Source organism: Haemaphysalis longicornis, unplaced genomic scaffold, assembly GCF_048455015.1.
Source record: "Haemaphysalis longicornis isolate Haplotype H1 unplaced genomic scaffold, Haemaphysalis longicornis Haplotype H1 scaffold_2, whole genome shotgun sequence".
NCBI classification, from domain to species: Eukaryota; Metazoa; Arthropoda; class Arachnida; order Ixodida; family Ixodidae; genus Haemaphysalis; species Haemaphysalis longicornis.
The window spans coordinates 188,434,502-188,545,536 of record NW_027526295.1 but is presented as its reverse complement, the minus strand read 5'-3'; the positions used below and the strand labels follow the sequence as shown (position 1 = coordinate 188,545,536).

Sequence of the window (111,035 nt, the reverse complement as noted above, 5' to 3'; positions counted from 1 at the left end):
TGAAACGGAAAATCAAGGTTGTGTTTTAAATGCGGAGCATTTCTTAGCCTCGCCCCTTCCTGCGTCGGACGGCGTCCACAGCTCCGCGTCCGCAGCAGGTGCGCCTCTCCCCCTTCCCTCCTCCATCTCAACAGCATCTGGCGCGCGCATGCGTCGTAGTCAGCCCGTTCGCTCCGTCGCGGTCTCGGCATAACAGGTGCGTGATAGCAGCGTGGTGGGGCGTGGAAGGGCGCGCGCTGCTTGCGCATGCGCCCTCTCCGCCCCGTACTGCTCTCCCTCTACTGCGCGCGCTGCAAATATAAAGCGGCTAGCGGTCGCTCGTGCTTCAGTCACTGCGTTGCTTCTTCCTTCCTTGGTTGACGCTCGCTCCACCCTAACGCGACTTTACTCTCTTCTCTCTACCCCAAACCAACACCAACGCAACTACGACCCAACTACCCACCCTAACGCGACTTTACGCGGCGTTAACGACCCCCAATGCTCTGCATTTACTCGTGTTCCCCTCGCGGGAAGGCACGGGAATTTTTTGTCAATACGTTCGTTTAAAGCTGGACACTGTTTAGGATCACGAGACAGGAGTCCGGGAACGCTCTATAAAAGTTTCTACCCCTTGCAGGGAATAATCAGCAAGTAATGCAACCTTGAACAACGGGACAAAGCTGGGTATGCTTACCGCATAACTGCAATAACCCAATTACTGTGAAGCTCTAATGTTGCCGGCAAGTGTTTAACATTTACACGGGATTGGTTCGCTCAGCTACAGTCGCCTGATTTATTTGGTATGCACTCGACGTGACTGAGTCTACGCAATAGCAGCCTGCTCGTTTCATGTTTAGAAAATATTGCCGCCACTTCATAACAACGCCAATTCAACTCGATCATTCCCTTGTCCCTTTGGTCCTACGCCCTAATCTCGCTCTTTTGACATTGATTTACAACTATGTTTTTGTTGCGACACAATCGCTATTTCACTTCCAATACAATAATAAGTGTGTACAGTCGCGCGCGATTTGAAGGTAATCGCGCGAGCGTCGACCGACCACGACGATAACGCCCCCACGCGGCTTGTTTTAGACTGCCTGGTTCCTGGTTTACGCATTCTTCTCTCCCTCGGTCACTGTTTATTTCAGCAGCCATCACTCCTGCAGCAAAATCAATAACCCCTTCCTCTTGTTTTATCGCGCACGCAGCGACGACGTCGCACTCGTGGTATTTTACAGCAGTTCTCGAAAAGGTGCGCAGAAACGCATTCTCTGGAAATACTGGACATTTATAACAATGGGTGCTATCGTTGCTCACGATAACCAAGAAAAAAAGGCACACGTGATTGTAACCACACAAGATCACCACAGAGCGGAAAGGGTGATTTACTAGCAGCGGGAGTGATCACTGCTTGATGGAACAGCGATCCAGAGAGAGGAGAATGCATAAACTAGGTCGCAGTCGCTCCGAAAAAGGCCGCGCGGGGGCGTTATCGCCTTTATCGGTCGAAGCTCGCGCGATTACCTTCAAATCACACGCGACTGTACGTCGCTCCATACATGTACGTGCGCTACGCTGAATTATTCTGTTCTTCCCCTTGACCATTCACTCAAGAGACAATCGTCCCAGTAATATTAATTTCGAGTGAAATCAACATAATGCCTTATTTTTTACACGTGTATTTTTTCACAAGGGAACTTATAAGTTGCTCCGTTATCTTGTTTTCTACAGAGCATGGGGATGCGACCTACTTCCATGTTTTTCCGCACATGCGTTGTCGTCAGCTCCTTTAATCTGGTCACCAATATGAAGAACGTTTGGATGTACGGTTATTTTGAAGCAGCGCGTTAAAACAGGACCACGAAGAAAGGAACAGACAAGACGAGCGCTGAATATCAACTGAGAATGATTCAAAACGAAGAAACATTTATACATAACAGAAACATCCCCCTCACGAGGGGCACGATCAAATGCAGAGCATTTCCGGGGGCGCACGACGTTAAGTAGTTTGCGTTACGGTAATGTTGTTGCACTTGTTGCTGTTGGTTGTTGTTTTGCAATTAAATGAGGAGGCGTAATTACGTGGTCACGTGACATCATTTATTAGCAGGTGGGTATGATTATTGTGGCGCAGTGGGAAGAGCACCATGTACCTCGCGTTCCGCCCACAGGTAGTGAATGCGTTGTATCAGCAGCATCTTGACGTAGTTTGAATGAGTCAAGGATATAAGGCGCGTTCGTAGCCCTCCATTCTGTGTCAGCTTTGTGGCGCAGTGGGAAGAGCACCATGTACCTTGCGTTCCGCCCGCAGGGTCGTGGGATCGACACCAGGCGCCGGTAAGTATTATTTTTTTTATATAGTGTAGGGGGAGGTGTGCGGACGACGATGGACAACTAGAACGGGTGACATCGTGAGTTAAAGAAATGTGCTGCATTTAAAATTCGAATCTGCGCATGCGCTAAGGTGAGAATCACACCCAAACACTGAAAGGAATAACATGAACAATTTATCCTTGCTCCGGCGTTTCACAACAATCAAGAAAAGCCACTTCTTTCTCGTATAGATATACAGAGATACGGAGGCCTGACTAACGGACTTATCACCTAGCCTAATTATGTTAAAAGCCTCTATAATCTCTTGCTTAAGCTGAATGGGATGACGGAACAGTACAACGGTTTTATCTAAATGGGGCTGACAGATGTACACTCGTTTGCCTTGTGTTTTAAACATTTATAAATTAGTGGGGATGTGTGAGTGTGCATTGTCCCGGAAACCTTGCACTAGACACCGGAAGTTCGCAATACAGACCATATAAACTGCTCTGACTGTTTGCCCCGGCAAACCTTGCCATGACGCATTTATGGACTTTTAAGAAACATTGAAAGACCACATTTTTCTTTCAAGTTGAACCCGTTGAAGCTGCCCGCGTAGCCTACTCCAGAGTCAGGCCTCCTCCCTGCACAGTGCAGATTTCGTTCTTACACTGCATGAAAGTTTGTGTCTTTTGTTTCATGACTAGAGAGCTCGAGGAATGAGTCAGCCGTATTTTAATGCTAGGAACAAAATATAAAGTAGTGGGGGCACTTAAGTCTAGTGAAGTGGTTTGAATGCGAAAGCATTTTGGCAATGATTTTGGCAACTTTGTTTGGCACAAGATTAAGAAAGGGAGTGCAGGGAGTGGGAGATCCGAGAAACGCCTCCCTCATCAGACGGCGGCGGCCCGTAGCCCTCGGGCACAGGCGGTGCCTGAGGCTTTTTTCTGTCACCATCGGAGCTGCGGCGGCACGTCTCCCACTGCGCTTGTGTGGTGATCTGCACAGCTGATCGTATCGAGGAAGGCTTAGAAGAACATTCCAATATAATGTGGCTAAAAGATGCACTGATCTTGCCCCATTTTCGCGCGTATTCATAGGTCTCAGCGTATATTTGTTACTCAGGCTATGGGATTTGGGAAAAGTACCGACCTGCAGTTATCTCCAGGCATCAGATTGTCCTTTAGTGAGGGTGGGATGGACAGGCAGGAAACGCCGGCTACACTAGGCGGTAGTGATGCGGGATTTTTTTATATGAAAGGAACACGTTGCTTGCCGTCCTGTGTGAATCACTGTGAGCTTACAGCGTTTATCTTCACGTGACAGACCCCAGGAGTATGTATGGAGGAATTAATGTGGACGCCGCATATAAATAAGAATAAGTGAGCAAGCCTTCAGATTCTGACTGCATCCGTCATCGTCGTAGATCAATCACCTTGAGCGGGCAGGTCACCAATCCGAAGACCTTTCCGTACTGAGATGCTGCGAATCCGTAATATAGTAGCTTCATGAAACCTGCATGAAAAACAAATAACTGTATGGTCTATCCAGCGAAAACCGTATTACTTACCCATTCGAAGCATGTGGCTAGACGCAACTGTACCTCGAAATCCATGTTCTGTGTGGGCTTGCGTCATTTTCCTGTCACCGCGGATCCCTGGGTTTGATTCTGTTCCTGCTGCTGCAGTCACCGCCCCGGCCATCAGCCAATCTTCCTGTGTAGGTACGTGACCAGCCCGAAGACCATTACAATTCGTGTACTTACGAGGTAGAACGCGTATTATGGGAGCTTCATGAAACCATAGGGATACACACAATGTAGCAGAAAAGTGTCCCCAAGTAAGCTTTGATAATAAGATCGTGTAAGCCGACTTAAATGCAGTTCGAAAGCCGTGTTCCGTATGGTGTAGGTGCACAGTAGTGGTTATTACACTTGCCTCTCACTGCGCATCTCTAAATTCGATTTACGTTCCTACCGTGGTTTCTTGTTTAGTTGAAGGCGCTTCTAATTTTGGAGCCATCCACCGCTCACGACGTTGTTTTTTTTTTAACAAGGCTCTGGTGCGATTTAGTTGGTTCATGATCTAGAAACTTCAACAGCGCGAACTGACAGGACGAAAGACGAGAGACACAAATGACGTAGACGGGCGCTGTTTTTTTTTTCGCCTCATGGGGCTTGTAGTGCTTTCTCATTAAAGCACAAAACTCCCAGGAAATAAAACTAACTCCCACTTACAGGCCAGAAATTTCCCAGTTTGGCTGTTTTTTATCATAGTTACGAATCAGGCGAGATTTTATAAGCAAGTGTCTATCGACAGTTTTCATATCTGCACAAAAGGGGCGGGGCCTATCTACAAGGCGCAGTTTTTGATCTGTTTAAAACCCCACAGGAGAGCTGAACTTGTGTTAGAGCAGTATAGCGCACATACCTGGGGAATTGTTGCCGCAACTCATGCTTCTATTTATTTATTTATTTATTTATTTATTTATTTATTTATTTATTTATTTATTTATTTGTTTGTTTGTTTGTTTGTTTGTTTGTTTGTTTGTTTGTTTGTTTGTTTGTTTGTTTGTTTGTTTGTTTGTTTGTTTGTTTGTTTGTTTGTTTATTGATTGATTGATTGATTGATTGATTGATTGATTGATTGATTGATTGATTGATTGATTGATTGATTGATTGATCAACTTGCAAGTTAATGCCAGCGTAACGTCCGGGCGGAGATTTACCTGTTGGCCTAAGCACCAATGTGGGCCGTCTTCAATTAACCTTCGTTCTCCCCAGATCACCTCAACATTTCTGTATTTGTGACGGCAATCAGCCGAGGTTTAGCTTGACATAAACACAAATAAAAAAAATTTAAGTCGTTCTTGGCTTGCCTCAGGGGGACTATCTGTCGCGAGTTTTGGAGCTTTACATTCTTGGTAAGCTGAAACCAGGCGGCATAAACCTGAACCCACATTTTGGCTTGATTACCTACTTTTTTCAGCTAGCCCCACACACAAGACTACGAATTTAATTTCGAGGCTTTCACGTAATTGTGTATAGTAATTAAAATAACTAAGCGTTGTCGCCGCACGTGGAAGTTACCATCGAGTTACGCCATTATTTTGCGTCCATGACGGGAAATCGTTACGTTCAAGTTCTAGTCCTCGTCTCAGCTGGCAGTCCATGAGCCTAGAAAGGCGCCCTGATAAAACCGCAACTGCCAAAGCCGCTACGTGAGTGTCTAACCAAACGGCTGTGCCTTCTCCGCCTTGTTAACACTTATCTTCTGGTTCAGGCATAGCAAGTTCGGCGTAATCTGGCTCCGCTAATTCTCGACGTGGCTGAAGAGGCGACGGTGCTGATAAGCTACCTCCCCCAGCAACAAAGCGCCGTCTCCGGAGCTGCATGGCAGGCTCGACAGAACAATGCGTTAGCAGCGCAGACATGCACGAATAGACCGTTCTTATCATCAGCGTGTTCCTACACAGCGCAATCTGTTTGCATTCATGCGGCTTGAGAAAACAAATTCTCAGCTCGTATCAGTTTGTGGCCTATGATATTTTTGTTCTTTTTTTATTGGCTTAATAACCCAGGGGACCACTGCATGCTTGGCGACTGCGCATTGCCTCTCGTGCGCTTCCAGGAATCTTGATGAGGGGCGGAGCCTGTGTCCAATCCCACCAGCTGTGGGAAAGAGTTGAGACCGCCGTTGACGGGTGCGAAGAGGCTGGAGACGCACGGCTGGCATCTTTGGCAGCATTTAAGGCAGGGAAACCCACAATCCTGCATATCAGCCATTGGGAGATCACACGCTTAGTTGTAGATCAGGTATTTAACAGCACTTCACAGTACAGGATAGTTCTTACCAGCATTCCGCCAATAGCGTTTTCGTGACAGTGGGTAAGGGCCTCGCATGCCATCCGTGCAGAGATTAGTTGCCAACATACGGTTCCTAAAAATGTCCCGATTCACCTCAAAACTACCCCTGCTGTTTTGGCACAGGTGGTAGTGGCAAAAACTAGTTTCACGACAAGGGCAATTGTCTCCCTCGCCAGGGTAAATTCATCGCACACAACGTCAACAGAGCTTTAGTAGCGCGCATTTCACCGTTTGAGCAGGTGGTGTATTCACAATTATTATCACGTAGGGGCGCGCACCTGCCCGAGGGCAGAGCTCCACAGAGTACTGCAGCATCCCGCAGAGTGCTCAAGTGCTCCTTCTCTGCATTAACATAAAAGATCTTAACAGGGTTACCAACGCACGCAGACGGGGACGCAGATGGTGGAAACTACAGGACAAGGCGCCGATTCTCCTGTCGTTTTTTCCATCTGTGTCCTGTCTGCGTGCGCTGGTAACCCTGTTAATATGCATCACCAACTAGTCAACCAAGCCATCCTCGTGAAATAGAAGACCTGCTATTCCCGGAGGGCCTTGCCGCCAGCAAACGCGAAGTGTTCGGTCAGCTGCCCCATTTCCTAGAGACGGCTGATCTCCCGCAGCGGTTGTAGGCCAAAGTAGACATAGGCGTTCCGGACGTGAGCGTATTGCTGGGCGTTAAGTGGAGCGTACGCTCGTCGTGACACGCTCATTGAGAGTTTTAGTACAGCGTTTTTTGCAGCGTGCGATGATGCTTGTGGCGCCACCTGATGAAGCCGATGCAGAGTACCTAAATTTGACCTTTTTTTACGTGGCTAACCAATGCCAGCTGTAGCAGGACAGCGTTTTTTTAGTAAGTTTGCGCGGGTTGCTATTGTAAAAGTCTTGCAAATGTGTTTAATAAGATCCTCTTACCTTCATTCAGTGTTAGGGGAAAATACGACACACCTGTCGAGATTGTTTTGCTCAACCGGGCAACGCCAAAGTTTTAAAGCAGCAAGCAGTGCTCGGCATAATCATTTTATTCAGCTCTGAAATATGGCAGGCACTGAAACTACTGAAACTACTCAGCATCGTGTTCGACGTTGATGGGACGCGCACAATCAAACAGCGGGTAGGCTGACGCGGCAGTTTAGTGGTACACATCACCCGGGTGTAGCACCTCAACAAAATATATGAAGCCTTCGTATTGCTCACTTCCTCGTATTTGTGGAGTTCAACAACTACAAACCCCTCATGTTTCACACGTGCAGGGCTACATTCTCGGCTCGCAACTTCTGCTTCCGGCCTTCCTGCTTCCTGAGTTTGAGAGGGTGGCTGGTGCGGTGCGAAGTACGTCGGGGGGATGACGTATGGTGGATGGTTGAGGGGCCAATGAAACAGCTTGTGAAACAGGAAAAGAGTGGCTATGAGGCGTTGAAGGGGAAGTGGCTGTAATGCAGATTGGGCTTTTAAGGATGAAACACTAATGTCATAAGAATATAACGAATGTATGTATCGGGCTGATCGATTTTGAATTGATACAAGGTCATTGATTAGGTAATTGTGAGGCGGACTCCATATACCTGAGGCGTATTCCAGTTCTCGCCTGACGAGGGACGTGTATGCGAGCAGTTTTACGAGTTGAAGTGCGCAACGCAGATGACGCGTCACGCATCCCAATATTTTGTTTGCAGATGAGATAATGTTTGTGAAAAGCGCATTCCAAGTTAGATCTCCGGACAGGGTGGCACCTAGATATTTAAAACACTGTACTATTTCTAGAGGGGCGCAGGTGATTTGGTATGAGAATAGGAAAGGATTTTTTGCGGCGAGTGAATGAGACAACTTTACACTTGTTGGGGTTAAGATTGAGAAGCCAGTTGTCACACAATTCTTGAATGTTATTCAGATCGTGTTGTAGGGTTAGTTGATCGGAAGCATTAGTTATCGTATGGTAAATCACGCAATCATCGGCGAACATGCGGATTTTGCAAGACACAGTTAGGGGTAGGTCATTTATGTAGATGAGAAATAGCAGGGGGCCAACGGCGCACCCTTGCGGTACTCCTGAAGTTACTTCGAGAGGTTCAGAGGATCCGTTATTTACGTGCAGGAATTAAGAATCATTAGCTAAAAAAGATTTAATCCATCATAACACGTTAGGGTCGAGATTTAGCCTGGATAATTTCTGTATTTGTTGTATGGAACTGTATCAAATGCTTTTGCGTAGTCAAGAAAAATGGCATCAGTCCGAAGGTTTGTGTCAAGATTTGTATGTATGTCGTGAAGAAAGAGTGCTAATTGCGTTTCGCAGGAAAAGCCCTTGCGGACGACATGTTCACAGGGGTGAAAGAAACTATTGGAATCGAGGAAGTTGATACCATGAGAATATATGTCGTGTTCCATGATTTTGCATGGGATGCTTCTTAATAAAATGGGACGATAATTAAATGGGGAGTTACTCTCACCTGCTTTGTAGATTGGAACGACCATGCCAATTTTCCAGTCATCCGGAAGGTCGCCGGTGGTGAGTGACTGTGAGAATATGAGGTGCAAGTATGGTACAATTGTATTGGTGATGTTCTTTTAGTTTTGAATTAATTTCGTCAATGCCACATGACGAGGAAAGTTTAATGAGTGAGTGAAAAACTTTATTAGACGAGAGGCCATGGGGCCCTGGTGGGAGCAAGGATGAGGTTAATGTTTTTTATTAGAGAAGAAATGCCGTCTGTGGAAAATGCTAGCGCAGGCATGCTGGAAGATACCAGAGTGGTTGTGGGAATGGGAGGCATACTAGGCTCTCTGGTGAACACCGACGAAAATGCAATGTTAAAAATGTTAGTACACTCGGCATTTGCGGTCACTTCACCTGATTCATTAGTGAGGCGCATAGTGCGAGATTGTTTTGGATTGACGATCTGCCAATTTTTTTTACGTTATCACTCAGCATGTTGGGTAGGTCCGTGTTAAAAAATGCGTGCTTGGCGTTGCGAATTGCAGTAAGACAGTCATTTTCGGCGGAGTAGTATTTATCCCATCCCATGCGCATGGTGTTCCTTTAGATTTTTCCTGGTGGAAAAGGCGTTTTTTCTTATTGCTTAGTCGGTTTAATATTTCAGTATACCTGGGCTCTTGCTGCGTGGCACGAAGAGTGGTCTTTGGAATAAACCTATTTTTCAGTTCATTAAGCTTCTGTTTAAAGACTACCAAATTTTCATTAACGGATCGGTTACGAAAGCGGTCTTCAAAATCTGGGAAGAAGCTACTGAGTTGGTTGTTAATTTCTTAATAGTTACCTTCATCATATAAACAAATTGTTTTGTTTAACATTTTACGTCGTTTTGGGGAAAATAAGAAATCTGCATGGATAACTTTATGGTCGCTAATTTCTTCGAGATAGGTAATCGACGATAAGCTAGAAGGATGGGTGGTTAGGATGAGATCAAGGATGTTCGCAGAATTGTCGGCAACACGTGATGACTCTGATACAAGTTGTGATAAGTTAAAGTTGAAACAAGCATCTATAAATTCTCTCGAGCCATTGTGGTTTTCTTGTGTGGTTGTTCCGGTTTGCCAGTTAATATTGGGAAGATTAAAGTCACCAAACAGCAAAATATGGGCATTCGGGGGGGCTGGCTGTGGTGAGCGCATTTAGCATGTCATTAAGTTTGTTTGCGAAGTCTGGATTTGCATTCGGTAGTCTGTAGCAGACCCGAAGCAGTATCGTTTGGGGTGAAGCCCGACAATGATAGGATTTCTCTATCAGATGCTTGATGGCCGTACATGATAATTCTGGGCCGAAGGCGATTAGGGCGCCTCTTCCGCGAGTGCATTCGCGATATTTTCGGTATAAGTGGGAGTAATCGTAACTCGTAACTCTTTCGCGTCTACATCGCTTGGTCGGTCGATTGGTCGGTCGGTTGCCTCAGAACATAGCCCATGTACTCTTGGGGGATTGGCTAAAAGGCTGTCCATCAAACTAAGCTGTGACCTATATTATTTTAGATACCAAAATAACAAATGAAAATAGAGAATATACAACACAATTTTAGAATGTAAAAATAGGGTAAGGGCAACAACAACTAACCTTTAAAAAACAGCGCTCCTTGTTCCTTTCATATTTCCATGCCCTTTCAAAGTCCTTAGATTGTTGGTTCGCAGAGAAAAACAATGCGCCTTTGTTTTTGTGTGTCCTACAAAGCATCGCGCCCCATGCAGAGCTTGCGTGTTTTGTCCGATAAGTGGGCGCTGGAGAGGGAGCCGGCACATAGCGAAGCGCGTCACATCTGCAGTGGCCACACAGGCTCCAAAGCAGCATAAAGAGGCAGATGGAAATGACCAACGGCGCACACCACCTCGACGAAAAAGGCCACCAGGCTATGCAAGAACCAGAAAAGCAATGGGGAAAGATTTGTTATTTCGGTTGACGTGGATACAAAAATATAATTGCTATGACTCAGTGCCACAGCAAAAACAAAATGATATCGACGTCAAAGCCGGAAATTGACTCTAGACTTGTACAGCCGGTGGTGTACAATGAACCGTCTGCTTACTTGGGCTCTTATCGGTGAGCCCGCAACTAAGTGGGATAACAGGACTCGTCGATAGCGGCTGCTGCACGGAGGAGACGCCCAGGACAATGGGCATCAAGCAGCGTCCTCCCTTTAGGCGTATCCCACATTCTCGCGGCAGTCAAACCCAAGCCGGCGGACAGCGCCCGGCTCCCACGACCGGCACGGCACCCAGTGGACCCGGGGACGAATCGTTGCTCCGTCACATCGCGCAGCGCTCGAAGTGCCCGGCGCACCCTTTTTCTTCCAAATCTGGATACCCCAATTTCCCCTGAGCATGTCCTGACGACGGCCTCCCGTGGTCGGCTTCCGACCCTGGGTGACGGCTGGCGAAGGCAGCGTCCACTGGCCAAGTTCGTCCTCTTGCTTCTCCTCTACGGGGGAATGCCAGTGGCCGTGTGCGGTGAGTTACTGCTCTTAGTAAGTCAAAGGAAGTGAGTGACCCCTCGTGTCAACAAATTGTGGCATCTGTGACTAAAATAATGCAGTGCTTCAGTTCTGTCAACTGCTGACATAGCTTTGTGCCCGCCAGCTCCCCCACTTCCACGGGAACTGCCCATTGAAAGCTCAGTACATTCTTTTCCGCAGTGGGCGTAGATAGGCTAATGATTATCATTATGATGATAATTACGATGATGATGATGATTCTCTTCCGCTATGTTCAGTGTGAACTTAGCGAGTAGAACTCGGTACCACTAAGCAGCGCGTTGCATAAAATCCATTAGATTGGTCTTATGCATTCCCTGTAAAAAAGACCATTAGCCTTGTACGTGATTACTTATGGGTATAAAGCTAATTTTGGTGTTGGCGGAATCATTTAAAGACATTCCCACGTATTAAATGTCATTTAGTTGCAAAATAATGATAGGTGAATGGGTGGTCTGCTAATCATCAATGGAACATTCCGACCTTGCCGGTACAATCAGCATAACGCCAAATAGTCACTTATTCCTGCAGCCGTGAATCGTCTAACTCTCCCGTATACAATATAATTAATAATAGGCCAGATTGTCCCGGGAACATAAATGATATAAAATAAACAAATTCAATACATAATCTACCTGCACAAGAAATGTTGTGTGTTCGGCAACGCATTTTGTCAGCAGAATTCGCAGCCGTTGTGCGTATACAGTGGCTCAGCCCGTGTACTTTATGGTCAAACGTTTTTTCATACACGAAAAAACGTATAAAACCCCAACCCCAACGTCACTTGTTTCAGTAATTGGTGAAGCTCGGCGCATGTACCGTGAGATATGCTACCCCTGGTCTGAATGCTAGACGAAACAGTCAAGCATACTCACTAAGCTGTGCAGACCAATTAAACAAAAATTTACAAACACGTCAAAACCTGTCTCTGGAGTGAAACCTAAGATGGGCCTTGTGTCTTTAAGTGATTTTATAATACTCGCCATTAGTTTATATTCCACTGATTGGTCAATTTCCCTCGGAATATAAACATCGGAGCGTATTGTCGATGGTGAAGCCTTACGGAGTTCCGCCTCAAATTCAACACAACGTTGACTGTTATGTCAACTATCTACAATTTCTCGTCTGATACCGCCGTGCAGTTATGCTCAGTGCTCCCCACCGATCAAAGTAACTGTGGCCATAAAATGGCGTCCCTTTGATTCTTTGCTGAGGCTCTGCGTCGAGGGTGAATGATTGCTCAGTTTTTCGCAGAAATCGACGTCGCGAAACGGGAGGTGTCTTGAAGTGATGGCTGACAGCTGCAGCAGAAAAGAGGGCAAAATATTGTAGATTTAGAAGTTTTTGCTTTAGCCAGGAATACTCCTGTCTGCTTTCCTAGAAGAGGGCAGTCGGGAAAAATATTCTGGGCAAGCAGAGAGGCCTACTTCGGCAGAAACGAGAGAGCTGGGACTGATAGGAAGAGCTGATACCGATGCCGAGTGCCTATTGATTTTCTCTTCCTGATACCACTACTCTGATTAAAGATATTTAAAGTGGGCGTCAAAATAGAAAAAAATCGACAAAAGCTTCTGTTCAATATTCCAAGTACGCTGCCACAAGAGAAGCTTTAATGCTCTCCTCTTCCGTTGGGTTAATGAATGCTTTAGTATCGAACTAAATAAACCAGATTAAACTATTGGATGTACGAGAGAGGGAAAATACACCACGGGAGCACCAAAACGTAGTTGAACTTGCGGAAAAATTATGTTTACCCGGTCAAGTGGAACAAGCATACGAGGGTGCTGTCCAGGGGACTGGTGTATTGGTGACTGGCGTGACAACAAAGTTGAACGGAAATTTCAACAGCCGGCCAACATAATGCCGAGCTAGCCTTTCTTCGCACTCTTGGAAAATTTTAAGCTCCCTCCATACCTTTCTTCCAAGTGAAATTACAATAATAGGTGATCGCTACGGTGAGGGTATCCATCCAAACCGCCCATTGTTGCTGCGTGATTTCAACACAAAAATAATTATAGTCGGTCATTATTTGATGAAAGGTAGCGTGAGGGGCTTCGTGCGATTCCTTCTCCAACCACCCGTGCTGTTATATTGGTCCCGATGGAATGGGATGTGGCCCCCTCTTCGTTTCCCCTCCCCACCTTACTGCATACTCGAGTGCCGTAGAGGAAAACCGTGCATGGTTTGGTTCGTTCTATTTTGGGCGAAAGAAAGTGCGTTTATTGCAAGGGCCTGCAGCCCTACAGAATTTGAAGCGACGTAGCAATACGTATTAGTAAGTACGCTATATTAAGTGCGAATGCACTTCTTAAGCGACCCTGAACCTGCGTCCACCGGCGATGTCCGCGCACGTGGAGATGGGCGCGCGCAGCCTGGCCGCTGACATGGCACATACCCACGTGGGGGATTGGCCAGGAATCTCCTCGTCTTCCTTGGCAACGGGGGGAGATGGGCGCGCGCTGCCTGGCCGCTGACATGGCACATACCCACGTGGGGGATTGGCCAAGAATCGGGCGTGAGAAGGGCTAATGCACCTGCTTAAAGGAGTACTGACACGAAATTTCAAAGCTGAGATCCGCTCTAGCAATCAAGTACAACGACAACACAAATAGGTGTCTGTGAATAAATGCATCTTTCTTTCTTTGTAGTTGTGTGTGTGTGTGTGATCTCTCTTTCGCGAACATTACCGAACCGCGCAAATTCAACTCGTGCATTCGCACTTTCACATTCTTCCCCTCGGGGAAATGCGGGGAATTTTTGGATCGAAAACAAAAGACTGATATTAACAAGCAGACGTGAACATTTTCTTTTGTACGCGTTGCCGTATATTTGCTGCTGTATTTGGTACCAGTCCCGTGGCAAAGAGGATGGAAAGAACTCTGCTTCTTCCTGTTTGTTTGATGTTTTGGTATAGAATTGGTGCGTATAATGCCCTCTGAATAAAGACGGAGTAGCCCTTCAGTCGATTTTAGACCTAACGTCCTTTCCAACACCACAGTTTTAATCAGACGGCGCACTGACCTTTTTTGCTGTGCTTCTTTTTGGATATTTGTGATCCAGTTGTGAGCTGAGTAGGTATCCCGTGGCGATAAAAAATTGCAGTAACTTCCAAGCAGGAACTGCATTTTAAACGCTTACGCAATTCACCCTTTAGTGTCGGCTCCACCACAATAAAAAAAAATGGTTTTGCTGGGAAGGCCTTTTTTAGCGGTCAATTTAAGGGGTCTGTCATTAAAAAATGAAGACCCTTGAGCTTTTGTTAAACAGCTCAACAAAGCCGCATGGATCCCCACGAAGCGCTGAGCATTGTGCGGCTTCGTTGCCGGCTTCGCTACTTTGCACAAGCGCATTGCTATAAAGCTTTTTTATGGGCAATTCGAACACCATGATAAGAAACCATAAAGGTTGTAAGGCCTTGATTCGTCACCTTTCCTCGTGCGGCGAAAGTGCTGCACATTAATCGCTACAGAGCTACAGACGGGTTTGCTCGTTGAGTCCACATAGGTAAGCTTATTCATTTAAAAGCGCGTACTCCTGTGACGTGTGGTGTGTAGCCGAGATGACGGCAGGCAACGAGGCACCACCGGCGCCAGGCTGCCTCCCTGCTGCTGGTGGTGGCGAGGCAGCAGCGGCCGGCTTGGGAGGTCGGTCCGAGTTCCCGGCCGACCTGTTCAGCCAGGCGCAGCGACAGCGCGGCTGGGTGACTCTGCACTTCTTAGGAGCCGCCTACGCACTGGCGCTGTTGGCCATCGTCTGCCAGAAGTACTTCGTCCCGTCCCTGGAAGTCATGGCCGACTGTGAGTGGCTGCGACATTCTTTTCCCCACGGGTTCATTTGGTGGTGGGTTCAAGTTGTCCCGTGTGAACTCGGAGGTGCGCATCGTTTCCATAAGAGTGCGCCGCCGCTGGTTCATCAAGGATGACACCAGGATTCCACGATACGTGGTCAGGGACTTCTGTGAGTCAGCTCGCATTGGATCCTGCGTGTGTGCATATTTAGAGCATTGAAGCTGAAAGAAAAGACACTTATATATTGAAGCAGTGTAATTAAGGACCACGCCACACAATTTGCGCAACGGAAACGCTACCGCTGCCCCAAGTTTAGGTGGAGATATGGCGGTAAGAGTAGTCACGGGCTCGTAGCAAAGCCGTAAGTTTGAGGATTTTGCGGGGGCATTTTATGTCACAGGACTCGTAAGGTGACGAAGACGCCGCAGAGCGTGCAGCGCAGTCATTTGTGGTTAAATTCCTATCTAGCAGCCTGCGCTGTGCGCTCCGCTTAATCTGTTCACGTGCTAAAGGTGGGATGAGGGTCCCTAGCGCTATTTAGAAACCGGTCGGACCTTTCGCAAGAGAGAAACATCCTGAGATACTTTGTTTATTCGTTGTATTATTCAGACCCAGCTAATCACAATATGGCACGCCTACAAGTAACCCTTGGTAGTAGCGTAAAGCGCAAGTTTTCATTAACGGGCTTCTTCCTTGGTACAGTCGTCCACACGCTTAGCTGGAACATCAGATTCAGCTTTAGCGTAGAATATCTCAAGCTTTCCTCTGAAAAGCTGTTAAAGTAAATGTGGAGGACCTACCCGCCGCGGTGGCTCAGTGGCTAAGGCGTTGCGCTGCTGAGCACGAGGTCGCGGGTTCGATTCCCGGCCGCGGCGGCCGCTTTTCTGATGGAGGCGAAAAGCAAAAACGCCCGTGTGTACGAGATTTCGGCGCACGTTAAAGATCCCCAGGTGGTCAAAATTAATCCGGAGCCCTCCACTACGGCGCGCCTCATCGCCTGCGTTGCGTCGGCGCGTTAAAGGGACACTGAAGTGATATGTAAACATTGCGGGATTACTTGCGCAAATTGTAGTCCGGAGTCCCCAGGGCATGTTTCGACCACCCTGGGCGCGTTTACGCGATTTTATGTAGTAGAAAAATTAATTCGAAAATGCTGTCCTCCTCTCTTTACGCTCACCCTTTTTCTGCGGCGTTTTCGTGTGACGTCAGGAGGGGATAAGCTGGCAAACGGCTGCGCTACTGCACGGCTCCCCGGCCTTCAGACAGAGTCAGTCGGCCCAGCGTTTCGTCCGCCGGCCGCCAACGGGTCGTCACAATTCGTTCGCTCAGTTGAAACGAAGCCAGGACACGTTTGTGAATGGTAGAATTTGCCTTTCTTTACTTGGTTAGTTTGTACACTGTATCTAGCTCCAAGTCAAGGTCGCTTCACACAAGCGCACATGCGACGCTTCGCTGACTGGCATGCCAGTAGGAAAATATAAGGCCTCTTGAAGGCGGGAGAAGAGTCAGCGAAGTCAATATAGGTACTAAGGAAATAAACTCAACTGATATTTTTATCGTACAGCGTAAAAATAGGGCACGGGAAGCACTTTTTTGCGCTGGGCGAACAAGCACAGCGGTCAGCAGCACGACTACGCATCTGCGAACGCTTTTCCGTCTACGAAATGCAATTGCTAGACGTGAGCTACTGTGGAAACTCGGGCGAGGCTTACTGCACGAGCGCAGTACAACAAATAGTCACCTAAGCTGCTTGAAATGCCAAAACTAAATAAAAGTGTAAACCGGTTGTACAATATATACCCTATATTAGCAAGGTCTTCGCATCCCGCTTCGTGGTTCAGTGGTCTGGGGCGCTAGGCATGTCATCGCAAGTGTTTTGCAAGTCACGAGTTCGAATCCCCGCAGGTACGTGCTTTTTTTTTTGTAAGTTAACTTTTTCGTTTTCCGCCGATGTTTTCTCTATTGAGTTCACCTTTTTTTGGGCCGCAACGTTCATGGCTCCACGAACTAGTTCACAAAACGCTCCCAGGCTGGCACTGGCGCGCTAGCGAGTTCTCGTTGGCGTGCTGTTGCCATAAGCACCGACTGCTTGCAGGCAGTGGGCACAGGCCAGAATGAACAGACCCTTGGCCTGGTGCGAACGCGCTTTTTACGACACAGGCATGAGGGAGGCAAGCTCCAAATATAGGGGAAAAGCGCATGACATTTGGGCGTCTGCGGGTACGCGGAGGGCGTTCATGCACTGCGTAGATTTCGGCTAGTGAATGCTACGATTCCAATCCGTCCTAGGAGGCTTATCTTTATGCATTTTTACAGCTGACAACGTGGCAAAAGCGCGGTACGATGATTACTGAGTTATTGAGAATGCCCATCCAACAACGCCAACGGTTGTGTTTTACGGAACCGAAACCGAAACCGAAACTTGTTTGGTTGCAAACCTTGGGCATCGTCCAATCACGGTGCCCGCTCCTCCTAACGTCACAGCTTTAGTTGGTGCGGCCGCCGCAAACGGCGCATGGTAGTTTTTCTTCTTTCGCGCTTTTTAAAATAATTACCGATTTGTCAACCGAATAAACGATGAAAAGTGTGCTAATTTGAGCCAGTCTACGCAGTGCAAGCAAAAACGGGAGCTTGACAAATTCACTTCAGTGTCCCTTTAAACCCTACAATAAATCAAATTTAAACCCTACAATAAATAAATCAATAAATGTACGCCCTTATACCTCTGAGAAATGCCGCAGTAGTAAACAGATTACCTTACGCCATGACAGGAGAAAATGATAAGTGGGTAAAGCGTTGCTCCTGATAGGACAGTGGACGACTGTACCACCACAGAAATTTTAGAAGCATAGCTACAAGCAAAAAAGAAAGAAATGCACGAATGCCGCGTAAAGAGAATAAAATAGAAAAAGGAGAAGAGAAAAGGTTCACAATATCCAAAATTTAAAGAAGAAATATCAAGTTCAACATAGGGGGTGGAATTGTGAAAACGTCGGAAAGAGACAACAGGACACGAAGGACACAGAAACATAATAAAAATGAAAAGCAAAATACATGAGCATAATGAAGCAAAGGCAATAAACACTCAAGTCTGAAGCAAAAACGGTGCATACTATAATATCTCGCTAAAACGTCAGTGTTTGAGTTTACAGAAGCACCTTGTGCTTAGACAGCGGCTGGATCGATTTCGTTGTTCCCCAGAAAACTGTCCGCTCAGGCAAATAATGTCTATAAATTAAACCGACTTTGTTACAGTTGACAAAGTCCCGAAAAACATCTGGAGCCTTTTAATTTGAAAGCGTGTAGAGTTGCATGGGAGATGAAAAACAAAAACTCTCGTATACAATTCAACAGGAATTTTACTGGGTTCTACGAAGACGTACAAGCCACACGATCCAAGTGCCGAATTGAGACCGTTGGTATTAAGGTTTGCACGGATGCTAAATGCACACTTTCAAACTAGAAAAATATTTTTCGCAAGATACGGTACTGAATGTTAAAGAATATTAAACCTAAATTTCGACTATTTCTCGGCCTTCTTTCTCACACTGCAAGTGGGCAATTATTCAACTTAGTTCAATTGATTTATCTTCATGCAATATTACTTCGTACACATTTCTGTCAAAAACTTCTAGTCCCTTAGCAGTGGTGCCACTAGTGGGCCCATGAAAAAAAAATCTGTGCCCTACCAGTCTGTGAAGAAGGATGACCCGCAGAACTGAGATCAGACAAAGAAGTGCAAAAAAGAAACACGTAGTAGAAAGTCGGTGTCGTAATAGAGTCGTCCTAGCGATCAATTTCAGTATTTTTTCAAGATAGAAACACTAGATAGAGGGCGATGTACAGTGCAGTTACGAGAAAGCTAGCTTTGCCGCAAGATTCAGTTTTGTAAGCGCGACTCAATTTTGACGATGGCTTCGGCTTCCCGCTCTCGAAACTCGAAATGTGCCCATCGTCGGTGCTGCGTTCTACTCCCCCGGCGCGGGATTTGATTGGTCCGCCGCCATTCCTGTGAGAGTGGGGCGCCCTTTGGTTGTGGGTTCAGTAACCTGCCCCTGCGTGACACCACCGGAAAGGGGACAAGGCTCCACTCAGGTTTTAGAGCGTGAAGAAGATGTACTTTCAGTAGTAGCAAAAGACTAAATGCCACGCTAGCACCAGCCAACAGGCATTGCAACGCCACCATACGAACGCGCGCCTGCTCCCAAAGCACGGTCTGTGTGCCCTGTTTTAAATGCATGGATTTCCGTTTCCTCGCAAAGGGCAATACGACGTTAAAAGGCACGAAAAGTGAACAGTGTCACTTTGGCTGCTCATGCGTCGCACCTTGTTGAAACGTTCTAGGTGAACGATGCTATGTGCGCTAGTCAATGATTAGCTGGACGGGTATGTTTCTTGTGGTTACTTTTTATCACAAAGTCTTCAATTCCACAGGGTTCATTCAAACCAGCTTCAAGCATGTAATCGCTTACGCTTGAGTCGAGGACTGCGACTATTTCTTAAGGTCAAAAATGAAAAGGAGGGCAAAAAATTGACCCCGTATCTGCTTGCGTCGCTGCAAAAGTCATCGAGAAGCGACAATTTTCTGCCCCCCCCCCCCCTTGCCTCGTAACAGTCTCCCCTCTCCCATCCCACCCCTTCCGCTGTAACTATCTCTCTCTCTGCTCTCTCTCTCTCTCTCTCTCTCTCTCTCTCTCTACATAGTAGATGCCGTTGAAGTCTGCTCAATTCGATTAAGTTTTCCTGTGTTCGCAGTGCTCTCGCGTCATCTGTTGATACTTTTGGTTCCATCTTTCCTGGAAACGCTTGAGGGGACTGTATTTATTCTTATCTTGCCTGACATCGACATCGTTTGTTATCGCGTTTGTGTGAAAATGAATCCGTAGCCAATTTCAATGAAATGACGCTGCTGCTATCAGTTATGCACAAATTTTCACAGTAAAATATTGGTAATATTTTCTTTTTGCTGAGCCAGGATGACATGCATGATGCATGCCACCAGTTTTGGTAATTTGCTGCAGGTTTTGACATGTTAACTTCTTGAATCATTCTTTCAACTTTTGGCCCGACGGCTGAATCGATTAACAGACAGACAGACAGACAGACAGACAGACAGACAGACAGACAGACAGACAGACTTGGTCAACATTTTCTCGCTCAGGCAGATGTAAGAAAACCTCTTTAAAGCACGCTCACGCTTTATTGCCGCTCACACATTTAGCCCTCTGTGCTGCAGTGACCGCAGATCCTGTCGCTCACGAGGTAGATTTTAATTAAAAAGGGTCGGCGCACGCCACCCAACGACAACATTCGCCCTCTCAGTTTTTTCAAGAACGTATTGGTTCGTGCGACCTGAAAAAGATGCGGGCAGATAATGTAGGCGGCACGTCCAGTGTCCCAAAACCACCCGCGCTTTCACAAGGTGGTGCTACAGTACTTCGCGGCCGCTGCTTTTCGTGGAATCCAAACATGTGCTCCTCCCAATACATGATTAATGTAAAAATATGCGCGTATTATAAAAGTGCGAATGCAATTCGGCTCACACAAAATCTACATGATTAATGGCTATCACCACGAAGACATACAGAAAAATAATTGGAAATATCTAGAGGTTATTAATCACAGGCTATACAATAGAGGTTAATAATCTCCGGCAAGATTGTTTAACGCGCGAAAGAAATTAGGGCTATTCTTAATATTGATGGCCAGCTTATTCCGTATTTTTGCTCGGCGTAGTTTATTGGGTCAAGTTTATGTTCGTTTGGTGCCTGTTGTGTTAAACCGGAGCCATAAATTGGTCATTTGGGAGAGGGTGGTTGTTTGCCATCCCTTCGTAGGCAATACAGGCTGTTTTACAGTCCAACTAAGAATGGCGTAATACATACCGAGGGATCCACATTTGGGCGAGTTGGTATTGGTTCAACATGTTCGAGCAACAGCGTAAGAACACAGACACTAACAGAAAAAAATGACAGGGCGGCGTCGTCCTGTCATTTTCTTCCCCTAGTATCTGTGTTTTTTGCGTACATACATTTTTGCATACATACATTTTTTTCGTTTGGAGCCGTATTCTCCATTATAGTTTCAGAAAGGCATAATTCGGACAGCTGGACAGTCGGCATGACAGTTCGGACGGTTGAGTGGGTGTTTTGGAATTAGGAAGAGCGATGACTTTATTTGATGACCGAGATGGGTTCTGAGGGGTAGACGACTTGGACGGTCTCCCTCCCTCATCCGTCAGCCAGGATTCCTTGGATACTCGTGGCGGCTTCGGCCATCCGGACTGCTGTCAGTTGTGCCTCCGGTGTGGAGCTGAGCAGAACAGTCTCCCATTGTTCTGCAGTCTTAATTTTGTAGCTTCTAAGTGTATCTATATCGGATTTGCTATTATAGCCATTCGTATTTTTTTGGATCTTATGGCAGGACCATGTCATGTGGTGTAGGTCGGATCTGCTGTTGCATAAAGTGCAGAGGTTTGAGTAAAGGTCTGGGTAGCAGCGGTTGAGAGAAACAGGGCTCGGAAAAGTGTTCGTCTGCAACCGTCGCCACGTGACTGCCTCTTTCCTGGAAAGAGTGTGGTGGGCCGGTGGATATTTGCACCTGGATAACCTGTAGTGATTTATTATAACCTTGTCTTTGTGAGATTTAATAACGTGTGCTTGTTCTTGGCTTTCCTGCGACGTCTTGTGTGGGGATGATGGTGGTTGTGGTGGTGTCGTAGGCAACACAGCTCGGTTGACATGAGCTCGAGCGGTTGCGTGGGCGAGTTCATTCCCCTGTAGGCCGCAGTGGGCCGGAGTCCACATCAAAAGAATTTTTCTTTGGTTAGGGGACTTCTCTAACAACGAGGCTGCTGCAGGGGAGATCCTGCCTTTCGAGAAGTTAAGAATGGCCGACTTCGAGTCGCTTATGATTGTGGTTGCGCGGGTAGAATTTATAGCAAGGGATATGACCATTCCCTCTCCCTGAGTGGGATGTTTGGCCGGTGTGGATGATGACGTCACCGTGACGCCGACATTGCTGACGACTGCAATTGCCATGACGTTGAGACAAGAGCCGCCGTTGTAGTAGTCGGCTGCGTCAACGTAGACAATCTCCCGTGGCTCACAATGGGTTCGGAAACGTTTGTCAAGGGCTCGTACTCTACCTTGTCTTCTTTCCACATTTAGCTCTGGATCCATATTCCTTGGTAGTGGGGGGATGCGAATGTATTTTCGCCATTCGTGTGGGAGGTCAACTTCATTTGGGAGTGAACTTCCACTTCGGATTCCTAGTGACTGCAGAATGTGTCTTCCCGTTTTGCTTTTAAATAGCCGTTCTAATTGGGCTGTTTAGAAGTTTTTTTTTTTTGCTTTTCTTAGGTGGCTTATTATGCATTCGGACGGCAATTAAGAGACCGGCGAAAGATCTATGTCCAGACGTCGACGTCAGAGGGAAGAAAAGGAGAAGGGAAGGAAATAAAACTAAGAGATGTGAAACAATGATTTCATCCCTTCTCCATTGCCCCTACGAAGTAAACCTGGTTTTTCTTGTATTTTACTCCCATATTTAGCCTTTTATCACTCAACTAAATACCTTTGTACAATCGCCTCTACGCACTGTGGGTACAACACACTTCATTAAGGTGAAGAAGAGGAAGAAATGGCAAGTCTTCTTGTGAAGAATTTGGAAATTCATGACAAGATAACGGAGAGCTTGCTTAATCAGTGAGTGCTTCAGGCGTGCACAAGAAAATGATCCATCGGAAGAATTCGAAGAGAGCTGCTAATGCCGCCAAGAAGACTCACGTGCACCTCACGCATAGTTGTAGTGTTCTTGAAGCCCCGTCGCATATGGTCAATGTATTTTCCGCCAACACTTCGGCGTACCATTCTTCACAGTAAATAAATGAAGTTTTCGTAGGAATGCCACATCAAATTGAGTGTTTCAATTCAATAGGAGCCAAATACAACGTTGTCACCCTAATATTAGTCGGACCTGCCAGATAATTTTTAAGTACTTGTGGCCGTAAACTGCCCCCACATGACATGTATAATCTGTTATAAAATAGCTTTAACAGCGTTGCATTTAGGTCCGGTAACAAACAACCGCTTTTGTGAAAATTAGTTCGTCTTGACGTCAATACGCATGACCAGTGTAAACAAGACAATGACGAATAAACATGTTCACAGCGCTCCAGCGTCTGTGTTCGTGAATCTGTGTGCGAGACGTAAAACACAAATGAGTGTCTTTGGTGCAGCCTTGTCTTGTTGTCGCTGGTCAAGTGTGTTTACTACACGAATGGGAGAGGCTGCTGCGTATGAGGGGGAAGCCTGTACCCTTGTTTAATATAAAGTGAGCCATTCACTCAAGAGCGAAGAAAATGTTGATAACCTTACAAAAGGCAAAGAAAATGTGCACAGCATTGAAAGACGAAAAGAAGGCTTATGCTAAATCAGCTGCGGAGGGTATTGCATCGTGCGAAATTATATCATTAGCATTGCTTTCACCACTAAGTGTACCGCATAGAAAGAAATGGGGAAAATTTGATTCAAACCAAGAGGCAAACAAATGTTATTACATGGCAACAGCCACGATAGTACCTAGGCATCTTGCGAAACGCCTGCGTGTACGAGATATCGGGGCACGTTAAAATTCCCCAGGTGGTCAAAAGTATTCCAGAGTCCTCCACTACGGAGCGCCTTATCGCCTGCGTTGCGTGGGCGCGTTAAACCCTAGAATCAATCAAATCAAATAGGCATCCTGCGATTCCAACCACTTTGTAAAGAAGCTCCCTTATCGGTTAACAGCATTTTGGAGTGTAGCGGTATCGCAGGGTGCGTCAGCTCGGTATTTTAGGAACTATCTCAACATGTTGTTGTTGTTGTATCCATTTATTTTAGACAATTCAAAACTGCATTGGATGGCATGGCAAAAGGCAAACAAAACTGCCTGACGGGCCCTGCCACCCGTAACAATCAGAGGAGAAGCGGGATCAGAAGGAACAACAATGAACAACAATTAGAGGAAGAAGATAACAAAAATAAACAAACAAAGCAAAAAATAACAAAAAGCGAGTTACATCCGTTCGCCAAAATAAAATAAAAGGTGCACACTGGCGTAATCATACCAGACCAAAAATATGAACACACAACTGATATCGAAACCAACAAAACAATGATTGATTTTGGGGTTTAACGCGCCGACGCAACGCAGGCGATGAGGCGCGCCGTAGTGGAGGGCTCCGGATTAATTTCGACCACCTGGGGATCTTTAACGTGCGCCGAAATCGCGTACACACGGGCGTTTTTGCCTTTCGCCTCCATCAGAAAAGCGGCCGCCGCGGCCGGCAATCGAACCCGGGACCTCGAGCTCAGCAGCGCAACGCCTTAGCCACTGAGCCACCGCGGCGGGTGAAACCAACAAAACAAGAAACAAAGCAATCACAATGCACACATCCTTCAGGCACTGGAAAGTGACAAAGTTAGAGCGCTAACAACTGCTGTCACCGGTAATTTTTATTTGCCTCAACAATGTTTCTTTCATAACTTTAGATACTTTGTTTGGGCTACGATATCGAATGATGTCAAGAATATCAGGTTACTAGTTGAGGAGGTGAGGAATCTGCCATTTTAAACTTTGATCCCCATAGCCTGTCCGGGAACGGCATTGTTCTATCAAGCACGTTCTCAGTTCATACGGACTTCTATGTACATGATAGTTCAACTCAAACAATATTTAGTTAGTATTATACTGGCGGAGTACTTCTAGGGATAATTTTTGGGTGTAAAGTTGCCGTACTGGTAGTATTTCATGTTTGTTAAAGTATGCTGCGCAGCTTGTAGAATAGTCTAGGTTTGCAATTGCTGGTATGGCTCGTTTTTGAAGTATTGTAAGGTTATTTAGGTTTGTTTGCGTTGTGGTGGACCACAATAAAGAGCAATATTTAATCGCGAATGAAAAAGCGCGTAATAAACTTGACGTTTTACACTCGTAGGCAAGTAGTATCTCAGCCGGTTTAATGCACCCACAGCTCGACAAAGGTTTTTTCTAAGGGAAGTTATGCGTGGTGTCCACGAAAGGTTTTCATGAAATGTTACACCAAGGAAACAAATTGTCTCAGACTGTAAGATGCTACTGTTATTATAGTTTAACATCAGGTTTGTAGGAATTTGTGTCCCATTTGGTCTGAATACGAGGTATTTTGTTTTATCTACATTTAATTCTAACCCATTTGATCTGAGCCAAACACCTAAATTTACCAACCAATGATTCGCTTTTTTATAGAGGTCTTGAATATGCATACCAGAGAAGAACACGTTTCTGTCGTCTGCATACAATAAACGTTTTTCTGTGCCCTGAAGATTTGAAATGTCGTTAATATACAAGAGAACGACGCCTGGAAGCTTCGCCCGTAAGCAGTTTTTTTGAACTTTGCTGACTCTCCACCCAGTGTTTTCGTAGACAGAATTTTTATCAGTGATATCTGTAACTGTAGCGTAGAGATCCCACTAATCTTTTCAACATGAACCCTTGGATTGGGGTCGCATTATCCAGATATTTTGAATTCCAACCTGAAGCCAAATGAACGAGTTAAGGGTAATCGTGCACCATGGAAACGTAGTAAACTTAGATACCTATTCATACCACTGTTTTTTAATAACCATCATTGATTCAAATTTTCGGTGTTAAATGGGCTGAAGCTGCACTTAGGCTATGATGCACCCTGTAGTGGAGGAGTACGTATTTATTTAGGGATATGAGGCAGCCTGCAGTAGAGGGGTACGTATTTATTTAGATAGTGTGGTCATCTATACGTGTGCCGAAATCATGACACGTGGGCGTTTTCGTGTTACGCCTATATCATAAAAATGGACGCCGGGGCCAGGATTGAACCTGCGCACTACACTTCAGGTGCCCAACGCCTTATCCAATCAGCTGTCGCGGCGCGCGATTAACCCGATCCGAGCACGATGTTGAAGAGGACAAAATATTCAGCGCTGTGAAATACGTGTTTGAGGTATAAAAACGACTAGGCGTTACTTTCCTGACCATGGTCAGTTCACACCCTTTATCAGGAGCCGCAGAAATATTCGTGAATCAGAACTGCACTTTTATCAACTTAGACCAACAGTTTTTATGATCATAGACCAACATGTATCAAGGTAGGTCATGCTGGACACACTTTACACGCAGCTAATTCTTATTCCCACGGGCATTTTCGTTGTTTACATTTACCAGAACAATTAAACACCTGTCGCCTCTGGGAGTCGATACCATGACCTCGATTTCTTTGTTTTCTCTCACCTACAAAAGAACCGCGCAAACTCTCAGAGGCAGCGTAGAGAGGCCTTGGGGGGTAAAGATGTGAGCGGTTGAAGAAAAAAGCATTAGGAAAAAAAGAAAATTTTCTTTTTGTTTTTGGTTTTTACTCAGGATAATATTGAAAAAGGCAAGCATGGCTTTTCCGGGGAAATTTGTTGTGATATGACCAATTTGCAGCGAGGGCAACGCTTTCTGAAACGAATGCCTTGACGTGAAATCGTGCGCAGATTTTGGGAGTGGAAGCTCTGCTTGTACGTTTGTGATGCAGCGTGTAAAAAGTTTACTCGTTTCAGTGTTAACGGAAAAATTTATCGGGCACTTCATTTTTTTAAGGGATTTGAAAGTGAAAGCCGGCGATTAATAAATTCTTCTTCACTGTTGCATCGTCTTTGCGGTACCGTGACGTTCACCTTTCATGCGGCACGCATCCGGTTCTATCCTGGCACGGCACACGGCTGTAGTTATTACACTTTGCTGTGGCTTTTAAAGACCCGGGTTCGCACCCCATTCAAACTCAAATAAGTTTCTATGTATATTTCTTGCTTATTTTTTTAAGCGGCCGTAGTTTGGTTTCATTCATGTAGTCGCCAGCAACTACGGTCACTTTTCGCGTTTAATGAGACATCTAAGGATTTCGCCCTCAGAAGTATGTAGATGTGAAGTGAAATGAAGTGAAGTTTATTTTCTTTTCATAGAAAAGAGCGGACCGAGGCAAAAGGCGGTTAAGCCTGACGAGGCCTCCGTACCCTAAGCCTCTAAGCAGTACAGATACAAACGCAAAAACACTTAATACATAGAAGGGGCAGCAATCAAAATACAAAACTAATATATAAGCAGTAACACTTACTAGAATACAAAACATGTGTACAATCATGGGCAAACACAAACTGATACATGTAAAAGTACAACTTCGTACATACGAATGAAATAAAGTAAATCATTCGACTCAAGTACTTGTGTGAAAAACAGAAACATAGATATATACACTTACATCCACGTACACACATACATACACATACGCATATATATCGAAGACGGTAAATTGCATTTTTACATTAGAATTTCACCTTCAATCATATGTTGTTTGGTCTGTTTTTTTTACATGTTTCCAGATAGAAAAAACTCAGCAGCAAAGGAGAATTTGTTTAGGGCGTTGGGTACTTGACAACTCAGTTTTTGTTCACCATAATTTTTTCGCGTTCGCGGAACTCTTAGTTTTACCACGCGAAGATTGTAACCTATGTTGCTATCAGGAACAGAGTACAAGCGATCCTGGTGAATGTATTGAAGAAGCCACAGATAATACACTTGGTCGGCTTTTAATATGGAGTGTTTAAAAAACAATGGTTGCGTACGTAAGTTTCGTGGTGCACCATAATATCCCTCAATATCCCACAAGGCTCTTTTTTGCAGGACAAGTAATTTTTGGTAATTGGAAGACGTGGTCGTACCCCAAACAAGATTACAATAAGGAAGTCTTGAAAAAAAAACAGGGCATTATACATAGACATTTTTAACCAAACAGGCCGTAGGTTAGAAATCCTATAAAATAGGCCAACAATTTTACTTAGTTCAGAAGGACGTTTGGGAATATGAACAGACCACGAAAGATTTTCATTAAACTACACACCGACAAATTTCTGGCAAGAAACCTGATTGATTGTTATACTGTCATAATGAATATGTATACAATTTGTTTCCACGGTGTTGATAGGCCTGAAAATAACATTTCGTTTCACTTGTATTTAAACTAAGCTTATTCTTGTGTAACCAATCACTAAGGTTGATAAAATAAGCATTGACTATATTTTGAAGCGCCGTTAATGAACAGAAATGAGCAGAAAAGATTAGTGTTATCAGCGTACATTACCAGACCGGGAGAGTTATGTATGCCGGCTAGGTCACTGATATATGTAATGAATTATAGCGGCCATAGTACTGATCACTGTGGGACACCATGCTTAACCACCTGTATATCAGAGGATATGTTATTTGTTCGAACATATTGGGACCTATTACTCAGATAACTCCGCAATAGGTTCAAAGCAATACCTCGAACCCCATAGTTACAAAGTTTCTTAAGAAGGGTCTCATGGTGTACGCAATCAAATGCCATGCGAAATTTTTTGTTTTCAATAGTATCTATTATTTTGTCTTTAACAACTAACAGTGCTTGCTCTGTGGTCTTATATGTGCGGAATCGTGTTTTGTTCGATTTGCCATATTTTTCGAAGAATACATGAAATACATATTTTTTTCACGCCCCTAAACAATTGGGGGGGGGGGGGGTGTATAATGCCACGTAGATAAAAGACGTGGAAGCCAGGCGTGAGGGACCATTGGCACAGTGCGATGCGGAAAATGTTTACAGCGCAGACACACGAACGACCAAGAACGTTACACCAGAAGCGCTTGTGGTGTAACGTTCTTCTTCGTCTTTCGTGGGTCTGCTCTGTAAACATTTGACATGAACCAACAAGCCCGACTGGTTCTGAGCGATGCGGCAAATATCGCGCGCGGACCCTGTATAAAAAAAACGGCTGCAACTCAGGTCTGCTATCGCCCGAAAAATGTCAGGGAGGGCGATACCATTGGTCGGCACTGCGAAGTACGAACAGTGAACCCTTCCTCGGAAGATGCCGTTCGCGTAGCTAGGGATCGCTGAACAACAAGTTTTTTAAGGAGGCATATTCAGTTCGTCTTAAGCAAGTTGTCAGGTGTGATTAATTACGGCGGGATTTGGGAGATTCCTCAGGCGCGTTCATGTAATGACCAGTGCGTCCTCCCTGTCGCCATACAAGATAGCTTACTGCAACCAATGAGCCTTTCAGTTGGCAAGTTACGGAGCCGAAACTTGCTGCCTTACTAAGCAGTTTGAAAGAACTGTTTAAATAAGGGTGAGGAAGCGGTATTGTTTCTGGTTCGGTTCAGGTTCGGATTCAAGCCTTTCGGGTTCGGTTCCGGGATCGGTTCCAGAGCACCATTCCGTTCCGATTCGAACCGCTTCGAACCGGTTCGAACGAGTTCAAATGTTTTCCGAAAAAAAAAAGTATGAGTGGTTTTCCCGCTACTTTTGTGCTTGGTTTTTATTTCTCTGTCACGTCGGTACAAAAACAAAGTCATATTGTAGGTTTCTTTATGGAAATGTTTCGTCTTGGCCAACTTAAAGGGACCGCACAACACTTATTTCAACTTTTTTGTAAATCCTGAATGCTTCGAGAACGTAGTCAACCAACACAACGACTACTTATATTAGGGGTCGCCAAGTACCTCAGCCGAAAATTAGTTCTATGCCCATAAGATAACTTAGAAAATTGCCCAAAATAGTTTTCTTTTCTTCCGTGGAAGATATAAATTTATTGTTGATGGCGTCCCTGAAGGCCTCACAAGGCGGCAGGGATGCATTCAAATTAACAACACATTGAAAAGTTCAAACATTGTTAAATACCGTGCAGATAGAAACCATGAAGAATAATCCGTGATATGCAGCCTCGGAATATACGGTCCAACTTAACTTATTCTAAATGCAAAAGTAAATTGTTGCAGATGGGCAGTATCTCACGCAAAGTGATAGTATATACGACAACTTTACATTAAATTTAGGGTAGTAATAAGAAGAGAACCTGGTGGGTTATTGTGTCATTACAGAGTGTGCAACATATTTCATGGTGCTGTCGGGCGAGTGGTAAACATATGCTCAGACGCAAGTTACGGCACCTTAATCGAAAACTATAAATTACAGTTTTGAAGCCCTGGAACCGGTTCGGAACGGTTCCTTCGATTTGTTCCGGTTCAAGTTCAGTTCCAAAATGACGAAAAAAAAAATGCGTTTCCGGTACAGTTCCGGCTCCGGGCGAAAATAGGTGTATGATTTCCGTTCCGGCTCGACACTGGTTTAAATTTTCCTGGAAAGAAGGATGATGGCAACAAAAATTTGGAGGTATGAAAACGGGGGCGGGTGTGTAGGGTGGAGCATTCGGTGCAGAGCACAGATTAAAAAAATTGGCCGCTTATCTGCTCCTTTCGTTGCAAATGCCGTAAAAAGACGACAGACTTTATCGGCTTTTGCGAAGTAAATGCCTCCCTTCGCTTTCCCGCTCACCTCTCTAGTTGTTCCTCTTGCGTCGCGCTCCTCCCAAGGTAAAGACGCCAAAGGTTTGCATAAATCATTTTAAATTTCCCGGGTTCCACTGCTCTAAACCGGATGTGTCGATGCGAACGCTGCCGTACGGCGAAGACGCGCGTTAATCGAGGCGCCCTACTTCAACGTTTATAGAGCCGCGTTTCCCTACTCCACGTGCGTTGCAAACAGAACGTGGAACCTATCTAGTGGAACCTTGCGTAACTGTTGCTGGTTGATTTCTTAAAATGGCGCCAGAAGCATAGATTTGTTGTCTCATATTCGCGTAATGGCTTCTTTTTCTTCAACAATGTTGACAAGTATGAACATTACACCGGACATAGACGGGTAGATTTAGCTGTGACTATATAAGACTATTGTGCAGGCATTGTTTTTGCTTTGGCCGGGTGGCTGAATCGAGTCACAGACAGACAGACGGACAGACAGACAGACATACAGACATACAGACAGACCAAAATTTCTTGGTTTAAGTAGCCCAAGAAAGACTATCGTCTTTAATAACGCAGGATAGGGCAGGCTGTAATTATATGAGATGGGCCTTCGAGATGCAATGTATGACTCATGATGCTGCTGGTGGGGGTAATGATTATGCCGAATATTATTATGATGGTTTAGGCCATCTGAGTATGAGGGGGGTGGGGGGGAGGAGAAGGACGAGGATGAATGTTAACATCACAGGTTTCTCATTGCCCAAGCCCATATTTTCACTAGGGGGTTTAACACCTGTTCCAGCGACGGTATGAGACATGGCTTGTGGCATGTATCCATGTAAACCAGCTCAAGCCATGTTATGTGTGCGCTGTCTTGTGGACGATTGAACGTTGTGGTTGCCAGAATATTGATGGGAACAGCGGACAATTGAAACGACCATTCAATTGAGCCACAGTGGGTTAAACGTGCGTACAATGCATGACCTGTTGGTGCCACATGTGCGAGATAGAACTAACTAGGAAGGTAACATGAATTCGATGTTCTAGAATTTTTCGCTGTTTGTAGTGCAGTGACTTAAGGCTCCGTAACAAGTCGTTCCGAAGTGGATCTCTTTTTACTGTTCGCCGAAACGTGCTCTAACTGGTGTGTTACATACTCATCTGAAACAAAAGCCAGCTGATGCGCCAAGCTATAAAAGTATACTGCTGTTAAGAAAACGGACCTGCAAGTAGAAACCTCCGACACTGCCCACATTAAATAGCCAGGAAGCGGGACTTCAGTTGTAAAAGTGCCACTCCCAGTTTTACGGTCCTGCAGATAACCATAACATTTGAGGGGATTCGTGTAGCGGATAACTTTCTGGTTTGCTGGCAGGGGTTTGTTAAAGTGTACAAAAGCAGTTGAATAAACGAACAGTATCTAACATCTCGCGAAATTTCTTCGACATTTTGCTCCTCTTTCTCCGCGCACATAAAGCTGTAAGAGCCTAGAACCCATACATTGAGCATAAACGCTCAAGCCTTCCCGAATCCGCGGAGGGGATTCAAGTCCTACTGCGAACGCGTGTAAAGTTTAGAGCCCCAGAAAAAAAAAAAACTAATGGTGGCGCAAGCTTCTCGCGCTTGCATAATTAATGAATCCCGTGAGGCGAAACTGCGTTGGTAACGGAGTTCTAAGCAGCTACCACTTGTAGAGCGGGAAAACGCCAGAGATAATAATTGAGGCTGTCGAGGACGTGTTACCATTCTCGCCAGGGCTTCGTGATGGTTAAATCGAACGATTTGGAAATGCCTTCCAGGAGTTGCAAGTTAGTTCAACCAGGGAATTATCAAAGTACAGCTGGTTGGTAACGACATTCTCCGGTAAGTCCGGGATTATGGTAGCGCACTGGGGATTAGAGATTCAAAGCGCTCATTAAATGCGCCAGATTGCAGTGACAACCAGCTTCCGCACCATGTGCTTTAACAAACTCTCACACGTGCGCTTGCCTCATTAGGACACGTACCTGTAGTCGCAATCATTGTCAGGGAACCTTCGTAACTGTACCTCATGGTTTTAACTCCGCTTCACGCTGTTTAGAGCCTGACCCTGACGAAAATTGCGCCGGAGGGAGCAGCTCGGAAAAACGAACAAACGAGGACAGGACAGAGTGCGGACTAACAATGCCGTGTTCATAGTTAGAGGCTAGGAAAGGAGAGAAGGAGAAAACAGAGGAGAGGGTATAGAATGCAAGTTTGCAACACGCATGGCTGGCTTGACGGTAAGCGGTCGGCCATTAAGAACTTCGGGTTTCGAGTAACAATTCGTTCTTATTTTTTTCCGCTGTTCACCCCTGAGCACGAGCATGGACTGAATCCGATTATGACCACGTATAAAAAAGACCGCACAAATAATCCAACCGTTTAGACTGATTAAAAAAATGTTGAATCGTATCACGAATTCCCACCCCGTCGTTATTGTAATGTTTGGAGTCCCCAAGACTACACGCTAAAGCTGAAACTCCCAGAACTAGGGTAAACCTTTTTAACAAAATCGCTTTATTTATAATCGCACTTTATACGAAGTTCTTCACAGGCTCTCTGCAGTGCATAAAGAGCTGGTTGCCCTGCTTCTAACGAAGTGTCGCTTGTAAGGAAGCCAGTCATTTGTCCCGCGGACTGTGTTATAACGAGGTTTCACCTTACGTAGCACTGCCACTACGAGTCCGCAATGCTTTCTGGGAATACAGTCCCACCCACCGTCACAAATTCAGCACGATCGAAGCTGCACATCTGCCAAAAAGGCTTTAAGTATCCATCTCCAATATCGCTCACAAGCATATCGGTTTTTGCTAAGGCAGTTTAAACATTCCGGCTCGTGCCTGAGGTTCGTTCCAAGCGATGAAATCTCAAGCCACATTCGCAGCGTGCTTTCATAACGTATAGTGTAATTAATGCTTAACGTGGACATCCATGCAGCCATAGAAAAAAAAGCAGGATGCATTTAAGGCACGCAGGACTAAAGTGAACTCATTATATTAGACCAACCGGTGCGAAGACGTGCTGAGCAAGATTTCTACATTGATAGATAAGCAAATGACTGTTTTCTGGAAACTGGGTTACTGATCTACCGCGTAGTGTTTATAGCAAACCACCAATTTGTAACAGCAGAGCTGTTTAGGCTTTTAGTTCCACCGTATAGCGTTACCATAAAAAAATTGCGAACATTCAGAACATTTTCTAGTAATGCGTAGCCGTCCTATGCCGCTTGCCTAGAGTAGGAGTTCTTTACAGCCACATTTTTGGGTTTTTGTACATTCTACCCGAAAAATAATCTCCATTTACGCTATTATAACGATTAAAGGTGGAACTTTCGCGAAATGTGCATTTCCGGGGAAATGCCGGGCGTTACACGGTTCGCCTTTTTCAGTTCCATCCAATCATTCTGGTTTTCTTTTTTTCGTTTGTTTTAAATTTGTTAGACCAATTATCTCTATCTACACTATATTGCGATTAAAGGTTTAACTTCCGCGATATCTGAATTTTCCTGGAAAGGCCGGGCGTTACACGGTTCGCCACATTTCCTATTTTTTCTCCGTGTTCTTATTTCTGTTTATCAAAATTCTGTTACGCAAGTTATCTATATTTACGCTATTGTAGCGATTCAAGGTGGAGGTTTCGCGAAATGCAGGGCGTTACATGGTCCTGGCTGTGGGGGTGCCCGGCAAAGAATGCTACTCATTAATACCAAAAAACAAGGCCGAGCACACATGAGCGTGCACATCGGAATGAGCGCCCGGCGTCGGCGAGGTTTGCGCGTGATCTTGCGCCAGGTGAGGAGCTTGCAAAAAATACCGAGTGCGCGTGACCGTGCGCCTCGTGAAGAGCGCCCGGAGTCGACCAGCCCAACCATCGATAACACTCTGCCGAGCGTGCATGGTGTGATCTATCGCGTACTATTCTACTCTCCAGTTCACGTACGTTCGCGCCTGGAGTGGGGAGCACAGACGCGGAGATTGGGCTACGGACGCCTAGTTCGCGAAGCCGGTTGCCGAAGGGTTATAGCGCGTGCTAACGCGGTCTACTTTGGGCGAGATCTGAAAGCCTGCTTACAAAATGATCTGGGCCTTCCAGTCATGGAGAAATTTCTGCGGCAAGTTTGGAAATCCATGTGAGGTACAACAGCCGAATCTCTGACGAAGGGAGAGGGGCCACCAGCTTTGCTGTTTCTCTAGCCTTGCACCGCTAGTGGAAGCTGTGCCAATGTTTTTTTTTCTGTTCTGAAAACAACTCGTTATTCACAATGGTCTCCAAGGCTCGCCGTTTATGAACTCCAGTCAAAATACGGAGAAAAAGTCCCCCGTGAATCTCTACCGCGACTACACTCATGTGAGCCGTAACAAGTATTTAAAAACGATCATGACTACAGTGCAGATAAATGAACTCCAGAACAAAGAAAAATTAGCAGTGGCTTAGCTCGGCTATTCATGATATACGTAGCGTGAGCTAAGGTTCAGCAGGTAATTTTTAGGTTTCCTGGTTGTCTAGGATTTGCTGATTGTCATGCTTACTGCTGCTAAAACGATTTCCAACCCAATCAAATCCAATCCAATCCAATTCAATCCAATTCAATTCAATCCAATGCAGTCCAATCCAGTCCAGTCCAGTCCAGTCCAGTCCAGTTCAATTCAATCGAATCCAATCCAGTCCAGTCCAGTCCAGTCGCGGCGGAGGCGGCGGATCAGGCGCGCCAGCTGCGCGCCGTGAGACGTTACTGATCCTCGCGCATGCGCATCACGGCTCTCCAGGAGCAACGCGAAACTGCTCAACCTCGGCCAGTGTAGCTCACGCTACAAATGGGGACATAGGAAACGCTGCGTATGTTTCCTCTCTTGTTCTTGTGCCCGTTTTTCCGCGATATAGTCGGGTTCATGTTGAACCAACTAGCCGAAATTTTAATCTTAGCAAGATTCATAGGTGCCCGCAATTTTCATCGGTCATCCCAGTGGCGTTGTCACAACCATCGCCCAATCGCGATCAAAAATGAGCATTGCTCCTTACGGTGCTGAAAGAAAGCAACAAGACCCGATGAGGCATTTGCTCGTGCTGGACGCCACGTGGCGACCATTCAATTGGAGCTATCAAGTCTATAAAGCCGATGAACGAACGGTCAGGAATCAGAACTTTTGCGCTAATGTGAAGGGGATTGCGTTGGTTTTTGGGACCGGGGCTGGCTGCTTCAGGACAAGGACCTATGTGACCAAACACTCGCCACAGGATGACACCTGTGTAAGCTGTGGAGAAGATACCGAAGCAATTCAGCACGTATTATTGCAATTTCAAACTGTCATCTAGTACAAATTTGGGGGGGGGGGGGGGATATCAATCTTCCTGAGGCACTGGGTTTACCCGTTTAGGGAATCATTAGCTGGTCTACAGTAGGTACTAGCAAAGAGCGATTAGTGTATTGAGGGCGAAAAAGCAGGGGACCAACCGATCAATGAACGTCGCCTCCATAACGCGAAGACACAAGCTGAAACGAAATATGTCGGCGTTGAAAGAAAGATAAGCAATAGTGAATAAGTCCCTTATAACGCCGAAATTTTATATGCCGTCCCCCTGATTCCAAGTGGATGCTTTCAGTAAAAGACGAGGACGTCCTCCTCCCCATCGTCATAGACGTAGTAGTCGTCTTTGTCGTCATCGTCGTCATCGTCGTCCTCTCTAAAGAATTGCCGCTGTTTTACTGCATGTTTTCAACCCACACTTCGCAGAAGGTGCTGTGGCGTTGGATTAGCACCCCTTTGTTATCTCTTGCAGACTTTAAAGTCCCCAGTGACGTTGCCGGAGCAACCTTCATGGCCATGGGGACATCAGCGCCAGAACTGTTCTCATCGGTGTTCGGTAAGTGCATAAACTAGGGAAGAAAAACATGCAGCCAACTTTCGTTGACCACTTCTGTCTGAGCTCTTCCATCACTGCTGCCAGCTTACTGAGTTTGTTCGCTTGAAATTCGTGCAAACCCGGACATGAATTTAAATATATATTCGGCTATACTTCGCACGACGAAGTTGTAAACAAACCGAAACTTTACTAGGACCTAGAAGGTATACGTCGAATACTAGGATATATGTCGCACGAATTATGGAGACCAACCGTCTAATGTCGTTCTAAAACAGGAGGTCAGTCTGAACACTCCGTCATATAAAAGGTGGCTATCTGTACGCAACTCTTTGCAGCAACTTGTCGCAAAAATTTTAGATACCTAAAAGTAAATACCGTTTCTCAAAATGGAAGGGATGTATTTATTTACTTATTTACACAGTACCCACAGCGCCTGAGGCATTACAGTGGGGGGGGGGGGGGGGGGGTAGTACAACTTAGATCAGAAAATTATAGGTAAGGCAACATCAAAGTCAAGAAGAAGACCACGCAAATCGCGCTCACGTAGATGCACATTCAGTCTACTAAAATTCTTTCCTAACGCATCCTTAAAATGGTTAAGGCGTTATCTTCAGTTGTGCCCGAGGTCGGGGTTAGGTGCACAGAGGTGAATACTGAATGGCGAAGTTTAAAGTTGGCTAAAAACTGAGGGAAAGCTAGTTAGCAGTGTTTTTTTTTTTTAGTTTTACAGAAATGTAGCAGTGAGCTCTTCTCTCTATAGAACCATTTACTTGCTTTTCAAGCCTTTCGCATTGGAAACGTGCAAAATGTAGAACTCTGATAAGGTAAAAATATAAGGTAGCAAATATAATCCTTCAGCAGTACTTTGATACAAAAATCAGTAGCATTCCCGCCATTCATACCAGCACGCTAAGGCTACAGAAGCTTCTACGCAAGAAAAAATAACGCGTTTTGTGTATTATTACTTTCTTTTTCTGTTTTTCTCCGGCAAAAAGGTTCATTTGTGAGTGAAGGCGACATCGGAGTGAGCACAGTACTTGGCTCGGCGGTCTTCAACATAGTTGGAGTCACCGGTGTAATTGGACTCATCGTCTGGAGAAAGGTACAGCCGAGAAGGTCTCCGACGCTTTTACACAGAATTTGTGGAGGCTGTAGCGCGCAGTAATTATTTGTATTGAAATATAAATCCCTTTTTATTTTAACAAATATAATTCTTACTGTAATATCATGGCGATGTTCCGAATCAAAACTACAATAAAAAGGGCAAACCTATTCCCTAGCACCTGTCCCTAGGCAAATCTATATATATGGATGTGGTAATAAATCTAAGATGACACACGCCACATCACTTTGCCTGAAAACACCCTCTTATTCAATGCTGGTTAATCGGTTCACTACACTACGTTTACAACGGAAACACTCTATCAACAAAGAAAAAAAAGAGCCCATATCTGAGAAGAACACATTGTTGCTACTGGATCCTACAACTTTGTTCGTCTAAAAAGCTGTGTGTACCCGGAAAAAGTATCGCACGGACTTAATTGTACTTATGTCGGCTAGGGAGCAAAAGACATTGCGGCAGTTTCGCACTATAGTGGTGCGAAGATGGGCAAACAGCGAAGCTAGTAGACCCACCGATCTTATTAATGGTTCGGCTAAATTTAAACGTGGTTATGCTGGGAGACTCAGCCAAGTTTTCTGCGTGGTTATGCTTTGAGACTTGTTCAAGTTTTCTGCGTGATGTCGTCCTTGACCACTTAAAGAGCAATGAACGCAATCATTAATGTACGCGTGCTCATCGCCTTTGCAGTAAGTCTCCGAGAGTAGCGGTGGGCGCAGCGGTACGAGCGTTTGCTCAAAATATTTGAACTCGTCGGGCGGCCTCTTTTCGGCTTGTATGGCGCGGCATGTTGGACGCTAATAAATAAGTTGATTAACATTATCACTTCTCGGCCTTTTGACGCGTTTCATGTTGGCATTATTCTTCTCTTTGCACTGTCAAAACCGCACCCATCGTCGCAGCAAGCGGCAGAGCGAGCCACTTTGCGACGCATTTACAAAGCCGGGCTTGCACCTGTTGTATCGCGCCCCGTCGTGGCGCATGTTCACCGCCGCGCTTGTACCAGTTGTATTGCGCCTCCGATAGGTGGCGACACGAGTCCCACCGGAGCACGGCGGGCAAAGCCACGGTTAAGCGGTGCCGGCGTGTGTGATGACGTCATCGCTCGGCGAGGTTTTCCTGCGCACGTTCGCTAGCCCAACACCAGCTTAAACAGCATCACTGTTAAGGATAGCAGTCTTTTACCTGGCGGTATCATTAAAGACTGGCCGTTATCATGGGTTCTATCCGTTTGCGTTTAGGAGGCTTCACTAACTGCGCATGCGTGCTTCAACAGCACGCCGCGCTTGAGATTTTAGGTGAAAAGACAGCCGGAAGACATTCTTTTAAACTTAGTTGGCATTCTTTCCTCAGACGGTGCACATCAGTTGGCACCCGGTGACCAGAGACTGCCTCATGTTCGCCGTCACTGTCCTGGCCCTGGTGGTTTTCGTCTGGGACAACAGCGTCGCTTGGTAAGTGACCGCCCACCATGAAAAAAAAAACACTCAAAGAATAGTGTGCTTTTTGCGTGATTGACTCAACATCCTGTAACAAGCGGAGCAAACAACCTAGCGGTGAGCATAAATTTGATTGTGACATGAATGTCGTATGTCTTCTGCCAATCAGTGTTTCAGGTACCCATAAATCAGCGTGTTCGTTGGCGTCACTGAAAGGAACTCTTAAAACTAGAGAGGTCAGCCCGGTAGCAAGCTTAGGTCATCTGGTGGCGCGCAGAATTGGAAGGTCTAATAGACCCCGACGGGCAGATAGCGTTTAACGCAACTTTTTCATTCGAAGTCAATCAAGTGCGAGCGGCCTTAAATGCCCAAACATGCTCTCAAAATTTGTTTTGTCCAATGGAAAACCTTAACGTAAGGATTGCAACAACTCGTTAGTGGAACTTTAAAGGATCCATTAGGACGTAGATACATGCAAGTACACCGGTTACGCTGCGTATTCAGTGGCAAGTTAATGTTTACTGGGTTGTTGAAACCAGAGAGTGGCATGCCTAAACTTCTTGCCCACGTAGCTGTGGAGGTGTTTCGCTTGTAAGAAGAAAGCTTTAGTGACTAGACACATTTACGGGGTTAGTTGGCGTAATATTGGTACTAAAACAATTTGCTCCAACCACGCTATGAAGGTGGTTGGAAAGCAAAGCTTCAAATGACTCCCACAATAACTGCCCACGCGACATCACTTGAATTCACACACGTGTCTCTACAAAGAGTGAAACCAGAGATTGTGCCAGCCTTTACCTCGAATTCGCTCCTTGGGAGGTCCCCTTATCGCGGAGTTCTACGTTTCCGATGTAACTCCTCCAATCTGCAAGATGGCCGTACTACGGGGTTAGGAATCTCCTTATGTAATTGTATGCGCGATGACCAGGGTTTACTGAACGAAGTCATCTAATAATGGCTGAGTGGCATGCGTTGTCGAATGCTTGCTTTCAGATGGAGTGCTAGGAAGGCTGCTGTGTTGAGGTTGCTTCTTGGGGTTATGATTTCTTTCGAAATTTGGCGAAGAATGTCCTGCGTGGATAGCCCTGCCTTGAATCCACTGATAGTATGCGCAATAGAGTTCGTCGTTTGTAAGTGAATGACCAGTCTTGCGTGTATAACGTGTTGAAGAAAGGCCGAGTAATAAAAGAGGTTATCACGTGTCACGAGTAAGCGATAAATGCGCCAGCGTTTCTTAGCATATTTTCTTCGGCGTGTCCAACCTGCGCAGTGGAGCAGGCGGCTACTTTAATTTATGGTAACAAGATTGAGAGAGAATATTCACGTGCATTACACTCCCTCACAGGAAGGGTGTGTGTCGATGGATGCGTCTTGTTGGCGGGGTAATGCTTAAAATATATTTTTCGGTTCATTTAATTACTCCTACTAAATGTTTCCTGCCATTGCAAAAAACTGTCAACGCTTTTTAATTTGCTTGCGGGGATGTCCCAAATTCAAAAAAAGTTGAAGTGTCGGAATATTACATCCAGTACTAAATCCACGCGCGAATAAAGGGCGTGAACAGTAAGCAGGACGTAGTGCACTCTTTTTATCTCTGCATTGTCAGGTCTACATTCATGATATTTCGTTATATGTTATCTCCAAAACCAAAGTAGGCTGCGAGAGACTGCATAATAAATTGCTATGCCTGCATGGGGAGGTGGTTTCAATGTCGACAAGTCAGCTACCATGCCTATATTGTACTACTTAAGGGACGGGAAAAATAACTTTGTCCAAGCGTACGTCCAAGCGGACTGCAACAAACTACGAGACTTATCGCAATGAGTTCAAAGATCTAATTTGACTTCAAGGTGGTGCCGAATCTCTCGATGTCTTTTGCCCAATCCTACTTGCAATAGTTTCTATAAGCTGATACTGCTGTCGCTGGCATAAGAAATCTCCTGCAAGTTTCAACAGCGCCTTCTATTTACGTCAAGCATATAGTTTATAACAAAAACTTTCGTTTTTTTTTTCAGGTGGGAAGCGTTAATCATGTTGCTGATGTTCATCATGTACATAGTCTACATGTCATTTGATTCCCGCATTTCGAAGTGGTCTCAGCGTAAGGTGAGCTCAGCTCGCATACTACAAAGGTACTGAATGAAATACTATAGAAACCATAAGGTCCCCAAATCTTCATCGGAATATCGCCTAAAGCGAATGCAACTAAAAAGCCGCGCCTGTTTATCTCGTAGGAGCTGTGTGTAACGGTAAGGCTCATGTTCTCTCAGGTCGACAAGTTGATAGTGTCTCGACGCCTCATCACAATCAGCTCGACAACGCTTAAGCCGCCCGACGAGAGAACGCCACTTATCACGGACCAGAAGATCGTCTACATGGAAAAGGCCCAGGATACCGGAGACAGTCCGGGGAGCGAGTCGCCACTGGATGGCTCCTCGGTGTCTGAAAATGAGAATATTATCCTCAGTGGCCACGGTATGGCTGGCCTTCGATAGTTTTGGCTGGATAGTTTGATAAGATTGGGCTGATGTCATCCTAAACCTTCAGTTTCGAAGACAGGCCCTTGGAGCGCAATGTGTCAATTTGGATGTTTTAATCGGAGCGTCCGCAGGTACTTTTGAACTGGCAATGCTAAAATATTGTGCATGTTTCTTTCTACCTTATTTGCTCTTCAGTTATTATGCTGCTGAAACAGACAAATTTGCAGTGTGGTACTTGTTTCATGCAATTGCGCTTCTGGAGCAACCATGGCGCAGAATGGTAAAATATTTGGCAGTTCCGGTTACGGCAGAACTGCACACTACGAAATAAAAGTCATGAAATGAGTTAAGATATACCAACAGAATTTGAAGAGGGCGAACGCGACTGCTTCCCATGCTATAGCTTTGTGTTAGCACTCCGGAGCAGGTACGACATTAGAGAAATAATTGAGGTGATACACTTTTTTTGCGTGCGTAATAGATAACGTGAAGAATGACTCTGATACTGGATGCTCGAATAGTGTGAAGAATACCTTAAATCAGTGGTTGGTTGAAAATAACTACTTCATTACCTGCCAATTTACTTCCAATAAATTTGATTTTACTTCTGAACAAACTGCCAAATACTAGCTGAATAAGCCGAGTTGCAAAAGCCGCGTTGCACGTTAGAAGTGAACCCCGAACTTGTACGTCCATCAATGTCTACCTTACGTTAGAAATCTTCAGTGGCGTAAAGTATTCTACGTGAAGTAACTGTTGAGCTCAGCCCACTACTGTTTTACATTGCCGTGTTCAAAACCAGTTGTCAGCTGGAGATAAATATCAAGGAAAGAGATCACAGAAATACGTCACAAAAGCCTTCACTGTAGAGAACGATAGATGTACACCGGGGCAGCAGAGAAGGCTAAATCGTTGAAGATTTAATTTCCCAAGCATTGGTGTTTCTGTACAAAAATAGCGCCAGAGTGTCCCTACGAGAATGTTGCTTCCTATGGCGCTGGACGATTATGGCTGCCAGCCGAGAACTCAGGATATTTGCTCTGCAGATGAAATCGAAATGGCTCAACTGTAAATGTCGATCATTGCTAGTGGTCGGGGAGGTAGATTTCGCAAGAACTCAATTGCGCTTGTAGTTAAGTTCCTGTTGAACTATAGGTGAGGCTCAAACTCCACTTATAGGCTGTATTCATTGGCGAGGCGCGCATGCAGGCAACCATGTGAGTGCACCGTCACTTGTTACGTCTGGCTCTATAGTTAAAGAATTCTTTCCCATTAGAGAACTCTGAATCAGCCATCATTGACGAAACCGAAAGGTTGTTTCTAAATAATTTCTGAATAGAGGACAACAACCGACCTTATCTTCTGGTGCTACTTTCAGCAATAAAACTCAAAGAAAAAAAACATTTAGGGCGCGCATGGGCCGGTAGTTAAAAACACTTTACCTTGTATGCTCCTTACTTCAGCATGCCGCTATCACTGGTGTGCATACATCGGGAGCAAAATAACGCTTCGCAAGTGAACATTAAAAAACCTAAGTCAAAATTAAGTCACGGGCATCCGGGTGGAGCAGCAATGATTTCCGTTTTCCGAAAAAATCGGCATATGTTGTGTCTCTTTTGACACACATATTTTGTCAATGTGTCTTTCTTTTTCCAATTCTAGAAATAAATTTACCGTATATTTTTATAAATATTGAATGTAAAATGTTCTTTTATTGCGACGTGACGGTACTAGCAATGTAAACTGCGTTCTCGTACGATGAACGAGCACTGGTTTTATAACATTTTCTTGAGTGATTCTGTATTGCACGATCGAAAGCGAAACGTCGCATTTAAAACATAAATTCTTCCCTCGCTGCAGTGGTATCGTATCGTTTTGATTGTACTTCTTGCTGTCGTACCTGTACTCGCCGTAATTTCAAACTTTGTTTCCAACCATGTGACTTCGTGCAGTCCGCAAGATGGAGGGTGGTGAAATGTTCGACGTGTGGTCGGCGCCCGGAGGAGGTGGTGGGCCCTGCCTGCTCTGCTGGCTGCTTGTCTGGCCCTGCCTGTTCCTAATGAGCCTAACCATTCCCGACTGTCGAAGGTCACCTCTGCGCAGGTGGTTCGCCGTTACCTTCGTTGCCGCCATCGCCTGGGTTGGACTCCTCTCCTACTTCAGCGTTTGGATGGTCACCGTCATCGGTGTGTGAAACGCAAAACCACCACTTGCATTTACCATAACTTGCGGCCATGCTTCCACTTCTAATAAACTTGCATTACTATAGCGGGGATCATAGCAGAAGTGCGCGTCGTCATAAGCTGTTAGTCGTCTACGGTAGCATGAGTTTCTCCGGGAATACTACCGCCTGCCCTTATGTTGCGCCAGTAGATCCGTTGTTAGTCATCAAATTTTCCACTTCCCAAGTGCCCTTTCCCGACCTTTCCTCCTCGTGCGACTCCGGCTGCACTTTTTCCCAACAATTCCCCCTCATCTATTCCCACTTTCCTTCCTTTGCTACACTCCCCTTCCCCTCACCAATCACTTGCCAATCAGTTTTGGTTGGGTCAGTAAACCACTAGTGGGCAGGCTCACCAACAACCGTTCTGGCGGCTGGTTGGACAGACAGACAGACAGACAGACAGACAGACAGACAGACAGACAGACAGACAGACAGACAGACAGACAGACAGACAGACAGACAGACAGACAGACAGACAGACATGTTTGCTTTTAGGTAGCCAAAGAACTGTCGTCTTTATTACTGATTCCTGGGCAACCACGCTTGGCACACTGGCGCCTCATTTCTGTGCCTTGATTTGGCTGCAGTTAATTGCAGCAATCATTTCCCTTTCCTTTCTACCTCCCTGGCACCATCGAGTCTGCAACCACCAATTCTCTGGTCGTGCGTAAAAGTTGTACTTTGCAGTAACCAAGATTATGTGTCGTTAGCTATTGTAACCTTGCACATTCTCCACTGTAACCAAAATTCTGCCGTCACCTTTTCTACTTGGACAATGCCAGCCCGAAGTTTAAATTCAAAGTCGTCCTTACGCTCAACTATTACCGGTTGACGTAGCCATTGTCTCAAGTCCTTCTGACGCACGCATTGCAAAAGCATGGTGGTGATACAGTCAAACCCGGCTATAACGAACCCGGATAAAGCTAATTATGCTATATATCGAACAAAAATATTTCAGTTACGGAAATACATGGGAAACATATTCCTTATAGCGAAGTTCACATCCGATATATCGAACTCTGCGCGCCTAGAATGGCCACCTAAATGCATGGTCTCGAAGCGGCGATTCAGATGTGGATTGGCCGCGACCACGGAGCAAGAGCCGCGAGTGGGAAATTGCGCCGACACTTTCCGTAACTATTTCCGACGTGTGGGACTTACGACGGAACCCGCCCAGTCAGCGAGTCCGGACCTATACAGCAGCATCGGTGAACTGTGGCAAGAGCTCGCCAACGTTGCCGATGATGTCGCGAGTGAAAGCCGTCCGATGCTTATAGTGAAGCGCTTTCGGCAGTCGATTTGCTCCGCCAATGCTTCTTAGATTTTGGAGAACGCCGACTCGAACTGCTGCAAACAATGTTTCATGTAGAGAATGCTATGCTAGTTGTAGCCGCGAAAACGAAATTAAAAAAAAAATCACCGCTTATTTTTTACAAGGTAGAAAGTTAAGGCGAAAAGTAGCTGTATTAATTGCAATAAATTGATTATTTTGGGTTTGGTTGGCTATTTTACTGTGTTCGTTTCTGCATGAGGGGATGGTGGAGTTAGGGAGGGGGGGGGGGCTCCCTCGCCATGCGAACTTGTAACATTAAGCTCATTATAGGCTGGTTCGGCTATATCGAACTATTGGATATATCGAACTAATCACGGTGCATATTGAAGTTCGCTATAAACGGGTTTGACTGTATTTCTCTATTCACTATTGAGGCCACCACACATGACAGTTCTTCAGATAAAAAGTGATACAAGGCTTCAGTGATAAATGCTTTGACGCCAAGGGCCCGTATGATTGTCGCCTTGTCAATTAGTTGATTTTAACTGGTACAAAATGCTGACAATGATGTAGAAAAAACAATGGCTACACTGTAGGGCAATACCACAGCAACCTTAGATGCGACAGAGGTACAGGGCTCCACGAAACGTGCATTTCTGACTGCTTTTTAGCTGAAGGCGAAAGGCGAAAACGACCTTGTGTCGAGATATCGGCGCACGTTAAAGATCCCTTCGTAGTCAAAATTATTCCTGAGGCCTCCACAACAGTGCGCCTCGTCGTCCAGGTGTTCCTTCGGCCCGTTAAACCCGATAATTGTAATGTGAATTGCAGACGGCATTTCTCGCATCATGGGCTGGGGTGACTTCACGCAGAGGGATGAATGTACGACATAAAGCGAGGACTCCTAGTCGAGCATTCGACGTTGCATGACTTTGCAGATAGACGGGCACCATGGTTACGCTAAAGATTGGGGGTCGCCACCCTGTTAATAGGAATACAACTGTCCGTGTAAAGATAAAAATGATAGTAAAAGTCTGGATGGGGATTTGGTTATACCCTCCGAAACGGAATTTGCTTCGGCTAGCCGGCCTGTGACGGCGCTTTGCTGCCACGGTAGCCTTCCTGTTTTGATTTTCTCTTCCTCTAAGGTAGCAAGGTGGTTCAATTAGCACAGTTAAGATGCCCTGCGCGAGCGCGAATTTTCATAGCGTCCATTTGATATGCTTTGTAGCGCTCAGCAATGCAGTTTGTGTACGCATTTCCTAGATCTGAGCTTCACCACGACGCCGAGCAGTGCCTTAGTTGTATTCAGCGGGACGACTGCATGTTTGGCATATATTAAGAGGCACGTCTCAGCCGCTTGCAGTGAAGCATTTGCAATTTCAGTGACTTCCCAATCTGTTTTCGCGCATGTTTTGTTTTTTAGATGTGACACATCTCTTGCTCTGAGGCATGTCCCTCCTGCGTCGGCGTCGGCGTCGGCGGCGTCCGCACGCCACCTGCGCATGCGCGCCTCTCCTCCGCTCTTCTCTCCGACAGCTGTGCGCAACACTCTCACTCCGTCCCATTATCATAAACAACAGCTGCGTGCACGCGCTTTGCTCGCTTTGCGCGCATGCGCAACTCTCCTCCGCTGTCTCCTCTCCTTCAGGCGCTGTGAAAATTACCCCCATCGTACCGCGTATGAGAACACCCGCATGCGATGGAAAGGCATCCTAGGCGTTCACAACACGTTTCACCCGATTTAGAGAATCAACCCAATGGAAACGCCAATTGAACCCCCAGATGCGTCGCATCACACCAGGGTTCCCTCGCGGGGAGATGGGGGTAATTTTTTTTGTGGGATAGGGTGGGGCCATTTTGAGGAAAAAACAGCCCTACCTCGTGCTCCTAGTTGCAACGTCTCATCCGCTGAACGTAGTGTCCAATGAGTTTGAATGTCAGGTCCAGATAACCTTTCGTACTGTAAAGGACACTGGCTCTGTGTTACATAAGCATTTAAAATGACGTGTAAAGCTGAAAACCCTGCGTGAGTCCTTTGACGCACATTTGGAGGTGAAATCAACTATATTAGTTAGTTCAGACGTTTGATGTGCATAGGCGTGCAGTCGCCTTCTTGTCCACAGTATTGTGTGCCCGGAGGTTTCCTTGAGAAATGATGAACCACGTATTTCCCACATTTGACCCATAAGGCATACGAGATATGTACCCACAAACGTAACCAGATCCTGCTAGTGTTTCGTATCCTGTCAATCTATACCAGCTAACGACAATTCCATTGACATTTTTCTTCAGTGAATTCAGGCTTGGATTTTTCTCCTCTCTGCTCAGGTGACACGTTCCAGATACCGGAAACCATCTCTGGAATTACGCTTTTGGCTGTGGGCACGAGTATGCCGGAGGCTATAACGAGCGTCATTGTCGCTAAAAACGGTGAGTAATCCACCGGCTAGTATTCTTCTCCGTCTTCGATTGGGGAGGATATCAAAACCTTCACAGAACACACTTGCATTGAGCGGGATGTATTATTGGTCCCTCTATATATTGAATCTAAACGTCGTGTCAGAGCAGACATGGGTGTCACAGTTGCTGACCTTGTCTTGAGGTTCGTCCATATTAATTGTGCTGAAGGCGGCAGAGCTTTTCAAAATAAACGCTGCAATTTTTATTCCTTACTCCCAGCCCGGAAGAAGGGTTTTATTAGCTAACCCCGCTTACGTGGTCGTGTTTTTGCAAAACGGCAAAAGAAAATCTCATTACCTACCGTATTAATTTTTTGAGTGCGCTGCAAGCAAGAAATTTACGGCGTAAATTATATTTTCTTCTCAACCCTTGTGGTGATGGCGCGAACTTTGATAATTGTTTCGCCTTCACTCTCAAATGTGCATCAGACAGGTGAAACTACAGGGCACTGGTAAATATTTGTTGAAGTTGTCTCTGTGTGGCACACAGTATGTAATACACTCGCTATGATATGATCCACGTGAGCTCCCCAGAATAAGTTGCCCCCGGAGGGCTTGTGCAGGAATTCGTCCGTTGTATAAGACGTTTGCAGAGGGGTTACTCCACAGCCTGTTCCGCTTTATTTTGTGTTACTAATAGTTTTGGGCAGATTTCAGGTCATAAATAATTCTGATAAAGTTGAATTCTATCCCAATAAAAATAAGGAATCAGGTGCTATCAAAATTAGCATCAAAACGGAGTGCAATCGAAGATGCTGAAGTGCTGGTCGAGCATGGGAGTTCAACGTTCTAATCTTGCTTGTGCAGGGCTCGGGAACATGGCGCTGTGCAATCTACTGGGCAGCAACGTGTTTGATATTCTGTTCTGCCTGGGCGGCCCTTGGTTCGTCAAGGCGGCGTTCCTGTCGCCCACACACGCTATTGTGTTCAGCAGCGCGGGCGTGAGCTTCAGCGCCGCAGTGCTCCTGACACTTGTACTCCTGCTCTACCTCTGCCTAGTGGGGTTCCGATGGAAGCTGGACGTGCGAGTCGGTGTCGGTTGTTTGGTCCTGTACGCAGCCTACATTGTTCTCGCCTGTCTCTACGAAATGAATGTCTTCGGTGTAGTCAACAACGTCGCCTGCATCTGAGCTACACAAGTACCTGTCTACATGTATGTTATTATATATGCGTTCTGATCAAGTATAGAAGAGTCTTTGTTAGAGCTTAGTGTATGACGCAACTGTACAAATACACAACGGAAGCACCCAGTTTACGATAGAATAAAGTAGAATAAAGAATATTGTAAAATGTGCCTTCTTCCGTCCTCCTTGTCTTCATTGCATGGATGTATTGATGGTGCTGTGCATGTGTATTTGCTCAGGAGTGTGAGGCGAGGGCACAGCCGAGGCAAATCCATCCATCCCTCCATCCCTCCATCCCTCCATCCATCCATCCATCCATCCATCCATCCATCCATCCATCCATCCATCCATCCATCCATCCATCCATCCATCCATCCATCCATCCATCCATCCATCCATCCCTCCATCCATCCATCCATCCATCCATCCATCCATCCATCCATCCATCCATCCATCCATCCATCCATCCATGCATGCATCCTTCCATGCGCCCGTCAGTCCACCCCTCCGTCCGTCCGAACATCAGTCCACCGATCCATCTATTCACCCATCGATTTGTCGCTCCGCCTGTCTCTATCTAATATCAGGGTGCCGAAGCGGAACCGAACCGAACCTAAACTTGGAACCTAACCGGTATTTTTTTCCGGAACTGAACCCGAACCCGCAACTTTTTTTTTCAGCGCGCTGACCACGAACCAGCACTGAACGGAAAAATTAAATAACAGTTACCGGTTTACGAAGAAAAGGCTGGGTTATTCGCACCTGATAATGTGTGGTCAATGCCATTCGGGGCTTCTGTCCTTCACGCACCATCAGCAGCGCAACTTCTCAGGCATTTTCCGTAAAGATGGGTCACAAAATAATCAAAGCTTTCTTCGCCTCCTCGAAAGAGTTCTATATCGGGCTTTACGATTCTCTTTCCCTACTCCCCCTTCACCGACATGGGTTGTATGGTGGAGAGTTCCTTGCTGGCCCCAGTGCACTTCTTTCCTTTTCCTCTCACCAACCTATACAACAACTACTGTCTAACCCTCCTTCAGTTTGTAATCGCATAATCTGTTATAAGATTCCGCATCTGAATGGACGTAACGGGGGCAGTGGGCAGGCGTAACGTCATTATGGCACCCACATCTATCTCCGAAACGCATCCCAGCTCACCTTTCACCAAATTTCGGCTCACACCCTCCAGTAGGTGACTGCGAACAAATTATCCTAGGTGGCCAGAAAATATAGGTAATTCATCGGTAGCATTTACATGGCTGCTGTTGCAATACTTTCTTTACGCTACAACTGATGAAAGAAATGAAGGCAGCTCACACTAAGCCGCAAGACTTAAGCGAGCGAAGCTGTACGCAACAGTAGCATTTTTCCTCTTTTTTGCTTGACGGCGTTGTTTAAGCCTCGCCGTTGTACGAGGGACCACAGCTGGATGTTTGTCTTTCTATATCGCACATGGTTCTGCGCCGCACATGGCCCGCGGCCTTTCTTCGTGGCACGCACTTATCGTTGCGGCGGTGGCCTCCTTCCCCTCGTCTGCGACGTCCCGCGCCCGGGTCCCGCGTACGTCTCATTTCCCTCCTTGTCTCTCTCTCCACTGCCGCCTATCTCTCCCCGTTATGGGGTCGCTGCTCCATGTCGGGCGCTTGTAGAAGGGGGTGTGGTTTGACCTCTAGCGCTCCAGGGCAAAACTGGTCACCCCGCTAGCATACTGAAGCTTGTGCTACAAAAGTACATTGCTAGGATTTAAACACATCCCCTTCTGATGTATGGAGGAGACTCTACGGCACCCAGGCGCAGCTATAGGGGCTTAACGATCGGGGTGATGGGTGATTCTGGAGAGGAGATTGCGATTTCAACGATAAAATAAAAAGAAACTTTGAGAAAGTGTATCCTGCAGACCTTTAAGACCTTTATAGGTTGTAATTACTCCCTAAGACAACATAACGGCTGGGCGGGAAAGTAGCTGGCAAACAGTGAGAGTAGTATATGTGTTATTTTTAAATATATAATGTAATTGCTCACTGTTGCTGTAAAAAATGCGCAACTTTTATTGGGAAAAACAGTATTTCGAATGCACCAGAATAGTATTCAGATTTCATGGCCGCACTAAACTGCAAAACATTTTTTCTCCCTTCGGTTATTTATTTCAGCGAAACGATTCGCAAATCGGTTTAATCTTGCGGACTGCTTCGCTAATCGGTTCGGGTTGCGATTTACTCGAACTGGAACTGAACTGGAACGAAATGGATTCATCCGAAGCGGTATTTTGTTCGGTTCGACAAACTGCCCGTCCGTCCGTCCGTCCGTCTGTCTGTCTGTCTGTCTGTCTGTCTGTCTGTCTGTCTGTCTGTCTGTCTGTCTGTCTGGTCAATGTACTCTAATCTACTCTAATCAAGTGTAACCTAATTTGAACTAATCTATTCCATGAACGTACAGAATAGCCTTGAGGGAAATAGGACTACGAGGCCTCTGTATTATTTTCTGCACTACAAAAATATATACTGGATGATGTAGTTAAAGTGCAACTAATTCAGGAAAGAATTCGGAAATGATTTTGGTGCACGTCAGAAAATAAGAACATAGCAATGGCTGACTTAATTGCAAGTAGTTTACATTCGCAATAAAATACGAACTTTCTTTTGTGCGAGAGAAGATATTTCGATATTTGCAGACGTGGTTGGTCCCAAAACAACAGTCTGTGCAGCAGACAATGATCAATGAATATTAGATTCCTCTCCGAAACGGTTACAACCTCGTGACAGGGTAGCTCCCGCGGACGACAGTGAAGCAGCTAAACCTGTCTATGCCTCCTCTGTGTTATATGAATGCGTCATGTCAGAGGAAAAAATTGCCCCCACCTCCCCGAAGGGAATCGTGAGGAAGTGCGAATGCATTTCTTGCGCCAAGAGTACACGGCGTAGTAATTCTGCCATCGCCTTGAGAGGCGCAGTACCGGCGAGGGGGAGCTGTCAGGCGAGGGGAGAGGCGCGCGCCGAGGGTGAGTGCAAACCTAACGGGGGGAGAGGCGCGCCAGCTGCAGAGCATGTGACGTCACGGCGCGAGGAGAGGGGGAGCAGACGCAAAGGCGCCAGCGCGCAATCACGTGGGAGTGTGACGTCACGGCGCGAGGAGCGGTGCGGGAGCCGGCGCGGGCGCGCGCAGCCACGGCGCGGGAGGCGGGGCGCGCGCGGGTCACGTGGGGTGTGACGTCGCTGCGCCGTTGCTACAGACGCTCCTCTCCGCTCCTCGCGCCGTTGCTAGGGGAGAGGAGGAGGAGCAATGCGGACGGCGGATTCAGGGTCGCTTATAAAGTGCATCGCACTTAAAAACGTATACTAATTATTCTGCGTTTGTTCGCTGTCTCTACGGGCACACTCCCCAATGCGGTTATTTGCTGCGTACTCGTGTCTTCATGTTGTTGCTCCAAATAGACAGGCTTCTGTTTTATTGGCGTTGGTTATTAGCACATATAGGTACGCCTTATCCCGATTATTTAAGAGCGCCTTTGAAGCAACAGCCAAAATTTCGTGTGTATCTTGGCCTGCAACCAACGAACTGGTCCTGTGTGCAAGAAGGAAAAAAAATTCACAGCATATCCACGGGGTGAATGATGATGAGTGGGCGAAGCTCCTGAGGGGAAATCATCGGTAAAACCGTGACTCTTCAGTGAAAGTTCGCCCACTACATCTGGGTCCGAACGTAACGTCTAGAAAGTCTCGCTTAAACCGCGCGTCGGCACCTTGGGGCTGAGCTCGCCTGATGCGTTTTGCAGACGCCTCACGAGCTCTCACTGCATCGGGGTCTGCCTGCCGATACGCGCGCTTTCTCGCCGCTTCCCGTTCTCTGACGTTTTGGAGATCCTCTTCGCGCCTCAGCCGTGCCGCTTCGCGTACGGCAGGGTCCTCGCGCCGTTGCCGTGACGCTTGGGCCTCTCGTTCTCGAACGCTGGGATCTTGGCGGCGTCGTCGCGCAGCCAGGCGACACGCTTCAGCCTCCCGCTCTCGTACGGCAGGATCTTGGCGGCGGCGTCGCGCAGCTTCACGGAGCGCTTCTGCCTCGCGGGCTCGCACATCTGCAGCCTTATCCATCGGGCGACTCCGAACGCGCGCCAACAGCGAACGGATTTTATTACAACGCTCCCCGCCATCTAGTAAACAACCCAAGAACTAAACTAGAGGTAGCCACGCCACCTAGTAAACAATCCAAGCGCATCTTTTCATCATATACAAGTACCGCCATCTAGTAAACAATCCAAGAACTAAACTAGAGGTAGCCATGCCATCTAGTAAACAATCCAAGAACTAAACTAGAGGTGGCTACATACATACGTCGAGGATGGACAGACCCACGCCCTAAGGAGCTTCGCCCCTAAAAACACGGATGCACTACTCTTAAGATATTGTTAACGTCGCAAACGCACCCGCCACCTTACCAAAAATGAAATCGAGTAGACGGGGTTGGAATAGTATTTACACTATTTACGAAGAAGTTGCAGACCTGCAGCGTAGCAGAGCAGCTCAGAGGAGCTGAGCTTGGCAGTTCATGCCGAGCGAGACACTGATTCTCGTCTTCGTTGTCATCCCGACTCGGTCACTTCCCCCACACGGAGCTGCTGCCTCTCAACGGCTGCTTCGCCAAGGAGGCTGCTTCGTAACAATATTCAAGAGCAGTTGTCTTGCTACACTCCTTTAAGGAATGCTATGATGTATTGTTCTGTCCGAAGAAACAAAGCCTCCCACTCCACCACAAAGCATGCTTGCTGGAGAAGTTATGACTGAAGAAGAGAATGGGCTTCGTCGCGGGCGCACACCTTTCCCGTTAGTCAGCAGTTGGTGAGCAGTATTTTATGATTCTGTAAGCCGAAAGCTTCCTATAGTACATGAGCATAACAAGCGTAAGTTTCTTATCGTCAGGGCTTATAACAAGCTCCATCTGTGTCATCATGTGCGTTTTCTGAATATTTGCCTTGTGGAAAGCGGTGTTGGCAATTCTAAATAATAGTTCTGTCACGATCGCTCAGAAAAAACGATTTTTCAGGTCCTGTAGAGTATTGAGGGAGTATCAAAGCTCACCTGCAGCTGTAACGTAATTATTTTTCTATTTCTTCAAAACAACTGCAATTAGGGTAAGTGATCCTACTTCAAGACACGGCTGTATATGCATGCAACCCAGGACGCTAAATGTCTATTAAATGCAAATCTTGCTTTATTTCCAGGTCATGCAGAACGTTAGCGTTTCTTTTCTTTACATTCTTGAAATTTCTATAAATTTATTTTCATCTCTTAGCAGCCCAATTTCAATTTCCCCGTAGTATGGCCTTCCATTCGGAGAGTACGTTTAGGTATGTGTTGGCTGTACAACCTTTACAATGCGCTCAACAAGATGTTCAGCAAAAGCTAACCCCGAATCTTCTTATATATTGTACTTTGTAATATTTCCTATATGTTATTTCCTGCTCATTTAGGTTTTAACTTTAGAGTAACATTTATTTTAGGGCTTTCCCAAAAGCGGTAGTCCAATTGGAACCATAATGCCTTTTTTATTTCAGCAATAAGTTTACGTTTACATTTATTAAATTTCACCAGTTCGCAAGGATCCCTCGCTCCCAGAAGTGCATTGAGGAGGTGATTATTTCTAAACTATGATTTTCAATTGTTCAGGGCCAATTCAATGCTTTGTCATCCTCCTACTTTAAAACTGATATACGAAATTGAGGCGTTGTGATGGTGTCAAAATTATGTAAAAGTGAAGTAACCCTAGTTAACGCCAACCTTAGGTTATAAAGCTCACCACTCTTGCATATACGAGCTCGCAAGAACGGAAGAAATTCCTTGTACAAACCAACAGGTGCCGATGTCTTATTAAATGTGCAATCTCTTCGGGGGTGATGTTCGGGGAGACAATGAGAGTAATAAGTAGGGGAACTGTCACAAATGTCATAACTGATTTTTTCCAGGTGTGGGTATTTTATTGCCCTTGGGACATAGTCTGGCCAGAGAGATCTTGATATTTTTATTGTTAACATGGACACTATAATACCCATAGCCACAACAATCTTTACTTTAGCAATGAAAGAAATAAAGTTTATTCCGGCTGTGGGTATTTCATTGTCTATGTTTATGATAAAAACCTCAAGACCTATGTATTCAGGCTATGCTGCACGTGTTGATATCGCAAAAATATTGCTAAATTCACAGGGCGAAATATTTGTATGGGGCTCCGAAGAATACGCATTGCTATGCACATTAACGCTAATGTCGCCCCAAAGTAACATGTTGAATGGAAGAACTGAAGAGCAGTCGAGTAGTTCATCCAAAAATTCTGAAGAAGAAATCACGTTACTACCCGCCGGGGTGGCTCAGTGGCTAAGGCATTGCGCTACTGAGCACGAGAACGCGAGTTCGATTCCCGGCCGCGGCGGCCGCTTTTCTGATGGAGGCGAAAAGCAAAAACGCCCGTGTGTACGAGATTTCAGGGCACATTAAAGATCCCCAGGTGGTCAAAATTAATCTGGAGCCCTCCACTACGGCGCACCTCATCGTCTGCGTTGCGTCGGCGCGTTAAAACTTACAATCAATCAATTCACGTTACTATAAGGATGTCTACAGACTACAGCGCTCAAGTTATGTCTGTTTTTACGCACAGAAATTTAAATTATGCAGTGATACGCGTACGCAACTGCAGCACTTCACGGGAGATGCCTTGCATGCACCACAACTCGGTCGTTTCCTTTCGCACTTCGCCTGATAAATAGTAATTCCATCCATCGCTATCAAACATGACGTTTTCATTGCTCTACTGCGCTTCACAGAACATGGCAACATAAAAGAATCTTCTTTTCTTCTAAAAAGCAGAAAAGCATGCCTGCTTATGGGCGACGGGCCGAGCGTTCATCTGAATTGCTCAGAACGTGTTCTTTGAATGTACTGCTACGGGGCTATCTGCCGCCAGGCGTTACGGTTGATAACACCAGCAAATACTTTGGAAAACAGAAGCAAAAGGAAAACGGTTTGACTGCGTCAAGACCAAGACTTTAGTTCCAGGTGCACTACAGCACCGTGGGTACGGGCTATTTTGTTGGAAGGTAAGACTGCTAAACTTCACATTACACACACGGGATTCAGAGTAAGTGCAGAGACTTCTCGTGCTTGACCCTGGTACTTCTTTCGCATAACGTAATTGATTTGATTGATTGATTGATTGATTGATTGATTGATTGATTGATGAGTACGAATGACAAATAAATAAATACATTAGTGTTTTTATGAGGCGTTGTTCAATCCGACCACTGCGGGTAGGCCCACTGCCGAAGAGCTTGATTCATGTTGCAGAGGGCGATATTCCGTTCCGTCATAGCTCCAAGCAAAGCACTTCTGGTGGGATGATGCAGCAAGTTAGTTAAACGCGCTGATATGTCCCTCCCCGCCCGTAAACCGATCTTAAAGATGTCAAAATACCCGTATTCACCAAAAGAAAGCGTGGAATTGAACAATAAAAAGGCATTTTACAGTAAAATAAATTACGGGTCTTGCAAAAAAATTGAGCACCGCTGGAGCTTGAACCTTGTACGTTCGCGTCAAAACCAACGACTGGACCCATGAGATATTGATGTCGAACAGCGGGTTCTCTTTAGAATTTGCTCGAAACACTAAAAGTAGTGCTCGAAGAAAACCAGCAAATGGCCCTGAATGGAACAGCAAGTTGCCGGTTTGTACCAACAGGAAATCTCGCCTGCAGGAGAAATCTACGCTTGTGTGACTTAAGATGTGGTTGTGAAAGCGTCACCGTCCCTCTTCTTCCTTGGTGTTGTTTTCTTCGTTTCACTTTTGCTATGACTAAGAACCTAGCCCAATCGAACTTGTTTGACGTAATCTAAAGTGTATGTTTGGTCGCCATGACGCTAAGCTTAAAGGCAAACTTTTATGTAAAAGCAAATTTGCCTATTCCGATAGATAACAGTATGGCGAACATGTATATAAAGGTCACAGCAGCTGCTTATTAATGCATAAAATGTTAAACGCGTGAAAACACGCCCGCAGATCATTCAGTTTCCCGCACAACGAATTGTGCCATCCCGAATTCCGAATGAGGTAGCGTGGTATCTGTGGAGCTTGCCTGAGTGTTTTCTCTTTTTTTCGGTACATACACTATTGCAGGGACATTGAAATGTACCGTAAAGATCCGAAGTAAAGTCCAACCCAATTACAATGATCTAGAGTGAAAAATACGGGGTGGGCCAACTTTCGGGTCAGGTGTGAAAAACTACAAAAAAGAGGCCTCAGCGCCAACCAAAACTGCGGAGATATTAAGAAAAAATTTGAGATGGGGAAACTTTCGAGCCATGCGCGGAAAGGACAAATAAGTGACCACATCAACACCTGAATAGATGATTCGCGCTTATTTTGGTCATTGATCGGCGCTAAAGCCATCGATTTTAGAGGGGGGTGTGATGTTTCGGGGAAGAGCGTTCTCTTGGAACTTTGCAGTAAATAAATGTGCGAGAACTTTCGCATTCGTGTGTCTTTGAACTGGCACTCTCAGCTAGCAGAGTTGTATGGGTGCTAAACATTCCTCCCCCCAGAGGTAGGCTTTTGTTTCAGTTTCAATTTCGTTGAAATGTTTCTGGTTGCTCACAAGGGTGGTCTGAGGATGCATGCCTGCGATGAATGTGAGAACCTGCCGTGCCTAGGTACCACTAGCGCATATAACTGCTGCATCCATTGGCGAAATTATATATAATTTGCGCAATCGGCTTGAAAGGAGACGGCCAACAACATGGGCTCAGAACATGGCCTCCGCGATAGGCCGCCGGCGGCGCGAGCAACGGGTCGTGGAGGCCATGCTCAGAATTGCGTATTTTCTATACCTGGCACCACGCGACAGCACCGCGTTGGAAAACTTTGCCGGGGTAACGAAGCTCCGCCCATAGAGGGCTTGATGACCGACTTTGGTAGGGCGCCGTGATACCCCGATGGCGTCAAAAAGCCCTTTCCGATTGCCTTCCAATCGCACAGTGCAAGTTAAGCTTGCCGGTGAAAAGAGGCCCTCAGGAATGGGACAGCCATCGAATACAATTGAAATTGGGGTCCCGAATTGCTCTGGGCTCTCTGTGACAAAACACAATTTGTTCCAGGATAAGATATACAACATTATTAGCACATCTCAGCATGGATAGGCTGCTATGAGAGATTAACCGACACTAACCCCTCTTAGGTAAGTTAACGAGAATTTAGTTATCTAAGAGAAATATTGTGGTAACATAGGCGGCTTGACATGAATGTAAATTTCTATATTTATTGGGAAAGGGCTCCAAACCTTTATAGCTAACCTGGATTTCGAAAGGCGTTACGCCGCATAATGGTCCTGCTTTATCCATGCGAATAACGACACCCCTGCCCGCATACAGAACACCTTCAGCAGCGAGCAGAACTAGCTGAACAAAGCGGCACAGCGCGGTACAAGAAAGGTTTCTGTTAGCAAGAAAAAAGGCGCGCATTTTTCTTGCTCCTTCCGCATTCGCTCTCTCAGGAGTCAAGACCCTGTATGCATTACCTAGGGTTGTCTACCAGTGGAGGGGCGCGCTCCTCTTTCTTGCTGGACCGGTCATTGTTTCGTTCCGGTTGGATTTTACCACATCACGGGCCCGCTAAGACTCTGGCGCTAAAAAAAAGAATTTCCGTAAAACAAGAAGAAAAAAAATCACGCCATATCCACGGAATGAATGATGATAAGTGGGGCGAAGCTCGAGAGGGGGAGATCATCGGTAACCGTAACTCTCCCGTGAAAGTTCGCCCATTACATCATTAAGAAAGACGTAAGACTGTGTGCGTACATTGTACAAATCAACTTTTATTTTCGGAGTCAATGCTCCCAGGCCCAGACCTGGTGAAAGACCCCGCGCCATCGAGGACTACCCCACACCTCCACCACAATTTGTCACATAGGATAGGACACAACGGTAAAGAAAGAACTTTTATTTAGGGCGAACTTGTGCCCGAACAAGACGAGAGGAAACGAGCAAAGGTCCTTGCGTCTCGTTCGATCTCCGAGAACGACTACCTGCGTTTGTGGCGTGATCTCTTGCGTGATCTCCCCCTCGCAGTGCACGTGCGCTCGCGCTTCCGTTGGCGAACACAGACAAGCTCACGCTCCCGCTGCCGAGTTTGCGCAGCCGGTTGCAGCCGGTTCTTGCGCGTGCAACGCGGCCCACTTTGCGACATCTCCGAAAGCATGCGGCGTTCACGTACCACGACACACAAGGGATGGACAGACCCATGGCTTTAGGAGCTTCGCCCCTAAAACTACGGTACGATAACCGAGTTTAATTAAACAGTGCATCTTCTATATCCATCGTTGAGTACCCGACACATTGGCCGAGGTTCAGTTATGCAAACGTTTTGAAATGCCGCCAAACAGACTACAGCGGGGACGCTTCAGCGCCACGTTTTGTCAGCTAAAACTATATACTCACGTCAAAGTGGTTGCCGGCGTAGGACTCCCTGACTGGAGACATACTTCTCAGAATTCCTGCGCATTAAGATGGTTCTGCTAGCTGTTGCCAGACTACCATGTCCGGTTCACTGCTTGGTGATCCATTGGTACGAGTGTAGAAACTCTGAAGAACAGCCTTCAGGGCCGGCTTAAGCTCTACGTGGTAGGAGGTGGAAGGATATACCCTGAAGTGGTTCCACGTGTACTCTTTTTAATTGGCGGCAAAGATCTCAGAATTTCTGTGGAATAATGACCGAGTGCACTAGACGACACGTCTGCTAGCTGTCGAAACCGGGGTGATTGCCGCAGATGAATACACTGAAAAACTATGGGCACCTGAATTAATTTTATAAAATCTCAATATATTAATCCATGTGCCTAGCTCCCTTCCCAGAAAACACCAAGCATAGCGTGTGACAGGAGATGTGAGTTTCAAACTTATCCACCAAATTCATTACAGCTTCAGCTGCCATCACGCAAGTGGAGTACAAACTCTTCACATTGCTACTGGGCGCCCCATGGCATAGCGGGTGAAAGCCATGCCGGTCGAGCAGCAATTATTACCACCACTGAAATATCTGTATGCTTTATCTTCATAAGCTTTTGTATTTACTTAATCACATGTTCGTCACCAGCCAATTACAGGCAATGTTTTGTCATGTTTACGAGTATACCATATTTTTTCAATGCTTGGTAGTAGTAATAACTTTATAAAAGGAAAGGGGGCACAAGAGCCCTGGGGAGGGAATGGATGGCACAGGGGAAGAAAGAACACCTCGAAATGTCATGAGTACACATAAAGTAAAGTTCACTCAGCAATGGCATGTCCACATGCGCTCTTGTGGAGGAGCTCGGGTTCACTGATCATTCACTGACAAACTCACGTTACTTAAAAAGTAGCCGTCATGTTTAAAGCAGCAGTCATGAGGGGAGCCGGTTGAGACCGTTACACGAGCTTGTATAAGCCGTTCGCGAAGGCGCATTTGAGGATCGCTTCACGAAAGGCAATGATCTCTTCGAGAAACCAAGAAGGCAGCTAGGAAGGCGAGGACCGCAAAGTCGCTGCAGAGGGTCTGCTTCTGTGGCGGGTGGAGCGACATTTGTTGGCAGCCGCGCTCGACCAAGTTCGGGGTACAATGGGTGTTGCTTAGAATAGCTTGCAAGTGTTGAAGAGCTACTTATAGACACAGAACACAACACAAGCGAAAATGGGTTAGTGTGGCCAAGCAAAGAAGTCGTTGCAAACAAAGTGCGTACAACCTTATTGTATTTCTATTTCGCCACACGGCACCTAAATATTATGGTTGCAAACTGCGGCAACAAGCGTAAGCAAATAAAGAGCTCACAAACAAGAGTCCCTTCTTAGCGGCTCCCGCAAATAACCGTGGTGCTATCCCACGTTTACTCCTCATGCACAAAGCATCGTTCAAGCGTGAACAACCAGTCACGCAGAAAGATACCTATGTGGTGGCAGTACGTATGCACGCGTACAGTAGAAAAAATGCGTGCAACCGGGTGTGCGTACTACACGTAAGTCTCTTTACGCACCAGCTACGATATGAAGCTAGTTCCATTGTAGCTTGTGCATTCTGTCCAGTGTATTGTCGGTATTCCTTATTATCTTGTCCCCATTAATAATATACAATTACTTCGATAAAACCCTTATTCGGCCAAAAGAACGCAACCTACAGCGTCTTTTTCGCTCTTGCCATTCCGAATAGTGCAGAGCAGACAGCATCCACCCTGTAGCGACGAAGTGCTGCTGTGTTTTTGTTGTTATCAAGACGGTGTTAAAACCAAGGGCACACTGCAACCCAGGGCCTATCTCTCTGCTCGCTTCCTCAGTACGCAGGCGACGCAAACATCGCCTCTGTGCGTCTTGGCGCCGCGGACGGCTCCTTATCCGTCACGTGACATAGTTTTGACCCAGATATGGCTTTCCTGCGCTCACTTTCTCCCCCTCTCATCGGCCGGCGCCACGCATCGTCCTTCAAAAAATCACAACGCATGGCAGCCGGGCGGGAGGCGCGGCTCGCAGTGAATCACCTAAGTCCTGTTTTGTCCTGAAGGTAAGCTGGTGCTGTGTGCATTTTTCAAACACTTATCATGACGCAAGCTCCGAGCAAGGTTGCGTAAGCGGAGCCGGGAAGGTGAGACAAGTTCGTCGCGAGCGTCAAGAGGGATAGCCCGATAGCAGGGGGCGGGGTAAACATCAGTAAAACTACGCGAACTATGGCCCTTGTGTGTGGCGTATTGAGTCTTTGCCGCTTTGCAAAAGTGACCGTGGTGACAGGTAATTAAAACGGGACAGTGGAGATTGTGATTATGGCTTATAGCGGTCAAACGTCAATCTATCGTTCGAAGCGATGGCTACCTTCGTTGAGGTTTTGCTTGGGAGAAGTCTTAAAATGTCAACATCTGCGCAAGTCTGGGAGTCAAGGGGTGTGCCAGCCGCATTACTTTCGTTATAGCTGCGTGTTTGTGGAACGCGAATGACTCCCTTAAATGGCTGAATGGCAGTTTTTTTCTTGTTATTCTTTATTTATTTCTCCAACAGTGTACATGTCTAATACGAGACCAGGGCTAAAGGCGAAAACCACCTGACGGGATCCCGGCCGGCGCCCTTCCCACGATATTACATCAATTCAGCTAATACTTTCAACAGTTCTATCACAGTAACTCGCAGCATACTGCAGAAAGTAAAACATTGAAACTGTGCAGTTATCAGTTTCAGCTGGGTAACACTGAATATTTCTGCAAATGAAGATAATAACATGAACATGAGCATTTGTCAGTTTACACGTTACGAGCCTTATCCTCATGCAGAAATGTTCGTTATCTTACAAGCGCAAACACATACGGAAGTACAAAAACGTAAACCATATTAAACACACACAACCCAAAAATTATAATTTGTACTGAGGTTCATTCTAGGCGATGCATTTCGGCAGATATCAAGGTATTTCAAAGTTATTTTGATAGCCTCTTTCAAGTCCATAAAACACCCTACGTACATTGTAAAGAGACACAGGCTACCGAGTTATCACAAAGAGGACGAAGTCTATGAGTTATATTTTATACACGCTAAGAGGGTGGGTAATTTCTCACGTGGAGCTGTGTAGCATCCACCTACATTTACTGCGCAAATTATTTCACTAAATGTTTGTGTACGTGTGGGTTCTGATTGCATCTGTTCGAAAACTAATTCCACTTTTTGACACCAAATGAAGCACGCAAATAATAATGTGGCCTTTATTTAGGTTGTGGTATTCGTCGTTGATATCGCGTTCGGTAAACTTCACAACATCCAGCGGAAGGCTCAAAATTCGTATTTCCTATTCGAACAGAGCTGCCTGAATTATTTATTCACTTACAAAACATCAGATTATCCCAGAGCGCATAAACAGAAACATGAATGTAAACATACAAGCTCTTATTTTTAATGGGCACCGAAAAACTCTTGAAGGAAATGTAAGATATGTCCCGGCCACCCCTCCGATCAAAATCACCCGGTGGTTTGAGAGCTGCATGGACCATCCCAATGCCCATGACAGTTGTCACTGGCACCTCCAAATTCAGTTCACGTTATTTATTTTTAGGTTTATACCTTCGCAGCCTCGTGTTCTCAATCGCTCAGGACATGATTCACAAGTTTAAATTTGACACGTAACCCGCATTTATATTCGAGATTTGGCTAGTTGGTGTGTTGCTGTATTGTGTAGTACAGGTAATATCCTGGGAAAGTTCAAACAGTAAGAAGCTCAATGGGAACCTCTTGCATGACGTATGCGTCAAAGTAGCATAAATAGTTGCAGTCAATCAACAGATGGGAGTGAGTTGAAGGTATACGATTAATCGATTAAAATTCCAATCAAAACATTATGGTTTAATCGCGACAAAGTAGCATAAATAGTTATAATCAATCAACAGATGGGAGTTAGTTGAAAGTGTACCATTAATCGATTAATATTCGAATTGAAACATTATGCTTTGATCGCGAGTTTGGAAGTTAAATTAACGAGGGCCACGCAAGCCACGTTTGCCGTCTCCAATGATGCATGTTACTCGGCGGTTTTTTCTCTTCATTTTTCATGTTTTCCCCACGCCCCAACTTGCGCCATTTCGTTAGCGGCCACTAACCTCAACGTTAACGTTGCTTTTGTCCATATTGCTGTTCTCACACTCGACGATTTATTGTATTCGTGCTCGCATCCGTTAGAGGGACCCTTCATTGAACACTGCGCGCTGCTTTGAGCAGGAAATGAATTTCAGGGATTCGACGAACATAAAAACATGGCCCGACGTAGCGGAAACACCACCCAACGAAAGAAATCGGCGGCGGCAGTATGAAGAATTCACACTGAAGTTCAGTCTGACGTGGAGCCTCATTGAACTCTGGCCGAAATGTCCTTCGCCCCAAAAGGTGTTTTCCAAGGGAGACCGTCCTCGAAGTTTTCCCCCAAGATCAGCGAAAGATGTTCGGCGATGACGCAGATGTGTCGAGGCGTCACTAAACTCTTTGTATTGAATTCTGTCAGCTGTTTCCCGTAACGTCATGCCACGCCTCATTTTGCGAATTTTCTATTCCACCAGTGAACGGCTTTCTTCCGAGCTCCAGTTCGTACCTGTGCTGGTTGGAAACTGGTTCATATGTTGGGGTATACCAGCTACAAAAGCAAATATGGGGAGAAATTCGAATTTTAGCTGAAACTTTGGTGTTGGTAACGCAAAGCACGTCAATTGCATCACGTGAAAAAATATATTTGCTTATTCTGGAAACGCACCAGGGCACTTCAAAATGGCAGTTGGGCGAATCACGCAGGTCTGCCGCTCCAGCAAGACTTCGTTGAGAAAATGCGTCCAATTATCAGCGTCTACACTACCAAGTGCCCTTTAATGGTGAAAGACGAGAGCATCGCACAATCAAATACTACCTGAATTGTGTCTGCCATCCACGCTTTGAACATTGTCGAAGACAGTGCATCAACGTGTATTTTTGAGAAGGCCTTGGGTTCACCATGTTGCAAGCCTCGGTCCGGACGTGCAGTGGGTGTTAGTGTGGGCGCCATGTTCAACAGGAAGAAATGCGATGTTCAAGTGGAACTTTTTAATTTAACTTCGCTATCTTAACATGTGACTTCCGAGCGTGTATTGTCAACGATGCCGATCTCCCTGGAACGGCTCATTGGATAAACCACATCTGGGTGCTACGAACGGCAATACTCCAGGTTAAACAAGCCAAGTGCTAAAGCGGCGCACAGCCGATTAATGTCTCAGTGAAATTTCAGGGAGTGCCATGGAATAGGAAATTGATAGGAAATTACTGTGCACAGTTTAGGCCCGAGAATTCCAGCTGGGTGCCAAAAAGGTCAACATTCAGAGCCTGAAGATCACATCCCACCCGCTGCAGTGGTGTGTACAGGTGGAGTTCGCCATCACTGGCGTAAAACGGCTGGGTGCCGTTCTTCGAGGCGTGATACATTATTTTAGGCACTACTGTATGCAGCTCAAGAAGCCTTTACGCCGCTCCATGCAGGACCAAAATCGCGGCTAGATGCCTCCACCCGCGCGTCAAAGGTGTCGAGTGTGACGTATTGGAGCTGCTTCGGGATGCGTTAACACGCTTGCGAGATTGCCACTGATCACTAGGAGGAGATAAGTGCGGAACCGGGTACATACCCGCCTCTGTACTGAAGATACCCGAAAATGAGAAGACTAGGAATGATAGTGGTTCCGCTTTTATATGGCATTTGAAGGCCATGCTGATTGATTCAGGAGAAGAAGGGCTTCTTGCATAGCCGAATTAGTGTTACGAGATGGCTGTACATCCCTTAATTGGCCATTCACGAACCTTGCCTTCATTCGCACTGATCGCCGAGGCTATATGTAAGAAAGGCATTCCCAAGTAGTAAGCCATCAGCCACACCTAATGAAAATACCTCTACTGGAAAAGAAAAAATACCCGTATACGGCTTAAATTTAAGAGGAAACCACACGCTGCCTCGTGTTGTTATACCGCCCTATGCCAGTAGTACCGTACATGATCTGCATGCCTTGGAGAAGTGGCTGGGTCCCGGCTTCCTACCTGTAGAACTAACTTTCGCTATGTATAAATGCTCTTGTGCGCCCCAAGTGAATTCAACATCAGGCGAGTTTGTGTTCAGCGCAGCCAGAATGACTGTCAACAAGCAACAAAAGTTTCGGCTGCCGAAAAAAATGTCAACAAATTTTTCCGCCCCTCAACTAGATGAATGACCTTTGATTGTCCAAAACGACATCTATTCCACATACTACACAGTAAAAACAACCGTCAAAAATTAGACACTTTTTGCCTTCATTCAAGACGTAGTCCTTACTATGAAAACCTCTGGTTAATTTGTAACAATTGTATTTATGGCAGGCGATTCATCAGATTGAGGCATTGAATGCACGCTAAGACGCCGTCGAAAGTTGAATTTGCGAGCAGAGTGCCCAGTATATTTTGGCGCAACGTTTATCTGGCGAGGCCTTCAAGAGGTTTAGAAACTGGTCCAGCCCCTCTGCTTATTTTAACAGTGATGAGCTAAAAAGAGTTTCCACTTGAGTTCCTTTTATCTCGAAGCTTGCGATTACAGTAATAAAAGATTGATGCCGAAAACAAGCCGGGGTTGGTTGTCATGTACCCACGAAGGCCAACAACTCTCCCGTACATGTGAACTATCTATTTCGGAACTCTCCAAGAAAACAAAACAGGAATCTACGTCGCGTCTTGCTTTGCGTCGTCTCCCATGTTGTTAGCCAAGTAAACAGTGATACTTGAGGGCTTGCTTCCAAGGTACAACTGATTGTGGACGCTTTATGCGGTTGTTTTCTTCCACAAGAAACAGAGCAAGAGTAAAGTGGTAAAGTGTTCTCTTCTCTGCTTTTTCATGAAAAACTTGTAGTGAATAGTGTGCATCTGTCCCCATCATACTATATTGCCCAACTGGCGATATAGTTTATATATATATATATATATAGAAATAAGGGTTGGCAGTCGAGAAAACCTCGGAGAGCAAAGGGGAGGATGTGGTAGATCATTGAAACAGATTAAGAATTTGGAAAGAAAGAAAGAAAGTGAAGAAAAAATGCCCGCCAGTTTCTTTCTTCACTTCACTTTCTTTCTTTCTTTCCAAATTCTTAATCTGTTTCAATGATCTACCACATCCTCCCCTTTGCTTTCCGAGGTTTTCTCGACTGCCAACCCTTATTTCTGTGTTATTTTCAACGAGCCCCTCATTTCCTATTCTGATTCGCTATATATATATACACATATATATATATAGGCCCAGGCGCACATCTTAAAGCACGAGGACCTAGTGGTAGACCATTTGGTTAAGTTTTAGGTTGTGCGCACCTAATGTCAGGCCTGCAATTTTGTATGTCACACCGGCACGTTCATTTGCTTGCTGATGGCCGCAGCTTGGTGGATGCTGTACGGGTACATGCAAAGCTTCTGTATTTGGGTGCATTCCCGTGGAGATACCCACAGAAACGCAGGAGGGGCGGTTTACAAGATCGCCGAGGCGTGGGAAAAATCGCACATTCACTAGCTGCACCGTTACCTGTTGCTCTCCTACATACTTGTACCATTACTACCACGCGGCTAGCCCAGACTCCCATTATTGAACCACGAAAAGCTTCAGGTTTCCTTGTACCCTTAAGGAAGGTAGTATGGGAATATGATACCTGGATATATTTACAATGCGTCCAGTTGCAGGGATCTATCGCAGGGGAGAGCAAAAGGGGCCCTAGCATGGGTTGTAACCTCACGGATAACGTAAGATTGCGAAGTCATGATCAAGGGCCTCAACGCACCCTTAACTACGCTGGCTGCAACATAAAATAGCTTTTACGGTTGCCTTTACCTGCTAACAAAAAAAGCTCGCAAAACAATACAGACAAGATAGGAAACCTTATATTACAGTTTAAAAACTATGCGTGTCCAGCTTGAATTCAAGAACAGAAGAAAAAGACGAAATGATACGTCAATGTCATGACCCCGCCTAGGTTTTACTCTTTGGTTCTCTTATTCCCATTTATTTATTTGTTTATTTATTTATTTATTTATTTATTTATTTTTCTTTAAGAGAAACGCCTGCATTTAATTAAACTATACACAACACGGGCATTACGCGACGATGCTTTTGTTATAGAATAATGTCAAAGGAGCAACGCCACGGACGAGACGTAATTGTACATTCATCTATCATCCGCCAGGTTTGCCTCAGATCGGGGGTTGGCCCCATCATGACGGCTCGCATCGTGGATGGCGTGCTGGAATCGCCGTTTGACTGCGTATTCTACGACGTTTCGGCGCCGGACCTTATTCGCAGTCGCCTAGAGGAGCATGCCGACAAGGTGGTCGCCGTGAGTACCGCAAATAATTTCCGTCATGCAACCTGTATGCTCTGTGCACTTCTGACGCACCGCGTTACGGGCACCATGTCGCAGAAAAGCCGGCGTCGTCGGCGGCGTGAACTCTGATTGATTGATTGATTGATTGATTGATTGATTGATTGATTGATTGATTGATTGATTGATTGATTGATTGATTGATTGGCTGTATCCCTTTGTATCGGGTTTATGACGTGTGTCACCGAGCCAAATACGCTACTATATTGTATTACTCTGTAAATTTTTTTGCGGCGTTATTACGGCAGGTTCAAATTAAATTTTGCCCCGCAGATGCATGGTGTAGCGGGCTTACGGTATATTTTCTCCCTTGTCTGCCTTTTCTCTGCCAGCACTGCAATCTTCTTTAGTTACTTCTACAGCCTTGCTGCCTGCTTTCTCTGCATTACATTGAATACTTAGAGCGCCGGCAGGCCAATATTTCCCACAGGTGACATGTGCGTGGTCAGGTTATATACTTATAAATCCGGTTGTGATTTGTAGTTTATGCTATTAAGTTGTTCCGGTGAAATAATTTCTGGTTATACACGTGCGCTTCCAACTTGGTGAGAGCGAACTACGCAAGCGACACATAGGGGTGACGCAACCTCGTGATTTAAAAAAAAAATCGTGGAATCTTGCACATACGCGCAAGACCTGAATGGCGAAGCTGTTGTCGGGGAGCATTGCCAAACAAATAGTTAACTTTCGGTATCATTGTTTATGTGCATAGTTGCGGTGGTAGTAATCGTCGTCAGATGCATCAAAGAGGTCGTTGACTTCTTCGCGGCGAGTGATAGATGCAAAGTCATCCTCAGCGCTGTAGAGTTGCACCTGCTCAACTGGCTAAGCCTGCACTAAGTCGCGCAAGGCTTGACCTATAGACGGTATTCGTTGAAAAGTTTAGTGGTCAATTTCTTCGCTTGGCAACACTGGAAACGGCCACAGGCATGGCCGATGCGCCACAGACACGGCGCAGCCTGGGCCACTGCGGCCACTGCGGCCGCACGCCGAAGAAAAAAAAAGACACCGGCGTGCGTCATCTGCTCCGTTCCAATCCGATTCGAAACTGTGGCGCCAAGAGAGATGTTATTAATCGGACTCGCAGTGAACTCGACGCAGTACTTTGTGTTCGGCGAAGAGTTCATAACGTGAAACACAGTCATGTGTTTCACAGTCGTGCTTAGCACGGACAAGTGCTGCCATCCCGCGGAGCCCGACGTAACGAGTGACGGCGCACCACGGCCGGACTGGAGCAGCGGCGAGCGCGAAAGTGCGCGCCCGCCGCTCCTCCAGCCCGGCCGTGGGCGCACTCACACGGTTGGATGGAGGAGAAGAAGGGTGCCTGATCTGCAGGCCGTGCGCACAACGTCGCCTAGCAACAGACGCTTGGCCACACATATGGCGGCGCAAACTTGGTTGCCGGCATGCATTCCACGCCATTGAATACCGAGGATAAGGGAAGCTGCAGCATTTCTTTATGTGCGAGCACTGGAGAACAGATCACCACGCGTTTGTGCAAGCTCGAAATTGTTTATTTACATCTAACGCTGTTGCTTTGCACCGTTGTAGTACTAGTCATCGTCATATGCATCGATCTGGAAGTGTTCCTCTTTCCAAGCATTACATGCTCGGTATCGCTTCATGACAGCGCTGGAAGTTGTTTTGTTGTTTATTTTTGTCACTGCGCGAGCCGGGGAGTCGGCCATCGCGAGCGCTCACTATTTGCTTGCTCTTCGTTGGTTTTGCCAGTTTTTTGGTTTTTGTTTTTGTTAAAGCCAATCCGCGTGTCGGGAACGCTCGGCGTTCGCCACGATGCAGGCGCTTTCTAGCGCTCCGCATTTTCCTGGTATTTTTTCCAGCAACTCCGACCTTCGGACTTGTACAACGTTCCCGCTGTTAAACCAAGATTTAATGCTATGAATTTATCCAGCAAAATTGAAAGAAGGTCTACTCAAAGCAGGACACTTTGCCCCGATCCTGTGAGCGGTTCTCGTGGCATTCTATATTTGCCGAGAAAGTTGTTTATCGATTACGGTGGCAGTATACTTCAAATCAAGCACCGGGCGGTGACGAGCCCGATGTGAGCTACACCACCATAATGTATTTGAGCTAGAATAATAATGGACATCGGCGCGCATACTTGAAACGACAAGGCGTGATCAGGATATTTACGAAGTCATCTAGCCTTCGTTAATATCAATACCGAGAGATGTAGCTGCGAATGATCTACATAACAGTAGTGTCGTAAGTGAATTAACATAAAACTTTCAGTAATATTCTCATCACAACAGGGCGATCGATTGTTTGAAGTGCATGTACAAGCACCAGAACCTAAAGCTTTCGACGTGAACAATACTCATGCCCATTCTATTACATTCCTTCTCTTCGCAGGTTGATGTGGACGCGCACTTCACGGGTTCCGAGCTTCTACGCCGCATCCAGCTCTGCGCCGCCGGATTCCGCCGTGAGGGAATCCAGAAGGGAACGCGCGTCTGCTGCCAAACCGGAAATGCCCTCGAGAATATGGTTGCGGCCATGGGTATTGTTTTCGCCGGCGGTACCCTAGTCATGGCCAAGACGGCCTTCGTGGAAAGTAAGCCATCAATCTTGTTTGCGCAGATTCTTGTTTGCATCATGGTAATTTAACATGCAAGACGTCACTTGGCTTTATAACTTCGGGTAACAAGACCCATGTTATTGCTCTTTTAACAGCCGAGCTGTTTCGGCCAACACAAATCCGTCTGCGGAGACAAAACCCCGAGCGCGCGTGAGCGCCTGGCTCGCGGCGACCTCCCGGACAGCAAAAAAAAAAAAAAGAAAATTCTGCACAAATTCACAGAATTATCTACAATGCGTAGAATTCTTATACCGCTTATCATGAGTGTGAGTTTTTGCGGTGAATTTTTTTTTGTTTTTCTAAATCCTGGAGGACCAAGTGTCTCCATTTATGCTATTAAAACGATTACATTTAGGAACTTTCCCCGACATCTGCATTATTGTGGAAATGCAGGGCGTTTCACGGTTCGCCAGTTTCCGTAATTATATTATACTTTTCTTATTTTTTTTATTTTTCAATACTTCATGGGATCAATTATCTTAATTGACGCTATCATTACAGGTGAAACTTTTGGGCAATCTGCATTATTGTGGAAATGCCATGCGTTATACATTTTGCCATTTTTCGTAGCTTTTTATATTTATTATTTTTAGTTTTTCAACATTTCTACCGACAAATTATCTCCATTTACGTCGTTATAACGATTACATTTGAAACTTTCGCAAATTTTGCGTTATTGGGAAAATGCAGGGCGTTACACGATTCGGCATTTTCCGTCAATATTTTATATTTTTTCTCATTTCTCGTTTTTTAAAATTTTGTTCAGCCAATTAGCTCCATTTACACTATTATAATGATTACAGGCCGAACGTTTGTGAAATCTGCATTGTTGTGGAAATGCGATCGCTATACGTTTTGCCACGTACCAAGAGTTTTTTTTATATTTTTCTTAATTTTTTAGTTTTTCAAAGTTTAGTGCGACCAGTTATGCCTATTTACGCCATAATAGCGATTACAGGTGGAACTTCCTCGATATATGCATATTTGTGGAAATGTAGGGCGTTACACGCTTCTGGCTGTGGGGGTACTCGGGAAAGAATGATGCGAATTAAAAAAAGAAAAAAAAAACAACGAGCGTGTGCCTTGAGGCGACCTTCCGGCATCGCCTTGTCTTGCGTGTGAGCTTACGCCAAATGAGGAGATTCTGCATTCGACGTCGTCATCGCGAAGCGACGGGGGCGCCCCGGGTCTGCCGCGCCGAAGGCGATGCCGACAAATCTGTCAAGCCATCCCTCCACAATCCACACGAGGAGGCGGCCACCGGACCAGCTGACGAAGAAGTGGTCTACCGAGGCGAGGACGCGCCACAAGAGGATTTGCCCTAAGCGGCGGTGCCGTCGGAAGACGACGACGAAAGGGATGACAACGATTGCTACGTACTGAATAAAACACTGTACATACTTAACGGGGCTTTCTTTACAGTGCCGTTCAAAACGGCTTTGCACTGCTGGGGTCCGGCTGCAGCCTCTCTCCTGGGATCCGCTGCCAATGCGGGGAGGAGTTAGGTCGACCCCGAGCTCCGATATTTTTCCAGCCTTGCACCACTAGTGCAAGCTGCGCCAATTCTTTAAAGCGAAGCTGTAGTGTTCCCACCGATGCCGTTGTATGCCAATACACCCTGCATTTTGGGGGAGGCATATAGCCAAGCCGAGTCACGCCAACCGAGCCCTGCGGGTTGGCGTGAGCTTGAGCCGCTTAAATTGGGAGATGCGATGAGTTTCGTCCAGTTCCTCCCATGTATTACGAACGCCGAGCTATAGAAGTTTTCTACGGCACCCGTTAAAGATCCCCAGGCTTTCAGAATTAGTGCGAAGCCCTCCTCTACGGCGCGCCTCATTGCCCATGTAGCGTCGGCGCGCTATCCCCCAATCAGTCCATCAATGTACAAGTTTTCTTGTTGCAGGTTTTGGATGTATAGTTCAAGGGCGAACGAATGGCGACGTTTAGTTTTTCCTTCTCCGCGGGCTTCAGGGGAAAGTACGATGCCTCGTACGTAACCGGCTAATAATGATGGCGTGAATAATACGTAGGGTGTCTTTTTCTTGTAGCGAAAATTGCTGATCACCCTGTCGATGAGGTGCATGAGTTCGTTGAGAGTCCGTTGCAACTTGCAAGGGAAGGATAGTCTGGGCACCCGATCCATCTGTTGGTATGCTGAGACCTAGGATTCGTAGGTTTGGGACCTTGGGGACGGAGTGGTCAATAATGGTAAGTTCTTGATCTGCTATGGCGTACGTGTGGACGTTTTTTATATGTTCTGTGCACCGGGTTAAAATGGCAGATTTTTCGGAGGCACACCGGGGTCCTCAGGGCTTGCAGGTATTGTTGGGTCACCTGAATGGCTGCTTGAAGTGCGTCTTGGTTGCCGGCCGGACATTCAGTGGAGGCACAGAACGTTAGGTCGTCCGCGTATGTATTGTGGCGCAGGTTCGGGATGGCGTTTACTAGAAGTGGTAAGTCTTTCGTGCTGACGTTGAAGAGTAGTGGGGATACTACCGACCCCTAAGGAGTGCCATGTGGTTGGTATGGAATGCGTCGGGTCTAAGGTGTACGATGCTCTCTGTTGCTGTGCGCTGGGTGAGAATTTAGACGAAGTATTAAAATTTGCGCTTGCCACAGTTTGTACATGCGAGGCCTTGAAGGATGGCTTGTTGTGAAACGTTTTCTAAGGCTCCGTTAATGTCGGGGGCTAAGATAGACAACTTACGGCGGTTATTAAGGTTGTCCAGTACTTACGCTTACCAGAACTTACCCAGGACATACTTACCAGGACATGTCCAGTACTTACCCAGGACATACTTACGCTGCGGTAGTATGTCCTGGGTCCTATTTAAGTCTACCGTCCTGGGTCGATAGGTGTGGGTGGAAGCCTTACGTCGTGTGAGGTAAATAGCCGTTGTCTTCCATGTGGGGCGAGAGCCGGTTGTGAACAATGTGTGCAAACAGTTTGCCAACGCATGAAGTCAGAGAAATAGGCCTTAGATTCTTGTAGTTTAAGGGTTTGCCTGCTTTGGAGATCTGTGTTTCCACCGCGGGGGCAAGGAACCTGCCAGCCCGCCCTAATTGATGTAGGCTAGGAGATTTTTCAAGAGAGCACGATCAAGGTTTCGCAGTAGTTTATTGGGGATTTTATCTCAACCAGCAGTGGTGTTGCGGGTGAGGTTGTACGCTGCCGCCTCGATTTCAGCAAAGATGAGAGAAAGAGAAAATACATTTTAATGAGCTCCAATGTGAGAGTGAAACCCTAGTCCGGGAATTCATGAGTTGCCCTAGCCATCTTGGCCCGCGTCACCAGGAGAGTCTGGTCCTCCGTTGAATTCGAATTGTTATTTTGTACCGCGATTCAAACGATAAGATATAAATTTCCCCTCCAATTTAACTGGCTGCGTTTTAAGGCTTTCGTGACTGAGATCCGTGTTTCAAGGCGGCGTTGGCAGACCTCCGTGTATTCTTGGAATGACCGTACAATCTGAATTAAAAAATTATTTAACAGTAGCTGTTACCACCGCAACTGAAACCTGGCCCGTTTTATTTCAAGGACGTATTTTTCTCTGGTTAAACGGACCCGCGTGTTTCGACATCGTATCAGGTTGTGAAGCTGGCATTGCTACACACAGCAGCATTACAGCCCTACTTTTCTGTGCTTAGTGCATACTATGGGCTCCTATTATTCTTTTTTGCTGTGCTTTCAGGGGAACTGAGGTACCAAATAGAGGACAGCCAATGCCAGTGGATTCTCACGGACGAGATTAATTCATCTAAGGCATTGGAAGTGATGGAGAAGGTTCCTTTAAAGGTAGGAAAACTTTAGCCTCAAACATCTGTCTTGTCATTACAGTGCCATAAATTTAGGGCACACACTACAAAGCAAACGCCGCGCGTGCGTGTGTGCACGCGACGGTGCGACAACAATGGGCAGGCAGCAGTTTTGCTCACACACCCATAGCGAGCCTGTTTCTACGACAGAAAAAAACATTGGCTCTAATCTACGCTGTGAAGGTGGTTGGATTTTGAAGCCGTAAACGACACCGACAACGATTACCCATGCGACGTCACTTGAATTTACGCACGTGGCTCTACAAAGAACAAAATCAGAGGCTCTGCCAGCCTTTACCTGGGATTCGTGGGGTGGTGTCCCGAACGCAGAAGCGTCGCAGAAATAAAACGGAAACTAGCGTCTTTCGACTTGTGAAGAGGAGGGCGGCACGCGCGTCTATGGCGTCGTCTCTCTCACTGCCTCCCCCTCTCTCTGGCTTCATGTGTCGCCTCCAAAAGGCGCCTTCCCCCTCCTCAGACGCTGAATCGAAACCACCGTCTGTCTCCCCGTCTCCATGTGTGGGCGTAGCTTAGTCGTCAAGACGAAGGTCTCTCGCTTCGCTTCTTTTTGGGCCCAACTTCGATCCCTGGCCCCTGGCCGTGTCAGTAGTTTGTGCAGCCTCGGGGTAGCCAGTAGCCAACAGTAGCCTGGAAGTTTTCTTCTGACGTGGACACAAAAATTTCCTTGTCTGGTTAGAGGTATACTGCTTCACAGTAAAATTGCCGCAGCTTGCACTAGTGGTGCAAGGCTGGAGAACTAGCAGATCTGCTAGCCCCTCTTCTTTCGTCGGAGACCCGGCTGTTGCACCTTACATTGACTTTCGAACTTGCCGCTGAAAGTTCTCCATTTTTGGCAGGCCTGAATCGTTTTGTGCGTAGGCTTTCACCCGTCTCGCAAAGTGGAACGAGTTATCACGCGCTAGAACCCGCAGAAACCGGCTTCGCTAACTCAACGTCTGGTGCGAAAACATGTGAACTGGCGATAACAGGACGCGATAGTTCACGGCACGAACGGTGCTCAGAATGTTCTGAAAGTCGAGCTGGCCGACGCCGCACGCTCGTCACGAGGCGCACGCTTATGTGGGCTCGGTATTTTTAGGGCGCGTCCCTTTAACGCCCCGTAACTGGGTTTCGCGAAGGCGGCGTAGGCGTCCGTTGCCGTCCGCGTAACTGAGTGAGCGAACGAAGCAGTGAAGGCAGAAGGGAAACGGAAAGGAGCGTCTGGCGAAAGTGTGAAAAGAAGGGCGGCAAGCGTGGCTATGGCGTCATGTCTCTCACTACATACCCATCGCCCTTTCCCCAGACGCTGCTCCATTCACCACACATCTGAACCAGGTGATAGTTGGGCGGGAGGTTCAAACAACGATTTGCGACAGGCTCGCGGCTTCTACGTGCGTAGCTCATCCTAACCACGTGACATTTGCGCGGTAGGTTCAAACACGATTTGCAACAACATGCTTGGCTCGCGGCTACTAGGCGCGTGGTTCATCCGAACCATGTGACATTTGCGCAGGAGGTTCAAACATAATTTTCAACAACCTGCAGCCGGCGGCGGTGACCAGGACCCGCTTTTTAGATAGCTACCTGCCCGTCTAGGCTGGCAACAGTTGGAGCCAGCGTGCCGAAAAATTGCGGTGTAGGGACGACACCCTCCGTCACATGGGGCTAAGTTTAATCCCTAAACTCATTAGCTTCGTTTCGCTCGTAGTGAGGCTGAGACTTCTCGCATAAAAAGTAGCGGTCGTACCAATAAATGCCGATTGTACCGATCACCACCTATAATACCGGCAAGCAACGAGAATCCAAAGTTAAGTCTCGAACCGTTTCTTACTTAGGCAAACATCGACGTACGCAAGTAAACCACACTGCTACCATACCCGCCTGCTCGGACGGCATTCTTGATTTTGGAGAATTTCGTTCATTTAAACATGCGTAAAATTTGTCGACTTTTGGTTTACATCGAGAAGCTTCTTTTGACGTGAAGCTCGTATATGCACGTGCAAATGTTCACAGGGAAGGCTCGAATTTGTATAAACACACCAAAAAGGACACTGTGTGCGTGAAAGCGCTGTCATTCTTTCGGGAAAACGGAAGAATTTTCTAGCAAAGGCAGGACTAATTGACGGCAGTCATTTCAGCGACTGCAACGTTTCCACATTAGTGAGGCGCCACGTTTGTAGGAGCTCCGTCGGGGAGGCCCAAGAAATGGGCAACTTATTGGGTATGACAGCCGTCCCCGGTAAATACTTGTTATGAGAAGGAAAGGTATCTTCAGGATATCTTTTTGAAGCGATCAGAAGCGTACCGAAGCGATCAGAACCTGGTGAAAACAAACAGCCTTTATCGCCTGCCGGGCTTTCTGAGCTGTACGGGTCAAATACCGCCGCGTACGATATGCTCACTGAAAGTACGATGCAGAAACCTTGCAAGATCTTTCAGATGATTCTTTCGCGAAAGCGTTTCTTTTGGCTAGGTCTGTCTCCGAGCCCTTTGTTTAGCTCGACTATAACCTACAACCTCGGCACCTTACTCACTGCAGCTACTTTTTTCAAGAATCATTTTTTATGCTTCCGCTACACTGCCTCCACCGAAGCTGAAGGCGAATTAAGACTGCGTGGGAAATCTCTGACGCACCCTCTTTTCTTCTGTTATACTCAAGCTATGCGTCGGAAGGAAACGAGAATTAACCACGCACAATGTGTTCCTTCCTGTTTTCCCGTTTTTTTAATATGCTGCGTAAAACAGCGTGCACAAAGGGTTTTTGATGTTCATTTTTACTGTTGAATTCTTTGTTTACGCCGTGAATATTTTGGGGGATTTTATTCTTTCGGATGCTTATTCGGTTTTATTCTTTCGGAGCAAAGGGTTGGTAGCTGTCGACAGTTTTTTGCGGACGGTATCGTGGTTTGTGCACGTTCGGTGGACGCCGGCCAGGTGGGGGCTTTCGCCGGTCGAGCCAAATAAGAATTAAGCATTAAAAACTCCTATTTAAGTCTACCGTCAAGCCCATGGAAGGTGGGAAGTCCTCCAAAGTGAATCGAAAAAAAAAAAAAAGACCCTCTTCCAGTAGCGATCTGCGCATGCGGCGGCTGTCGGTTCGCCATTCTTAGAAGGTTTTCTAAGAAAAGTAATATTAGATTGTAGGGTTTAACGCGCCGACGCAACGCAGGCGATGAGGCGCGCCGTAGTGGAGGGCTACGGATTAATTTTGACCACCTGGGGATCTTTACGTGCGCCGGAAACCCGTACACACGGGCGCTTTTGCTTTCGCCTGCATCAGAAAAGCGGCCGCCGCGGCCGGGAATCGAACCCACGACCTCGTGCTCAGGAGCATAACGCCTTAGCCACTGAGCCACTGCGGCGGGTCTTTCTAAGGAAAGGGGCAAAGATGTTTGAGGCTGACGACGCTGCCAGCACATGGCTGCAAGTGAGGGGGTAACGAAAATGAAAACGAAAACTAAGAAAAGGGGCGCTTCGAACACTGCAGATTAGTCACGAGAACGTGCGCCTGCTACCATGATATTTATGTGAAAGGTACGGGTGGCGGGTCAGTGCTAGAGGGACTGCAGTACCAGAGTATTTCGTGGGTGGGTTTCCCGAAAGCCAAACATTTTTGGGGGCGTGCCTTACTGCCATTTTTTGTTCACCGTGGTGTCCGCTAGAGGGACCGGTACTGGAAAAAGGTCCATTAGCACAACGGATCGCGGGGAAAGACAAAATACCAGCGATTTCAGGCCGGGCAAACCCGTAAACAGCGGAGAAATTTGGAATAAATCTAGCGTGAACCGGTGCAGTGGCGCCGAAAATAACTAAAAACAAACATACAAGCTTTAACAAATTAGGCACGCGTAATCGGTGCGTGTGGGGACGTCGCTATCTACAAAGGGTCGAACACATGAGCGGAAAAGCACGCGTCTCCGCCCCAAATCCGGTTTGGCTGCCCGAGGACCCGCCGCGTTCATCGCTACCGCGCGCATCCAATGCGCCGCGTCGGAAACCCGATTACTCGCACGGACATGTGTCTCCCGCTTAAAGTGACACTGAAGAAAATTTGTCAAGCTCCTGCTTTTACTTGCACTGCGTACACCGACTCAAATAAGCACACTTTTGATCATTTATCCGGGCGATAAGGCGTTATTTATTTTATGAAGCCTGAAAGAAGAAATACTATTGCGACTTTCCGTTGTTGACATTGGCCGCTACTGCGTTCCTCCGATTTGCGGAAGAGCCGACGTGCGTTTTACCCCGGGGCAGACGTCCCTATGCTGCCCGGCGCCTGGTGGAGGCGTCGCCTATGCTCGCGGAGCGCATAACGACCGGCCAGCCGCGAGTTCCCGACCAGCACCCAGGCCTTCCCTCCACGCACCAGCGGATGTGATAAGAGGGCCCGCACGACCCTCGATGCCTCTCTTTGCACTCGCCGTCGTGGGGTTCAACTGCCCGGAAGCCCCCTCAGTCTTTATTCAGGGGCGAAAGATGCTTTAGTTGCCGAGAAATCGCCAATTAAAAAACGCATTTCTTTCCTCGCGTCATTTGATGACGCTTCGCGTGTCGTAAACGGAGGCCGCAAGCGAGAAAGACAGCTTTCTTGTCTAGCAGGAAAACTGAAAGGGACCCTGCAACACTTTCGATAAGCGCTTTCACGATTTCCTTCGCGTCTGGAACCACTGCGAAAGCTACAGTTGTCGCCAGCACGAAGCGGCACTGCGTGATTGCTCGTTGCACCAGACACGTCTTCCATTTCTCCTTTGTTTTTGTGGCTTGTTTTTAAGTTTCTATCTAAAAGCGTTTTTTGCTGCAACAGAAGAAAAACGGGCCAACAGCCGCTACACGGCCTTAGTGACGTGATTCGGGCCGTCGAAGAACGTCAAGACCGGGAAAGAGAGAAAAAATTGGCCACGTATCTGCTCCTTTCGTTGCAAATATCGTCAAAAGACGATAGTCTTTGTAGACATTTGCCAAGGAAATGCCTCCCTTCGATTTCCCGCTCACCTCTCATGCTGTTCCTGTTCCGTCGCGCTCATCCCTAGGTAAATACACTAAAGGTTTGCTCAAGGCGATTTGAATTTACCGCGTTCCACTGCTACAGGCGGGGTTCCTCGATGCCAGCGCTGCAGTACGGCGGAGACGCGCGTGAATCGAGGCGGCCGACTTCAAGGTTTATAGAACCGCGTTGCCGTGCTGCACGTGCGTTCCAAGCAGAATGTGAAACATAGCTAGTGGAACCTTTCTTTGCTGTTGCCGCGTGATTTCTCATATGCCGCCAGGAGGTGGTGCGGGCAACAGCAGGTGGTACGCATTGGTTCTGCAGTAGATGTAGAATATCATTCGCTATCGAAAATCCAAGCATCCAGGAATTTTTTCATAAAGGAACATTGTAAATATCCTTTGGGCATGTCTTGTCCTTGTTCAACAAAGTTGACAAATATGAACATATAGAGCGGGCTTAGACGTTTACATTTGGCTGGGAGTATATAAGACTATTGCGCAGTAAGCATTTTACTTTGGCCGGGTGGCTGCATCGAGTTACAGACAGATAGACAGACAGACAGACAGACATACAGTCAGTCCAAAATTTCTGGGTTTAAGTAGCCCAAGAAAGACTGTCGTCTTTAAAACCTTTTGAGCGAGTTATCTGATGGGCATGCAGCAAGTTATCTGATGGGCATAGAGCAGTTGTCAGTTACAAGTTATCTGATGGGCATAGAGCAGTAATTTTTGGCTGAGGTGCTTTGCGACCCCCTAATCTAAGTACTGTATATTGTGTGACTACGTTCTGCAAGCTTTTAAAATTAAAAAAAAAAGTTCAAAAAAGTGTTGCAGGGTCCCTTGAAACCTACCGAGAGAACTATCGCAGCCGAAGGAGCTACTGGTCGCGCACTCGGCGCGTATGACAAGACAACTTGTCCGTCCTACACTTCCGTTACCTGCCACTCTCTGTGCGTCCATCTTGGTGCCGCACGGGACGTGAGGTGTTGGTTAAACAATGTGAATGTGCCGCGCGGCCTTTTACTTTACCTACAAAGCATCTAGCGGACAGTGCAACCGCCGCGAGAACGACGACAGGGGGCTCTTTTTATTTGCATTATCTTTGTGGAGAGCCGGGTTTTAGTCGCTTCGATGCACTTGGCTTAACAACTTACGGCCACCCGTTAGTTTAAATTGTAAGAGCGTGCGAGCCTACGTTTTTTCGCCCCGCTACTTCGGCACCACGACCTGAGCTTCGTCAGTTTTCCGTCGAGTTAAAGCAACGCTTATAGAGCCATCTGTTGAAAGTGTTCCGAAGCGAGTTGCCTATTAGCCCCTCTGCCATAAGTGTAGCTAGAACTTTCACGAGCGCCCAAACCACTACTTCCAAACCCGCTGCGGCCGGTATGTAATGAAAAACGTGCAGAACATGATAGAAATAACCGTAGTTGAAGCATAGCAGCACATAACGTCCTGAATCAAAAGACCTGGTTTGATGCCCACATTTTATTCAACTTCAAGACCATCGAGAAATGGTTTCGAGCTGAGAAATTGTCACGGCATGAGCTTTGACCTAATTCCTACTATGGGGCTTGTTACTTCATGACCCATGGGATTAAAAACCACCGCGCACGAACACGGAAAGTTCTACAAATGCATACAAACGTTCACCACTGCCTACTTTGCTTATTTTAGAGATATGTGACTTCTGTACTGATATAAATACAGAAAAGTCTCACTTGCTAGACAGCTATCGCCATCTAGTGAAAACTAGATAAACCAAAATGTGCTTCTTGTTTCTTTTTTTTTTTTTCAACATATACTCCTTAAAGAACCAAACTCGGCCATTAGGAACATGTCTAGATACTGGTAAACATTTTCGTATTGGTACACGATGCTTTTTAAACGCGTGGGTCATGAAGTGGTAAGTGCCTCATATTAGGCGAACGCTCGCCTCTTATTGGCCGTGAGGGTGGCACTCGCTTCGTGCGATTTACGGGGGCGAACAAGTCACTTCACTACAGTGCAAGCCGAGATTGTTTTATTGATTATTTATCATTATTTATTTATGACTTACTACAGACCCCACAAGGTTTCCGAGCAGGAGAGGCTGAATCCCTGCAGTGTAACACAGTGCCAACATAGGGTGAAATACAGCAACACAGAAAAAAGAAAAAAAAACACACAGACACATCGTTTCAACTTTTCAAATAATCAATTGCATCTATGCAGCTGATAACAGATATGGGCAGATCATTCCACTCAGATATGGCGAGCGGAAAGGAAAAAAAATTAACACGCCAGCAGGACGTTGATCGCCAAGCACACCCAGAAGACAGCCACCGACCCGCAAATCATGCTCAGCTGCAGATTTCGCTGCACATTTTACTTTCGTGTTTTACCGATTCCTATGGCAGAGGAATCAGCCACAATTTTTTTCCTTGTGCGGGTCCCAGACTGAGCATGCGGATTCAAGTTTTGGTCTTACCATGGAGGTGTATGCGAGTAGTTTAACACTTGGATGAGGAGCCAATTTAAGTTTGCCTGAAAAGGCAAATCTTACGGAATGAAGAACCACAGATGTTAGAAACATGTTCGTTCCAGCTTAATTTTTTTTTGTAATCGCCACACCAAGGTACTTGTGAGCACTATTCTAAGGTTTCTATTGAAGATAAATGAGTGAATTCTTCCAGAAACACTATTTATTAGGCTGTGAACACAACTACAACAGAGAAAACCCCTGCAGTTGCAAGGAACAAGAAATGCAGCTATGGGAATATTCTTCCCTTTGGGCATTCAAGGGTGTCCTACTTTATAGGAAACTTCGCGAAGCCAGAGCCGCGCAGAGACGAACCTTGTAACTTCTGCAAGTTACCTTGGACCGATTGTGGCTTTTTGCCCTTGAACGATATCTGAACCGCACGTAGGGCGCTGCCGCCTCTGAGAAAAGGGGCATGGCTTATGAAAACACATCTTGATCAACCAAAGAATAAAGGCCCGTATATTCTTACCTCCTATGGATATCCTGCCAGCCCATTATCTTTCCTTGCTTCACAAAAGGTTTACTTGCTCTACAAGAATTTTCACTCTATCACAAAACAGTGCGTCAATAAGTCAAAAATCAAGGGTGTATGTGTAATACGGGGTAAGCTTCAATGAAGCTCGTGGCTGTAAACCAAACTTCGGGCTGCTTTTTTGTGCTGAAGGGAGTGTATGTCCTAGCGGTCATAATTACATTCGTGTTCTTCAAAACATGTCCCTGCTAGCATTTGCGTTTGGCAAGCTGGCCATCTTTGCAATGCTATCAATTTCTGCATCTTTTGAATGGGTAAACACAGCTGAAGCCTCATCAACATAATCTTCCACTATCTGTGTACTGGTCTACATTTTCAGGAAGGTAATAAAAAGGTTGTAAACCTCTTCTGCTGTCAGATGCCTAGCCAGGCAAAACAAAAAAGGAAATAGGGCAAAAATATTGGAATGCGCTGAAAGCCCGTAGGGAAATATGTTCCCATGTGGTAGATTTGATCCAAGCCTTACTCATAGTACATAAAAGTAAAAAGGGGTCTCAAAAACACGCTAGTACGCTAGCTAAGACATCAGCTTATCATATCAATAGTATTTACTTACTTTCCCCGTAGTGGATTACTTAGTAATCCATATCTCGTAGCCCTTATGGTGCTCAATGTGCGCAAGTCAAGACTGACAGAAAATTGCGGCATATGATCACAAGACCTGCATCGGCAGCTAGTGTAATGAAGATAAAAGAACGATTTTTTCCTGTCGTAGTAGGCAGGCATCGCACTAGATGGCGCCACAATACTGTGAGGGAATATGCAACCCAGCGGGCTATGGAGGAATTTGAATGAAGTGGGAATTAGCTTTCCTCCGGGCGTTTAAGGGTTAAGGGAGCTCGTAGGAAAACGACAAACTTAGTAATTTTCATAAAGACGGATTTTTCGGAATTTAGCAGCATATTCAATTTTTGTACAGCATATTCAATTTCAAATGACTGTGCCTAATATAACTGGTTAAAAGATACACTAAATTCACAGAAAAACGTGCCCTTGCTTCAATATTTTGCTGGTTGTATTTACTCCTTCATTCCATGCTATATTATAACGCTGCCGTATTGTCCTTCCCAGGCCTTCGCCGTTGGAGAAGTTCCCGGTTTCATAAATGTCCGGCACTTCCAAAGCATCTCTGCTCTGTACGCTGAAGGAGAAGAAGCGCCTGTTGACACAGCGGAAGACGTCATTGTGATTTTGTACACGTCTGGTTCAACGGGTCTACCCAAGGGTGTGGAAATAACGCACAGATGTTACGTGTCCACCTTTCTGTCCTTCAGGTAGGGGCAGCAATCCTTTTGTTTAGAAAAAAAAAGAGAAATTGAATAAACGGAAGTTTATAAGTAAAAAATGCTTCTTGAAAACTTCTAAATGAGGTGGGTTTGAAGGTTGTCCGGATGACATTACCTTTGAACGTCCCTCACTTTCTATCGTAAGGGCGATAGTGTTATTGCAGTTGTGATGTTGCTGAAATTTGTCGGGCTCGATTATGAAATCCAGTTGCAGTTGTATTTGTAGTGCTCCTGTAGTACTGCTTGCGAATCTGTAGCACTTTTTAGCGATATTCCGTCAAGTATGCTGCAATTGAAAACGCGTTGCGTATGAGACATTGTTAGCAGGATTTAGTGACGGGCCACAAAACAGGCCATGCGCCATTGTGAAGATTCAGCAGTAAGTCATTAGTACAACATAACATAATGCAGTAAATAAGGGGAGCGAGGGGACAACCCAAAACTTCGATGCACTCGAAAGATTTCCCTGACGGAACAGGCATCGCGACAATTTTAACACGGACGAATGCAAACAATGTACTAAATGAGGAAATCAGAATAATGGCGGCAGCTCGAGTTATGTCGTTTTGAGTTTAATTTTCCCGATTGGTCAATGGCCGCAAAACCAACCGAAAATTCTACTAGTTTTTGAACCCGCTGCTCAAAGTAACTGTGTCTAAAATTAGAAATCAAATTGTTCTGCATTGACAAGGTGATGGCCGTACACCTGGAGTAAAGAAACATTAAGGAAGCCAACGTGGGTTGGGGGCACATCACTAGCTCTTTATCCTTGCCCGAGGGCTACTCATCCTCCATTCAACTAGAGGGTCACTCCAATAGTATCTTTGCATCATAAAAACATATAGACAGTGTGGAGACAAACGGAACTATTAAAATCAAAAGTTCTGCATTGATTTTAAAATTATGAAGCAGAAGTCTGTGCGGTTGCCGGTGAGGAAAAGCTCTGTAAAGCGGTGTCAAAACATTTTAATAAATTTAGCTGCCATGGCCAGCAGAACGAAGCATCTTACCCCGTTAATTCACCTGATGCTGTTACATTCAGTAGCAAATCACATACTGTTTGTATCAGCATCAGAACCGAAACAGCTTATGAGTAAGTAATTGTTCTTCTACCAAACTAGACCTAAGGGCCGTAAAACGCCCTTCACGAACTTTTCTTTCGGGACAAGCCGTTTGGATTGAAACCCGAAGGGCTGCATTATAGGTTGATGTACAATTATTGTTGCGTGAACGGCATCACTTATTAGATGTTGCAGCCAGCTTAATGCAGGTGCAATGTTTTCTTAAACCTCCCATAGATCTACTTATTTTCTAGAAATAGATATTTTCTAGAAATAGAAATAGATTTTCTAGAAATAGATACTGTCGTTCCGAAAATTCATATTTGACGCTAGGTCTCAATCTTTCACGCAGCGTCCAGTCTTGAGACGTACTATCGGCGTCAAATGAAACGCTAACACGAAAATATGAACCTGAACACACAAATAGCGCGATTTCTTTCCATGCAAGCCAAAATGACGTGTGGCGTGGTTACAAAAACACAGTTATGAAAAGTGTATTTCTAAACATGCCAATAGCACGCCATTATATGAACTCTAGGAACAGTGTTTTTTTCAATTTTGCACGTTCTGGTTCATATTTTCGTGTTCACGTTTCATTTGACTCCGATAGTACCTTCTCCCTCTGTTTATCAAGCATAGGAGTGCTAAGGAGCATTTTTTTACGTCGTTTGATATAAACACGTTTCCCCATAATGTTCCCGATCAACATTTATTTTGCAGCAAACTCGGATTTATCACGGAGGAGGACGTATTTCTTGCTTGGAACCCACTTACACACGTATCTGGCTTCACCCTGAATATGTTTGGCCCGCTTATTGGAGCCACAACCATTGTGCGAGAACCTACTTTGCCCCTCGACAGATTCATAGACGTCGTAAAGACGCACGAGGTAAGTCTTGCGGAAAAAAAACAATAAAAAGCGGAAATATGACCACAGGCTACTTTTAAAAACTGTGTACGCTGGGGGGCTAAACATGCTGACACTCGTTCCTACCATGGGCGTCGGCAGGAGGGTGCAAAAGGGCGTTTTCCCTCCGCCCAGCCTCCCCAGCACAATTTCCCCGCCTCCTCAGCCTCTCCCTCTTCCCCCTCAATACAATGGGTTGGCGCCCCTCCAGAAAAATCTAGTCGACGCCTATGACTTGTCCTGATTCCCATGGCATGGTTTCAAAGAGTGGAGTAAATATTGCTGCAAACAGTCGAAATGCGTGGAATTGCTTCAAACGTAAGGTGTTCATCCAGATGCTACCCACGACTAGTCGACTGCAAGGTTTTGTAATCTTGTTGCACTCGGTGGGCCGAGGTTTTGAGTACGAGCTGAAGCGACGTCCGCTGAACTGAAGACGAAATAGACAGGGTGCCGTTGCGACGTCTATCTAGAGGTTTTGTAATAAAAGGCTGCATTAGTTTGGATCTAGCGATTAAACGGAATTCAGAACAGGCCGCCAGCGGTGACCCCGCGGAGGAAACGCTCACATCGTGCCAGAACGCAAGCATAGGTCCGCCACGATTACCACATTTTCTTTGTTTCCAATTACCCTCCTGGTCTGAGTCATTAAAGAGGAGAACAGACACTTAAATTGCAAAAAAAAATACAAAAATTGATTAGATAATTAAAGGCTTTTTGGACTCCTGAGTAAACCGTATTAGGTAGTGGTTGGTCGGTTGGTGATACATTTTTATTGAGCCTTCTGATGCTTCAAAATTGACCTCTCGAAATTCAACTTATGATCTTCTGAGGCCAAAGGGGTACACCGGGCGTCGGCAGAATCTGGTTTCGGAGGTGCTGAACCCTCGCCCTCCCAAACACAAAAAGGGTGGGGGTTAACATGAAAAAATGAAAAGAAGTGAAATACAAAGGCAAAATACAAACAGAAACAACGAAGAATCATAGATGTATACAAAACTTTAATATTTCGTATTGCGTGCTTTACTTAAAAATCTTATTGTGGTATATACTCCATTTACTCAGGGGCATTGCAAAAAGGCTAATCTTTGGGTTGAGAGCAGACTTACAGTCGGGGTGTGCTTAATGGGTGCATCGCTTGCTTTAAGAAAATAATTATTAGCAGTCGTGATTGACTTAAAAGCAGAGTATGTGCTCTCGTCCGACCCGCCTTTTCGATCGCAAAAAATGCGTGGGACATGGCTCCATCGGCTGCGCCTACGCCACTGCTTCAAGGCAAACACACCTAGATGTGTGCGTGTGCAGATAAATCTTTAGGAAAAACGCTTACGCACAATCTGGCAATTCCCACTCAGGCGTTTGTGCACATTGTTTTCTCATATATTTCACAGGTTTCTGTGGTGATTTGCGTGCCCGTGAAGCTACAAATGATGATCAACGAGGCGAAAAGCACGCGGAGAAAACTGCCGCACATCGCAAAGATCGTGTGTGGCGGCAGCACCCTGTCAGGAAGCTTGGTCAGGGACATTTGCGACTTACTGGCCCCTATCACGCTGGCTAATTTGTACGGGCTGAGCGAGACTTTCGGGCTAGTGAGCGCCACAAGGGTTGGCGAGGTCACCACGGACAACATGGGACTGCCTGCCCCTGGCTTTGAAGTCAAGGTAACTAGACCTCCTTGGGTCGCTCCAGCAAGCTAGCCCTTTCACGACGAAAAAAAAAAACAAGCCCGGTTGCTCAAAAAGTTTGCACTACTAAAAGGTTGTACTCTTACCGGTTTTTTATCTTCACAGTTTTAATTATGGTGTCATTTCAAAGGCGTTTTCAAAGCAACTTTAACGTACAATTGACATTTTAAAGGCGTTTAGCTGCGCTTTGTACGAAAAAAATAAGAAACGGCATTTGGTAAAATTAGAGCCCCGAAATTTTACCAAATGTTGTTACCTATTTCATTTCCTACGCACGTGGTTGGGGCCACGAGGCACCAACCCCGCGCATGGAGTCAACAGCACGGTATTTTACCGCGTTTCAAAGACGGTAGTCTTTCTTAAGCTACTTTGACGCCAAAATTTTGGTCCGTCCGTCCGTCCATTCGTCTGTCTGTCTGTCTGTCTGTCTGTCTGTCTGTCTGTCTGTCTGTCTGTCTGTCTGTCTGTCTGTCTGTCTGTCTGTCTGTCTGTCTGTCTGTCTGTCTGTCGATTTGGACGCCCGGCCAAAGTTAACTGAGTAGTTGAACGAAACGTTGAAATTTACACGAACCTTTTCTGTATTCCAACGTAGTTGTTGCCCTGTAAACCGCAGCTTTTCTAAGCATTATAATTTTTAAAAACGTTTTTTATATCGTGAAGCGTTCGTTTCCCAGCCCGGCTACGGTGCATGCAAATGCAGGGGATAACAAAATAATAGACGTGGCGCCATCTGGCTTCCTGTGAGCTTAGCTTATACTGTTTTGAGCGTTGCCTCCGCACATCGATTGGCAAAGAACGGCACGGAAATAGGCGTTACCACGCGCGTACTTACGTGCGTTGTACAGCAGGAAAACCAGCCTAAATGTTGAGCGGTAGCCTCAATGGAAACCTTGTCTAGGGCTCCCCGCATACTTGCCCGGGAAACAGCAATCTCCCAATGGTCTACGGAATAATTCACGTGTGCACGCATTAGTGCCTTTGACCCGCAGCTGCAACGTCCTCTTCCAATAAGCCTCGCGTGGTCTGACGCAACTCTTCTTAGCGTCTCTGGCTGGGGGCGGCTTTCACACATGTTTATTCATCCACAATAGGAATGGCAGCAAGTGAGGAGTGCGAAACGTGTGGCACGCCGGAGACGATACGCCACGTTTTATGCAAGTGCCCACACTAATCACCTGAAAGAAAGAAGTTGTCGTCAGCACTCAGGAACCTGGACTCTCTGCGACCATTTTTGAAGGAAAAGATTCTGTGCCACTGGCCCTCTTTGTCATCTTCTCAGAAGGCGACTAAGGAACTCTTACGCTCTCTACGGGCGACGAACTTAAACACCAGACTATAGACTGAACACCTCCAGTGTCAATCAGTGCCAGTGCTTCAGCGCTGGACATACGCGTCTGCTCCAACTTTCCTTCATTCTTTCTTTTCTCTTTTTTGCCTATTCTGCCTTTCCCACGTGCAGGATAGAAACTAGGCTCTAGCCAGGTTAACTCTGCTACCTTCCTTCTACACCCTTCCTTCCTTCACCCGAAGTTTACTTTACGAGATGGGCTGGCAAAGCGAGGCGCGAGGTGACATGGGCAAGTGAAGACAGCGGACGCAGAGCGGGCTGGTGACCCTGCCAAGAATCCTCATGTGCGGGCTGAAGGTCTCGGAATTCGGAAGTGTTACTTTGGGGATCGTACTGTATGCCACGCGCGCTGTAGGAAATTGGAGTTTTACGGGCTGAAACTACGCGTGGCCCATGAAGCGTGCCGTGGGGCACAAGAGATTTAAACCGCATAGAAATCTTAACGCGTGTCCAGGCGCAAACGCGTAGGTGCTCTAGTTTTCAGCCTCCATGAGAATAACGACCGCCGCGGCCAGCCCCACACCCGCTCTTACTGCTCAGCAGCGCAGAGCCTTAGCCACTGAGCTCCCACGGCGGGTGGGGCACAAATTGCCCAGCGGAATGAATACCGCAACGTAGTGGCTGCCTCATAAATGTAATAGGTCAATTTCGTTTCTGTCTTTCCGTTTTAATAGCAATACCTGTGAGTATTGCTATTACATCTGCAGTATTGCAGTACCTCTGGGTGAGCGAATACAGCGCATTTTAAGGTCGTTCGTCGCTGAGCTAGTAGAAAATTGGCATATTTCTCTGTGGAACCAGCTTATATAATTGGTGCATGCCAGTCCGGAAAGTGCTTCATACTTTTTAACGGCTCCGCTTCTGAGGAGAAAACCTTGGGCCACTGATTTTCTCCCTCATTGGCGCACAAGGCGACAAAGTGCTCCTGTGCATCTTACAAACGATGGACGTGTACGAATGACTATAGCACAAAAGACTACCCTCTATGAACTCGTAGAACTTTATCGTTAGTCGTGTCATAACGCTGGGCACAGCTCTTTTCGCGCTGTCCGTCCCCTTCCCGTTCTTCCTCTGTTTTCTTCTCTTTTTTCTATCGTTCCCCTATCCCACGTGTAGGATACCAAACTAGGCCATAGCCTGGTTAGCATGCCTGCCTTTCTTGTACGTTCTTTCCTTCCTTTCTTTCCTGACATCGCTTCATCCCTCCATTCTAGATGGGAATATTTTTGTCGTATCAATTCGTCACGTTTTTCCAGGTGGTGGACGTGAACACAGGAAAGATCTTGGAGCCGTTCGAACACGGAGAAATATGCGTCAGGAGTCGGAACGTCATGAAGGGCTACCATGCCCGACCCGAGGACACAGCGGAGGTCCTGTCCTCTGACGGCTGGCTCAGGACAGGTAACATCCGATGGACACCGTGCTTTATATCAAGAGACGTAAACTAGAAAAACAGATCATTCCTGCTTTGAACATGAACGCCCACTGCTTCACCGACCCTTTCTTCCTCTTGCCCACCCGCTATATTTGCTTACAGGTATCATGCCCAAATCGTCAGCCAAAACTGGATACTGACCAATACTTGTCTTCTCTTGCTAATATAATGGAGCTTTCTTTGGTCAATTTTTAGTGGTACTGATGGGCAAAAATTGGCTGGTGATTACGATACTCCAGAATGCGATATTTGGGCGCAGCAGCAGTGCGCTGAGGCAGCACTCACTCGTGGGTTCTCTCGACGGCAGTGATGATGAGCCTCTGCGTCGGCGGCGCGAAGTGCGTCTCAGGAAGGGACGTTGGTATGACAAGCTGTTATCACGCAACACGAGAACTTATAGCGCGACGTTGACGGCCACACGTTTCATACCACCCAAAACGGGTCATGATAAAGCGTCATATATTCCTGAATTTAAGCGAGTATTTCTATTTACGTACCTACAGTTACATGTAGGTACCTCCAAAATATCCCCATGGCAATCGTAATCATGATCATCACCAACACTCACTCCTACCTGGCATGAAGAACAAAATTGTGGTTGGTATCCCGATCCTTGTCATAAACAGAGAGTGTTGGGTCATCTCACTACCCGTGAGTGAGGTGACCCACAGCAACCGAGTAAGATGGATAACAGACTGTGTAGAATGAGCCGACAGTTTAAGACAACAAGTACCCCTTGTTACCACTGCGAAGAGGGTTCATGAGCCCCGCCCTCGTTGGAAGCAGCGATGTGTGATCTAGTGAAATAAAAAGGCGTACCATGATCTCTACTCTGAGGAACGAGTAGTGAAAACCTGACTCATGACAGCAGGTGTAGGGGGTGTATGTGTGTCTAAATATCAAGTCACCTCTCTTCACATCTTGTGCTCTTTTCACTGCCTTCGAAAGAAAAATTGATTGATTGATTGATTGATTGATTGATTGATTGATTGATTGATTGATTGATTGATTGATTGATTAATTGATTGATTGATTAATTGATTGATTGTCGGGTTTAACGCGCTGACGGTACACAGGCGATGATGCGCGCCGTAGTGGAGGGCTCCGGCTTAATTTTGACCAACTGGCGATCTTTAGAGTGCGCCGAAATCTCGAACAAAGGGGCGTTTTTGCTTTTCGCATCCATCAGAAAGGCGGCCTCCGTGGCCTGGAATCGAACCCGGGTTCTTCTGCTCTGCAGGACAACGCCTTAGGCACTGAGCCACAGCGGTGGGCTAACATTTCCTAACCCCAGACAAAGTATTTCTCCCGTTGTTCAAACGGTCGCTTTAAACGGGGGACTCACCGGATTACATTCCTATAAGACTTATTATTTCATGACCCACGGGCTTAAAAATCATCGTATGCCGATATGAAAGGATTACCATTCCTGTTTTAATATATCCCTTCTCCACAGAGACAAAAAACGAACATGAAGCGCATTTTGGTTGATGCAGTTTTCATTAGATGGCGCTAGCTTTCTTGCAAGCGAGAGTTTTATTTTTGATTTCAGTACACAAGTGACATATCTCCAAAATAAGCAAACTAGGCCGTTGTGAACATTGATATGTATTCGTAAAGCTTTTCGTATTGGTGCATGATGGTTTTTAGGCACAGGTGCCCCCAAAAGTAAACGAAGCACGGCTTCGGGAAATTAGATTATTTTCTTTTTTATGCGGCCGCCAGCATAAATAGAATATGTGCGGCCCGATTTTAATTTAAATTACTTTCTTAAAAAGTCACTTAGAGGTTGCTGGCCAGGCACATGACGGAGAAATCCTCTCAAAATCTCCAACCCGTGCTCCGTTTTCTTTTTGGGGCGTCTGTACGCGGGTCATGAAGTAGTAAGTCCCATAGGAAAGTTAAAAGGTCAGTTCCTCTTAAAACGGAACGCTGAAGTGATTTGTAAACATTACGGGATTACTAGCGCAAATTGTAGTCCGGAGTCCATAGGCCATGTTTCGACCACTCTGAGCGCGTTTACGCGAATTTATTTAGTAGAGAAATCAATTCGAAAATGCTTTCCTCCTCTCTGAACCCTCGCCCATTTTATGTGCGTTTTCGTGTGACGCCAGCAGATGGTGAGCTGGCAATTGGCTGCGCTACTGCACGGCTCGCCGACCTTTCGCGACCGAGTCAGTCAGCCCAACGTTTTGTCCGCCGGCCGCTGACGGGTCGTCGCAATTCGCTCGATCAGTTGAAACTAAGCCACAACACCTTTGTGAATGAAAGCATGTGCCTTTCTTTACTTTGTTAGTTTGTACACTGTATCAAGCTCCGAGTCCGGGTCGCTCCACGCAAGCGCTGCACAAGTGCACATGCGACACTTCGCTGACTTTACGCTACTTGAATGCGGGAGAAGAGTCAGCGAAGTCAGCATAGGACCAAAGGAAACAAAATCAAATGAATCTTCTACCGTACAGCACAGAACTAGAGAGCCGGAAGCACCTTTTTGCGCTGGGAGAACAAGCATAGCGGTCAGCAGCACGACCACACATCTGCGAACGCTTTTCCGTCTAAGAAATGCTATTGCTAGACGTGAGATATTGTGGACGTTTGGGGGACGCTTACTGCAGGAGCGCTATCCAACAAATAGTCACCTAAAGTACTTGAAATGCTAAAACTAAATAAAAGTGTAAACTGGTTGTACATTATATACCTTATATATCCCACTTCGGCAAGGCTTGCTCGTGGCCGAGTGGTCACGCTAGGATTTTTGTTTTTCAAATCGCAAGTTCGAATTCCCGAGGGTGCATGCTTTTTTTTTTTTGTAAGTTGATTTCTTCGTTTGCGGCCGATGTTTTCTGAACTGAGTTCACCGTTTTCGGGCCGTAACGTTCGCTTCTCCACGAGTGAGTTCGCAGAACGCGCGCAGACTGACACTGACGCGCTAGCCAGTTCTCGTTGGCGTGCTGTTGCCACAAGCAACGACGGCTTGCGGGAAGTGGGCACAGGCCAGAATCAGCAGACCCTTGGCCTGGTGCGAACACGCGTTTTACGATGCGGGAATGAGTGACGCAAGCTCCGAATATGCGGGAAAAGCGCATGGCATTTGAGCGTCTGCGGTGACGCGGAGGACGTTCATGCACTGCGTAGGCCTCAGATAGTGAATGCTACGATGCCAAGCCGCCCTGGGAGGCCTATTTTAGGCATATTACAGCCGACAGCATGGCAGAAGCGCGGTACGACGATTACTGAGATATCGAGAATGCCCATCCAACGATGCCGTCGAATGCAAAGCATGTTGTTTTACAGAACCCAAACCGAAATTTGTTTGAATGCTAACCTTGGACATCGTCCAATCACGGTGCCCCCTCCTCCCGACGTCACAGCCTTTAGTTGGTGCTGCCGCCACAGACCGCGCATGGTAGTCTTTTTTCTTTCCCGCTTTATAAAATAATTACCGACTTATCAACCGGATAAACGATGAAAAGTGTGGTAATTTGAGCCAGTCTACGCAGTGCAAGCAAAACCGGGAGCTTTAAAAATTCACTTCCGTGTTCCTTTAAAACGGGACATATGTAATTGCCTCGAGGTGTCTCGGGTGCGCGTGCCATTGTGCAGGAGATCTTGGCTACTACGACATGGAAGGTCACCTGTACATGGTGGAGCGGCTGAAGCAGCTCATCAAGTGCATGGACAACCAGCTGGCCCCCAGCGAGCTCGAGGAGATCCTTCTGACGCACGACGCCGTCGCCGAGGTTGCCGTAGTCGGAGTGCCCAGCCCCAAGTACGGCGAGGCCCCAGGCGCGTGCGTCGTGCTCAACAAGGCCTACACCGAGCCCCACAGTGTCATTGAAGAGGAGCTCAAGAGACTTGTAGCAGGTGGGCCATCTCTACAGAATTTCCTGCTTTCTCGGACAGCTTCTGATGCAGGCGGGATAAAGGTTATCATTGTTTCAGACTATGTACAATGTGGTCCGGTAACGCACCACTTTACTATGATAGCCATGTGGTCCGGTAACGTTACACGTTCACTATGATAGCCTAATTATCAAAAGCCTTGGTAGGGGCAAGTTGGTACTGCATAGCAAGAGTGGGAAAGCGCTTAAGCTTTGAACAAGAGAACGAGAACGGGAAGAACGACAACACAGGAACGAGGAACGTCCCCTGTTCTTTTTCCGGTCCTCGTTCCCTTGCTCAAAGTTTGAGCGCTTTTCAAATCTGGAAGGACAGGAAAAACAACTCAGAATCAGGCTCTATCACCCTGTGTATTGTTTATTCCTATCCTCGCCCTTAGTTGAAAGTTTAACGCTATTCCACGTTAGCTGAGAGCGACCCAGCTAGCGCTCAACTATGCTAAGGTATCCAATTTGGGTCGTACAACCTAACGTGTTGATTTGCGACATTGTCCCATCGATGTTAAACGCCAGATTTGCAACAGTATGATTCAAAATTTCGCGATGACCGCGCTCTATAAACCGTGATGCTTTGACCTTCACATGATTGACCGGAACAAAATTATAATCGTTGTGTTTAGCCCAGTTGCACCAGCGTTGGCGGTAAGACAGCAGTACAGACCGAGCAAACTAGTTGGGTCTGTTCGTTCATGATATACGTTTAACAAAAACTGTGCTCACGATGGCCCTAGAGGGAAGCAACACACACACAGCGCTGACTACCAACAAAAATATTCATTTCATACAAGGAACTGTGAAAAAGCGCCAAGGACTCCACCTGTTACGCTAGAGAACTATTCCAAACGAGTTTTTAATGTAATGTCGTAGGGCATACTTACGGGACTTTGTAGTGTGTTTATCGCTACAATCGGCCATTTTGGCGTTCTTCTAAAAAACTCAATACCTAGGAATAGAATTATAAGGTTATGTAGTGTACTCCTCCCGTATTTGTAATATTGCATTTTTTAGCTCTCATATTGTTTTACATTTTTGTCTTCATTTTATGCCTTTAATTTATTGCCCTGGTCAGCCACCTTCTGAAATTTTATCCTGCGTGCGTCTCTGGCAGGCGGTGTAACGCCGCTTAGTGCTAAAATTGCTACGATAAGTCCTCCGCGCAAGATAAGGATGCCTCAAGCGGGGCAGGCTTTGTGACAACGAAGCCGTGCACATCATAGATTTTTTTTCGCTATTAGCTTACAGTTAATGAAAGTTAGGATGAACTGAAGAGGCTCCATTAGGAAAATCCTGGTCACCGAGATGATTAGGCAACTATTGGTGCAGTGGCACGGTGGACACGGTGAGTTGCTAAAAGGCCACTTCGGTCTCTTCTAACGATTTTTAAAATGCAGAATTTCACTCTGAGTATGATCCAGATTTGGTACTGGTCAGTTATTTGTAACGATGTTTTTGTTGCTACTTGTCTTAAATATCTCCTTTTCACGGTAAACCTGGGCCGCGCCTTTATGGTAAATTTTATTTGCGTGGTAGGGCCGTTCTTTTTTCCCTCCACCAGTTTGTATTTTCTATTTTATTTTCTTTATTACTTCCTCTCAGCGTGCGATATCCACCTACACTCAAATCACAATCACTACACTGCCTTCCTTTCTTCCTTTTGCCTCATCTGCTTGCTGTTTCCAATTGATGTTGGAAACTATCGCAGTGGAAGGTACGCCGGCGTCTGCGTCTATGCGCGACGTCGCCCGCTGATGGAGAATGCCACGAATAGAGTGCGAAAGTAAAATATCTATAGTTAAGTTAGGAGACAGCTTGTTAAATTCGATTAGAAAAACTGCGAGGTTCTATTGCTTTCGACATTTATTGCTCTTATTACTCGAGCCTCCCATCATCCGAATATTCAGGACATTGCATAATATCAAAATTTTCAACAACTGATTATGCGCTTGAGCTAGAGGAGAGCTTGTGTTGAAACTCGAGCTCAAGGTGCGGTAAGAGAAAACGTCCACAGGACACCTGTCGAGCAAATGACCAGGGCACACCTCTTTCAGTGCATGTCTGGTGCGACTGCTTCCTCGTCGTTGATCTCCTACTATTGTACGGTAACATTTCAGTTGAAATCAACCCCTTTTTAACATTAGACATCGCGTCCTTCTGTCTGACTTCTGAAACGAGTCACTCTCAAGAACATCAATATGCAAGAAAGCACTAAAACAGAGGCTTATCGAACTGTTTGCATTAAAACCTGTGCAGGTGGCCACGAAATATGCTGTAGAAAGATTTCAATCCCCTTCGGTATAGGCCACAGGCACCGTACTGCATGGAAGCGTGCCCACATTTCTGTTTCGTATGCAAGTACTAATGCAGACAATGTCACGGATATTCGCCGTGTAAGCAAGCCTTGCCTTGCCGCGATTTCACATTTAACATAAAACGGCTGTTACTTCGTATGTCTTTATTAATTTACCTTTTTTTTTGTTTTCAGGGCAGACGGCTGTATACAAGTACCTGTACGGCGGAGTAATTTTTCTTGATTACCTTCCCAAGGCGGAAAATGGTAAAATACTCAAGAAGCAGCTAGTGGCGAAGTTTGCAAACAAGCCCATAATTTGATGGGCGACGATGCCGAGTTTGCAGCTTTTAGTTTGTATTTTAATTTACAAGGACGCGCTTGAGTATCACAAATCAACATTGTTTAATTGTGTTTGATCATTCACGGGCGAAGTAAAGCATTTTTATTATACCTTCTGTGTTTTGCATTCATTCGTGGGATTTCCACGTGTTCACTTCCCCTAATAATATAAAAATAGTAGAAAGATGGAAGCACATAGTCAGTTAGCGAAAGTAAGCTAGTAAGTAAGTTAGAAAGTGAGTTAGGAAGCTAGCACATAGTAAATGGCGCCGGGGTCAGGTCGCTGTGGTTTTGACTTGATGTTAGGAAGATTTGCTCGCGGTGTAAAGCCGCTGCTTAAAATTTGATTTGTCTGTCAAAAGAACAGAATTCTGGACAGGTTGGTAATAGTCATCTTACTACAAACAGCGCTAAACCGACGAAGCGCACAAAAGAAGGACGCCGAATAGCGCCTGCCCTGTGCCTTTTTCTTCTCTGTTTCGTCGTTTTAGCGCTGTTTGTAGTGCACTGTCTTTCAAGTAGCCCGCAAAATCTCTACCGGAATCAAGAGCACTGACAGCTGGCCACTGGTATTATACTACTTGCTTCAAATGAAGGGCGAATACGCAAATATGAGCGGGTACAAAGAATTTAATATGTCGTTTCCTACAAAATTTGATGTTCTTTGTGGTCACGAAGAGGGTAGTAATGCACCTATTAACTGTATTAAAGCCATCAATTGCGCTCTGTTTAAAATTAGCTCTCTTCTTCGATGTATTGTGTAAGTAGAGCAAACTTAAAATGATAACACAGTGAGCCGGAGGCGGAAATAACAGTTCTAAGAAAAGGGGCTTCAACTTCTGCTAGGTAATGTTAATGGCTTCCAAAATGACAGGCGCGGTCTCCCACTATAGAATTGGTGATAAAATGTCTGAAATGCTATAAAAAATGGTAGAATTCAAGTTATGTCAGCTTTGCCGCTACGCGCGCATGCTGCTGTGCGTAAGAACATCCGGGGTGCTGAGAAATTCGAAATGTGCTTGCTTGTCGCATAGCGCCAAAAAACTGGAGACCCCTGGAATTGACGGGCGGATAGCCCCGAGCCCATGTGCAGTGACAAGCGTTACCGTCGCCACCACAAAGTACTGAGGGACCTTGCAGGGGTTGCATGAAGGAGCCCACCCGTACCATGAGTGTCTAATACACCGAAGCAAATGCAGCTGTCTCGCCCAGAAGTCGCGTCTTCGCCGCGAACATTTACAGATTCGGGCCCCCCACATGTATAGCGTAAAGCTGAGTTCGCGGCACTGATTTGTCGCCAAGAACTGCGGCTTGACCACTGCAAACATGTGCCTGTGACGCACCACCGCTGTTAAGGGCCCTGTGCCTTTGTTTAACGTAAGAAGCTGTGTACGCATTTAACCCTCGTAGCTTAGTGGCATGGGTGTTTGCCTCCTTCTGAAGCAAGATTGTCGACCTCTCATTTCTTGCGAAGAGTTAACGTAACTAAACGGATTGTGGTGGGATCACTGCACTCCCACTGCTTCGCTGTCACAGGCTGACCCGGGCATTGGCGCTTAATTCTCGGACACTGCATGACGGTGGACATCTTGAATCGCCATGGAGGGTACGCAGGATTTGACCTGATAAAACGGCTTCCCTATCGGGACGCATAAGCGCGAATATGTAAAATTGGCTTCGTAGGGCTTCACACAGTAATCGAGGCACATGTTCCACGAATGCATTCGGTATTCTTTCATCAATAATGGCTGAAATGGTGGATTACACGTCCAAAGTGATTATAGTTCCAACTCATTTCAATGTGGATTGGAGTATGCAAACATGTTGGTGACTGCACTGGCATGCACTGTACAGTCGGCAAAGCACTCGTCTATACCGCTAGAGCGGCGTGCTCCGGACTGCGCGGGAGGTGTCTTTTGATACGCCTATAGTTTGAGGCCGGCCGATTGTGATCATGCTCAACCCGGATCAACGCGATGGCAGTGTCTATTCTCGCTGTGCCCCTCACCTTGCCTTCCGCGCCTTCTTTCTCTGGGAGAAGAGCTGCATGCGGTGCCGGCCCGGGATGATGATGATTCTTTTAAGTGCGAATGCACTTTATAAGCGACCCCGAACCTTCCGCCGTCCGCATAGCAACAGCTGAGGGTGCGCGCGCTCTTCGTCTTCCTTAGCAACGGGGGGAGATGGGCGCGCGCTGCCTGGCCGCTGACATGGCACATACCCACGTGGGAGATTGGCCAGGAATAAGTGGGAATGCACTTCTTAAGCGAGCCTGAATCGTCGCGCTCGCATAGCGCCTCCTCTCCCGCCTCGCCTACTCTCCTAAAGCCCCTTTACTACTCTCCAGCTCGCAACACCCTCTCTCGGCGCGCCAGCCAGGCCACTACACTATATAAAAAAAAAACAGCACCCGGCGCCAGGTTTCCATCTGCGGACTTTGCGGCCGCAGCGCGACGCTCTACCGACTAAGCCACGGACGCGACGTTGATATCAGTGTTAGTAACGCGCCTTATATCTTTAACGCATTCAAACTACGTCGTCAGCGGCGTGCGTTGGCGACTCAGCGGCGTTATAGCGGCTTGATAACTGCGTGGTGTACACGTGATACTACAAACCCGCTAGTTCTGCATTCTCTCACGTGACTGCGCCTCCTCTCCCTTCACTCCGGTCGGCGCTTCGCAGCTGCGGTGCGCTGCGGTGCGGTGCGCTCCTCCTCTCGAACATACACGTTAATTCACCAAGATTTCCGCAGAGGGACAAACGAGGCGTGTTAAGCCGAACGTGATCACGAGGGGGTGTTAATGTAACTAACGGGCAAAATGCCACCAAACTTCAACAAACTCCCCCTCATAGCATCACCCCGTGCTTCGCACTTCCTCATACTCCCCTTCGGGGAAATGCGGGGGAATTTTTTTTATGGCGCAAGGTCGATTAAGGGCAAAGAGCGCTAAGGAAAAGTTGTTTTATGGGAACGAAGTTACAGTAAATGTAAAACATTTAACTAATATATACGTGAAATGACACAAAAGACAATGAAGGCGACTAGTGTAAAGGGCCAGGGTTTCATCATGCATGGTAAGTAATGACGTATAAAAACTTGACATCGCTAAAAAACTTAAGAGTACGCTTGTACGGCCCGGGAAACAAAAGCGGAGATGAGCCGCCTAATTAGCGCGCGCTGCGCCAGTTTCCCGTCTGCATTTATAGCTTTGGTGCCGAGCTGTTCACTGCTTCATCGTGCACATGCACGGCAGATGCAAGTTTTTTTTTTTTTTAAAGCTCCTGGTAATTTCTTATGCGGTCGAGCCGCTCTGACATGCTACCACTGCCAAACTTTGACTGAAAGCCGGAGGGAATGAAGGGTTCCCCGAACGAAGAGCACCCCGTTCTCCGTGACCCTGCCTATTGCCTCGTTTCTCGTCTCTCGCGCGACAGCTTTCGGTGGGCGGCGTCATCCGCGACTTGCCTTCGACGGAGTTCTTTCAGCATTTTTTTTAGAAAGCTGAGTGTTCCTTTGCTGTTTTTCTCTCTCCCGCGGAACGGATGCAACCGCCGTTCAACCCCATTCAGCGTGGAGGGAGTTCGCGAGCAGTTTTATTCTGCTTTCCTCCTGGAGTGAACAGGGCATGTTACACCGCGCTGGTTTCGGGCGGAATCAGATTACGCCGGCAAGAATAGAGCAGCTGTTCAATTCCCTAATTTCACCCCACATTTCTTAAAGTGTATTTATTGTCGTAACCCATGTATGTGGGGCATTGCGGAAATTGTTCGTGAGGGAAAATTCTGTCGACTACTGGCGGATGGCGTGAATAACAACTCTCTGTCAATTGTTCACGATTGGGCAAGTAAAGACAGTAAAGAGCGGGACGCATGTGCGGAGAGCAACGCGCTCCCGCGAGCGTTTTCCACCTTTCACAAACCGGTCGTGTAGCTTGAATGCGTGCTCCAGGCAGCCGCTGGAGCGGTTTCCAGAGTGCGAAAACGCGTGCGGATACGCCTCCCTCTGCGCTCATGTGTCCTCCGCTTAACACGCTAAAAACAGGAAACAAGAAGAGGAGATGGCCCAGACACGACGCCCTATTTGTACACTCTTTTATCTTGAGTAGCGTTTTAGTGGTGTTAGTAAGGGTAGTTAGTTTCTATCGTTGGAATTGGGCTTCCTCGCCCATGCTCAGAGCGACAGAATGTAGAAAGAAATTTATAGCCGTTCCAAAACCAGCGATGCTGTACTGGAAGGTAACTCTCTTGAATTATGTATGCTAACTTACTATATTGATCGAATTCATCAAAATTCATTTTATATTCTAAATTATTTCTCAAGTAATTTGTTTCAGGATAATTTCGATAAAACAGGAGTTACAGCCGTTTTCTGTAGCCATACCCCCTCAGTAGACTGCCTCGTATTTACAGCAGACAGGAATACAGCCGACATTTGCAACTTCACTGTGAACTAACGAACTAGGACGAGTAAAGAAAACTCACCGTAGTGATACAGTCTTAGCGGACAATTTCAACATAATCATGGCAAATATAGCTATAATAAAGTCACAGCGCACTTTTTACCAGCGCTGTACGAGTGCTATTCGGTGTCGACGCGGCCCGAACGACGCACTCAATTTCGGTCAGAACATAGAGCAACACAGCGTTGGTGCAAAAACGGGGAAGCCAAAACGACATGTGTAAACTGTTGAGTGCATTGCTGATGTCTCCATCCCGCAATGAACGTAGCTGGCTGGTTAACAGCGGAAAGGGTCACCTCGTGCTTGCAGTTCCAGCCTAGGACAAGGCGCCCACACGGGCGTGATCATTCTGCGCTTACGACTACTTTCGCTCGTTTAGCACTATTCAACCGTGATAAGGCGCTGGCCCCGCTACCGGTCTGTAGTAACGCTATATTATTAAAGAAGTTCCCGGTGTTACGATCAGGAAATAGGCTTAGGACGCGGCAGCCGACGTTTTTATGCTTCGACCACCTAACCCTTTTGTTGACCGGATGCCACCCTCAATTATCATTAATGGCCCCTCGACTGACAATAACGCTACGCGCACTCCTCCCGTTTGTAGTGCCCGAGGGCGTCGTGTCTCCTTTTTATGGGCGGGCGGTTTCGCGATACTCGTGTGCGTTGACCTGCGGGTCGCCGGACGCGCGGGCACGTGAGCCCGATGGAATTAGTTCACAATCCTAACGACCACCAACATCGGGGACGCGAAAGGAGCGAGTCGAGATCAAGAAAGCGTGACAAATGGCACGTCAGCGTTTAATGGGTTACATAAAAAATGGTTAAACGCGCACGCAAAACGCAACAAGAAAAAAGAACGAATATACACAAAAGTAGCGACTAATAAAAAGTGTTCATAAATAGCCTGCCCTAACACCAAGAAATGCCAAATCAGTCAACCAAGACGTCTCACAGATTCAAGTTATAGTCTAGACAGTGAAAATCAGGCGAGGGGCTGGATTTCGTCGGTGAAGCAGGTGGTGCGGGCAATAACACTATTGGAAAGTATGGCCTTGTTTCGTTCTATGTAATACACTAAACTTTTTTACACCCTTTTAGCCAAAATGGGTGTAGCATAAGTGAAAAAAGGGTGTTTTGAGGCCTTTACACCCCTTTTCTTGAATCTCAACACCCTTTTCCTGGCTCTACACCGTTTTTGTGTGAAAAAAGGGTTTTGATCAACTTCACCCTTGGTTTTTCTTAGGGTGTTGAAAAGGTGTGAAAAAGGTGTTCAGCGGTTCATTTAATAAGGCCATGCTTGGATGCATAATAGCACTCTAAAAAACAAGACATCCCCTCACATACTCCTCTATTCGCAAGAAATTTTCAAACGCACAAAAAAAATAATTGCTCGTGTGCAATTATCGCTCGTTTCCATATGCGGTGCACCTCATGCCCCAAGTTTAGCTTTGGAAGGTCAAACACAAATTTGAACCTTCAAAATTAAAAACACTATAGTCGTGTGGCGAATAGGGTGTTTACCGACTGCAACACGCTTGGCTTAATGCAGGTTGTTGAAACGGCGAGAAATAGGTGTTCAGTTGCAAAAAAAGAACAGCGAAGCTGGGGGTCGACCTAGTTTCTCCCGGTGTTGCTCAGTTTTGTTATGTTTGCTTTTGCTAAGCTTCGCAATGTTCTTGCTAAGCTAGGATGACCACTGAGGGGAGAGGCCAAGTTTAACCGGATGTTAGAAGGCTGTTCCAGTGTTCTCAAAAATGCAGCTCAAAAAGCGTTCATTTTTGGTTTATTTTGTAGAGAACGCCTCAAAAGTGATTCATCGCGCCCCAAAGGAAAACCTATGTCCCGCTTTTACTAAACTGAGCAGTGCAATAATTGTGAATTGAATTTACCAGATGGCGCCAGCGGTTAACAAAAATGTTTCGTTCGCATGTTATAGATGGCAGCTGCGCTGTTTTTAGCTTTAAAGGAATATTGAAAAAGGCCAGTACCAGCTCAAGCTATGGATGCCCTTGATCTGCAGCGGATGTTTGCCGGAACACACGAGGATTCGAAAGACGCACTGCATACACTGCAAACTTAAGAGACATCCGTGTGGCGGTTGTTTGCGAAGTGCACGCAAGCAATCATCATCGACTTCTTTGGTGGAAAATAAATTTTTAGTCCCCCGGGGACCGTTCTCGTTCAGGTAACTGTCTTCCTGGTCTGTTTTCTTACGGGCGTGCCACAATTTTGTTTTCGGGGCCTTTGCGCTTCGCAAATACGACGCCGCATAAGCTTGCTCGATGCCCCTCCGTATGTAATCGAATATACGCAATTAAGTAACCAAGAAATGGCTTACTCGATTTACCGATGTTCTCGATTTAACGAAATAATTTGCTACTCCACTCAGTTTTGTTAAATCGAGTTTTGACAGCAGGCCATCGTAAAACCCGGATTGTCCTAAAACTGGCGACGCATAACCACGGTTCCACTGTACTTCAGAACGCTATTTGCATAAGGTTCCTGTGTCTTGGAAGAAGGTGCTGCACCCAGTATATATTTCAGTAAAAAAATAGTGAAAACGTCGGGGCTTACGTCACGTATAATTTTCAAGCTTGTGGTCTAATCTAATAAGGCTCGTTTAGAAAATTTACTACATGGACGTTTTTTTTTACTTTTTTCTAAATTTCAAGGCGCTACTAAAGCGCTAATTTCGAAGCGCTATCCTCAGAAATCTTAAATGGACAATAGTGTGTAAACGGCTGTTGGTATACATCTAAAAATTAAACCGTCGTCGATACAAATATAGTACTCGAAGCGGCAGTGGTTGCTAATTAATGGGTACCGCTGTTGAATAGACTCTCCCGGAATACTTTTTGTGTAATCGCAAATCTTGAATGGTGAAGCGCAAGTTGGTGGAGCTTGCCTAAGCGTTCATCCGAAACGAACGCTGCTCCTTGTAAAATAACTGAATAAGGGAGACACAATGCTAAGCTAGCAAGCAGAAAATAGGATGCCTCAGCCTAGGCGGCGGGCTCTGTTTCAGTTTCGATCGCATTGATATCTTTGACCTCGAGTACGAACACAATAAATAGATGAATGCATGCGGGTGAGCGCGTGGCCCTACCATACCTGCTTTCCTTAAAAACGATAGTGTTTCTTGGGCTACTTAAACCTGACTTAATCCGACAATTTGGGTCTGTCTGTCTGTCTGTCTGTCTGTCTGTCTGTCTGTCTGTCTGTCTGTCTTTTAGCAAAAATTTATTGGGTGGTACACGCAAAACTCTACACTACAAACGCACTACAGAGAACATTCATGTACAATTCCCACAGGTGCGCTCTAAATTTTTTCACGCCTAGCAAGCGTGAGTGTCGACGATTTTTCGCACGCTTGTTGCAAGGGTGATGTGCTTTGACGCTGAAAAATGACACTTCCTAAGCATGACTCACAGGAGGCGTAACGCTTGCGAAGTGCGAGTAAAAGATTTTTTTTTCGCGATTATTTTAGGCGTCGTGAATTATCACGCTAAACACTGACGCTCGCCGTCCGTGACAGGCTACCTTCTTAACGCTTAGCGAGGTGAAAAAGAGGATTGTCCTTACCCGATGCGGCATTGTCCAGCTGTGTATAAGACATTTCTCTCAACGTAAGAAATCGCTTAGAAAGGAAGCTGAAAGAGGACAATAGTTGGTGTGCTGCAGTTATGGTAGCTTGGAGCACCCACCATGCACATAATTACGGCAAAGCGAACAATATCTTATTTAAGCTTTTTTTGAAATGATTTCTGACGGCCAGAGAAACATCTTATACACAGTTGCAGCATGCCGCAGCAGGTAAGTACAAATCCTCTTTTTCACCTTCCCTAAGCGTTAAGAAGGTAGCCAGTCACGGATCGACAAGTCTCACGTTGCGATTGCGGAGTTAATTTTTCGTTATACACGGCCCCAAAACTTAGTAGTGTTAGCAGAATAAGGGCTTTAGGATTGTTGCTAAATCTGTTGTGATAAACCGAAGCGCTGTTGGAGGCAGTGCATAACAAACGTTCATAAAGCTACTTGAACAGGTACACATAGCGAATCCCGTACAATTAAGCTTGTGATGTGCGTTCTTTCGGCACCTATACCCGTACGGTTGTGAAGAAAATTAAGTGAGGAAGTCTGGTGAGGGTTGCTGCGAAGGTTGAGATGTTGAATCAAATTTGAGGAACGACACAGAATAAGAAATTTAAACAAATTTCAAGTTTGAGCGAAACTTTTTATTCCCAATATCTTACAAGAATGCTTCCAAACAGAGAAATCCAAAGAAGAAAGACAGGCACTATAAAGCAGGCTCCAAATGAACTCTTAATGCCGCTTTAAAGAAGCACGTGAACATTGCGATTAACTTAACTCAGACGCAGTGTAGTGTCATCAACAGATCGCGTAGCATTTTTAGCGGCCATGGAAGTTCGTCGATGCGATCACGTGTAACTATTACCCGAACGAATTCTAGAAACTGCTGGAAAGCAGTCGAAAATTTCATCCGAAGAGGGCAGTCCGGTCGTTGAGCCGCTCCCATTCGTTCATAGATGGCGCCACCCGAAACTGATGGCGATGATGATCGTCAGCAAGATTTCAAATTTCCAAACAGAGTTTGAAACCTCGGTTTCAAATTTTTTGTGCACGTCCCGGCATGCAGTACGCGAAGTTGATGATGATGTCTGGTGTGACGTAGGCGGTCACGTAGCCTTTTGCTGTGACGTAAAAACTCACGAGGTACTCAAACTGGGATACCTTTACGCTACTGGCATATTACAATTTGTGTCACCTTAGCTTAGCGACGGGAGCGAATTGTTTTGCAATATGCCACGAGAAAGCATTGAAACCTTACAACGAAGGCGCGTCTTATATAGGTCTGCGGGCGACATCAGCTGCGACTTGTTTGACATTATGGCGCCCATCAGCATATTAAGCGGGCGACGGGAAGGGGGCATTCCCCATCGCTTCAGCAAGCGCGAAAGGAGTCCTCAAGTCCCCACTCTACCCATGGTTGAGAAGCACTTTTAGACGGTGCACATAGGGCACGTTGCTTGAGGCTCGTAAGCAGGGAGGCGGTGCAGGCTGGAACTCGTGGAAGTATACATGACGCTGGTTCGTGCTGTAATTTACCTGGCTGTACTTGAGCCTAACACAAGAAAACCCCATCCACGCACCAGGTAGTGGTACCCACTGGGGCAAGGCTGCGCTCAGGCTTTCTGACGACAATCTCAAAGCAACGTCGAGACTGCCGATTTCCACACTGCCGGAATTCTTCCCGTCTGAGTCTAAATTTCTTACTGACCCGTCGCAGGCTCATGTGGAGAGGAAAAACCATCTTCGTATCCCAACAAAGCTTGTAACTTTATCTCATAAATATTCGCAGGTGCATATCCGCCTTTGGGTGTGTTGCATCAGTGGTACGGTCTGGCTGTTGTCCCCACCGCGAGGACGCGGGTTCGATTCCCGGCTGCGGCGGCCATTTTTCTGATGGAGGCGAAAAGCAAAAAATTCCCTCGCACTTCCCCGAGGGGGAGAGTGTGTAAGTGCGAATGCACGGTTGTTGATTGCGCGATTACGGTGGATATCGTGATCTTAATGAGTAGTCGAGAGATTACACACACGCACACAACTACAAAGAAAGATATTTCACTCGTTATTGCTGGTACCGTTGCCCGGTCCGCCATCATCGTTATCGAGATGCAGGACCAGCGACCGCTCTCGATGACGGCGCGCACTCGACCACAGAACAGGGAGGATTTGCTCGACCAACGTTTTTAGATGCTTTTTCAGTTCCGTATCTCCCCGCCGCGGCCATGGAGAGAAGGCGGCCGGCCGCGTCTCTCGCCACCGCGGCGCTGCGGTTGCGAGTTGCGCTAGGAGAGCGAGCGTCGTCTGCTAGCGAGGAGCGTTCCGCTCGGCGTCTCCGGTCCTCGCCGCTTCTGGCTGCGTACTGCAAAACAAATGACTGTTCTCGGACGTTGCTCATCATTTTGCTGCGGCCGTTGCAGTTCTAGATCTATTTGAAACGGACGGTATTATGCAAGAAGTCGTGTACCTACGCCCAGGGATTTGAAGCGGTGGCTAAAATATCAAGAACGACAGCGTTTTACATGAACGTTCGCGTAGCAGTGGCTGTCAAGCGTGCGCACAAATTCTCTTGCCATGCCAATTGCGCAAATTTATTGCATCACGAATGATATTTTTTCACACGACTGTTGGAGCAGTTTCCCGTTTCATAGACAACATAGGTGATATCGTGTCGCGCAACAACGTTCTTGAGGATTGTGTAGGCCCCGCTTTCTTTCGGGCCCAGTAAAAAAGTTTGCCGACGCTACCCCGGTTCTTCTTCGAGTGCTGCCATTCTCCAGTTGGCTGGGAGCCATATTGCCGCACTATTCTCGACTATCTGTGCAAAATCGGTGCATTGCTGGGGAACAGGTGCTTTAGAGAGCTCCTCTTGTCGCTCCTTGGGAAAGTGCTCTCCTTTTGTAAACACCTAGCTCGTGCGCAGAAGCTACCTTTCTCTTTTTCAGAGACCGCCGCCGAGTCTGCTTGCTTAACAAGTTGCTGGGAAGGTTGGGAAAGTTAACGGAAACTGCACTTTCCTTCAGTGCCCAGTAAGCCCGGCCGATCTCGACGACTTTACGTTAATGATCGCAATATCCTCTTCGAGAAAATGAAGTCCACATATCTTGCGCGTTTTGCTTATCTCTTTGTCCGCGCGGGGATCGCTCTTTTCTATTGGGTGAAAAGCTATGGATCCGATGACGGCGCTAAAAAGAGACACTTCTGAGTGTTGCTTCTGTATCTGCTCGTACAGCCAGGTGCGGAGCACGTTGGCATTGCGGTAAGCCAGGCTCATCAAAGAAAACACAGCGTCTTGACGGAGTCACGAAATCCTCGATGAAATCGGCCGGCACTGTTCAATAGCGTCAAACTGAACGCACTGAAGGGACAAGGTTCGCGCACAGGGGTCAAAAACAAACGCAAACAAAAGGAAGAAACTTGTAGAGACACGCAACTATGCCGAAAGTTTGAGCCTGCATATACGCACGCGCGTATATGCATGCTCTTCTGCAAAAGTGAACTCGGAAGAACCACACAAGTGGCAAACAATTTCGTTGTCTTCTGTTTATTGTAGCTGTTTGCTTTCAAGAATGTACACAATTACCGGATGTGTGCGCCCACCCACGCGCGCACACCAAACACGTGGAGCGCTTAACTAAGTGGTTTTCGCCTTCCTGCTCCAGTCGGAAGGAAAGCATAACGTAAACCGCATGTGAGCGCTGGGATGACAGCGCGCAAGAAAAGCTCTGTGCGCTTGAACCTAGAACAGGCACAGAGAAGAATAATCGGCACCACATGAGAACGTCGACTTGCCGGAGAGCGCGTGCAACGCCGTGCAAACGCAGCGTGCGCGCGCAAGAAATAAAAAGAAAAAAGAATGGCAGAAAAATATAACATACCCCGCAGGAAAAAAAAAAACTAGTGGCGTAACACGTTACGTAGTGTTGCTGGTCACGTGATTTTTATCGCTCTTGGATTCCTTCGCCCTCGTGCAAATTCCGGCCCTTCCGTAGCGTTCCGCTTCGGCATCTCGGGTTGTGATCTGGCTGCGTACTCGAAAAGAAATAACTGCTCTCGAAAGTTGCTCAACATTTTCTTGCCGCGCGCGCGCTATTCCAGTTCGCGATTTACTTGAAACGGGTCGATTATGCAAGAAGATGTACGTACGCCCAGTGATTTTTAGCGGGGGCCAAAATACCAAGAACGGCAGCATTTTAAATGAATTTTCGCGTAGCAGTAGCTGTCCAGTGCGCACGCGATTTCGCTTGAAATGCCAATAGCGCAAGTTCGTTGCAGCACGAATGATATTTCCCGATTATCATGCGCAGCAACTGCATGCTTTCTTTATGAAAGACATCCGCCCCAGATAACGCAAAACGTCCTGAGGACGTCCTCAAATGGTCCAAACATCCTGGATCCTATACTGGGCGTTCACGGGACATCCACAGGATTAGATATTATACATGATCCCTCAATGGTCCATCCTAGAGCTTATTTTGGATCACAAGGGATTGCGAATGATCCCTAAATGATCCGTTGTATTACTTCTTTGGGATCACAATCCACATGGACGTCTGACGCTGCTGTTACCCAGAGTTACTGGATATATATTGAGTAACTCTGGCTGTTACCGTGAAGGAAAAGCTATTACACTCGTATCCCTGATGGGAGCTAAGAGAGCTAAAAGTGCTGCGCCTGCGAGGCCGCAAGAAGCAGAGTTGGAAGAAAAGCAAGAAATCTAAGCCGGAAAGACTGCAACGAAGTCAAGCCAAGCCATGCCATGGTCTTCGTTGGGTAGCCAACATGGCGACAAACATCAAAGTGCGGTTGGCGTGTGTGTATGTTTGGGAAGAAGACGGCTATAAACGAGCGGTTTGTAGCGTTATTTCACATCAGACGCGTGCGCATCACGTCATCAAGAAGTGTTGGCGATGTGTAGCGTCCGCCTAACATTTACAAACATTTACATTTACAGTAAACAAAACAAGCCAGGTGCAAATACGCTCAAAAACAAAGCAACGGCAGACAACGGTTCGTGGATGACTATAGTAGCGCCAACTGGGAGGGCCGACGGACAGCAAGGCCGCAAACCCGAATGACGCAGTGGAATTTCGGTTGAATACACGCACTTATGACGGCGTTGCTGAAATTACGAAAACCTACGATTTGGCAGGAGAATCAAAATTTTAACCTGAATTTGATAATTGTTCAGTCCATACATCATTTGATGCCGGACAAGCGGTGGGGGCACTATAAAACTCGAAATCTTTCGAATAAAACAAACTTGTATTCTGTCTTTATGGCTCCTTTGTGTATACAACGGCCGTTCCCTTAATTTGAAGTCATAGAAAACAGCCAGAGGGCCCACTCCGTCAATTAACCACAGCAATCCCAAGGCAGACAGAAAGCAGGAACACTGAAGACTACACGAGGTTGCAGCTGTGCTATGACGATTCCAAAATGGCAACAAGCCAACTTTTTTCATTTCATTAATGTCGGGAGCAAAAGTATGGAGTCCACACAAGTGGCGGCCAAAAGGTATTGCAGGGCCATCAAGCGAAAGAGCTTCTGATGTCGACACACTGATTGTGCGTCCCATTTTAACTGCATGCACCTTCGTTGGCTCGTCTGAGTTGATACGCTTTTAGTACGAAAAAGGACTGAGCTGTTTCGCAACGGTTGCCCATGTGTCGCACCTTCCCTAAGTGTTCTCGCTGGGCAATGATGAACGACGTAATTAGTGTAGAATGATATGCTGAACCAGTGGGCCGCTCTTGTTACTCCTTATCACGAACTCAAGCACACATGCTTCATTCAAACAAGGCCAGAGTATGCATTATTTTACTCTTGAGTACCAGATTGTATAGGAAGTGCAGCGATGACTGAAGGAGACGGAGTAACAACAAAGAACAAAAACACAGATGACAAATAGGAAGAGAAACGCAGGAAGAGAAGGAAGAGAAACGCAGTAGCGCTTTGTGGATTTTTGTACTCGAGCCTTGGCATCAAATACAGCCAAATTCTAGCGATGTAACGGCAGGAACGCCGTTCCTTCGAAAACGTAGCGAGTTACCGTTACAGTTCCACCGACCCTTAATGGAACGGGCGTTCCTCCGTTCCTCCAAAAAGGAACTAGTTTCAGGAAAGCCGTTCCTTGAAACACCGTTCCGTACAACACTGCTCACAATGCGTCCGGTCGAGCGCGATTCACTTTAGATTTGCAATGCTTTAGGGGAAACTGCGTTTATTTACGTATTTTTAGCGTGTGGATTTTTGCAACAACTCGGCTAATCATCCGGCACACGGAACGAACGGTACGACGCTACGGAGTGCTAGAACACGTTTTCCGTCTCACTACACGGAAAGAATCCGGTACGTATATATATATATATATATATATATATATATATATATATATATATATATATATATATATATATATATATATATATATATATATATATATATATATATATATATATATATATATATATATATATATATATATATATATATATATATATATATATATATATATATATATATAGATATATATAGATATATATAGATATATATAGACACACACACACACACACACACAGTTCACTGAAAAGTGATTCCAATTTCTGCCTGAAATAATTTCAAAATTAATTCCAATTGAAAATTATTTCCAATTGAAGCGCAGTATGTTCACAGAGCAAAACTACCGCAACGTCTTTAGAGCGCGCTAATTTGAGCACATATTGGTGCTGCTCCAGGAGCCTGGCCGTTATCTTCAGGGATAAATGCATATGGGTTTAAATCGGCGAAGAAATAACGGAGGAAATGTACCTAGCGCTAGTTCTCATCGCAAAGTTTAAAAAATGCTTAGCAGCTAGGAGAGTGGACCGTACGCACTGTCTCTTGAACACAACACGGCGCATTTATTTTTCTTTCTATACAACCTCTGTAATCAAGTTTTCAGTAGCGTGTTTAATGGCGTTGTCGTGCCTGCGAAAATGAAACAACCCAAATCTCTATGCGCGGCAAGACATGATCGAGCCAGTGTAAGAGTATCAAAAGACACGCATAGC

General features: G+C 46.3%; 2 protein-coding genes across 3 annotated transcripts; both read left to right on the top strand.

Annotated features, from left to right (window-relative positions):
- The first annotated feature begins 10,700 nt into the window (after positions 1-10,700).
- On the top strand, positions 10,701-48,478 carry LOC144169658 (sodium/potassium/calcium exchanger 4-like). Of its 2 annotated transcripts, XM_077698925.1 has the most exons (10): positions 10,701-11,113; positions 14,691-14,933; positions 36,099-36,182; positions 37,178-37,284; positions 38,656-38,756; positions 40,757-40,847; positions 41,012-41,216; positions 43,174-43,407; positions 47,050-47,151; positions 47,988-48,478. In XM_077698925.1, exons 1-10 carry the CDS (start codon positions 11,095-11,097, stop codon positions 48,308-48,310), a joined length of 1,509 nt encoding a protein of 502 aa, XP_077555051.1. In that variant the 5' UTR covers positions 10,701-11,094; the 3' UTR covers positions 48,311-48,478. The 2 variants fall into 2 exon arrangements, with proteins under 2 accessions (XP_077555051.1, XP_077555052.1); XM_077698926.1 differs by lacking the exon at positions 14,691-14,933 and having other exon boundaries at positions 10,702-11,113.
- A 12,229-nt stretch (positions 48,479-60,707) lies between these two features.
- LOC144169657 (uncharacterized) lies at positions 60,708-96,054 on the top strand. Its single transcript, XM_077698924.1, has 10 exons — positions 60,708-60,864; positions 67,034-67,183; positions 69,602-69,803; positions 73,520-73,623; positions 82,757-82,959; positions 84,753-84,921; positions 86,331-86,603; positions 89,232-89,376; positions 93,014-93,274; positions 95,792-96,054. The coding sequence occupies exons 2-10, from the start codon at positions 67,064-67,066 to the stop codon at positions 95,917-95,919; spliced, it is 1,605 nt and encodes a 534-aa protein (XP_077555050.1). The 5' UTR covers positions 60,708-60,864; positions 67,034-67,063; the 3' UTR covers positions 95,920-96,054.
- The last annotated feature ends 14,981 nt before the right edge of the window (positions 96,055-111,035 follow it).

Bases quoted from the DNA above. Each gene is read 5' to 3' on its own strand.
- LOC144169658 (XM_077698925.1), top strand. The intron at 38,757-40,756 runs GTAAGTGACCGC...TTTTTTTTTCAG, and splicing joins TGGGACAACAGCGTCGCTTG to GTGGGAAGCGTTAATCATGT. The intron at 43,408-47,049 runs GTGTGTGAAACG...CTCTCTGCTCAG, and splicing joins TTGGATGGTCACCGTCATCG to GTGACACGTTCCAGATACCG.
- LOC144169657 (XM_077698924.1), top strand. From the start codon at position 67,064: ATGACGGCTCGCATCGTGGATGGCGTGCTGGAATCGCCGTTTGACTGC. The intron at 73,624-82,756 runs GTAGGAAAACTT...TGTCCTTCCCAG, and splicing joins TGGAGAAGGTTCCTTTAAAG to GCCTTCGCCGTTGGAGAAGT. The intron at 93,275-95,791 runs GTGGGCCATCTC...TTTTGTTTTCAG, and splicing joins GCTCAAGAGACTTGTAGCAG to GGCAGACGGCTGTATACAAG.